General features: G+C 32.6%; 3 protein-coding genes and 1 pseudogene across 5 annotated transcripts; 1 reads left to right on the top strand and 3 right to left on the bottom strand.

The window, feature by feature from the left end:
• Positions 1-30,850: 30,850 nt before the first annotated feature.
• LOC139857615 (2-hydroxy-palmitic acid dioxygenase mpo1-like) lies at positions 30,851-107,024 on the bottom strand (annotated as a pseudogene).
• A 1,838-nt stretch (positions 107,025-108,862) lies between these two features.
• On the top strand, positions 108,863-110,521 carry LOC139857614 (chlorophyll a-b binding protein P4, chloroplastic-like). Its single transcript, XM_071846431.1, has 3 exons — positions 108,863-109,108; positions 109,193-109,608; positions 110,246-110,521. Exons 1-3 carry the CDS (start codon positions 108,906-108,908, stop codon positions 110,380-110,382), a joined length of 756 nt encoding a protein of 251 aa, XP_071702532.1. The 5' UTR covers positions 108,863-108,905; the 3' UTR covers positions 110,383-110,521.
• Positions 110,250-114,385, bottom strand: LOC139857613 (agamous-like MADS-box protein AGL65). 3 transcript variants are annotated; one of them, XM_071846428.1, is made up of 13 exons: positions 114,289-114,385; positions 114,050-114,111; positions 113,710-113,895; positions 113,448-113,507; positions 113,338-113,356; positions 113,201-113,265; positions 113,086-113,101; positions 112,929-112,990; positions 112,705-112,801; positions 112,511-112,558; positions 112,080-112,207; positions 111,400-111,787; positions 110,250-110,756 (listed from the first exon to the last, which is right to left on the bottom strand). In XM_071846428.1, exons 3-13 carry the CDS (start codon positions 113,892-113,894, stop codon positions 110,721-110,723), a joined length of 1,104 nt encoding a protein of 367 aa, XP_071702529.1. In that variant the 5' UTR covers position 113,895; positions 114,050-114,111; positions 114,289-114,385; the 3' UTR covers positions 110,250-110,720. The 3 variants fall into 3 exon arrangements, with proteins under 3 accessions (XP_071702529.1, XP_071702530.1, XP_071702531.1); XM_071846429.1 differs by lacking the exon at positions 114,050-114,111 and having other exon boundaries at positions 114,289-114,354; XM_071846430.1 differs by lacking the exon at positions 110,250-110,756 and having other exon boundaries at positions 111,236-111,787.
• A 2,616-nt stretch (positions 114,386-117,001) lies between these two features.
• Positions 117,002-120,269, bottom strand: LOC139858566 (uncharacterized). The gene is made up of 5 exons (XM_071847404.1): positions 120,078-120,269; positions 118,300-118,591; positions 117,972-118,210; positions 117,588-117,736; positions 117,002-117,408 (listed from the first exon to the last, which is right to left on the bottom strand). The coding sequence occupies exons 2-5, from the start codon at positions 118,467-118,469 to the stop codon at positions 117,193-117,195; spliced, it is 774 nt and encodes a 257-aa protein (XP_071703505.1). The 5' UTR covers positions 118,470-118,591; positions 120,078-120,269; the 3' UTR covers positions 117,002-117,192.
• Between the last annotated feature and the right edge of the window lie 23,910 nt (positions 120,270-144,179).

The following is a 144,179-nucleotide window of genomic DNA, read 5'->3' as shown; positions in this document are numbered from 1 at the left end:
TAGTACCATCAATAACAGCATCAGTACCATCAACAATCCATGCCTCAATATCACCATCTGTACTTCGAGTATGATCTTCGTTCTACGTATCGTTCTACCTCATTTATCTTCGTTCGACATGGCGAATATGTAATCTCTAAAGTTTTAGAGATTATTTATTCTAGTTCCAACCGAAAACTAAATGAGTTTAATATTATGTTAACTCATTAAATCCATGATTACATCTGAAGAAAATATATATGTATATATGTTTTCATAAAGATTGTAATTAAAAATTCTTTTGTACAAACTGTTAATGGTGAAAATATTTTAACGGGTAGGTAATACCCGAGGAATATTTAGATTTTACATTAATAAGTTACATTGTACGTTCTTCAAATCTGATTCAGCATTCATTTACTATTCTACTTACATCCACAGATATACGAATCCTTTCACCGCAGAATAACCATTTTCATTCAATTTCATATTTGGATTTTGACCTATCAGAATCCAACAAGTGGCATAATGAAGAAATAATGGACACAATAAAAATTGATTAGAAACAGACTAATTAACAATATGAAATTTTGTTAAGAAACCACGCTAACAAGATCCTAGCTAACTGTTCCTAGCTAACTGTTAATTCCGTATTACATTCTATTATATCGCAATTTATTTATAGCAATTTAAATTATCGCAATTTACATTCTCGCAATTTTATTTATCGTCATTTAATTTCTGTTATTTACTTTACGCACTTTAATTTATCGTCATTTAATTTCTATATTTATTTTACGCACTTTAAATATCGGGACACGTATACAAGGTTTTGACATATCATATCGATGCATTTATATATATTATTTGGAATAACCATAAACACTCTATATGTAGTAATGAACGAGTTCTCTATACAGGGTTGAGGTTGATTCTACAATAATATATATAATTTGAGTTGTGATCGAGTCTGAGACATGTACACGGATCACGATACGTATTAATTAATTCGAATATTATATATTAAACTATATATGAATGATTGCACTGTTAACTGTGGACTATCAATTGTGGACTGCCGACATTGGACAATTAAAATGAATTAAAATATTGATTATAACATATGAAACTAAACAATTCTTCAAGTTTGCCACTTGATTTCATCCTAAACCTCATTGTATCTTAACGATTACAATCTGCGTTCAAACCTTTCATGATTCTTGAAAACATCTCAATCGAGAGAATGAACCAACCGCACTTCATCTACAGCAGAAAAGATTGATGCATATAGTTATGCACCTGAAAAACACTCGGAACCTAAGTAAACGTTTAACACGTAGCCGTGCTAATTCCTTAGTGTTATTATTACTCAAAATAACTTAATAATTCCTTTCAAAGTTGCCAATTTTGTCACAGCTCCAGCAAGTCAATTTTGACTTTTCATTCGAAGTAGCCTTACTATAATCCTGATATATACGATTACCCTTTTGATACCGGAGAATTCTTTTATATTCCACTATATTACCAGCAGACGTACCAGCAACCTCGTTGCTCCTTGGCTCAAATCTCTACGACAAATCAATATATTTATCTATTGAAGTCTTATCATGAACTCCATATATTTATCTATTGAAGTCTTATCATGAACTCATCGGTATTTTGTAACGATAATTACCATACCAAGTACCAGAAGGCATCAATCGATAATCTCGAAATTCTCAGCGATTCTACGACAACAATTTATATATATATATATATACATATATATATATATACATATATATATATATATATACATATATATATATATACATATATATATATATATATATACATATATATATATATATATATACATATATATATATACATATATATATATATTCTATCTCCTGGATTTACGAATTCCAATTCTGAAAATCTGAAAAGCACCCAGTCTGCAAATTAATGCTCTGAATTTTGAAAATGTTGAATGAAGCAACAAAAACTGTAAACGACCTCAACAGACAAAAGTTGATGATAAAGAATTGTATGTTGGCAAAGCTCAGAAAAAGTTTGAAACTGAAAAACTGATTGAGCAAACTACGAAGGAGTCTCTGAACAAATCACAAGGACTAAACTTGTACATTAAGAATCCTGATGATTCTGTTTCTGATGAAATCTTTAGCGAATACCTTGCTTCTGACTCCAAACTGTAACACCCCGTTTTCCCCGTATATGATTTATAGGTGTATTGTGTATGTACGATAGGCGTATGAAGGGTTCGGAACATGTTCGGGTGTTGAGGTCTTGTATGCAAGAAAATGACTCAGATCACGCTGTGTGTCACGGCGCGACAAATGAGGCCGCGGCGAGGCAATTAACTGGAAATCAGATCAGAAGTCCAACAAAAAATATCCCAGGCCTAGGCAAATGTCACGGCGCGACATTTAAGGCCGCGGCGCGGCAATGTGGGCGAACTGGTTCCTGTTTTCGCAATATTTAGGTAAAGTGAGGGGCATTTTGGTCTTTTTACGTTTGAACCAGATTGAGATCTTAAATCTCATCCACTCCTTTCATTTCCTAATTTCTTTTCCCTTTTCATTTCATTTTCCTCTCAAAAACTCAAACACCCACTTGATTTCAAAGGGATTTTTGGAAAGGAAGAAGCGGGATTTGATCTTTGGCGTAGTTGACAAGTTTGTTCTCCTCGTTCTTGGCTACACGGTAATACTAGTGGTAATCTCTAACTCTGAATTTCATTTTCGTGTTCATCATTCAAATTTGGGTCTTTTGATTGTATGATTCATAGGTGAAACCCATTTAGTTGTTAATGGGAGATTAACACCAATATTCGGGTTTATTGTTGTTAAAGGCGGGTTTTGGGTTGGTTAATGATTTAACCATGTTTAAGACTTGTAAATGGTGTACAATCACTAGCATTAGTGATTATTGGTGTTTTGGAGACTTTTAGGGTTTTCGTGGTTGACTAATTTTGACTAGAGTCAAAATTAGGGTTTGTTGAGGATTATAACCCGAATGTCGATTCGTTGAGGTTTGTAAACTTAAAATGGATTAAGTTGAAGTATAAAACCGAGTTAAACATGTTTTGGAATCAAAACTTGTAAAAGGTGAGATTTTGACCTTATAGGTCAAAATTAGGGTTTATGGGCGATTTTGAGAACGATAAGTGTTTAACACTTGTGTTCGGGTTTAATTGGCATATTAGGACCATTATCACTTGTGTTAGTGATTATTGGTTAGTTTGGGCGCGATTTGTACTTGGAGGTGCATTTGGGTCGAATTTGCACTAAGTGTCAAATTGGGTTGGTTTGTAAATCCAATCTAAGTGTGTTGTTGAATTTGTGATAATGGAATAGGTACTTTCCATTGACGAGTTGCAGATTACTTAGAAGCATTCTTCAAGGCAACAAGGTGAGTGTTAATATCCTATATGCATATGTATGTGTAGGATGGGTGCGGGTCGGGTGAAGTGGTTCTCGGTCATAGAGCTCACTTCACATATAGGTGGATTGATGGACTTGTGTATAGGTCCAATTGGCATGTTTGTGCGTTTTAGTTGACCACCTTTGGCGAGGTACACGTTTTGTGTGTACGTTATCACACGTGTTTGTGATGTGGAGTATATAACCCCAATGGTGAAGGGTTGATATTGTTGTGTTGTGGATAACCCCGATGTGGTGGATTTTATAATCCCGTGACCGTGGGTTTTGAATTGTGAAAGTGGATCTCGTGTAGTTCGGATTCACGATGACGCGTGTAGTTCGGTCATCTTATCGGAAGTGAATCTCGTGTAGTTCGGATTCACGGTGACGCGTGTAGTTCGGTCATCTTATTGAGGTAGTAATCTCGTGTAGTTTCGGATTACTAAGGCTCGTGTAGTTCGGCCAACCTCGATGTTGCGAAGATAGTAATCTCGTGTGGGTTCGGATTACTAAGGCTCGTGTAGCTCGGCCAATCTTCATTGTGGCGTTTGGTATTCGATAATGGGTTAAGGGGTTAACCTTATTCGTTTTATATTGTTATATATATTAATGTAATGTTGTGTTGTAGCTAACCCTCCGGGTGTAGCTTATTGGCGTTGTTCACATCGTCGTTGGTGAACTTACACTTTGTTGATATCTTTAGCTTGTTGCTTAGAGATAGTACGGTATGCTTAGTGTAGTTGCCTTATACATGGATGCTTCGGTATGCGGTATTTGATATTTGTGTGGCGTGTTCATTTTATACATATATATGTATGTAGTATATTATCATTCACTAAGCATTAGCTTACCCTCTCGCTGTTGCTATTTTTATAGGATCGCATGCTTGGCGGCTCGGGTAAGCTTGGGGATTAGAGATCTTGGCTAGGTTGCTAAGAAGATCTTGCTTGTGTATTCGATTAGGATTTGGGTAGCGTAGTCCCAAATCACCATGCTCGGTTTTGGTTGGAAACTAAACTAGTCGGGTCGTGTATGTCCGTTTGGTAAATTAATCAATGTATTAAATGTTTTAAGGTTTATTAAACCTTCTATTGTATTAAAGATTTTTATGGAAACACAATTGAGACCTAAAGTGTTATTTAAAGCGTATTAAAAGGAAAAAAAAATTATGGGCCGGTTTTAATACGGGTTGGGTGTAGTGACCCGAACTTTTCCATGTTTATATATATTAATTGAGATTGATATTTACATGATTAAATGTTTCCAACATGTTAAGCAATCAAACTTGTTAATGTGACAACCCGGAAATTTCCAACCAAATTTAAACTTTAATCTTTATATGTTTCCGACACAATAAGCAATATTTGTTAAGTTAAATTTCAAGAATTTTAAACTATGTTCATACATTCATTCAACTTCGACCAAGTTCCAACGATTCACGAACCATTAAACGAATATGATTATATATGTATATGTGTATATATATTATAACTTGAAACGTAAACGAAATATTAGATTAAATACTTTATATGATTGTATCTGTTTCAAAATGTTTATCAATGGAATTAGAAGATAAGATCAACTGATTGAATTATCAGATATATTAAATTATGATTACAAGTCTCTGTTGAAAGGCCCACGTTGATTTGAGAAATCTTTCCATTTTAACAATATTCGGAAAATGGTAAAGTAATTTATAAATAAGAACAAATTGTCAATCATTGAGAACTAGACAAAGGATAGTGGAAGATTGAATCTCATAAAGACTCGATTGATCTATTTAGTTTCAAACGTACAAAAACGTTTTCAGTTTAAAAAGAACTTTATTATTAAAACGTATATAACTTTTATAAATATCTAGAACCACTTTTGACAACTCATTACTTAACTAGTATGATAAAGATAAAGATATTTATATTTTATTTTATTAAATATATATAACGATTTAAATTAATATTATATATATTTAAACGCGTATTATACGTACATAGTTTTATACTTTTACTATACTTAAACTTTACCTTTACTTTATTTTTACTTTACTTTAACTTTAATAATTCACTTTAATAATTCATACTTTAATAATTCACTTTAATAATTCATACTTTAATAATTCACTTTAATAATTCATACTTTAATAATTCACTTTAATAATTCATACTTTAATAATTCACTTTAATAATTCAAAAATCTATTATAAATAGAATTCAATAGGTTTCATTATTTCATAGAAACTTGAAAATATTTTTTCTCTAAACTCTCTCAATCGATTTACATATATATATTTACTCCGTATTATTTCAATATATTATTAGTATACATAAAATATTACGTCGGAGTGTTGTCCGAGTGATTTCGAAATTGTTTTTCGAGTGGGATTGGATTGAAGAAATTATGGGTTATAGCTATGGAGGTGATTGGGTATGGTTCATGGGTATGCTCGTGAGGTCAATATAGTGTTTATCATCTCCGTTGCGTCTGCGTACCTTTCCTGCAATATTGAATCTCAATATTGATACGTTCGTGAATCCGAGGCCAACCTTGCACTTGTTCAATGACGTTATATGTATTTTTACTACGAAATACAGTATGGTGAGTTTCATTTGCCTTTTTACCCTTTATATTTTTGGGACTGAGAATACATGCGCTTTTATAAATGTTTGACGAAATAGACACAAGTAATTGAAACTACATTCTATGGTTGAATTATAGAAATCGAATATGCCCCTTTTTATTAAAGTCTGGTAATCTAAGAATTAGGGAACAGATACCCTAATTGACGCGAATCCTAAAGATAGATCTATTGGGCCTAACAAACCCCATCCAAAGTACCGGATGCTTTAGTACTTCGAAATTTATATCATGTCCGAAGGAGGATCCCGGAATGATAGGGGATATTCTTATATGTATCTAGTTAATGTCGGTTACCAGGTGTTCACCATATGAATGATTATTTTTGTCTCTATGCATGGGACGTATATTTATGAGAACTGGAAATGAAATTCTTGTGGTCTATTAAAATGATGGAAATAAATGATTATGATAAACTAATGAACTCACCAACCTTTTGGTTGACACTTTAAAGCATGTTTATTCTCAGGTGTTAAAGAAATCTTCCGCTGTGCATTTGCTCATTTTAAAGATATTACTTGGAGTCTTTCATAGCATATTTCGAAGAACGTTGCATTTGAGTCATTGAGTTCATCAAAGATTATTATTAAATCAATTTATAGTTGGATAGTGGATATTATGAAACGGTATGCATGCCTGTCAATTTTCGATGTAAAGAAAGTTTGTCTTTTAAAAACGATTGCAATGTTTGTAAAATGTATCATATAGAGGTCAAATACCTCGCAATGTAATCAACTATTGTGAATCGTTTATAATGTATATGAACGGGTCCTTTCAGTTGGTATCAGAGCGGTGGTCTTAGCGAACCAGGTCTGCATTAGTGTGTCTAACTGATAAGTCGATAGGATGCATTAGTGAGTCTGGACTTCGACCGTGTCTGCATGTCAAAAGTTTTGCTTATCATTTTGTGTCGAAAATTAACTACTTATCATCCTCAGGAAATTACCTGCTTATCATTTTTAGTCTAAGACACGTCTTGCTGCATTGATTGCATGAATAGTGTATAGACAAAAATTCATATCTTAGCATATCTGCTAAATCATATCTTATCGTATCTGTTACTTTAAACTTTGCCTGACATATCCCGCAAAGTCCTCCGTAATCTACGAAATCTTTTGATCTATATATATATATATATATATATATATATATATATATATATATATATATATATATATATATATATATATATATATATATATATATATATATATATATATATATATATATATATATAAATATATTATATGTAATTAGAATACCATCCTTTAGCCAAAATCATTTCATATCGAAAAAAAAAAATCCTTTATCCAATCGTACGAAATGGAATTCGTCATCAGTTCAAGTCACTCAGATTCCGAAATGGAATCCCATTCAAGCTCCGAAAGCAGTGTGACCGGAATAGATCAACCAATCAGTCATCACCTATTCTGGATGAATTGGGGATGGGTTCGTAGCCTCCTCAATCATTGGAGACAAGAAGAAGGTGATCCCTTCCATCCACCACATTGCCCTCTTGACGAAGAACCTGAAGCACTTACCGGCGAACCTGTCCGAAACACCATTTTCTCGCTCATTTCCAGAGTATCTCGTCACGATTATATATTACATCAAATTTTAGATTTTATTTATCCGCTCGTCCGAACCGACAATCACCCTGGTGTAATAGAAGAAGTCAACGAGCTTCGCGCTCGGGTAGTGGCTTTGGAGAATATAGTGCAGAGATTACAAACACCAGCAGCAGCATCAGCAGCATAACCAGTACCACCATCATCAACGCCAACAGTACCATTACCACCTCCAACCACAACCGCGTCATAAACCTCAACTTCACAATCTGTCCCACGAGCATCAACGTCATACGCACCATAGATACCAAGGAGTACCAACAACAATAACTGACGAAGTATTAATTCATAACTTCATTGGAGAAACATTCCGCGGCGATTATGTAATCTCTAAAGTCTTAGAGATTATCTAATCTAGCCCTAACCATAAATCAGTTAAGCGAACCAAAATGATGGAAGGAAGAGTAGAAACCCTGACAAAAATGGTGTGTGATTAACAAGCTAAACTTGCTTTACCAACAACATCAATAGTACCATCAGTGTTACCAGCATCGTCAGTACAGTCAACATCCGAATCAACAACACCGATAACATTACAAACTCCGTCAGTTCAAGAATCACTGTGGACATCATTACGAATCAATAACGTTTATATTGTATCAACGAGTTATGAAGAATTAACTCATTTCCTCTGAAGAAATTATATGTATATTATATATATATATATATATATATATATATATATATATATATATATATATATATATATATATATTGAAATAAATCTTTCAGTGCTAAGCTATTGTGTGTGAATCTTAACTACTCGGTTAATTCATATTACAAATATGCAATAATGTACGTCCTTCGGCCGCAACTTAACCAGCGTTAACTACAATCTCTGTCGCAATTCAACAAATTCCAATTCATAATAAATCAAGTATATATTTGATTTTACACTTTCATCATCAATGTACCCGAAACTTTTCAGATAACATCATTCGTACTTTGCGAAATTCACAAGAATTCCATGAACCGAACACCATACATCAACAAATAACGAAGTATTGATTCATAATTTTAATGTCATTAAAGAAATACTGCGTAAAAGTTATGTACTTTTTAAAGCCTTTAGGGATTATTCAATTCTAGTTTCAACCGTAAATTAAATGAGTTTAATTTAACATTAACTCATTAAATCTATGTTACATCTGAAGAAAATATACATATATATATTTTCATAAAGACTGTAATAAAATTCTTTTGTACAAAATATTAATTGTGAAATTTTTTTTTAACGGGTAGGTAATACCCGAGAGATATATAAATTCACAATTAATATGTTACATTCTTCGAATCTGATTCAGCAAATCATCCATTATACTCCCTACTTTCACAACAATATACATTCTTTTATAGAAATCAAAACAACCATACTCATTCAAAATTTAATTACATATTCTGATTTTGAAATCTCAAAATTTAACTTGAGATATGACCAAAATCATCACTCTTAGATCCTTACATCTTTCACAAGCTATATTTTGACTTCAAAACTGTGTTAGAACATCAAATGTATGTTAACGATTACAATCTGTGTTCAAACCCTTCGAAAATTTCTGAAGACACTTCGAATGATGAGCAATCGAGATGATGATCCAACCACATGTTACCCACAGTTATGTACCCGAAAAACTCTTGAAACCAAAGTAAAAGTTTAAACAACGTATCCGCGTCAGATTCTTTGGCATTTATTAGCAAAAATAACTTTGCGACTCCTATTCAAAGTAGCCAGTTTTGTCACAGCTCCAGCAAGTCAACTTCGACTTTTCAGTCAGACTAACCTTATTATAACCTTGAGATATACACCATCGTTACCAGGGAACCTTTTACATTCCACCATATTATTAGCAGATGTACCAACAACTTCATTACCCTTTGACTTTAGCCTCTCCAAAAAGTCATCATAATTATTCATTGAAACCCCATCATTTACTCATTCGCATCTTGTAATGAGAATTGCCATACGAATCATTGGGAATTAGCAATCAGTATTTTGAAATCTTGCAGCATGTCTGCGCCAACAGTTATATGTGTATATATAACGTCTATCTTCTGGACTTAATTTGAATGTGAAGTTTCTGAAAAACACTCCGAACTACGAATTGGTTCTCCGAAAATGGAAAAAATGCTGATGAAGCAGCAAAAACTATAAACGACTTTAAATGGTAAAAGCTGGATGATAATGATGAAGTGTGCTGGCAAAGCGCAGAAAAAGAGAAGTTTTGGAGCTGGAAAACGGATTGAGCAAAGTAGGAAGGAGGCTGTGGACAAATTACAAAGACTGAACCTTGACTTTAAAGGATCCAAATGATTCAGTACCTGCTGAAGTCATTAACGAATACCTTGCTCCTGACTCTAAACCCCTGCGGACAATATTCTTCATCATCCTCTGATATTAGAAATTCTAAAATATCATCATATCTTTCATTATAAATATCCTCCATATTTCTGAAGATATTTTCTTAATTTTTCTTATTTGAAATCATTTACCTCTTCGCGCTATCTGTATTACATCATAAAAGAAACTATTTTAGTTTCTAAATTCTGAAAGATTCAAGTTTAAAATAGGAATATTTTGAAGTAGTGTTGAGAACTGAAGCATGAATTAGTATAATATAATGACACTTGATCAATGTGATTATATTACAGTGAGTCATGCTGAGTTTCTAAATGGAACGTGATGATTCACAGATCATAACATCATCATGTGCCATGTTATACAACTCTTGTATTCTATTTAACCTCTAAAATATCAAGAAAATATTTCTTGATGATTCGGCCTTTTCCAAGGTATTCTAGTAATTTGACAAGTCAAGATCGTGCCATCACAATTTCCTTCCTAGAACATTAACAATGTTCATTCCGAAATTCATATCTGTGAATTCTGGACCATTACAAGCGGTGCTTAATCGCAAGAAGAAGAAACGAAAGGACAAAACTCCGAAATAGAAATTGGGGTATAAATTGCAGCAAATAAAAGAGAGCATTAACTGTGAATGATAATGATTATAGAAGACAGAAGCAGAGACTTTGAAATATAAGGGAACATATAAAGCTCAACGACAAACCAGAAATTATAAACCATATATCGATGCATATAGCAATATAAAGACACGGGAGAACTAGAAACACTATAAACCCAAGAGTATAGTAGAAGTAAATAGATTCTTCCGGCAGTAGATGAAAAAGAAGAATGACCGATATGAAAGTTAGAAGTATATCGAGAATCAGAGCTGGATGGAGCATATTGATGAATACTTTAAAATATGAGTTGAGGGGGGAAAGAATAGAAGGTGATGAAACATGACTAGGAACTTAGAAATCAACAGATTTAACTCACACAATGGCAGAATAAGTGAATCAAACCCTCTAGTGAATAGGTTAAGTTTTTTTTGATTAATTTAGTCAAACCACAACTAAATCAAGTGTGATTAGATCAACACCTAGAGCTATTATTCACCACATGGGTGATTTGGACTGAGAGAGAATCGGAGGAGCTCACTAGATCTGAGTGTGTGTAACAAATAAGAGGCTTAACCTAAAATGAAGAACATAAGACTTTATATACCCCTGCTGTTGACTCACCCATACGATTCATTCATCACACGTACGAGTTGGCTTCATCAGCCGTACGGGTGATCACTCACTCGTGTCTTCTCATTTAGGTTGTAATTGTGACTTAGCTCAGCATCAACCGTGCGTATGAGCCTGTCAGCCATACTAGTGAGGCTTCACTCGTACGTCTGACTAAGTCTAACATAGTCAAACATCTAAATCTCGTTCCTGCAGTTCCTGTAACCACATACAAACACAGGATAATAATGAGCAATAATGGTGGCCTGTAAACTGTTGTACCTGCAATGGACGTGGGTAGATGTCTAGGGACTTGCATAAAATGAATCAACAGAAGGTGTGAGTTGTAAGGAAACGAAGGAGGTGAATTTATAAGAAAATCTCCGACAGAATAATTAAAATGGACGATCGCATTTAAAGCGGATCCTAATTTCCTTGATTACCGGAGAGTCAAATCTTATTAAGAAGATTTTCTTCAAATCCCTTGAAATCTGGGAATCAATCATATCTACGTCAAATGATAAGATGAATCTACACTTACTCATTTCACTCTTCTATGTTAGCTTCATTCGTACTCTTCATATAAATGGATTGTTTATCCAAATTATTCGCTGATGATAAAACTCCAATTTTCAGCCCGTATGTATCATGAAAACATACTTATTATCATTCACGACCTTTCCACTTAAATTTCGGGACGAAATTTCTTTAACGGGTAGGTACTGTGACAACCCGGAAATTTCCAACCAAATTTAAACTTTAATCTTTATATGTTTCCGACACAATAAGCAATATTTGTTAAGTTAAATTTCAAGAATTTTAAACTATGTTCATACATTCATTCAACTTCGACCAAGTTCCAACGATTCACGAACCATTAAACGAATATGATTATATATGTATATGTGTATATATATTATAACTTGAAACGTAAACGAAATATTAGATTAAATACTTTATATGATTGTATCTGTTTCAAAATGTTTATCAATGGAATTAGAAGATAAGATCAACTGATTAAATTATCAGATATATTAAATTATGATTACAAGTCTCTGTTGAAAGGCCCACGTTGATTTGAGAAATCTTTCCATTTTAACAATATTCGGAAAATGGTAAAGTAATTTATAAATAAGAACAAATTGTCAATCATTGAGAACTAGACAAAGGATAGTGGAAGATTGAATCTCATAAAGACTCGATTGATCTATTTAGTTTCAAACGTACAAAAACATTTTCAGTTTAAAAAGAACTTTATTATTAAAACGTATATAACTTTTATAAATATCTAGAACCACTTTTGACAACTCATTACTTAACTAGTATGATAAAGATAAAGATATTTATATTTTATTTTATTAAATATATATAACAATTTAAATTAATATTATATATATTTAAACGCGTATTATACGTACATAGTTTTATACTTTTACTATACTTAAACTTTACCTTTACTTTATTTTTACTTTACTTTAACTTTAATAATTCACTTTAATAATTCATACTTTAATAATTCACTTTAATAATTCATACTTTAATAATTCACTTTAATAATTCATACTTTAATAATTCACTTTAATAATTCATACTTTAATAATTCACTTTAATAATTCAAAAATCTATTATAAATAGAATTCAATAGGTTTCATTATTTCATAGAAACTTGAAAATATTTTTTCTCTAAACTCTCTCAATCGATTTACATATATATATTTACTCCGTATTATTTCAATATATTATTAGTATACATAAAATATTACGTCGGAGTGTTGTCCGAGTGATTTCGAAATTGTTTTTCGAGTGGGATTGGATTGAAGAAATTATGGGTTATAGCTATGGAGGTGATTGGGTATGGTTCATGGGTATGCTCGTGAGGTCAATATAGTGTTTATCATCTCCGTTGCGTCTACGTACCTTTCCTGCAATATTGAATCTCAATATTGATACGTTCGTGAATCCGAGGCCAACCTTGCACTTGTTCAATGACGTTATATATATTTTTACTACGAAATACAGTATGGTGAGTTTCATTTGCCTTTTTACCCTTTATATTTTTGGGACTGAGAATACATGCGCTTTTATAAATGTTTGACGAAATAGACACAAGTAATTGAAACTACATTCTATGGTTGAATTATCGAAATCGAATATGCCCCTTTTTATTAAAGTCTGGTAATCTAAGAATTAGGGAACAGATACCCTAATTGACGCGAATCCTAAAGATAGATCTATTGGGCCTAACAAACCCCATCCAAAGTACCGGATGCTTTAGTACTTCGAAATTTATATCATGTCCGAAGGAGGATCCCGGAATGATAGGGGATATTCTTATATGTATCTAGTTAATGTCGGTTACCAGGTGTTCACCATATGAATGATTATTTTTGTCTCTATGCATGGGACGTATATTTATGAGAACTGGAAATGAAATTCTTGTGGTCTATTAAAATGATGGAAATAAATGATTATGATAAACTAATGAACTCACCAACCTTTTGGTTGACACTTTAAAGCATGTTTATTCTCAGGTGTTAAAGAAATCTTCCGCTGTGCATTTGCTCATTTTAAAGATATTACTTGGAGTCTTTCATAGCATATTTCGAAGAACGTTGCATTTGAGTCATTGAGTTCATCAAAGATTATTATTAAATCAATTTATAGTTGGATAGTGGATATTATGAAACGGTATGCATGCCTGTCAATTTTTGATGTAAAGAAAGTTTGTCTTTTAAAAACGAATGCAATGTTTGTAAAATGTATCATATAGAGGTCAAATACCTCGCAATGTAATCAACTATTGTGAATCGTTTATAATGTATATGAACGGGTCCTTTCAGTTAAGACTTGATTGATTGAAATATGTTTCATATAGACAATTGACCACCCAAGTTGACCGGTGATTCACGAACGTTAAAACTTGTAAAAACTATATGATGACATATATATGGATATATATATATATATATATATATAGTTAACATGATACTATGATAAGTAAACATATCATTAAGTATATTAACAATGAACTACATATGTAAAAACAAGACTACTAACTTAATGATTTTTAAACGAGACATATATGTAACGATTATCGTTGTAAAGACATTTAATGTATATATATCATATTAAGAGATATTCATACATGATAATATCATGATAATATAATAATTTAAAATCTCATTTGATATTATAAACATTGGGTTAACAACATTTAACAAGATCGTTAACCTAAAGGTTTCAATACAACACTTACATGTAACGACTAACGATGACTTAACGACTCAGTTAAAATGTATATACATGTAGTGTTTTAATATGTATTTATACACTTTTGAAAGACTTCAATACACTTATCAAAATACTTCTACTTAACAAAAATGCTTACAATTACATCCTCGTTCAGTTTCATCAACAATTCTACTCGTATGCACCCGTATTCGTACTCGTACAATACATAGCTTTTAGATGTATGTACTATTGGTATATACACTCCAATGATCAGCTCTTAGCAGCCCATGTGAGTCACCTAACACATTTGGGAACCATCATTTGGCAACTAGCATGAAATATCTCATAAAATTACAAAAATATGAGTAATCATTCATGACTTATTTACATGAAAACAAAATTACATATCCTTTATATCTAATCCATACACCAAAGACCAAAAACACCTACAAACACTTTCATTCTTCAATTTTCTTTATCTAATTGATCTCTCTCAAGTTCTATCTTCAAGTTCTAAGTGTTCTTCATATATTCTACAAGTTCTAGTTACATAAAATCAAGAATACTTTCAAGTTTGCTAGCTCACTTCCAATCTTGTAAGGTGATCATCCAACCTCAAGAAATCTTTGTTTCTTACAGTAGGTTATCATTCTAATACAAGGTAATAATCATATTCAAACTTTGGTTCAATTTCTATAACTATAACAATCTTATTTCAAGTGATGATCTTACTTGAACTTGTTTTCGTGTCATGATTCTGCTTCAAGAACTTCGAGCCATCCAAGGATCCGTTGAAGCTAGATCCATTTTTTTCTTTTCCAGTAGGTTTATTCAAGGAACTTAAGGTAGTAATGATGTTCATAACATCATTCGATTCATACATATAAAGCTATCTTATTCGAAGGTTTAAACTTGTAATCACTAGAACATAGTTTAGTTAATTCTAAACTTGTTCGCAAACAAAAGTTAATCCTTCTAACTTGACTTTTAAAATCAACTAAACACATGTTCTATATCTATATGATATGCTAACTTAATGATTTAAAACCTGGAAACACGAAAAACACCGTAAAACCGGACTTACGCCGTCGTAGTAACACCGCTGGCTGTTTTGGGTTAGTTAATTAAAAACTATGATAAAATTTGATTTAAAAGTTGTTATTCTGAGAAAATGATTTTTATTATGAACATGAAACTATATCCAAAAATTATGGTTAAACTCAAAGTGGAAGTATGTTTTCTAAAATGGTCATCTAGACGTCGTTCTTTCGACTGAAATGACTACCTTTACAAAAACGACTTGTAACTTATTTTTCCGACTATAAACCTATACTTTTTCTATTTAGATTCATAAAATAGAGTTCAATATGAAACCATAGCAATTTGATTCACTCAAAACGGATTTAAAATGAAGAAGTTATGGGTAAAACAAGATTGGATAATTTTTCGCATTTTAGCTACGTGAAAATTGATAACAAATCTATTCCAACCATAACTTAATCAACTTGTATTGTATATTATGTAATCTTGAGATACCATAGACACGTATACAATGTTTCGACCTATCATGTCGACACATCTATATATATTTCAGAACAACCATAGACACTCTATATGTGAATGTTGGAGTTAGCTATACAGGGTTGAGGTTGATTCCAAAATATATATAGTTTGAGTTGTGATCAATACTGAGATACGTATACACTGGGTCGTGGATTGATTCAAGATAATATTTATCGATTTATTTCTGTACATCTAACTGTGGACAACTAGTTGTAGGTTACTAACGAGGACAGCTGACTTAATAAACTTAAAACATCAAAATATATTAAAAGTGTTGTAAATATATTTTGAACATACTTTGATATATATGTATATATTGTTATAGGTTCGTGAATCAACCAGTGGCCAAGTCTTACTTCCCGACGAAGTAAAAATCTGTGAAAGTGAGTTATAGTCCCACTTTTAAAATCTAATATTTTTGGGATGAGAATACATGCAGGTTTTATAAATGATTTACAAAATAGACACAAGTACGTGAAACTACATTCTATGGTTGGATTATTAAACCGAATATGCCCCTTTTTATTAAGTCTGGTAATCTAAGAATTAAGGAACAGTCACCCTAATTGACGCGAATCCTAAAGATAGATCTATTGGGCCTAACAAACCCCATCCAAAGTACCGGATGCTTTAGTACTTCGAAATTTATATCATATCCGAAGGGTGTCCCGGAATGATGGGGATATTCTTATATATGCATCTTGTTAATGTCGGTTACCAGGTGTTCACCATATGAATGATTTTTATCTCTATGTATGGGATGTGTATTGAAATATGAAATCTTGTGGTCTATTATTATGATTTGATATATACAGGTTAAACCTATAACTCACCAACATTTTTGTTGACGTTTTAAGCATGTTTATTCTCAGGTGATTATTAAGAGCTTCCGCTGTCGCATACTTAAATAAGGACGAGATTTGGAGTCCATGCTTGTATAATATTGTGTAAAAACTGCATTCAAGAAACTTATTTTGTTGTAACATATTTGTATTGTAAACCATTATGTAATGGTCGTGTGTAAACAGGATATTTTAGATTATCATTATTTGATAATCTACGTAAAGCTTTTTAAACCTTTATTGATGAAATAAAGGTTATGGTTTGTTTTAAAATGAATGCAGTCTTTGAAAAACGTCTCATATAGAGGTCAAAACCTCGCAACGAAATCAATTAATATGGAACGTTTTTAATCAATAAGAACGGGACATTTCATTGGGTCGTTACACAAACTCTTGAGGATAAATTTTCTTCACCATCCTCCGATATTAGAAATTCCAAGATATCATCGTATCTTTCATTATAAATATCCTCCATATTTCTGAAGATATTTTCATAACTATTCTTATCTGAAATCATTAATCTCTTTGTGCTATCAGTGTTACATTATATAGAAACTGTTAGTTTCTATATTCTGTAAACTTTCGAGCTTAAAATATGAATGTTAATGAAGTAATGTTGGGAACTGATGCATAAGTTAGTATGATATAATGACACTTGATCAACGTGATTATATTACAGTAAGTCATGCTGAGTTTCTAATGGAATGTGATGATTCACAGATCATAACGTCATCACGTGCCATGTTACATAACTCTTTCATTCTGCTTAATTTCTGAACATATCAAGAAAAATATATTCTTAATAGTTCTATTCTCAGTGATTCTGGTAATTTAAAAATCAAATCGTACTATCACGTTCCTTCCTTCTTAGAACATTAAGTTCATTCGAAACTCCATACTTACGAATTCTAGACCATTACAAGAGATGCCCAATCGCAAGAAGAAGAAACGAAGGGATAAATCTCTGAAATAGAAATTGGAGTATAAATCGCAGCAAGTAGGGGGGAAGTATTGACTGGGGATGACAATGATTATAGAAAACAGAAGCAAGGACTTCAAAGTATAAAGGAAGATATAAAGCCCGATAACAACACATAAATTACAAACCGTGCATATTAATGTTTATAGCAACATAAAGACATAGGAGGATTAAAAGCACTATAACCCCAAGGGCAAAATAGAAGTAAGCAGATTCCTCTGGTGGAAGTTGGAAAAGGAGAATGATGGTTGTGGTAGTAAGGATAAGGACAAGGATCAGAACTAGATTTAGCATTTTCATAAACTTTTGAATTTAGGAATTGGGTATAGGAATGGTAAAAGTAACGGAATGGAAGAAGTTAATTTATAGTGAAATATCTGATAGAAAAATCAAGGCAGATCTCCGCATTTAATTAAAGAATCTTAATTTCCTTATTCGCCGAAGAATCAAATCTTTTAGATTTCGAAGATTTTCTTTAAATCCCTTGAATTCCGGAAATTCAACCAAGACAACGTCAAAAGTTAAGACGCATCATATTTTCTAAAATCCACCGTGACTACGTCACCGGTTAAGACGAATTCTTATTATCTCATTTCACTCTTTTGTGATAGCTTCACTCGTACGCTTCGTGTAATCGAATTGTTTTATCCATATTTCTCAATAATGATAAAACTCTATTTATCAACTCATAATTCGTCATAAAAACATTCTTATTGTTATCCATAACGACCTCGATCAAATTTCAGGGACGAAATTTCTTTAACGGGTAGGTACTGTGACGACCCGGGAATTTCCGACCAAATTTAAACTTAATCTTTATATGCTTCTGACACGATAAGCAAAGTCTGTAATGTTGAGTCTCAAAAATTTTGAACTGTTATCATATATTAAATTACCCTGTGACTATTTTCGACGATTCACGAACCTTTAACCGCAAATAAATAAATATACATGTAAACAATTATATATTATGAATTAATTATATTAATGAACTATTATGTAATTATGACATAAAACTTAAACTTGTTATTTAAAACTATTTATTTAAATATAGAAAGTAGATTGGATATACAAAATTTATCAATGTTAACAATGTATTAATTGTTATACTCTGAGATTATTTGTTTCAATATATATAATTAATATATTTACCTACATGATAATTACATCATAATTATATATATATATATATGATTTCCATACATAATTATTGATAGTATGAAGATTGTAATATACTAAGATGTATATAAATATTAAATACTCAATATGTGTTGTCATATAAAATATATTATATAATTAGTAAATATTATATAATTAATAATATGTAAGGTTAATATATTAAATGTAATTACAAATTAAAAATATAGTTGTTATGTAAATATTATTATTACTTTCATTAATATTAGCAATATTAATATTAATATTAGCATTAATATCAGAATTATAAATGTTATTATTTTCAATATAAAATATATAGATACGAATTTTGATACATATAATTTTTATATTATTATTATTATTATTATAATTATCATTACAAATATAATTAATAATCATTATTGTTATTATTATTATACTTATCAACATTATTATAATAAAGTAATTCAATTTAATATGGTTATCATTAATAATAATATTATTATTATTATTATCATTTTTTATAATTTCTTTTAGTATCAATTTTGATCAAATTATTATTAATATTATATTTCTATTATTATTAGTAATCTTATTAAAATTATTAATGAAGTTATATTATTAATATTATAAAATTTCATAAAATAGATATGTATAAACAGATATATATATATATATATATATATATATATATATATATATATATATATATATATATATATATATATATATATATATATATATATATATATATACAATTATATAAATAGATAGATATATATAAATATTTATAAAATCAAATTATAATTATATACAGATTTATATGTACGAAGGTAACCCAGATAATTTTGTCTACTTACCAATTCAGTTCCAAGTCATTATCTACCTTTTTAAAACTGTCTGCTGGATCAAAATCATCTACATTAAAATGGTACAAATCAGTTTGGAGTCTTTATCACTTTTATTTTTTTTATTTAATTACCTGTACGAGTAAATTGGCTATCGAATCTTTTCATGTTATAAAATAATTAGTTAATCTGTATTATTAGTGAAAGAATCATTTAGTTTTCTCATCAACATTATTACTTACCAATTTAAATAGCAATCACAGGAAGAATTAAACAGAAAACAATGGAGGAACCAGGTCGTCCCCTGTATTTGAGTCATTCATTGAAAACCTTGAATTTAATTTCAATTTCCAAATCCTTAAGTGCAGATAAGTTAGTATTCAACTAGTAAATCTTTCTGTAAAATCTCACCTCTCAATTCCTTCTATCGATCATGAATTTCTGAGTCAAAATGTTTGAATCAAAAAGTCAACTTATTTGTTCATCCAAAAATTTGAGGTCATATCGATGTTATTGGTTAAATTGGTAATTGATAAAGTTTCAGTAAACAATTTACAACCTTTTTCATGTTGCAACTATGATCTAATACGTACTCAAATACAAAAACTAAAATATATTTTTTTTTATAAACTCGCGACAGTAGCAACATCTGATGCTTTCTGTTTATTTATTTATTTTTTTTAATCCAGTTATTCATAAATAATTGTTTACGTGTTGATTATTGAGTCCAAAGATCAAATTGTAATTACTTTTAAGATTAAGAGGATGTTAGAATCGATTGCTGAATCTGTGGAAGAAGAAGGAAAGAATTAAACAGAAAATAAAAACGGTTTAAATGTAAATGAGTTGTGTGGATTATAAGATAAAATAGAATGGATTAGTGGTTAGGTGCTTGTGGTGTAATCTGGTGGTCCTGGGTTCGAATCTGACTAGGGCAATCCTTTTTAAATCTCATTATTTAAGGTAGTAATTCTAATTTTATTATTATTATTATTATTATTATTATTATTATTATTATTATTATTATTATTATTATTATTATTATTATTATTAATATATGTAATATTATTATTATTATTATTATTATTACTATTATTATTATTATTATTATGAGTAGGATTATTATTATTATTTTTAGTATTATCATTATGATTATTGTTATTATTAGTATTATAGTAATTATTATTAATAATATCATAGTTACAAGTATTATGAGTATTACTAATGTTATCATTATTATCATTATTGGAGATATTATTAATATTAATATTAGTATTACTATTATTACCATTACTACTAAAAGTAACAATATTTGTTTTTAAACTCGGTCATTTCTGTTAAGAATCAGTTTTATCATTGGAAGTAATGTTTTTACTATCGTTAATATTGTTATTAGTATTATCAATATCATTATCACTAAAATTATTACAAATATAAATATTAATATATAAATTATAAATAAGAATAAAACTAAATATCATGATTATTATTATTATTAACACTGTTATTATAATTGTTATTATTACAAACAAAAACTTTATATATAAACATATTACAATTACCCTAATATTACTTATTACAATATTTTATCAATAAAATGTTATTAATTAAACAATATTAATATTTATTATAATAAGTATAAACTATATAAAATATATGAACTAAATATATTAAATTTAACTATATAACATATAATATAAACAAGTATATTATTAACAATAATATCATATAAAATATTCGACTACGATTACATGTTTTAATATATACAATTGATATAGGTTCGTGAATCCGAGGCCAACCCTACATTTATTCAATGTCGTCGTATGTATTTTTACTACAAAATACAGTACGGTGAGTTTCATTTTCCTTTTTACCCTTTATATTTTTGGGCTGAGAATACATGCGCAATTTTTATAAATGTTTTACGAAATAGACACAAGTAATTGAAACTACATTATATGGTTGAATGATCGAAGCCGAATATGCCCCTTTTTGCTTGGTAACCTAAGAATTAGTAAACCGATCTACTAATTGACGTGAATCCTAAAGATAGATCTATTGGGCATAACGAACCCCATCCAAAGTACCGGATGCTTTAGTACTTCGATGTTGTTTTATATCATGTCCGAAGGATTTCCCGGAATGATAAGGGATATTCTTATATGCATCTTGTTAATGTCGGTTACCAGGTGTTCAATCCATATGAATGATTATTTTGTCTCTATGCATGGGACGTATATTTATGAGAAATGAAAATCTTGTGGTCTATTAAAATGATGGAAATGTTTATTTATGTTAAACTAATGAACTCACCAACCTTTTGGTTGACACTTTAAAGCATGTTTATTCTTAGGATTGAAAGAAATCTTCCGCTGTGCATTTGCTCATTTTAAAGATATTACTTGGAGTCATTCATGACATATTTCAAAAGACGTTGCATTCGAGTCGTTGAGTTCATCAAGAATATTATTAAGTCGCTTATAGTTTGGATATATTATGAGATAGCATGCATGCCTGTCAACTTTCAATGTAAAGGAATTTTGTCTTTTAAAAACGAATGCAATATTAGTAAAGTGTATCATATAGAGGTCAAATACCTCACGATGTAATCAACTGTTGTGAATCGTTTATAATCGGTATGGACTTCATCCAGATGGATTAGGACGGGTCCTTTCAATATTCATGTTAGCAAGAAACGAAATCAATATGTTGATCTCTTAGGACAAGAGACTTAATTAATAGCATAATACCTATTCTTACTTTTATACGCCAAGTACCTTACAAGGTAAATAGCTCACTTTTGAGCCCACGAATCTCTTGAAACTTTGATACTCTCCTTCTTCTTCAAATTCAGTACCGTTGTAGGTCACTCCTCAAAATTTCGGGACGAAATTTTCTTTAACAGGTGGGTAATGTAACGATCCGACTTTTTAGACTTATATTTGTGCTTGTTAATTTCACGAAACTGCGTATTTGTGCGTACTGTGTTGGTTTATATTCTGGGATCATTACTCATATTGATTACTTTCGTTTATATTTTTCCAAAACGTGTTATTAAGTACTTTGTTACTTAACTTGATCCTCGAATGCTTTTATGACCGTTAGTGTCACTTGACGTTTGAAACGAGCTACGTACTTGGTACACGATTAACTTTTGTCATAATTGGAATATTATGACTACGTAATACTAATTGTTATTTCCTAATAACAATTACTTGGGTTTTTAGTTGCTTAATTACGCTTAGTAATTTACTTATGCTCACTAGTTAGTCTTGTTGGACTTTCTACCTTATTGGACTTTAGCCCAACCTACTCTAGCTAATGGATTATTTAATTAGCCCAATTTTAATAAGTTTATGACCCATATAAATGTAAGACAAAAACCCATTTATAAGAGCCAACATACTAGCATTTTTGTTCACCATTACCATACATGTTGCATGAGATCCTAACATAAGCACCACCTTTATACCACCACTAACCAAAAAGTAAAAAGGTGTCCCCCTTGTCCCCCATACAACCTACGGCCACCACCACCCCATTCCACTATAAATACCAAGCTAATCCTACCCATTTTACACTTGATCTCATTCTCATTTTACACACACTTACTCTCTAATTTTCTCTCTAGTCTTTCTCACTCTAAAAAGTGTAAGTTTTAAATTTTGTTCTTCTTCTTCTTCTCTTCTTCATGTACACGACATCATCATCATCATAAGATCAAGCTTTTTAGCTTCTTGATCTTGTTATATCTTGTAGATTCAAACTTTGATTTGAATCCTTCAAGAACATGAAAGATTCAAGCTTTCTAGCTTTAAATCTTCATTACTTTTGTTGGATCTAAGTTTTCTAACTTATGATCTCTTTTATTTTGTTAAAAGATCAAAACTTGTGTTTATGATCTTCATGAAACTTGAAGATCTAGCATTTTGCTTTAAGGATCTTCAAGAACATTAAAGATCCAAGCTTTCTAGCTTAGGGTTTCATTATTTTGTTAAAGATCTTAGCTTTTTAGCTTATGGTATCATTACTTTTACTAGATCTTAGCTTTCTAGCTTATGGTCTCATTAATCTTGTAAAGATCCAAGCTTTCTAGCTTAGGGTTTCTTAATACTTGAGATCTAAGTTATTATTGTAGGTCTCACTTACTTGGAACCTTTTTATAATTTTTATGGTTATAAAAATCAAGTCTTCATCATCTCATATGATGAAGATGCATAAACTTGTGTCAAAAGGACAAAGGTTAAAGCTTTATTGTGTTTATGCAATAAAGAGGCAACCTTGATGTTCAAAACTTGTAGAATGTTAGCTTTTACTCTTAGTTGTGTGTTGATGGTTGAAACTTGGTCAAAGTGATGCTAAAACATCAAAGAGTTGTACACTTGAAGCTTACACGAATCAAGGATGAGAACCGTGATGAGCATCAAGCACCAAGAAACCCACCGGAGCACTTGTTTACTGTTTTGGGTCCGATCAGACTCCTAGGACTTCTGGAAAATTGATTTTCAGATAGTTCGTTTCGAGTAGATGACTTTTCATTTAGGACTCGCCTAAATCCGATATACGGTTTAGGATTTATAGCCTTCCGAAAGTCACTATGCCTTTGTAACGACGAGCTGAAAATTCTGACCTACTCGCGCTTGAACCGTCGTCACGGTCAAAGGACATCGAGTTATGATCTGAAAATTGGACAGAGATTAGAGGACTCACATACGAAGCCTTGGCCACTGACCACCCGTCTTTTTTATTTGTATAGAGGTCGTAACAGCTGTCCGAAATCAGCCTATTGTTTCGATCTCTATTCTTGTTGAAAACTTACTTTAGCTTTTACGAATGATGATGATGATGATGATACTTAAGACTTAATTTATTCACTTTTAAACTTTTGGGGACAATTTACTGACCTAGTAACCTTTGACTTAGGTTGAGGACCTTTTGGATCGACCAACTTACTTGTTTGGACCAACTTACTACTTGCTTACATTTTCGTATCGATTTTACCGCACATTCACTGTGAGTTATAGCTACCCTTTTTACTTTACAATTTTTGGGACTGAGAATACATGTGTTTTTTATATTTTAGATACTAGACACGAGTACTTGAACTTTATATATGTGTGGGTGATATAACGGCACAAAGATTCCTCTTAGCACGGTAACGTTTAATCATTGGTTTTTGAACTAGTGAACGCGAATATTAGATATGGATCCATAGGGTTTGACATCCCCACTCGAGTTAGTCGCGCTAGCATTTAACGGGTGTTTAATACTTCGAGAACATACGCACTCGCCAAGTGTACTTTTAGGGGGTGATATTTATTTTACGTTAAGTTAGTTACCGGGTGCCCACGGATAAGCATATACTTTATCATACTGATTTGAAATACTGACTTAACTTGATGGTTGAAGCACTGAAATCTCGTGGTCTACATTACATTACTGATTACAAACAAACTATAGCTCACCAACATTCGTGTTGACTTTTTAAGCGTGTATTTTTCAGGTGCTTAGACGTTGTTGCTTCCGCTGTTAGACTTGCTATTATAGTCTTGGTGTTATAGACTTGCTGTTACAGACTCGCTGTGTTAGACTTCCGCTGCATTACTTAGAGCTGTCTCAATCATGGAACTTTTATTTTGCATTCGCAACTTATGTTATTTTGAATAATGGCTTTGTAACGACCTTTGTGTCACGTTATCTTTTGTAAAACGTTATCTTTTCATGAATGCAAAACTTGTTTTAAAACAGCATGTAGTATTATACCGTGTAATGGACCTGTTGTTGACGATTCGTACATGATGATTTTGTACGGGGCGTCACATCACAAAAAACTGGAATGGGAATAGTACCAAGCTGCGGATATTTGGTCATCCATGATGTTGGCCATGTCCAACTGCTACCAACGACTATATATATATATATATATATATATATATATATATATATATATATATATATATATATATATATATATATATATATATATATATATATATATATATATATATATATATATATATAATAACAATAAAACGATTATTAAAAAATAAGTTACGTGGTTAATTTGTAATAAGGAAAATAGTTAAACAATAATAAAGTGAAAAATTATATGATTGATTTAATAATAGTAGTAGTAGTAGTAGTAGTAGTAGTAGTAGTAGTAGTAGTAGTAAAAATAATAATAGTAATGATGATGAATAGTTATTAGATAGTAAGAATTATGTGGTTGATTTATGAAGAATGAGGAGTTTTATAGTTAAATTATTAGATGTGAAAAGTTTGTGGTAAGTTTATGAAAGGTAGAAAAGTTTAGTGTTGAATTATAAAAAATAAAAAGTTGTGAGTTTGTAAAGTTGATGAAGTTTACTATTCATTTAGGCTTTGTCTTTAGATATATATGTGGTTGATTTATGAAGAATGAGAGGTTTTGTGGTTAAATTATTAAATCTGAAAAGTTTGTGGTAAGTTTATGAAAGATAGGAAAGTTTGTGGTTGAATTATAAAAAATGAAAAGTTTATTGTGAGTTTGTGAAGTTGATGAGGTTCACTATTCATTTAGGCTTTGTCTTTTAGATATATAGGTAAATAAATATATTACTGGGAGTTTATGATTACAAAAATTTTAGAACGTTGAGAAATGAGATGTGACTTCATTTATAACTCTCGATGTTTTGGTCCTATACTTAACTTGAGTATATGTCAGCTACTACCATTTTTTTTTCTTTTTGTCTTTTAGCAACTTTGGAGAAACAATATTATGATTTGAAAGTTACTCACATATCACTACCAAAATTTCTATGGTTTGGTGAAGTGTTTTTGATATATTTTCAATGTGATTAGTGTCATTTAGACGAAATCTTAGTTCATGGTGGTCCAAGAATTTTACTTACACTACAATTACAAATACAAAAATTAAATTTAAAAAATCTTCTAAATCTTCTCTCTCATTTCGAAAACCAAAAAACCATTTCAACCACCACCTATTCCGTTCATACTCCCATTCCTCCGGCCAGTCCTCTGGTCGAAGACGATGTAATCCCAATGTCGAAGCCAAATGGTTCTTCGTTTACAAAGTCGAGTGAGAGTCGTGTTACCTCGTTTTTGATATTCAACTTTCCGGATTCTTGGTCTCGAGATGATTGTCGGAGAATATACGAGAACTATGGGGATCTCAATGACGTGTACTTTGCTCGGAAAAGATTGTCGAGTGGTCAACGCTTCGGGTACGTCAGATTTGGTGGCATTTCTGACATCGATTCATTCACAAAAGATCTAAACAACATTCAAGTCAACGGGAGGTGGATTCGTGCCTACAAGGCCATAGAGAGAAATGTTTCCAAAAGTGCTCGGGTTAATGGTCGAGTTTCTAACCTGACTGCAGAAGATTATGGTCGTGATTCCAAGCTGAAGATCGATGACTTTGATGATTTTCCTCATGCTCCTTGGAGTCGTGTTTCGTCAAACCCATCAATCCCGTCAAATCCAAATATTTGGGAAGGTAAATCCTTCGCAGATTCTCTTGCTGGATCTAACAAACAAACCAATTTATATCAGCACAGTAATACATACCGTATCGAGATTAAAGTCGGGGGTAAATGGATTGATTTTGACCTCCCGGAATCTGTGAACAATCATAAGCTGGTTTTCAGTTTTAACAAGGACCGATTTTCGTGGTCTCTGGTCGAAATAAATAAGTCCCGGTTCGATGATGGTGGCTCTGAGATTCAATCAGAACCAGTCAAGGGTTCTAATGTGGGTGCAAATTGTAGGTCCAATTTCAGAATGGGTCCAATTTCAGAACCAGACAATGAAGCGGGTGACAATGAAGCGTCTGGAATGGGTCCAATTTCAGAATCGTCTGATGTCCAGCCTAATAAGGGTGCAAATTGTGTTGAAGATGTGAAAGTTTATCAGAACGTTAAACCTACCACATATGTCGATGATGATGATGACGTTGAAGAAGGGGAGTTCACGCCGGTGGACTGTCATGATGATGATGACGTTGATGATGATGACGTTGATTCTGGTACTCAGTCACCGGCCGTCGGCGATGAAGAAGGGAAGACAGAGACTTCACCTGATTGTCATGACCGAGACGTGGTTGAAGGTAAAGGCTTCGAGGATAGAGAAAGTTTGCCGGTTGATTCCGGTACTCAGTCGCCGGCCGTGGACTATCCTGCCTCGATTCCTCCACCTGAATTCAAATTAAAGGGTGACCCAACCGATGTTTCCCAATCATCGAGACCTCCTTTTGCGAACATCGAGGTTACAGGTAGAGAGTTCGAGGATAGAGAAAGCACGAGTGAAAGGTTCGATGTTGAAGGTACTGTTTTTGAGGATAGGGAAAGCACGCGTGACCCTGTTTCAGTTCCCCATCCGATTTCTTTTCAACAACAAACTGGGCCAGATTCTCATAATGGGCCAGATTCTTCAAGTGGATATAATCAGGCCACTAATGGAATGGACCTGGGCTCAGACGACCGCCACCTGAGTGACCCTAGCCCAATAGAAAAAGATTGTGATGATTTACATACCTCGGTAGCTCGCTTTCGTGTTAAAAGGAAAAAAACTCTTCCTTTGATCAAAAGTCACTTTATTAAACATGTGTGGGGTCGATGTAATATGAAGCGCAACCAACGTCGAGATAAATTCCGATGGCAAGACAGATACTTTATCGATAATGTGATGAATAACGCGGAGATGGTTTGTGGTTGTTGCTCGTGTTGCTCTTCTTGTGCGTCATCGGACTCAGAAACTTAGTTTTATTAGGTTTCGTTTCGTGTGTCTTTATTACTTCGTGATTGTGTGCCCCATATAGTCGTGTTTGTGTGTGCGTTCTAATTTTGTGGTTGTATGTAGGTTCGTGTTTTTCTAGCTCCTTGCTAGGTTTGCTCGTGTACTGTTCTTTGTATAATAATAAAAATTGCTTGCCTTTCAAAAAAAAAAAAGAATTTTACTTACACTAATTCATCGTATTTCATTAATGAAAGACAACGAAAAATAAGAATGTGTGAATGTATGATTATCTTCTGTTGTTGATTTGTAGATTATTATTATTATTATTATTCCATTAACCTTTTTTATCTTGTGAAAAAGAAAGAGTGTGTGTTGTATTGTAATATACAATATTCAAAAAATGGGTCTCGTGTTATAGCAAGATTTATTTAATAAATAATGTTATATGATGTGGTTTACTAAACTTTATTGAAGAAATAGGAATACATATTTATTAAGTTAAAAACTATACATAGGCATAAATAAAAATTCAAATTCAAATCTATCAAGTAGTTTTTTTTATGTAATTTTGTTCGTCTACAAATTATTATCTTCTAATATAAATTACTAATATGTGTTCATATGTGGCACACATAAGTTTAATGTGTGTTAAAGGAGTACACATTTAACAAACTACTTTTTAAACTAAAATAAAATAACACTTATTATAACGGATAATTTTTAATATTTTTTTGTTTATTTAGAGCTAAGAGGATTTCACATAATTCATTTATTAACAATAAAACAAATATATGATATGATTATATGATATATTGCAAATGTATTATTAGGAGGAATTTTATGATATGACATATTGTCCATTTGCACATGTGTGGGGAAATGAATGAATAAAAGAAGGAAAGTAACTCTTAACCAATCAAACAAATTTGATGTCATTACACTGAGAAATTCACACACTTTTATAATCACATCATATTCTCTATTTCCATAAGCAAAACAATGAGCCCACAATATCAATTGATTAGTTTCCTTGTATATTATACACATTCAATAATATCTTAATTTTCTAATAATATAACATTATTTAAATAAATGTGAGACTATAGGCACAATTGAAAATTTTTGTTAGTTTGAAGGTTCCATACAAATTCAGATTAGCGAAATGTGTGTGAACATAGGTGACGATGGCCTAATTCAAGTTCTTGCACCACATAACGAAAATATCCCCAATGGAATTGGTTGTCAAGAACAAAATTTGTACTTGTTTTGGACAATTTACATGTTAACTTTTGTAATCGTGGAAAGTATAAAGCAATTTCTTACGTTCCTAATGAATTATTGCCTCAAATGCGTGTTTGGAATAATACTCTGTATTATTTTAGGGTTTATAGTAATATGAATGAAGTAGATAAAGTTTTTTTGTTGCTATAACATGATGTTTGACAATGGAGTGAAACTACACAATTTGACTACTTATTTTTTTAGTAAGCTAGTGGGCAATCTGAATCAGTTTTATTGGGGACACAAGATCACTATAGTGTGGTGAAACATTGGATTGAGTGTCACATTTTTGTAACGAATACATTGATTCAAATGTATAAAATATAAAAAGATGTTCTAGTTGCACGTCAGTTGTTTGATGAAATACATGCATTTAGCTTGATGGGTTTGAACACCGTAATAGATTATAGATTGTCATGTTTGTTGCGAGGAACCTAGGGAAGGGGTGGAGCTGTTTACACGTAAGCAGGATGCCAATGTAAAACTTGATAATGCCACACTGGCGATGGTCTTGTCGGCTTGTGCAGTGTTAGAAGACTTAGCGCTCGGGATCGAGGTAGGTTCAGTCTATTTTTTTTAATCATCATTATTATTATTATTATTATTATTATTATTATTATTATTATTATTATTATTATTATTATTATTATTATTATTATTATTATTATTATTATTATCAAAGTTCATGTGTAAAAGAGGTATGATTAGCGAATTCACTTAATCATATGTACACGAGATGTGGAGTACCATGAGAATTGTAACGCCCCAAAGAAACTTGAAACCATCATGAAAGTTTAATATCTTTTGGATTGTATTAGAAACGATGTTGGCGGGAACCACATAATGTAGATATAGATAATAATTACAGTAATACAATGTACTTTAACATCCAGCACGATAAATAGAATAGATTTATTTTGTTATCAACAGTAAACACATCACAAAGTTGCAATCTGGATTGTAAGTAACATGGATTTTTCATTAATTGACACAAAACTTACGAGCTTTTCTTTTGCTTGCTTTCCTTCCACTCTCTAATGTTAGCATCTACTTTAGCTTTAACACGAGCATGAAAACCTGGGTATGGTTCATAATTGACCGCAAATTGAAGTGCCTGTAAGTATCAACCACAAACATTACACTTTAATAGAGTAGTTTTTACACATAAAAATACATACATATACATTACATATACATATGAAGACACACATAATCGATGTCGAAGGGCCGGTCAAAAATAGCCTAATTACTCTACTTTGAATAGGGTAAGCATGATTCGTTTCACGGAAAATAGTGGTTAATAGCAAGCAATTTCAGGGTTGGTTTGTTTGTTTAACTAAAAACTATTCAAATTAATCAACTAGAATAAAGCTTAAAACTTAAACTAAAGTGCAATTGAAAATGTTGAAATGTAAACAATGAGATTAAAAGCCTTTATCATTTCACAATCCCAATCTAGCATGCATTCATTCAGACAAGTATTATGTTTACCAAGTATTGATCAAATCTCATAGACAAGACTTCTTAAGTTCTTCAATTCTACTGTCTTGGGATTGAACTATGCAACCTAGACAATATGTCTTTATCCTTAATCTAATTAACACTAAGTTTGATCAAGAACACAATGTTAAATCACAATAATTCAACTTGCAATAACAAAAGCATAGAACTTGCATTGATCAATAGTTGATCGGTTCATAAATGTCAACGAAACGCGAAAACGAGGATTAAAACGAGAAAAAGGCGCGAAAAAAGTACCCAGCCGCAAATTGCGGCTGGTGAGCATAAATTGCGGCTGGCCTGAAATAAAAAGTTTGTTCAGGTCAGAAACGGGCATAAGGAGGCGCTTGGGTTTTTGCGGCTGGGCATAAATTGCGGCTGGACGTATTTTTGGATAGAATTTAGAGCCGGATCTGAGGGATTTCATGCATGGGGAATACCCTAGGCTACTTCATTCTTATATTAGGCCTTCCCGATCACCATCAATGAGAAAATTAAATGAGCAGGTATCTAGTGATAACAAAATGGAGAATTGTGTTGGGAATGTGTCTGTTGATACACTTGAAAAGTCTGAAGAATTCGATGAAAAAGTAGTCAAAGTAATGGGAAAAACCGTAGAAAAACTCGTTGAGCGGTTTGGAGGTCACAAGATCAAAGTGAATAAGAATGAAAAGGTGAATTCTCGAGTTGATTATGAGGTGATTTCCAATTTAGAGGATCTTGAAGGGCCTAAGTGTGGGGGAGATAGTGAAAACCAGCCACATAGTTCTTTGAGCTACCTCTTTCTCACCAACCTTGTTGTCATACTTCTTTCCACTACGCAAGGTGCCTACCATGTTTACACTATGTCCTTTGCCCGAGTCCTTATGATTTGGATTTAACACTGTATAACTCGGAATGGTACCGGGCTCCCGATTTCCCTTACTCTCTGCTACATTACCAATCTCCTTAGCCAATGCACCAATTGACTTGTTTTGCACTTCCACTATTTTATGCATTTCGGAGATAAACGCATCCATCTTGGCATCCGAGCTAGATGGTTGATTGGGTGGGGCATTGTTTTGATTTTGATTTTGGCCTTGATTTTGTTAATTGTTTTGGTTTTGGTTTCGGTTGTTGGGATAAGGATTTTGATAGTTTCTTTGATAGTTGCCTTGATTCTGAAAATTTCCTTGGTTTTGAAATTTATTTTGAGGTCTTTGTTGGGTCCCTTGGGTAGCATTTAGAGCATTGTTGTTGCTCCAACTAAAATTTGGATGGTTTCTCCAACCCGGATTATACGTGTTAGAGTATGGATCAAATCTCCGTCCCTGAATCTCATTAACTTGTTCTTCCATTATTTGTTGATTCACCGGTGGAATCTCATTCCTACACCCGTGTGCGAAATGAGAAGGATCCCCGCATATCTCACAAACTTCCTGAACCTGCGAAATATTACAAGCAAGACCCTGGTTTAGGTTGTTAAATATAGGCATTTTCAAATCATCTAGTTCTTGCTCAAGGTTCCTTGATGAACCACTCGAGTCAGAAACATGATTCACTCGGGAAGTACTAGGTTGTTTCCGATTGACTGAAGCTTGGATTTTTGAACCCTTGCTTAATTGCTCAAAGAAGGTCCACTCGTCATCACTAGATCGAGTTAAAAATGCCCCACCACTAGCCGCCAAAAGGAATTGCCTATTTTGGGAATCCAAACTATCATAGAAAACTTTAACCAATTCCCACTTTGGTATCTCATGGTGTGGGCATGCCCTAAGTAATTCCTTCAGACGTTCGTACGCTTCATGAAAAAGTTCACCAGGCAATTGCCTAAAAGATTTTATTTGCGTACGCATGTCCGATGTCTTACTTATCGGGTAGAACTCCTCTAAAAACTTTTTTTTTCATTTCCGCCCAAGTATTAATACTCCGGGCGGGTAAAGAAAGAAACCATCGCTTTGCCTTATCTTTTAATGAATAAGGAAATAAGCGAAGGCGTACCTCATCATCAGTGAAACCGTTTACCTGATTAGTAGCACATATTTCATTAAACTCGGTGATGTGTTCATATGGTTCCTCATTAGCCATACCTCGGTAGGTTGGCAAAATGGAGATAATTTGAGGTCGGACCTCAAATCTCCGATTGTTTCCCCCTTCTTGGGCGGGGAAAACGATGGGTGAATGATCCGCATAGTCACCCAGTTGGTAGTAGGTATCTACTCCTCTTGCACGTTCTGCCATTTCGGTTTGATGAACGAAAACTTCCTCCTCGACGTCGGAGTCTGATTTAGGCGAGTTTGGTGGAACAATAGGATGTGACTCTGGTGGTGGTTGTGTGGATGTTGAAGCCATTGTCGAGTTCTTTAAAATTCTTGTAGCTTTTTGATTAGCTTTTGCAGATTTCTCGATTTCCTGGTCTAAAGGCTTAAGATTTTGATCTCCCAACTTCCGAGTTTGCATACACTAACCTGCACTCCAACAAAAACAATAACACCGAGCGTAAAACTGACAAAAAACAAAATAAACAAAAACACTATTTTTGGTTTTTTATTGGTTTTATAATTTTTATGGTTTTTTCTAATTTAACACGAAAGCAATAAAATAAGAGCTTACAATCAAGCGCACACCTCCCCGGCAGCGGCGCCAAAATTTGATCGGTGTCGAAGGGCCTGAAAGGACCCGTTCATATACATTATAAACGATTCACAATAGTTGATTACATCGCGAGGTATTTGACCTCTATATGATACATTTTACAAACATTGCATTCGTTTTTAAAAGATAAACTTTCTTTACAACGAAAGTTGACGGCATGCACACCATTTCATAATACATCCAACTATAATTGGCTTAATAATAATCTTGATGAACTCAATGACTCGAATGCAACGTCTTTCAAAATATGCCATGAATGACTCCAAGTAATATCCTTAAAATGAGCTAATGCACAGCGGAAGATTTCTTTAATACCTGAGAATAAACATGCTTTAAAGTGTCAACCAAAAGGTTGGTGAGTTCATAGGTTTATCATAACAATCATTTCAATATATTAATAGACCACAAGATTTCTGTTTATAAATATATGTACACTCGCAAGTGTATAAAAGTATTCTATAAGTTGTAGGCACCCGGTAACAAGCCTTAACGTTCATGTTTTACCCTCTGAAGTACACCAGATCAGGTGTGTTTAAAATAACCTCGAAGTACTAAAGTATCACACAGTCAGGATGGGGTTTGTCAGGCCCAATAGATCTATCTTTAGGATTCGCGTCTACCGTACATAGACAAGTAGTTTAATGTTACCAAGCTAAGGGTATATTTCTGATTTAAACCCACATAGAATTAGTTTTAGTACTTGTGCCTACTTCGTAAAATATTTATAAAACAGCTCATGTATTCTCAGCCCAAAAATATATATTGCAAAAGCAATTAAAAAGGGAGCAAATGAAACTCACAATACTGTATTTCGTAGTAAAAATACATATAACGTCATTTAACAAGTGCAAAGTTGGCCTCGGATTCACGAACGTATCAATATTTAGATTCAATATTGCAGGAAAGTACGTAGACGCAACGGAGATGATAAACACTAGATTGACCTCACGAGCATACCCATGAACCATACTCATCACCTCCATAGCTATAACCCATAATTTCCTTAGCTTCGACTCATTCAAAAAAACTATTTTGAAATCACTCGGACACCACTCCGTCGTAATATTTTATGTATACTAATAATATCTTGAAGTAATACAGAGCATATATATATATATATATATATATATATATATATATAAATCGATTGAGAGAGTTTAGAGAAATATATTTTCAAGTTTCTATGAAATAATGAAACCTATTGAATTCTATTTAAAATAGATTTTTGAATTATTAAAGTGAATTATTAAAGTATGAATTATTAAAGTGAATTATTAAAGTATGAATTATTAAAGTGAATTATTAAAGTGAATTATTAAAGTATGAATTATTAAAGTGAATTATTAAAGTTAAAGTAAAGTAAAAGTAAAGTAAAGATAAAGTTAAAGTATAGTAAAAGTATAAAAACTATGTATCTATAATACGCGTATAAATATATATAATATTAATTTAAATCGTTATATATATTTAATGAAATAAAATATAAATATCGTTATATTTATTATACTGGTTAAGTAATGAGTTGTCAAAAGTGATTCTAGATATTTATAAAAGTTATATACGTTTTAATAATAAAGTTCTTTTTAAACTGAAAACGTCTTTGTACGCTTGAAAATAGATTAATAGAATATTATGGAAAACAATTCTCCACTAACTTTTGTCTAACTTTCATAAATGACACTTTTTGTTTTTATTTATAAATAGCTTTACAAATTATTCTGAATATCGTTAAGAGGAATAGATTTTCTCAAATCATAGTGGACCTCTCAACAGAGACTTGTAATCATAATTCAATGTTTCTGATAATTCAATCATTTAATATATATTTTTTTAATTTCGCCGAAAATCATATTGAAACAAATACGTTCGTATAAAGTATTATACGTTTAATACTTTATTAATATTCTCAAGTTATAATATATATATACATATACATATCTATTTATATATAACGGTTCGTGAATCGTCGGAATTTGGTCGAGGTTATAATGGATGTATGAACACAGTTTAAAATTCTTGAGATTTAACTTAACAAACTTTGCTTATCGTGTCGGAATAATATAAAGATTAAAGTTTAAATTTGGTCGGAAATTTCCGGGTCGTCACAGTACCTACCCGTTAAAGAAATTTCGTCCCCGAAATTTGATAGAGGTCGTCATGACTAACAATGAGAATGTTATTATAATGATTATAGAGTTTTATCATGTTCAAGAAGAATGGATAAAATAATTCGATTACTCGAAGCGTGTGAGTGAAGTTATCGTAAATGAATGAAATAAGATCATAGTGATTCGTCGTATCTTTTGACGTCATCACGATTGATCTCCGAAAAGAAAATCTTTGTAATCTATATTAGATTTGATTATTCGGCAATTAAGGAAATTATGATCCTCTTCAAATTAATGCGATAATCCATTTTGATTTCTCTGTCGGATATTTCACTATAAATCCACCTCATTTGTTTTCTTACAACTCACACCTTCTCAACTCATATTTTAAAGTATTTGTCAATATGCTTCATCCAGTGCTGATTCTTGATATACTCCTCACTTTCATATCTGTCGCTCTTCTTTTTCATCTGCCTCCGGAAGAATCTATTTACTTCTACTATACTCTTGGTTTTATAGTGTTTTTAGTTCTCCCGTATCTTTATATTGCTATATGCATTGATATATACGGTTTGTGATTTCTGGGTTGTTGTTGGGTTTTATATCTTCCCTTATATTTCAAAGTCCTTGCTTCTTCTATAATCATTGTCATCCACAGTTAATGCTCTCTTCTATTTGCTATGATTTATACTCCCATTTCTAGTTCGGAGCTTTGTCCTTTCGTTTCTTCTTCTTGCGATTAAGCACCGCTTGTAATGGTCCAGAATTCGCAGATATAAATTTCGGAATGAACATTGTTAATGTTCTAGGAAGGAAATTGTAATGACACGATCTTGACTTGTCAAATTACCAGAATACCTCGAAAAAGGCCGAATCATCAAGAAATATTTTCTTGATATTTAGAGATCAAAGAGAATACAAGAGTCTTGTAACATAGCACATGATGACGTTATGATCTGTGAATCATCATGTTCCATTTAGAAACTCAGCATGAATTACTGTAATATAATCACGTTGATCAAGTGTCATTATATTATACTAACTCATGCTTCAGCTCCCAACACTTCTTCAAGAATATTCTTATTTTAAACTCGAATGTTTCAGACTTTAGAAACTAAAATAGTTTCTTTTATGATATAATACAGATAGCGCGAAGAGGTAAATGATTTCAGATAAGAATAATTATAAAAATATCTTCAGAAGTATGGATGATATTTATAATGAAAGATACGATGATATCTTAGAATGTCTAATATCAGAGGATGATGAAGGATATTGTCCGCAGGGGTTTAGAGTCAGGAGCAAGGTATTCGTTAATGACTTCAGCAAGTACTGAATCATTTGGATTCTTTGAAGGCAGGTTCAGCCTTTGTGATTTGTCCACAGCCTCCTTCATACTTTGCTCAATCCGTTTTCCAGTTCCAAATCTTCTCTTTTTCTGAGCTTTGCCAATATACTATCCTTTATCATCCAACTTTTTACTGTTAAGGTCGTTTACAGTTTTTGCTGCTTCATCAGCATTTTTCAAAATTTCGAAAACTGATTTACAGTTTAGGGTGTTTTTCAGAAATTTCTCATTCAAAGAATGTAAGTCTTGGAGGTAGACGTTGTGTGTATATGTAATTGTTGATGTAGACATGCTGCAGGTTTCAAAATACTGATTGCTGATTCTCAATAATTGGTATGGCAATTCTTGTTATAAGGTACGAATGAGTATATGATAGGGTTTCGATAATTATAATGATTTTTTTTTTGGGAAAGTCAAAGATCAGTGAAGTTGTTGGTAAGTTTATTGCTAATGTGGTGAATGTAAACGATTCCCCGGTAACGTTGGCGAAAGGGCAACGTATCTATCGAGGTTATAATAAGACTTTTTTTGATTGAGAAGTCGAAGTTGACTTGTTGGAGCTGTGACAAAACTGTCTATTTTTAAATGGAATTGAAAAGTTATGTTAGCTAGTAAATGCTAAAGGGTCTAACACGGATACGTGTCGGACTATGACTTGGGTTTTGAGAGTTTTTCAGGTGTATAACTGTGGGTAACATGTGGTTGGATCATCATCTCGATTGTTCCTTAGTTGAAGTGTCTTCAGGAATTTCGAAGGGTTTGAGCACATATTGTAATCGTTAATACATATGATGTTCTAACACAGTTTTGAAGTCAAAGTATAGCTTTGAAAGATATAGGAATCTAAGAGTGATGATACTGGTTATATTTCGAATTGAATTATGCGATTTCAAAATCAGAATATGTAATTGAATTTGAATGAGTATGATTGTTTTGATTTATATGAAAGAATGGATATTGTTGTGAAAGTAGGGAGTATAGTTGATGATTGCTGAATCAGTTTCGAAAAATATAATATATTAATTGTGAATTTATATATCTCTCGGGTATTACCTACCCGTTAAAAAAAATTTCACAATTAATATTTTGTACAACAGAATTTTATTACAGTCTTTATGAAAATATATATGTGCATATTTTCTTCAGATGTAACATAGATTTAATGAGTTAATATTAAATTAAACTCATTTGATTTACGGTTGAAACTAGAACTGAATAATCCCTAAAGACTTTAGAAATTACATAACTTTTACGGAGTATTTATTCAATAAAATTGAAATTATGAATTAATACTTCGTTATTTGTTGGTGTTTGTAACCCTTGCACCATATTCTCTAAAGCCACTACTCGAGCGCGAAGCGCGTTGACTTCTTCTATTACACCGGGGTGATTGTCGGTTCGGACGAGCGGATAAATAAAATCTAGAATTTGATGTAGTATATAATCATGACGAGAAACTCTGGAAATGAGAGAGAAAATGGTGTTTCGGACCGGTTCGCCGGTAAGTGCTTCAGGTTCATCGCCAAGAGGGCAATGTGGTGGATGGAAGGGATCACCTTCTTCTTGTCTCCAATTATTGAGGAGGCTACGAACCTATCCCCAATTCATCCAGAATAGATGATGGCTAATTGGTTTATCCATTCCGGTCACACTGCTTTCGGAGCTTGAGTGGGATTCCATATCGGAATTCGAGGGACTTGAACTAATGACGAATTCCATTTCGTTCGATTGAATAAAGAATTTTTCGATATGAAATGATTTTTCAGCTATCGGGAGGTATTCTTATTACATAGAATATCTATATATATAGCGCAAAAGATTTCGTAGATTACGGAGGAATTTACGGGATATGTCAGGCAAAGTTTACAGTAACAGATACGCTAAGATATGGATTAGCAGATACGCTAAGATATGAATTTTGTCTATACACTATTCATGCAATCAATGCAGTAAGACATGTCTAGACTAAGAATGATAAGCAGGCAATTTTCGACAAAAATGATAAGCAAAACTTTTGACATGCAGACACGGTCGAAGTCCAGGCTCACTAATGCATCCTAACGACTATCAGTTAGACACACTAATGCAAACCTGGTTCGCTAAGACCACCGCTCTGATACCAACTGAAAGGACCCGTTCATATACATTATAAACGATTCACAATAGTTGATTACATCGCGAGGTATTTGACCTCTATATGATACATTTTACAAACATTGCATTCGTTTTTAAAAGATAAACTTTCTTTACAACGAAAGTTGACGGCATGCACACCATTTCATAATACATCCAACTATAATTGGCTTAATAATAATCTTGATGAACTCAATGACTCGAATGCAACGTCTTTCAAAATATGCCATGAATGACTCCAAGTAATATCCTTAAAATGAGCTAATGCACAGCGGAAGATTTCTTTAATACCTGAGAATAAACATGCTTTAAAGTGTCAACCAAAAGGTTGGTGAATTCATAGGTTTATCATAACAATCATTTCAATATATTAATAGACCACAAGATTTCTGTTTATAAATATATGTACACTCGCAAGTGTATAAAAGTATTCTATAAGTTGTAGGCACCCGGTAACAAGCCTTAACGTTCATGTTTTACCCTCTGAAGTACACCAGATCAGGTGTGTTTAAAATAACCTCGAAGTACTAAAGCATCACATAGTCAGGATGGGGTTTGTCAGGCCCAATAGATCTATCTTTAGGATTCGCGTCTACCGTACATAGACAAGTAGTTTAATGTTACCAAGCTAAGGGTATATTTCTGGTTTAAACCCACATAGAATTAGTTTTAGTACTTGTGCCTACTTCGTAAAACATTTATAAAACAGCGCATGTATTCTCAGCCCAAAAATATATATTGCAAAAGCAATTAAAAAGGGAGCAAATGAAACTCACAATACTGTATTTCGTAGTAAAAATACATATAACGTCATTTAACAAGTGCAAGGTTGGCCTCGGATTCACGAACGTATCAATATTTAGATTCAATATTGCAGAAAAGTACGTAGACGCAACGGAGATGATAAACACTAGATTGACCTCACGAGCATACCCATGAACCATACTCATCACCTCCATAGCTATAACCCATAATTTCCTTAGCTTCGACTCATTCAAAAAAACTATTTTGAAATCACTCGGACACCACTCCGTCGTAATATTTTATGTATACTAATAATATCTTGAAGTAATACAGAGCAAATATATATATATATATATATATATATATATATATATATATATATATATATATATATATATATATATATATATAAATCGATTGAGAGAGTTTAGAGAAATATATTTTCAAGTTTCTATGAAATAATGAAACCTATTGAATTCTATTTATAATAGATTTTTAAATTATTAAAGTGAATTATTAAAGTATGAATTATTAAAGTGAATTATTAAAGTATGAATTATTAAAGTGAATTATTAAAGTGAATTATTAAAGTATGATTTATTAAAGTGAATTATTAAAGTTAAGGTAAAGTAAAAGTAAAGTAAAGGTAAAGTTAAAGTATAGTAAAAGTATAAAAACTATGTATGTATAATACGCGTATAAATATATATAATATTAATTTAAATCGTTATATATATTTAATGAAATAAAATATAAATATCGTTATATTTATTATACTGGTTAAGTAATGAGTTGTCAAAAGTGATTCTAGATATTTATAAAAGTTATATACGTTTTAATAATAAAGTTCTTTTTAAATTGAAAACGTCTTTGTACGCTTGAAAATAGATTAATAGAATATTATGGAAACCAATTATCCACTAACTTTTGTCTAACTTTCGTAAATGACACTTTTTGTTTTTATTTATAAATAGCTTTACAAATTATTCTGAATATCGTTAAGAGGAATAGATTTTCTCAAATCATAGTGGACCTCTCAACAGAGACTTGTAATCATAATTCAATGTTTCTGATAATTCAATCATTTAATATATATTTTTTTAATTTCGCCGAAAATCATATTGAAACAAATACGTTCGTATAAAGTATTATACGTTTAATACTTTATTAATATTCTCAAGTTATAATATATATATATACATATACATATCTATTTATATATAACGGTTCGTGAATCGTCGGAATTTGGTCGAGGTTATAATGGATGTATGAACACAGTTTAAAATTCTTGAGATTTAACTTAACAAACTTTGCTTATCGTGTCGGAATAATATAAAGATTAAAGTTTAAATTTGGTCGGAAATTTCCGGGTCGTCACAGGGCCGGTCAAAAATAGCCTAATTACTCTACTTTAGATAGGGTAAGTGAGACGACCCGTCCTAATCCATAAGGACGAATACAATAACATATGGTTACATTGCGAGGTATTTGACCTCTATATGATACATTTTACAAACACAGTATTCGTTTTTAAAAGACAACCTTTCATTACATTGAAAGTTGACAAGTATGCATACCCTTTCATAATATATCCAAACTATAGATGACTTAATATGTCATTTACTTAATAATGATCTTTATTGAACTCAACGACTTGAATGCAACGTCCTTTGAAATATGTCATGTACGACTCCAAGTATTATCTTTAAAATAAGCAAATGCACAGCGGAAGATTTCTTTCAAACCTGAGAATAAACATGCTTTCAAGTATAAACCAAAAGGTTGGTGAGTTCATTGGTTTATGATAATGCTAAAAACGAACATATATTTCATAGCATTATCCCTCAAGAAAGACAAGCTTTTAGTTGCAATTGTTCTATTTACAAGTGATATTCGTTTAAATAATAAAAGGTGAAGACAAAAGACAGATTCGACGAATTGAAGATGCAAACGACCAAAAAGCTAAAAAGTACAAAGTACAATCAAAGTGGTTCAAATTATTGATGAGAAAAGTCTAAAAGTTACAAGAGTACGAGCCGCGAAACGCAAAGTACAAGATATTAAATAGTACGAAAGGACGTTCGAAAATTCAGAACCGGGACCAGAGTCAACTCTTAACGCGCGACGCAACGGACTAAAAATTACAAGTCAACTATGCACATAAATATAATATAATATATAAATAATTCTTAAAATTATATATATATTATATTTATTTATTAAAACCGTCGGCAAATAAAAAACAAAAGTATGTGAGCTGTAAAAGAAGGCCATGCAATCGCATGGCCAGGAAGACTAAAAACCATGAGATCGCACGGTGCACTGTATCAGTTCAGGTCCTATAAATTTCGCGTGTTTCGACCGAAAATAACACATCTTTTTCTATCCTCTCTATCTCTCATGATATATATATATATATATATATATATATATATATATATATATATATATATATATATATATATATATATAATTTATAATTTTAATTTTAATTTAAGATTAATAATAGTAAGGGTATGTTAGCGAATGTTGTAAGTGTGTAAGTTGAAATTCTGTCCGTGTAACGCTACGCTATTATTAATCATTGTAAGTTATGTTCAATCTTTTTAAATTAATGTCTCGTAGCTAAGTTATTATTATGCTTATTTAAATCGAAGTAATCGTGATGTTGGGCTAAAATATTAAAGACGAGGTAATTGGGCTTTGTACCATAATTGGGGTTTGGACAAAAGAACGACACTTGTGGAAATTAGACTATGGGCTATTAATGGGCTTTATATTTGTTTAATTGAATTATAGTTCGTTAATTTAATATAAAGATTTACAATTGGACGTAATTATAAATAACTATATACACTCGATCGGACACGATGGGCGGGATATTTATAAGTACTAATAATCGTTCATTTAACCGGACACGAGAATGGATTAATAGTCAATAGACTCATTAAAACAGGGGTGAATTATGTACAAGGACACTTGGCGTAATTGTTAACAAAGTATTAAAACCTTGTTATAGTTTAAGTCCCCAATTAGTTGGAATATTTGACTTCGGATATAAGGATAATTTGACGAGGACACTCGCACTTTATATTTATGACTGATGGATTGTTATGGACAAAAACCAGATGGACATATTGAATAATCCAGGACAAAGGACAATTAACCCATGGTAATAAACTAAAATCAACACGTCAAACATCATGATTACGGAAGTTTAAATAAGCATAATTCTTTTATTTCATATTTCATCGCAATTTTATTTACTATCATTTTATTTATCGCACTTTTAATTATCGTACTTTTTATTTATTTTACACTTTTATTTATCGTCATTTTATTTATCGCACTTTAATTATCGTTATTTACTTTACGCTTTAAATTAAGTATATTTATTTTTAATATTTTACATTAGGTTTTAACTGCGACTTAAGACATAAAATCGACAAACCGGTATTTAAACGGTAAAAACCCCCTTTTATAATAATAATACTACTTATAAATATATATATATATTTATATACAAATTTAGTTTTAAAAATATAGCGTTAAACTTGGCTAATTCCCTGTGGACGAACCGGACTTACTAAAAACTACACTACTGTACAATTAGGTACACTGCCTATAAGTGTTGTAGCAAGGTTTAGGTATATCCACTCTATAAATAAATAAATAACTTGTGTAAAATTGTATCGTATTTAATAGTTTTTCCCAATAAAAATATAACTATTTTGTATACACCTCTGCAAACATCAAGTATTTTTGGCGCCGCTGCCGGGGAACTCTTAAACACCGGAAGCGAAACGCTATAAAAAAAAGATTTTTATTAAGCTTTAATTCATTTTTATAAAAATACATTTTATATAATACAATCAAAAATATAAAAAGAAAAACAATATATATATATATATATATATATATATATATATATATATATTTTAAGAATTTGTTTAAAATATATAAATTTATAAAATATTTCTATTTCTATTTTAGTTTGTAAAAATATAAGTTTTCATTTAATTTATATAAATATTTTATATAAATATAAAAACAGAAAAAAATATAATTAAAATTGTATTCGGGCTACACTGTAGCAGCCCAATTTGTGACCTGAATATCTGGGCCATGCAACCGCATGGACTCGTAGGCTAAAACTCATGCGACCGCATGAGATAACCTGACACGCCATATCTGAACCTGGTACTTAATGTGTGATATCGTGTATATTATTTATCAATGGAAAATACCGGTTATTAAAAGATTACACACTAACGGGCAGTGTACCCGATCGTGTAGCAGTATAGATATTGGTAAAATCCAAGATCGTTCCAAGGATAGTATTAAGTGAGAATTAAGTTTGCAACTAATAAAAGTAAACTAAGTTAAACTATAAAAAATCGAAAGTACGAGAATATTTGTTTTGTGGCTATTTAACGATTAGCCAAATCAAAGATAGATCAAAAGTAAAAGACAATATTTTTGGGTTTTTAGGTTTAAGTAAATCAAATAGCAGACTCAATGGAAAATAAAGATATTTGAATTCAATAGATAAAAGAATGTTCGCCTAGATCTCCTATTCGCAGTGTTGGATGAATTATTATTAAGCACTAGTTCTATTTATCAATGCACGCAACTACATAGTCGGTTTACTCAGAGTTCTCTTTTAGCAAACACGTCAAACTAGGATTTATTGGCTTAGGGTTCCCTTTCACCAAAGACCTCTTTCGTTTGTGACTTAGTAATTGGCTAATTATAAGATTAAGATTCAATTGGTTACGCGTTCACTCCACACAATTCACCCCTATTTTTTTTAATCAATGTTATCCGGTTTACCCCCTTGGTCCAGTAAGCACCCAATCGGTTAAGACAAATCAATTAAAAATTAGATCACTAAATTGAAACAGGGTTCCCTTTGTTCAAACAAGATTCACTAATCAACCTAGTAACAATAATCAGCACCCACAAGAATGGTTCTTAATCAAAACTCATAATTATCATGCATTAATCAATAAAACATTAAAGTATCATCCAAACACTTGCAAATATTCAATCTAGACAAACATTAAAACTTAGCCAACAATCATGGCTAAAACCAAAATCACAAATAAATAAAGGAAAGAATTCATTGTTTATGACAAAGAAATCAACCTAATTAAATAAGCAATCGCGGATGATGAACGAATTGAAGGTTGAATCTGGAATGATTGAAGTGATTGAATGACCTTGGAGTTCTCCAAAGATCACCAAAAATCGCCCAAAAACTGCTACAATTCGTCTGGATGGAAGAATGAATAAATTAGGGTATTTTCGGGCCTTAAATACTTGCCATAATAATCTGGACCGACAGACGGTCGCGCCGCGGCCCATATTGTCGCGCCGCGACACAACACGCGAACTGGAACCCCTTTTTAACCAACTTCTGATCTGGAAAATAGCCAAACGTCGCGCCGCAGCTTCGATTGTCGCACCGCGACAAACAACTGAAATTAATTCTCACGTTTCTTTTTCTCTTTTTCCTTGCTTTAACTAACTCAACACCTCATTAACCAATAAGTACTTAACGTTTTAATCCTCAAAAGCTTCAAAAACCGCATCTCTTCTACAAATAGCTCTTCAAACTCGAACATTCTCAATATTATCAAAATAAACACCAAATCGTATCCGAACGGACTAAATTATGATCGATATCGCTAAGGAAAACGTGTATAAAATATGCGATATCAAACCACCCCACACTAGAGTTTTGCTTGTCCTCAAGCAATAGAACTCGATAATAATCTTCTACCATATAATAACTCTTCAAACATGTATGTAGAACCAAACGAACACGATACCACACAAACAACTAGCATGAGCACGATTTGGAGTAAATAACAACCATGGTTCCCACTTGCATTCCCCCGAAGTAACTTCCCGAACCGCAAACAATATGAAATGAATATAGTAACCAAAGATAATCTCGAGTAACGTACCATAATGATGAAGTAGAGAATCTCGAGTCACAAAATAAATCTTCAAAGGAAACGGGAATCAAGTGGAAACCGAGCACCAAATATATATAGCAATCGAACATGTGTGCCAAAAGAACGCACGGGCTACCCCGCAATTGGTCAAGCCAAGCCTCCCACAGTACCTAACATCGCAAGATGTCGGTAAGAAAATAATGTGCTTAGGAGGATACACATTACGTCCAGATATCATCGATAATCATGAGGTGATCATCTAATCCGTTAAGTCAACCATAAAGATTGAGGTTCATCAGGCTTAAAAGCTGATATCTTACCTTTCCGGAGGTTATCCACAGGGAATCTGATCAGTCACTGATATTTTGTGTATCATGGTGCGCTTCCCATTTGGCTAGCAAATCTCCCTCATTGAGATAAGCTTTGACTACCAGTTTCCCTGTTTGACGTTGAGGCCTGGTATATTTCCAGTCGATTTTAGCAATGACTTTTCAAGATTTTTCGTCAACCTACAACTGGTCTGGACTACATCTTCTGAAACAAATCAGCAAGTGTGTCGTTCAGGAGATTTGACTCCCTTAAGGATGGAAAAGATACATCCTGTATGGTTATATTAGGTGGTCGGGTGCAACATTGTCCTTGTTAGGAGAAACAATGAGGATCGCCCTGTTTAAGTTTTCGATCTAGCGAATGGTCCGGTTTCGACCACACGCCACTATCACCATTCATACAGTTGACACCCGCCTTGGTGCAGATGACCTACGTATGAATTTTAATGTTCATATAGGATTTCACATTCAAAATAATGAACATGTTTTGAAAGTTCAAGACTCTCTCCTCTAACAGTACCTCATCGTGATATGATGGGTAATGAAATGGAACGCTTAAGAGGTATACGTACCAAATGGAACGGTCAGAAGACTTTACTTAATGAGTGGATCTGAGTCACTCGGAAGTGCCAATATGTTTCAATTGACACCGGTTTGCCTACTTCCCACATGACAAGCTTTTCTGCTTGTTTTAAGAAAGGTAAGAAGTAGATACTACCCTTCCAATAAATCCTAAAAACCTTTGGGTACCATAGCTTTTGGCTATGGGTTGTGTTGTCTAAGCAAACACAAGCACGTAGCTATTGCTCCTAAAAAGGACAGCACCGGTGAAACTCGAGGCTCCTCTTCCCACAGTATCACACCATTAGATGATGTAATAATAAAATGATATAGTTTCGGAAATATGCTATACCAAGTAACCAAAAGTTTGTGATCAGGCACGTGATTCAGTCACAATCAAGCTATGCAATCACCGCTCTCTCACGGTTTACACCCGTTTTGGTACAGGTGACCTACTATTGAGTTCCCCGAACTCGTAGGATTTCATGTCCAATGGTAATGAACATGTGGAACACTTTTGGCTTCTTTGAAATCATGAAATATAATATAAAATACCAAGCCATATCAAAAACAAGGGTTTTGGTCGAATTTTTAATTATTTTTCTATATTTTTCCCCTAATTTTTCAATTTTTTTTTTTTTACGACCAAAACCCCGTGAAACGTCAAGTCTTTTAATATCAAAACTAGTATGATGATGATTTCATTAACAACCAACCCGAGAGATTTTATATCCCCACCCCACACTTGAGATCAAGCAATGTCCCCATTACTTGAGATCAAAAATAGATGAAAATCGAAAGGATAAGAAAAATAAAAACTTATCGAGTTAACCACTAATCGTGGAATGACAGTGACAGATGGCGCTGAACTGACTGCCAGCATAAGAACATCGTCCATTCCCGATCCTCACACCAATATCATCACTCAAGTAGTTTTGCTGAACTTAATGCCAGACTTGAAAAAAAATGTTTCACCAACATACCTAAGAAAAGAAAAACACAAGAAAACTACATAAATGGGACAAGGTGGCACCACCCTGTACCGAAACGCCTTGTCCCCGAATAAATCCACAGTACATCAGCAAAATATAAAATTATCCAAGTACAAACCAATGAAACAGAAATAGTTTAAAACAAATTACAACATAATCACGGGCTCGCAGGCCCTCATCATTGAAAACCATCATACGGCCAATTGCCGTGCGGATACTGCTGCTGAAACCTTTGATGCGCATCCTCCAACCTTTCCTGCTCACTGTAAATTGGGGCCTGCACTCGTGGCCAAACTGGACTGCGATAATAAACGGGTGGCTGAGTAGTAGTACCATAATAATGATCCGGGTTGTAGTAGAAAAGACGAGCATTGTGCCTTTGCCAATCGCCCCCATATGCCATCCATTGCTGGTCATGCAAAGACTCAGCCGACCTCTCATCAACCCTCTGCTGACTTTCCCACATACGGTCATTATGCGACCGTTGTTCTCCCCGAAACTCATCAAAGCTGTCTGACACACCGATTTGCATGTTATCAACCCGCGAAACCAAGTTATCCCAAATTTCTTGAGAAATACCCCAAGGCTGACCCCCCGCTGGCACATTCGGAGCAACCGGCTCCGCCTCATCACCTCCTTGAACATTACCACCGGGCTCGGGCTCTTGTGGCTTAACATATGCGACCAAGCTAACTCGATTCGCATCCCACATCACAAAACGCACATTAAGATAAAACCTTAAATTAAAAGGTTTCATTACCTGCAATGGGTCGGTCAATCTTGTACACCTGCTAAAATTAATGTTGAAAAATCGTGCAATTTTTGTAACAAAATGACCACCCAGCAGTGGCCTCGTAGAGCGTGTCTCCCTTGACTGATTAGATAAATACGTAGCAATTAACATACATAAATCAACATGCGCATTAGCCTGAAATCGATGCATTATCCACAACTCGGTAGAATTAACTTTATCATTCCCATTTCTTCATCCATAAAAAGTACACGACAACAGTTTATGGAGTAACCGTAGATCTCTGCTTCGAATATCGGACCCTTTCGACTCATTAGACACAAATGGAGTCAAACCCGAAATTTCATACCAAAAGTCTCGCTCGTTATAATTGTCCTGATTCCCGATGAACTCAGTTTCTTTTTTCAAATAGCGTATTAAAGAATTCTCATCCAATTCTTCATACAAATTTAGTGCTCGAGCCAAATCAATTCGAATCATGGCTCGACTTTCTCCTCCTAAATGAAATGTCAAAAAGGCTTGATCCGTCCCATCCCTTCGAGAAAGGAAACTTAAAGAGGAGAAAAACTCAACAATTAACTCACGGTAAAGATCGTCTCTCAAAGAAAAAGCACGTTCCCAAGTGCCAAGATCAACCCCCTGTCTCGACATCACCAACATATAAGCAATATCCTCCCTTACCTCACTAGATGCACTATTCAACTCATCCCAACTAAAATACCAAGTCGCTTGAATATTTCGAGCTGAAATGTATCCAAAATATTCCGAGAATTGCTCCCCAACGTTTTGTAACCAAATCTCCGGATTAGTTCTTCGCTCTTCATCCCTTCGGGATTGAGCCGTGGAGGATGATGGAGCATCAAGTCTGCTTCTCTACACACATTAAACAAAAACCAAACCAAACCAAACATAAAACATTGAAAAGTTAGCGTTAGGAAAATCAACATGTTCCACATACTTGCACCAAGTACCATTAATACTCGTCTCAACTTCAATTAGGCATTTAGACAAAAGCAAGTATTCACAACATATGTTTGTGTTCCATGGTATCAAATTCAAACCAATTCTCATAACACTATATCATATAAGTGCCTCATTAAACAACTCCCATTTAACTCAATTTCACAAACTCATCAAGTTAATTAACCAATTCCAAGAAGATTAAACTATTCCAACAACCAAGTAAACATCTCATAAATCACAAAAATCATCATGCTTTACCAATTTCCAAAATCACATGTAACCCGCCCAAATCACCCCACACTATCTTAAAACGTGTATCTATTAGCAAACATCTCCCTCACAAACAAAATCACCAAACATTCAACATCAAATTCAGATTTAACACTACCCTAATCTCAAGAATCAATATTATGCATAATCTACACAAGAATTCATGAAGAAAACACAATTATATCATATTCATCAACAATTCATCACATATTAAGGCATAAAAGTTTCAATCAAACAAAACCCTTAAAATTTTAAACATGAACCCTAGAATTAATACAATTAATCAAGAAACATGAGAGAAAAAAGCAAGAGATTAGTCAAAATCGGACCTTAACCGGCATGATTGAACAATGAATTGAAGAAATTAGGTAGCAATTAGTGTTAATTGAAACTAGGGTTTGAGAGCTCTAACTTTGTCTAAGAGGAAAGTGTGAACAAAAGTGGGTGAAAACAGATCCAAAAACCCCTAAATAGAATGAAATTCCCGTCGGGTTATGTAGTGGTCGGGTTGACCCATGTGAGTTAAAACAATGACCGTCGGGTAGGAATCTACGCAGCAGAAACGTCGCGCCGCGACATTAGTGGCCGCGCCCCGGCGTTACACCATACCTGATTCTAATTCTTTAAAAATTCGTGAACCTCAAAACCTTTGAAACTTCGCGCCGCGACCGCATTCCTCGCGACGCGGAAATTAACGTGTTTAAAAACCATTTTAAAATGACTTTCTGTTCCGCAAACCCTTCAAATATCGCGTCGCAACCCCAAATGTCGCGCCGCGGCAATGTACTTATCCTGATACCTCGACTTTTTAAGCTATGCAGCAAACTCAAATACCTTTAAACACCAAAACAACCAACAAAATAACAAGCAATCTATCATAATTAACCATTTAGCATTTAAGACTCAGCAAACCCGTGATCAAACCTATTAATACAAACTATACAACAATGTGAACCATGTTTAACGAGTCGTTCACAAAACTCGTTTCCAACTTCAAGTAACCTTAGGATCGGGTTCAACGTGAACCCCGTCATCAATCTCCAACGGACCATCAAAATATTTCTTTACACGATGTCCATTAACCTTAAAAGTAGTACCGCTTGCATTTTTCAACTCAGTCGTACTGTATGGGTACACCTTAATAACCTCAAATGGTCCCGTCCACCGGGACTTAAGTTTTCCCGGTAAAAGCTTTAATCTAGAGTTAAACAAAAGCACTCGATCGCCTTCATTAAACTCTTTTGGACCCTTTAACTTCCTATCATGCCATTGCTTGATTTTCTCCTTATAAATCAGCGAATTTTCATACGCATCAAGGCGTAATTCACCAAGCTCATTCAATTACCCTGCCCTTAGACATCCGGCTTCCTTCAAATCTAAATTGCACTTTTTAAGTGCCCACATCGCCTTATGCTCAATTTCCAACGGAAGATGGCACGCTTTCCCATAAACCAACCGATAAGGAGTGGTTCCAATTGGCGTTTTGAAGGCGGTTCTAAACGCCCACAAAGCTTCATCGAGCTTATTCGCCCACTCCTTCGGATTCGACCCCACAGTTTTCTCAAGAATACTTTTAAGAGCTCGATTGGTGTTCTCAACTTGTCCGCTCATTTGGGGATGGTATGAAGTAGAAACTTTATGGAGAACTCCATAACGCTTCAATACCTTCTCCATTTGGGTGTTACAAAAATGAGTACCCCTATCGCTAATCAAAGCTTTAGGAGTTCCAAATCGAGAGAATAAACGTTGAATGAAGGAAATCACAACTCGTGCATCATTTGTGGGTAAAGCTTGCGCTTCAGCCCATTTAGACACGTAGTCAATGGCAACGAGTATGTAACTATAATTCTGAGATTGCGGAAATGGCCCCATAAAGTCAATCCCCTAAACATCAAATACTTCACAAACTTGGATGCTTTGTTGAGGCATCTTATCACATTTGGTGACTTTACTGGCCCTTTGACAAGAATCGCACGATTTGCAAATCCGGTGAGCATCCTTGAAAATTGTCGGCCAAAAGAAGCCGGCATCATAGACTTTACGCCCCGTGATTTGGGGTCCAAAATGCCCACCGGTACGCCCACTATGGCACTCAGTCAAAATACGCATACACTCCTTACCGGAAACGCACCGGCGGATAACCCCATTGGGACAACAACGAAAAAGATAGGGAGCCTCCCAGAAATAGTACTTAAGGTCACTAAAGAATTTCTTACTCTTTTGATGCGACCACCCTTTTTCCAAGAATCCCCCAACGAGATAATTAGCAATGTCCACGTACCACGGCTTGTCCACCTTGTCCATCGCCATGAGATATTCATCGGGAAAATCATCATAGATACTCGATTCGTGAAGGATTTCGAGATTTGGATTCTCGAGTCTAGAAAAGTGGTCAGTCGCTAGATTTTCAGCACCCTTCTTATCCCGGATCTCGATGTCGAATTCTTGCAAAAGCAAGATCCATCTAAGCAGTCGAGGTTTCGCATCTGGTTTCAAAAATAGGTACTTAAGAGTAGAATGGTCCGTAAAAACAATAGTCTTAGACAAGACTAAGTAGGACCGAAACTTATCAAATGAAAAGACCACCGCAAGGAGCTCCTTTTCAGTGGTAGTATAATTCAGTTGTGCTCCCTGCAAGGTCTTGCTTGCATAGTAGATGGGTCAGAAATGTTTCTCGACCCTTTGACCCAAAACAGAGCCAACAGCAAAATCAGAAGCATCGCACATAAGCTCGAATGGAAGGGACCAATTCGGAGCAATTATGATTGGTGCATTGATGAGTTTCTCCTTCAAAAGCTCGAATGCCTTTTGGCACTCTTCGGAGAAGTTCCATGGGGTGTCTTTTTCGAGGAGTTTGTTCATCGGGTTAGCAATTTTAGAAAAATCTTTAATAAACCGCCGGTAAAAACCGGCGTGCCCGAGAAAACTCCGGACACCCTTAACATCGGTGGGAGGTGGAAGGTTCTTAATAGCCGTTACCTTCGCGGGATCCACCTCGATACCGTCCCTAGAAATCTTGTGCCCGAGAACTATGCCCCCTTGAACCATGAAATGGCACTTCTCCCAATTGAGCACAAGATTAGACTTCTCGCACCGTTCCAACATCCGTTCTAAATTAAGAAGGCATGAATCAAAAGTGTCACCGAAGACCGAAAAGTCATCCATGAACACTCCATGCAATCCTCTATCATATCGTGGAATATGGCCATCATGCACCTTTGAAAAGTGGCCGGAGCATTGCAAAGGCCAAAGGGCATGCGTCGGTATGAAAATGTGCCATACGGGCACGTGAAAGTAGTTTTCTCCTGGTCCTCGGGCGAGATAGGAATCTGGAAATAGCCCGAAAAACCATCAAGAAAATAGTAAAAGCTGTTCCCTGCTAACCTTTCTAGCATTTGATCCATGAAAGGTAACGGGAAGTGGTCTTTACGTGTGGCGTCGTTCAATTTTCGATAGTCAATACAAACACGCCACCCCGTGACAGTCCTAGTAGAAATTAACTCATTTTTATCGTTGGTGGTAACAGTCATACCACCTTTCTTAGGTACACAGTGTACCGGGCTAATCCAAGGACTGTCAGAGATCGGGTAAATCAGACCTGCATCGAGGAGCTTAATGATCTCTTTCTTCACGACTTCTTGCATGTGCGGGTTCAACCTACTTTGTCGTTGCACCACAGGTTTGGAGTTATCCTCCAATAGGATTTTGTAGGTGCAATAGGAGGGACTAATACCCTTAATGTCGTGAATTTTCTACGCAATGGCCGGTTTATGGGCCTGCAACATGGTTACAAGCTCAGTTTTCTGACCTGTACTAAGAGAAGAAGAAATAATTACCGGGAGCTTAGATTCCTCCTGCAAATAAGCGTATTCCAAATGATCAGGAAGTGGCTTCAATTCTAACTCGGGAGGTTCTTCAATTGAAGACTTGCTCCGGTAATCCGCATCACGCTCGAGTTCCTTGAACTCCTCCTCAGTCGGCTCATAGCCGTTTTCCATCAAGGTGGTCAAAATATCCACCTCCTCAACCTGCAACTCTTCATCAATTTCAACCAATGAACATTCTCCTGAACCCTGTAACTCTGAGAATTCTTGCAACAACTCAGACTGGACATTCACAGTGTTAAGAAAATAACATGTATCATCAGTGTAGGCAGGGTATTTTAAAGCATGGTCAATTGAGAAAGTTGCATGCAAATCATCTATCCTAAGGGTCAACTGTTGGCCATAGACATCAATGATACACCTAGCAGTATTTAAAAATGGCCGACCCAAAATAAGTGGAATCCTCTCATCCACTTCCATATCCAACACCACGAAATCGGTCGGGAAAACTAACGACCCGGTCTTAACTAGCATATTCTCGATAATTCCACGAGGGAATTTAATGGAGCGGTCAGCTAGCTGAATAGCCATACGCGTGGGTTTCAACTCCCCGGGGTCTAGCTTTAAATAAATAGAATATGGAATTAAATTTATGCTAGCCCCCAAATCTGCCAACGCCCTCATACAATCCAAATAACCCAGTAAACAAGGAATGGTAAAACTCCCAGGATCCTCAAGCTTCTCGGGAAGCTTGTTTGCAACTACCGCTGAGCATGCGGCATTCAACCTGACTGAAGACACGTTCTCCAGCTTCTTCCTGTTAGTTAGCAAGTCCTTAAGAAACCTTTCATACTTGGGCATACCTGCAATCACATCAATAAAAGGCAAATTAATGTTAACTTTTTTAATCAAATCCATGAACTTGGACTTTTCTGCCTCCAGCTTCTCCAGTCTTTGCTTCCTCGGGAATGGAAGCGGTGGTTGATACTCTTTAACTACCGGTTTAGCAACAACAGTTTTCGGTACCCTCACAACCTTCTCAATCACCTGTTCCGGCTTCTTATCCCCCTCCGGCTCACTAACAACTACCGGCTCACTATCCTTAACCAACGGCACTCGCAAATCATACTCATCGGGCGCTCTCGGTAAATCATATGCTAAACCACTGTGTGTAGTGATAGCATTAACGTGCCCATTCTTCAGGTTAGTATCTGTCTTACTCGGTAATTCCCCCGGTTTCCTCACATTATTCTGACTAGCAAGTTGACCAATTTGTTTCTCAAGATTTTGAATAGCTGCTTGTTGATTTCGAAACATTTGATCATTCTTCTCATTGTTCTGAGTAACAGTAGTAACAAGCTGAGTTTGAGAAATCACAAGCTTCTCGATCATAACTTCAAGATTGGACTTTTTCTCTTAGGATTGGGGTTTCTGTAAATACCCGGGAGCTTGCTGTTGATATCCTCCACAAGAACCTGGCTGGAATCTCGAACCTTGATTACCTTGAGGATTATAGGGATTGTTGAAATTCCTATTAAACTGCGCACGTCCCTGAAACTGATTGTTGTTCTGTTGACTAATATAAGCGATCTCTTCCTTCTGATTCATAGTCAATCCTGCATCACAATCTTTTGCTAGATGTAATCCCCCACGATACTCACAACCAACCTTCATACCATGAATATCCTTATTTATCTTCTCCAAATTCCTACCAAAGGAATCCAACTTAGCACTTATAGACCCAAAATCGTCATATGCACCATGGATTTCAGTTCTCTTAACTGAACCTGAATGGAATGACTCCTGATCTTGATGCCATTCGTGAGAATAAGCAGCTTGCTTTTCAATTATCTCTAGCGCCTCTTCTTCGGTCTTATCCATTAACGTACCACCTGCTGCTTGATCAATAGTCTGACGAGTTGGGATATCACAACCCTTGTAGAAAATCTGGACCTTCTGTAAATCATTCAACCCGTGTTGTGGACACAATCGTAGCATATTAGAATAACGGTCTCAAGCATCAAATAGTGTCTCGCTGCTCTTTTGTCTGAATTGAGAAATTTCTGCTTGAAGTCTAGCAGCTCGAGACGCAGGGAAAAACTTCGATAAAAACTTATCCATCAAAATCTCCCAAGAGGTAATCGTACCCTCTGGTTGCTTATCTAACCATCTCGTTGCTTCTCCCTTAAGAGTCCAAGGAAAAAGCCTTGTCTTGATCGACGTATCGGCAACCTCATGCAACTTAAACAAATTGCAAACATCATTGAAAACACGAAGATGCTCGTTAGCATCCTCACTATCCTTGCCATGAAATTGGCAGTCAGAAGAAATCAAACTCGGGATCGGCCCAGTAATTTGAAAAGGCTGAGTGATGTTCGGTTGAGTAATCGAATTGCCTTGGCCCCCTCATGTGGCCTTCAACTTTTTTGCCATAGTCTGAGGACGAGGTGGTTGTTCTTGGTCAGTCATATCTTCAGTCTCGAAAAGATCTAATGAAATGTAAGATTCTTCTTCTTTTCTGATTTCAGGTGGTGTATCGGGCACCACAGTCTCATAACTACTTCCCAAATTAATTATATTAGCACTTGAAGAAAAAGATGAATCCACTGTAGACTGTTGCTCTTGACTTAAAGCTCTGAATAACTCTCTTTCGGGTTCTGCAAATGGTTGAAGAATTGGAGAATTAGAAGAACGCGTATGTGGCATGCACTACCTGTTATCTGCGAAATCACAACTAACAACTGATTAAACGCATCGATTCAACTGAGAATAACGAAAAGAAATAATAAACTATAACTAAACTAAACTAAGAACAATTAGATAACAATCTTAATTTTTGACACAACTGTCCCCGGTAGCGGCGCCAAAAACTTGATGTGTGATATCGTGTATATTATTTATCAATGGAATATACCGGTTATTAAAAGATTACACACTAACGGGTAGTGTACCCGATCGTGTAGCAGTATAGATATTGGTAAAATCCAAGATCGTTCCAAGGACAGTATTAAGTGAGAATTAAGTTTGCAACTAATAAAAGTAAACTAAGTTAAACTATAAAAAATCAAAAGTACGAGAATATTTGTTTTGTGGCTATTTAACGATTAGCCAAATCAAAGATAGATCAAAAGTAAAAGACAATATTTTTGGGTTTTTAAGTTTAAGTAAATCAAATAGCAGACTCAACGGAAAATAAAGATATTTGAATTCAATAGATAAAAGAATGTTCGCCTAGATCTCCTATTCGTAGTGTTGGATGAATTGTTATTAAGCACTAGTTCTATTTATCAATGCACGCAACTACAGAGTCGGTTTACTCAGAGTTCTCTTTTAGCAAACACGTCAAACTAGGATTTATTGGCTTAGGGTTCCCTTTCACCAAAGACCTCTTTCGTTTGTGACTTAGTAATTGGCTAATTATAAGATTAAGATTCAATTGGTTACGCGTTCGCTCCACACAATTCACCCCTATTTTGTTTAATCAATGTTACCCGGTTTACCCCCTTGGTCCAATAAGCACCCAATCGGTTAAGACAAATCAATTGGAAATTAGATCACTAAATTGAAACAGGGTTCCCTTTGTTCAAACAAGATTCACTAATCAACTTAGTAACAATAATCAACACCCACAAGAATGGTTCTTAATCAAAACTCATAATTATCATGCATTAATCAATAAAACATTAAAGTATCATCCAAACACTTGCAAATATTCAATCTAGACAAACATTAAAAACTTAGCCAACAATCATGGCTAAAACCAAAATCACAAATAAATAAAGGAAAGAATTCATTGTTTATGACAAAGAAATCAACCTAATTAAATAAGCAATCGCGGATGATGAACGGATTGAAGGTTGAATCTGGAATGATTGAAGTGATTGAATGACCTTGGAGTTCTCCAAAGATCACCAAAAATCGCCCAAAAACTGCTACAATTCATCTGGATGGAAGAATGAATAAATTAGGGTATTTTCGGGCCTTAAATACTTACCATAATAATCTGGACTGACAGACGGTCGCGCCGCGGCCCATATTGTCGCGTCGCGACACAACACGCGAACTGGAACCCCTTTTTAACCAACTTCTGATCTGGAAAATAGCCAAACGTCGCGCCGCGGCTTCGATTGTCACGCCGCGACAAACAACTGAAATTAATTCTCACGTTTCTTTTTCTCTTTTTCCTTGCTTTAACTAACTCAACACCCCATTAACCAATAAGTACTTAACGTTTTAATCCTCGGTGCACTAACAATAACATCCGATCAACAAAATGCCTCAAAAGCTTCAAAAACCGCATCTCTTCTACAAATAGCTCTTTAAACTCGAACATTCTCAATATTATCAAAATAAACACCAAATCGTATCCGAACGGACTAAATTATGATCGATATCGCTAAGGAAAACGTGTATAAAATATGCGATATCAGTGATGCATTAATTACGGGTATTATTAATTATTATTATTGTTAAACCCTAATTAGGGTTTATATTTTATATTAATTAATTTAGTTTTTAGTTTTAATTTGTAATTTATGTTATAATTAGTTTTATTAAATATATAAATTAATACTTTTATAAAATAAATAATATAAAATAATATTTTTATAAAAAAAATTGTATTTTTATAACATTAAGCCTATTTTATATTTTGTATATTTTTAATCGTTAAAGCTTAATTTTTCGTTCGTAATTAGTTCGTAACTTAGTATTTTGCAGTAGTTATTTTTATTTCTAGATTTTTAGGCTTTTCCGTAAAATTCCTTAAGTGCTTTTTCTTTATACTAAGATTTAGGTGCTTTAGAATTTTGCGACGCCGTTTCAATATTTTAGTACTTTTTAAGTTATTGCCGTTTTGGATTTAGAATTCCTTTAAGCTTTAATACCTTTAGACGTAAGTTTTAAATTTTAGTTTTTAGACTTTTAAGTTTCGACGCAGCATTTTATTGTTTTTCGACCCTTATTTTTTGACCTTTTATTTTTCGACGTTTTTCGACGCACTCTTTTTCTTTCTTATTTCTCGACGCTCTAGTTTTTAGGACATAGAATTTTCTATTTCTTCTCTAAAATTTCTTTAAACTTCGACGAAAAATTATTTTAAGCGGTTAAATTGATAGACATCCAAAATTTTCTGGTTCGTAGTAATAGTTGGTTTTGTTAGTGGCGAGTTGTGGGCTTCCGATTTAAAGGGTCCTGGCTACCTGCTGCATCTATTGGCTATTCGAAACGTGGGCAAAATCAGAAAAGTCTATTAATTTGATAGCTTATATAATTTTTATCTTTTATAACTAAGAGGATATTCAGTGAATGCACCGAGCAAAACGTTCACCACCTTTTATACGTTCATCACCTGTAACTCGATCAAGACATCTAGCCAATATTGTCACCGTTGATTTTTCTTTAGAATCGTCACCTAGTCGACCAAGTACTCCAACTCAAATTTCCGATAATCCATTTTTTGAACCCGACTTCACATTTGAGAACCCGGAGGATATTCAGGGACAATTCAGAGATCCTGAACCATTAATCATTCCTCCTGAACCACAAATCACTCATCCAGAGATTGTCGAGGAAGAAACCATTAAGTCAGAATCCTCTAGCGATTCAGAATCAACAAATTCAATCATGGAGAATCTAAAACCTCTAAGTATGGAAGACCGAATGAGAGCTAAACGCACTGGCCAAGGTCACGCAATTACTCAACCAGACATTAATGCGTCAGATTATGAAATCAAAGGACAAATCCTACACATGGTAACTAATCAATGCCAATTTAGTGGTGCGCCGAAGGAAGATCCAAACGAACATCTTCGTACCTTTAATAGGATCTGTACTCTATTCAAAATAAGAGAAGTGGAGGATGAACAGATTTATCTCATGTTATTTCCCTGGACTTTAAAGGGAGAAGCCAAAGATTGGTTAGAATCGTTACCTGAATGGGCGATTGATACATGGGATGTCTTAGTTGAAAATTTTCTTAAACAATTCTTTCCGGCATCTAAAGCCGTGAGACTTCAAGGAGAAATTGTTATGTTCACGCAAAAGCCAAATGAAACTCTATATGAGGCATGGACAAGATTTGGAAAGTTATTGAGAGGATGTCCGCAACATGGTTTAGACACTTATCAAATAGTACAAATATTCTACCAAGGATGCGACATCACTACAAGAAAAGACATCGATATAGCAGCTGGTGGTTCCATTATGAAGAAAACCGCAACTGAAGCTTACAAAATTATTGATAACACTGCTTCCCACTCACATGAGTGGCATCAAGAAAAGATATCGTTAGATCATCTAAAGCGGCTAGAGCCGATTCTAGCCATGACTTTGATTCCATTTCTGCAAAGATAGATGCTGTCGAGAGACGAATGGAAAAAATGACTAAAGATATTCACTCAATACGAATTAGTTGTGAGCAGTGTGGAGGACCACATTTGACAAAATATTGTCTCAGTATTGAACAAACAATGGAACAGAGAGAGAATGTTTCATACATGAACCAAAGGCCTGGAAATAATTATCAGAATAATTATCAACCGCCAAGACCAATCTACAATCAAAATCAGAATTATAGCCTAAATGTTCCATACAACAACCAACAAGGTCCTAGCAATCAGCAAGTATCTAACAATACTTACAATCAGCAAAGACCTATTTTTCAAAACAAACCACCACAAACCGATGATAAAAAACCAAATTTTAAAGATATGATGTCGAAGCTAGTTGAATCTCAAACTCAATTTTTCATATCTCAGAAACAAACCAATGAACAAAATGCTCAAGCATTTAGAAATCAACAAGCTTCAATCCAAAATTTGGAACAAGAAATAAGCAACCTAGCAAGGTTGATAGGTGAAAGAAAACCGGGGAGTCTACCTAGTGATACAAATACTAATCCTCGGAATGAAATAGCTAAAGCCATTACCACAAGAAGTGGTATTACACTTAAACCACCTGAAATACCTGTAATTTCTGATGACTCTATTCCTACTCCACAAGAACCACAACCTGAGCACGATAAGGAAACAGAACCGGTAGTTGAAAAGGTTAATAAAGATAACACAGTTAAGGCTAAACCTTATGTTAAACCATATCAACCACCACTTCCTTACCCAAGTAAAATGAGAAAAGAAAGACTTGAAGCCGAGCAATCTAAATTCTTGGATATGTTTAAACAAATAAATGTAAATCTTCCTTTCATTGATGTGATATCAGGAATGCCTAGATATGCCAAATTCTTGAAAGATCTAATCACAAATAGAAAGAAAATGGAAGAACTCTCGGCTGTTACTATGAATGCTAATTGTTCTGCAGTGCTGTTGAATAAGATACCAGAAAAATTATCAGATCCAGGAAGTTTCACAATTCCATGTTTTCTGGGTAGTCTTAGTTCAATAGAAGCATTGGCAGACTTAGGTGCTAGTATAAATTTAATGTCGTATTCATTATACACTAAACTAGACCTCGGAGAATTGAAACCAACACGAATAAACATACAACTAGCCGATCGATCAGTAAAATATCCTAGAGGGATAATGGAGAACATGCTAGTTAAAGTTGGTACTTTAGTATTTCCAGTAGATTTTGTTATTCTAGACATGGAAGAAGATTCTCGAGTTTCTCTCATATTAGGAAGACCATTCTTAAACATGGCTAAAGCAATAATAGAAGTGTTCGGTAAGAAACTGACCCTAAGTATAGAGGACGAGAGTGTTACCTTTTCTGTTGATAGAGCCATGCAACAATCACAATCTGCAGATGATACATGTTATTATATTCAAACTATAGATTCACATGCAGAATTGTTAGAAGAATTTTCAGAATTACAAGGAACAGGAGAATGTTCTTTAGGAAAATGAACTGAACCAATTGATGAAGCTGAAATGTTAGCTACACTTATGGCTAATGAATATGAACCAACAACAGAAGAAATTCAAATGCTAAAAAAAGAAGACAGATATCGATATAAATCATCGATAGAAGAACCACCGACATTAGAGTTAAAACCACTTCCAAACCATTTGGAATACGCTTATTTACATGGTGAATCTGAATTACCTGTAATAATATCATCTTCTCTTACTGAAAATGAAAAATCTCAACTCATTTCTGTGCTAAAAGCTCATAAACCAACTATTGCATGGAAGATTCATGATATTAAAGGAATAAGTCCTTCGTATTGCACACATAAAATCCTTATGGAAGAAGGTCATAAAACGTATGTGCAACGCCAACGAAGACTAAATCCTAATATGCAAGATGTTGTTAAGAAAGAAATTATTAAACTGCTTGATGCAGGTTTAATTTATCCAATCTCTGATAGTCCATGGGTAAGCTCAGTTCAATGTGTACCTAAGAAGGGTGGCATGACTATCATCACAAATGAGAAAAATGAGCTTATTCCTACTAGGACTATAACAGGATGGCGTGTTTGTATTGATTATAGAAAATTAAATGACGCCACCAGAAAAGATCACTTTCCCTTACCTTTCATTGATCAAATGTTGGAAAGATTAGCCGGAAATAGTTACTATTGTTTTCTTGACGGTTTTTCCGGATACTTTCAAATTCTAATAGCACCCGAGGACCAAGAGAAAACCACATTCACGTGCCCTTATGGTACTTTTTCTTACAAACGCATGCCATTTGGACTTTGCAACGCCCCTGCAACCTTTCAAAGGTGCATGATGGCGATTTTTCATGACATGATAGAAGAATGTATGGAAGTTTTCATGGATGACTTTTCAGTCTTCGGTGATACTTTTGAAACATGTCTAGTTAATCTTGAACGAATGCTTATTAGATGCGAACAATCAAATCTAGTACTTAATTAGGAGAAATGCCACTTCATGGTTAGAGAAGGCATCGTTCTTGGTCATAAAATTTTAAAGGAAGGAATTGAAGTGAATAGAGCTAAAGTAGATGTAATTGCTAAACTTCCACATCCCACCAATGTTAGAGGAGTTAGGAGTTTTCTAGGGCATGCCGGTTTTTACCGACGTTTCATAAAAAGTTTATCTAAAATTGCCACTCCTATGAATAAACTCCTTGAAAAAGATGCTCCATTCATCTTTTTAGATGAATGCATCAAATCTTTTAATATTCTTAAAGAAAAACTCACTAATGCGCCGATCATGATAACTCCAAATTGGAATCTACCGTTTGAACTTATGTGCGATGCAAGTGATTTTGCAATGGGAGCCGTTTTAGGACAAAGGATTGAAAAATGATTTCAACCTATTTATTACGCAAGTAAGACGTTACAAGGAGCACAAACAAATTACACAACTACTAAAAAAGAACTCCTTGCTATTGTCTTTGCTTTTGACAAATTTCGTTCATATCTCGTTCTAGCTAAAACGGTGGTCTACACCGACCATTCTGCTCTTAGATACCTATTTTCAAAACAAGATGCCAACCCACGATTAATCCGTTAGATCTTACTCCTACAAGAGTTCGATATTGAAAATCTCACCGCTGATCATCTTTCTCGTCTTGAAAATCCCGAATTAGAAGTTCTAAATGAATCGGCCATACAAGATAACTTTCCTGATGAATATCTATTGAGAATCAATTATAATGAAATTCCATGGTTTGCAGACTATGCAAACTACTTAGTATGTGGATTCCTTGAAAAAGGGTTGTCGTACCAAAAACGAAAGAAATTTTTTAGTGATATAAAACACTATTTCTGGGAAGATCCACATTTGTTTAAAAGTTGTCCCGATGGAATAATACGCCGATGTGTATTCGGAGATGAAGCTAGTCAAATCTTAAACCATTGTCACATAGGACCAACAGGAGGGCATTATGGGCCTCAACTCACAGCAAGAAAAGTTTACGATGCTGAATTCTATTGGCCTACAATTTTCAAAGACGCACACCTTCTTTGTAAATCCTGTGATGCATGTCAAAGGGCAAGAAAAATAAGTCAACGTGATGAAATGCCACAAAATGTGTGACGATCGCTCCAAATCCATATGGACGAACACGTCATTCATTGATTTCATTGCGAGGTATTTGACCTCTATATGATACGTTTTGTAAACATTGCGTTCTTTTGAAAAGGCACACCATAAATGAATATTTAAATCAAAGGTTTTCGACATCTGATGATTTCTACATAAAGACAGTCACCGTATATAATAGTTTACAAAAGTACTTCCGTTGACAATGCAGTCAAAATAAGGTACATGATGATGAATTGGTGAATGCAACGTTTTCTTGAAAAATATGCCATATAAGACTCCATGCACATAGCTTGTCTATCATATAAGCAAACAGCGGAAGACTTCTAGGGAACCTGAGAATAAACATGCTAACAAGTGTCAACACAAAGGTTGGTGAGTTCATAGTTTGTATGTTTCGCATAATCTGTATATAAAGATGGATCACAAGATTTCAGTTGTTTCATCCAGAAACGTTTATCAAAATATTCTACGAAATTGAGCACCCTGGTAACTAAACTTAACGTATATATAATTTATACCCTTTGAATAATCATCTTAATAATACACGCAAACCAACGTGTACGCTTCTCAAATAGCATACGTCCGTTAAAAGGCTAGTGCTCTAGCTCGGACGGGGAGATCAAGCCCTATGGATCCATATACCTCTATTCGCGCCCATCGGTTCTTATAACCGACAGTTACTAGTTACCAAAGCTAAGGGATTTTCGGTTCAAACTCAGTGTAGAATTTAGTATGTACTTGTGTCCATTGCGTTTAAAATAAAGTGCATGTATTCTCAGCCCAAAAATATAGATTGCAAAAGCAATTAAAAAGGGAGCATATGAAACTCACCTTAGTAGCACATACAGTTGTTCATCGTAATGTGACCGAAACTCGGTATATCAAAGAATCGTAGATCTCAACCTAGAGAACATATGTTGGTCAATAAATGTCTATCAAGCTAGGTCAGGTCATAGTGTATCACAATCCTAATGCTCAAGATCGACATACAAAAGTTATCCAAAGTCGTTTCAAAAAGTCAATTTTGACAATAGTTTAACAAAATGAGACGTGCCTTATATAAAGATTCATTTACTCGGTTGGCAATATTTAAAAATTCACTTTATCAATCTCGTAAACAAGTTGTTTAAATCTTAATTGTAGATTCAAAAGCAATTTCAATTAACGTCAATCATAATTCAGTTGATCATATCTTTTAATCCGTTCATCGAAACTATTCGGTGTCTAAATGAAAAGTTATCGATTTTTCGCCAGCTTTCCAAAAACATGTATATCATATACCTTTTACCAGTAATATATGGATTTAATTCGTGATTCATTATAAACTGTTTAACGACGAAATTTAGCATACAAGCATTTATAAATATATATACTCGAGTACTAGACATGGATACACTATTAATATATAATAGATAAAATATAAGTACTTACGTATTAATATTGAGATTCAATATTGTAGGAAAGTACGTAGACGTAACGATATGATAAACACTAGGTTTGATTCATAAATATATCCCCGAACATTACCCATAACCTCCTTGGCAATAACCCATAATTTCCTTAGCTCTATCCCGCTCGTAAAACTCATTTTTAAAAGTGACATGCTCATAACCTCGTCGTAATATTTTATGTATAATATTACTAAAAATATTAAGATTAATAATAATTTAATAATATAATTATAATAAAAATAATAATAATAATAATAATAATAATAATAATAATAATAATTTAAATAAAATAAATACGGAGTAATAACTGTGTGTAAACTGAGCAAAAACGAATTCAATTTATAGACCTTTCCTGAAATCTGACCCCATGCGATCGCATGGGTTTTATGCCCATTTTCCATGCGATCGCAAGGCCCCAAAATCCAGCTCACATTTTTTTGTATTTTTGTTTGTCGACATAATAATTAATAATATATATAATATATTTAATTTATATAATTAATTATATATTATATTAAATTCACATGCATAGTTAACTTGTAATTTTTGTTCCGATAAGTCGTACGTTGTTACGCGACTTATGTCCCGGTTCCGGTTTTTCGAGTGTCCCTTCGTACGCTGAGAAAAATTGTAATTTTCATTCTGGGACACGTACCTTTGTCAAAATATAGCCTTAAATTATCCCTAAATTATCCACCCAAAGTATATCTTAAAATTTCGAGTATTTTGGTCATTTACTTCTATAAATTATTGTCTCGTTATTTATTAATATAATAGTATTTATCAAACGTTTCATAACCAAGTTAATATCTATTCTCAATATTTATAAACACGTTTTAAAATATGTATCGCAAGTTATTCATAAAATAAATTCTTAACAGTTAATATTCCTTATTATTGTATATGTCCAAATTACGTTATTTAAACAAATAATTCACCATTTATTCCGAATACCGTTAAAAATGAATGATTTCTCAAATCAACGTGGACCTCTCAACAGAGACACGTAATAATATCATAATTCTTAAGAGACTCAGTAAATATCTTTTACTTGAATTGTTTGGCATAATCTTTTAACTCTGTAGTTAAATATATCAATCAGATAATCAAACCAATAAGTTTAATGCACAGTATCATATCCTCAACACTTTGTTACTTTTTCAAGTTATAGTATATGTATCTATATATAATTGTTCGCGTTTCGTTGAGAACAATCGAAGGTTAATTGAACAGTTCAAAATTTTGAGATTTAACTTCATAGACTTTGTTTATCGTGTCGGAAACGTTAATCATACAAGATTAAGTTTAAATTTGGTCAGAATTTTTCGGGTCATCACAGTACCTACCCGTTAAAGAAATTTCGTCCCGAAATTTGAGTGAGGTTGTCATGGCTAACAATAAAATGTTTTTATGACGAATATGAGTCGATAAATAGAGTTTTATCACCGTTGAATAATATGGATAAAACAATCCAATTACTTGAAGCGTATGAGAGAAGTTATCGTAAAAGAGTGAAATGAAGAATATAGATTCGTCTTAACTCTTGACATATTAACGATTGATTTTCGTAATTTAAGGAATAGAAAATCTTCATTATCTAAATAAGATTTGATTCTTTGGAATTTAAGGAAATTAAGATTTCCTTTGATTAAATGCGTAATCTGCCTCGATTGCTATGTCTGATATTTTGCTATAAATTAACCTCTTCCGTTTCATTTATTTTCACCACTCCTATAATCTTCTTTATTATTTCATACTTACAAAAGATTTGTGAAAATGCTTCATCCAGTTCTGATTCTTGATATTTTCTTGGCTATCATATCATTCATTCTTCTTTTTCATCTGCCACCAGAGTAGGTTATTTTCTTCTACTATTACCTTGGGGTTATATTGTTTTTCATTCTCCCGTGTCTTTATATTGCTATACGCATTGATATACACGGTTTTTAATTTCGGGGTTGTTTTCGGGCTTTATATTTTCCATTATATTTCGGAGCTTCATGCTTTCGTTTTCTCTTCCCGACTTTAAGTCAAGCGAATAATGGTTCAAAATTCGTAGGTATGGATTTTGAAATGAACATAATTAATGTTCTAAGAAAGAAATGGTAATGGCACAATCTAACTTGTCAAATTACCAGAATACCTCGAAAAAGACCGAATCATCAAGAAAAATATTTTCTTAATTTGTTTAGAGGTTAAATAGAATGAAAGAGTTATGTAACATGGTTCATGATGAGGGTATGATCTGTGAACCTTTATCACGTTCCATTAGAAACTCAGCATGACTTACTGTAATATAATCACGTTGATCAAGTGTCATTATATTATACTAACTCATGCTTCAGTTCCCAACATTACTTCAAAACATCCATTTTTTTCGAATTTTTCAGATTTTAGAAACTAAAATAGTTTCTTTTTTGATGTAACACAGATAGCGCGAAGAGGTAATGATTTCAGATAAGAATGGTTTCGAAAAATATCTTCAGAAATATGGAGGATATTTATAATGGGAGATACGATGATATCTTAGAATATTTAAGATAAGATGATGATGAAGAATATTGTCCGCAAAGATTTTAGAGTAAGGAGCAAGGTATTCGCTAATGATTTCATCTGACTCTGAATCATTTGGATTCTTTGAAGGTAGATTTAGTCTTTGTGATTTGTCCACAGCCTCCTTCATGATCTGCTCAATCCGTTTTTCAATTCCAAACCTTCTCTTTTTCTCTGCTTTACCACCATACTATTCTTTATCATCAAGCTTTTGACTGTTAAGGTTGTTTACAGTTTTTGCTGCTTCATCAACATTTTTCCAAAATTCGGAGAACTAGTTTCGTAGTTTGGGGTGTTTTTCGGAAACTTCACATTCGAAGTATGTAAGTCCAGGAGGTAGACGTTATATGTACACATATAACTGTTGGCGTAGACGTGCTACAAGATTTCAAGATACTGATTGCTAATTCCCGATAGTTGGTATGGCAATTGCCGTTACAAGATGTGGATGAGTACATGATACAGTTTCAATGAGTATAAGGATTTTTCGGAAGGTCAAAGATCAATGAAGTTGTTGGTAAATTTACTGCTAATGTGGTGGAACATGAAAGGTTCCCCAGTAACGAAAACGTATATGCCAAAATTACAAGTCTGAAAGGAATTGCAAGGTTATTTTTGGTAAAAACAATACCAAAGGATCTTTCACAGTTTTGAAGTCAAAGTATAGCTTTGAAAGATGTAGAGATCTAAGAATGATTTCACCGGTTCAGAGTTATGACTTGGATTCTGATCCGTTAATATCAGAATATGTAATTGAATTTGTATGAAAATGATTGTATATCGCTATGAGCATAGTTAATAATTTTTGAATCAAAGTTGAAGAATGTACAATATAACATATTAATTGTGAACTTATATATTTCCCGAGTATTACCTACCCGTTAAAGATTTCACAATTAATACTTTGTACAAAAGAATTTTTATTACCGTTTTTATGAAAATATATGTATGTATATTTTCTTCAGATGTAATACAGATTTAATGAGTTAATATCATATTTTCGGCTTGAATTAGAAATGAATAATCTCTAAAATATTAAAGATTACATAATCTTTGCGGAGTATTTCGCTAATGAAATCAATACTTCATTATTTATTCTTATTGATATTCCTTGGTGAAGGGTGTTGATATTCGTGAAATTCTTGCAAACTTCGCAAGGTGCAAATGATGTTTTCTAGAAAGTTTCGAGTGCATCGAAGATGAAAGTGTAAAATCAACCATATTATTGAATAATACACTTGGTTTATTATGAAACGGAATTCTTTGGATTGAAACAGAGATTGTAGTTAACGAAGGTTAAGTTGTTAACAAAGGATGTACATCATAGCATATTAGTAATATGAATTTAACCGAGTAGTATTTACCCTTTTTCAATTCATACTTAATAGCTTAGTACGAAAAGATTTATGATGGTTTTAAAATATATATAAGATATACATATAAATTCTTCAGAGGGAATGAGTTAATATTTCATAACTCGTTGATACAAATATAAACGTTGTTGATTTGTAATAATATCCACGGTGCTTTCTTGAACTGGCGGAGCTTGTGATGTTAGAGGTGCTGATGATTCTAATGATGTTGACAGCACTAACTGTGCTGGTGAGGCTAAGGGTACTATTGATGCTGTTGGTAAAACAAGTCTAGCTTGTACCTTACGCATCATTCTTGTCAGGGTTTCTATTCTTCCTTCTATTTATCTGATTTACGGTTAGAACTGGGATAAATAATCTCTAAGATTTTAGAGATTACATAATCACCGTAGAATATTTCTTCGATGAAGTTATGAATCAGTACTTCATCATTTATTGTTGTTGGCACTCCTTGGTATCTACGGTGCGAATGATGTTGATATCTGAAGTACAGTTTTTAGATGTGATATTGAGGTGTGGGATTCGGATGTGGTTGTTGGTGGTGGTAATGGTACTGTTGTTGTTGATGATGGTGGTACTGGTTATGCTGCTGGTGCTGCTGCTGGTGTTTGTAACCTTCGCACCATATTCTCCAAAGCCACTACCCGAGCGCGAAGCTCGTTGACTTCTTCTATTATACCGGGATGATCGGTGGTTCGGACGAGCGGACGAATAAGATTTAGAATGTGAGATAGTATATAATCATGACTAGATACTCTGGAAATGAAAGAGAAAATGGTATTACGAACAGGTTCGCCGGTAAGTGCTTCAGGTTCTTCGCCAAGAGGGCAATGTGGTGGATGGAAGGGATCGCCTTCTTCTTGTCTCCAATGACTAAGTAAGCTACGAACCCATCCCCAATTCATCCATAATAGATGATGGCTAATTGGTTGATCCATTCCGGTTACACTGTCTTCGGAGTTCAGGTGAATATCCATATCCGAATAGCTGTCGGAATTTAAGGAATTTGAACTAGATACGTGATCCATCTTGTATAATCAGGGAATTGATTTTTGATATAAGATAGATTATAGAATTTAGATTGGTACTCCTAAATACATAATATACATATGTATATATAATACCAAAATCCCGTAAATTACGGAGAAATTTTCGGAACATGTCAGGAAAAGTTTACAGTAACAGATATGCTAAGATATGAATTTTGTCGGCACACTATCTATGCAGTAAATGCAGTAAGACGTGTCTAGACTTAGGAATGATAGGCAAGTAATTTTCGACGATAAATGGTAAGCAAAACTTGGTAAAAACATATACGGTCATAGTTCAGACTCACTAATGCATCCTAACAATAATCAGTTAGACACACTCATGCAAGACCTGGTTCACTAGGACCAACGCTCTGATACCAACTGTGACGATCGCTCCAAATCCATATGGACGAACACGTCATTCATTGATTTCATTGCAAGGTATTTAACCTCTATATGATACGTTTTGTAAACATTGCATTCTTTTGAAAAGGCACACCATAAATGAATATTTAAACAAAGGTTTTCGACATCTGATTATTTCTACATATAGACAATCACCGTATATAATAGTTTACAATAGTACTTCCGTTGACAATGCAGTCAAAATAAGGTACATGATGATGAATTGGTGAATGCAACGTTTTCTTGAAAAATATGCCATATAAGACTCCATGCACATAGCTTGTCTATCATATAAACAAACAGCGGAAGACTTCTAGGGAACCTGAGAATAAACATGCTAACAAGTGTCAACACAAAGGTTGGTGAGTTCATAGTTTGTATGTTTCGCATAATCTGTATATAAAGATGGATCACAAGATTTCAGTTGTTTCATCCAGAAACGTTTATCAAAATATTCTACGAAATTGAGCACCCTGGTAACTAAACTTAACGTATATATAATTTATACCCTTTGTATAATCATCTTAATAATACACGCAAACCAACGTGTACGCTTCTCAAATAGCATACGTCCGTTAAAAGGCTAGTGCTCTAGCTCGGACGGGGATATCAAGCCCTATGGATCCATATACCTCTATTCGCGCCCATCGGTTCTTATAACTGACAGTTACTAGTTACCAAAGCTAAGGGATTTTCGGTTCAAACTCAGTGTAGAATTTAGTATGTACTTGTGTCCATTGCGTTTAAAATAAAGTGCATGTATTCTCAGCCTAAAAATATAGATTGCAAAAGCAATTAAAAAGGGAGCATATGAAACTCACCTTAGTAGCACATATAGTTGTTCATCGTAATGTGACTGAAACTCGGTATATCAAAGAATCGTAGATCTCAACCTAGAGAACATATGTTGGTCAATAAATGTCTATCAAGCTAGGTCAGGTCATAGTGTATCACAATCCTAATGCTCGAGATCGACATACAAAAGTTATCCAAAGTCGTTTCAAAAAGTCAATTTTGACAATAGTTTAACAAAATGAGACGTGCCTTATATAAAGATTCATTTACTCGGTTGGCAATATTTAAAAATTCACTTTATCAATCTCGTAAAAAAGTTGTTTAAATCTTAATTGTAGATTCAAAAGCAATTTCAATTAACGTCAATCATAATTCAGTTGATCATATCTTTTAATCCGTTCATCGAAACTATTCGGTGTCTAAATGAAAAGTTATCGATTTTTCGCCAGCTTTCCAAAAACATGTATATCATATACCTTTTACCAGTAATATATGGATTTAATTCGTGATTCATTATAAACTGTTTAACGACGAAATTTAGCATACAAGCATTTATAAATATATATACTCGAGTACTAGACATGGATACACTATTAATATATAATAGATAAAATATAAGTACTTACGTATTAATATTGAGATTCAATATTGTAGGAAAGTACGTAGACGTAACGATATGATAAACACTAGGTTTGATTCATAAATATATCCCCGAACATTACCCATAACCTCCTTGGCAATAACCCATAATTTCCTTAGCTCTATCCCGCTCGTAAAACTCATTTTTAAATGTGACATGCTCATAACCTCGTCGTAATATTTTATGTATAATATTACTAAAAATATTAAGATTAATAATAATTTAATAATATAATTATAATAATAATAATAATAATAATAATAATAATAATAATAATAATAATAATAATAATTTAAATAAAATAAATACGGAGTAATAACTGTGTGTAAACTGAGCAAAAACGAATTCAATTTATAGACCTTTCCTGAAATCTGACCCCATGCGATCGCATGGGTTTTATGCCTATTTTCCATGCGATCGCATGGCCCCAAAATCCAGCTCACATTTTTTTGTATTTTTGTTTGTCGACATAATAATTAATAATATATATAATATATTTAATTTATATAATTAATTATATATTATATTAAATTCACATGCATAGTTAACTTGTAATTTTTGTTCCGATAAGTCGTACGTTGTTACGCGACTTATGTCCCGGTTCCGGTTTTTCGAGTGTCCCTTCGTACGCTGAGAAAAATTGTAATTTTCATTCTGGGACACGTACATTTGTCAAAATATATCCTTAAATTATCCCTAAATTATACCACCCAAAGTATATCTTAAAATTTCGAGTATTTTGGTCATTTACTTCTATAAATCATTGTCTCGTTATTTATTAATATAATAGTATTTATCAAACGTTTCATAACAAAGTTAATATCTATTCTCAATATTTATAAACACGTTTTAAAATACGTATCGCAAGTTATTCATAAAATAAATTCTTAACAGTTAATATTCCTTATTATTGTATATGTCCAAATTACGTTATTTAAACAAATAATTCACCATTTATTCCGAATACCGTTAAAAATGAATGATTTCTCAAATCAACGTGGACCTCTCAACAGAGACACGTAATAATATCATAATTCTTAAGAGACTCAGTAAATATCTTTTACTTGAATCGTTTGGCATAATCTTTTAACTCTGTAGTTAAATATATCAATCAGATAATCAAACCAATAAGTTTAATGCACAGTATCATATCCTCAACACTTTGTTACTTTTTCAAGTTATAGTATATGTATCTATATATAATTGTTCGCGTTTCGTTGAGAACAATCGAAGGTTAATTGAACAGTTCAAAATTTTGAGATTTAACTTCATAGACTTTGTTTATCGTGTCGGAAACGTTAATCATACAAGATTAAGTTTAAATTTGGTCAGAATTTTCCGGGTCATCACAGTACCTACCCGTTAAAGAAATTTTGTCCCGAAATTTGAGTGAGGTTGTCATGGCTAACAATAAAATGTTTTTATGATGAATATGAGTCGATAAATAGAGTTTTATCACCGTTGAATAATATGGATAAAACAATCCAATTACTTGAAGCGTATGAGAGAAGTTATCGTAAAAGAGTGAAATGAAGAATATAGATTCGTCTTAACTCTTGACATATTAACGATTGATTTTCGTAATTTAAGGAATAGAAAATCTTCATTATCTAAATAAGATTTGATTCTTTGGAATTTAAGGAAATTAGGATTTTCTTTGATTAAATGCGTAATCTGCCTCGATTGCTATGTCTGATATTTTGCTATAAATTAACCTCTTCCGTTTCATTTATTTTCACCACTCCTATAATCTTCTTTATTATTTCATACTTACAAAAGATTTGTGAAAATGCTTCATCCAGTTCTGATTCTTGATATTTTCTTGGCTATCATACCATTCATTCTTCTTTTTCATCTGCCACCAGAGGAGGTTATTTTCTTCTACTATTACCTTGGGGTTATATTGTTTTTCATTCTCCCGTGTCTTTATATTGCTATACGCATTGATATACACGGTTTGTAATTTCGGGGTTGTTTTCGGGCTTTATATTTTCCATTATATTTCGGAGCTTCATGCTTTCGTTTTCTCTTCCCGACTTTAAGTCAAGCGAATAATGGTTCAAAATTCGTAGGTATGGATTTTGAAATGAACATAATTAATGTTCTAAGAAAGAAATGGTAATGGCACAATCTGACTTGTCAAATTACCAGAATACCTCGAAAAAGACCGAATCATCAAGAAAAATATTTTCTTAATATTTTTAAAGGTTAAATAGAATGAAAGAGTTATGTAACATGGTTCATGATGAGGGTATGATCTGTGAACCTTTATCACGTTCCATTAGAAACTCAGCATGACTTACTGTAATATAATCACGTTGATCAAGTGTCATTATATTATACTAACTCATGCTTCAGTAGAATTAATAAATTCAAATGGGATTGAATTTAAAGTTAATGATCACAGAGTTAAACATTACATAGATAGTCCAATGGAAGTTGAAGATGAAGTTAATCACAATTTCTACACCACAGCTAACTAAGTGTGGGAAAATTCGAATCTTTTTAGTGTAATATGTATTTCTGTTAGAGTTAGATATTCTGTTTTCGTGTAGTTTCCGAGAATGGAATCCGAATGGTCTTTCCCTAGCAGACCCTAAAGAACTAGTCTTCTCCCTTCATTTTGATTTTTTTTTTTTTGGTTTTACGAGATGAAGAATTCCTTTGATTTGAACCATGGTCTAATGCTACACGCTTTGATTACTAAACGTAATAATGACACACTCCCGAGTGACCTGGTGTCAGTAATAAGAGGCAGATGTGACGAAGTAAGGAAAGAACTCAGGAAAGATCATCAAAAGACACATTTTGGTAAAGGAAAATCAAAATCTGCAACAAAGAGAAGAGCACGACACCTTGAAAGATGTTATAAATGCAGAAAATGGTCACACGAAGGTAAATGTTCAAATAATCAAACATATTCAAATACCGAATTTGTTACTCTATGCAGAAAAGGACCGTTTATATGTTTAGAAAAAAAGATATTGAAGAATTGAGGTTACGCTTATGTAGCTATGGAGAACCAAATCACACGACTCTCCTATGAGTCAGCTAAAGCAGGTCGCTGAGAATTCTATCTCACAGGTAAGTATGTACAGTTTTTATTTTTTTATTTATTGCTTTTAAACTTTTGATAATAAATGCTGAATCATTCGCTATAAAGTATTAAGTTGGTATTCAATAAAATTAGGTATGCGTAACCGAAATTATTGATATCATACAAAAATTTATTACATCACTGCGAAATTTACCGTTTATTCTTAAGGTATAAATATCTTTAATCAATCAACCCAAAATATTTCAAAAATTCATCAGGAGTAAAACTAGGTTATGGAAATGAAATTACTTTACCGAAAAGAGGGACGTATATTTTTGATAATATTTGATTGATTAAAATGGGATAAAAGATCAAAAAGATTTTTAATTTTAATTTTTACCTTGTTTTTAATATATAAATATTAAATTAATATTGTAAACTTTTTAAAATCAATATATTTAAGTTTATAAATCTTTGAAAAGTTAATATTTTTAATATAAGTTTGTATGTATAAAAACAAAAATATAATATAAATTTGGTGTGAATTTTTAATTTTAATAATATGAATTTTTAATTTTATGCATTTTAAATATAAGTTTGGTGTGAATTTAAAAACAAAAATTTACTTTATTTCATTAAGTTAAAAATTTTATATTTAAAATTCGTCGTGAGTTGAAGACTAGGTCGTTGAACCAAAATTGCTTTACCCAAGGGAGGGACGAGAAATTTTATTATCATTATTTTTAATCTTATTGATCTAAAGTATGTCAAAAACATTAAAAAAATTCAAAAATCTTTGCTTTTAAAACAACGCTTAAAAAGTAACAAATTTTAAAACTTTGTTGAGAGACGGACTAGGACAACAATCCGAAACGCCCTCATTCTTAAAAAGAAACAAATTTCTAAAATTTACTAATTTATGTTTTATTAGTTAAAGGTTTTTATAAAAAAAAAATCAGACCCCATGCGATCGCATGGGGTTTCCTCTTCAAATCTATGCGGTCACATGGAGGCCAAAATTTGGTCAGGAACAAAAGAACAGCTCGCTGTTCTGTCTCAACACAAAAACACACACATACATACTGTAACGACCCGGATTTTTCCGATCGTTTTACACTTATAAGATTAATATTTACATAAATTAAACCTTACCAACATGATAAGCAATCCAAACTGTTGAGACTTATGTTTTTGAAAAGAGTTTCACACAACGTTTGACCGTCCAATTTGACCGATGATATCACGAACTATATAACACACGATAATTATACGATTATGTATATGTACATATCTATACATATTTAACATGATTTAAGGATGGTTTAACATTTCATTGTGAACTAACAACAATGAGTTATAAGTATACTTTGAGACCACTAACTTAAGTTTTCAAAACGATAACTATATGTAACGTTCTTTGACATATATACTTACAATCTATAATGTGTTGGTGATCTATGTCACCAATATGATTTAAGTGTAATGGGATTAATTTGTAACCAAAATAATCTTGATAAATATCGAACAAGTTTGGGGAAGTGTGGAGTGCACACTTGTTTGAACTTATCTTGATTATGACGGGGGTTCGGCGGCAGTGCCCCCGATAAGCGGGGTCCAAGGGGTGGCAACCCCTGGTGGGGTCCAAGGGGCAGAGCCCCTGGCTGGGGTCGAGCTGACCTGGTTGGACCCAAAATAAAAGCCCGATTTTGAGCTTCTTTTACCGTATCATACCCATCATCTATACGTATTTACTATTGGTAAATACACATCAAATCAATATCCTTATCAGCCTTAGATCTGCCCTAGATAAGAGGGAATCTTATTTGTAAGCTAGCATACATTATTACTCAAAAATTCAACACAATAATTTGTCCTTGTTCCCTCAACAACCAGACTGTCCTATAAGTATCACCATCACCTTGGTTTTTCATTTCATTCTTACAACCATATTTCTCTAACCAAAAATACACTCTTAGGAACTCTAAGTGTTCTTTACAATCTCAGCAAATACTCATGAAGAACTAGCTTCATGAACAACCTATAATCATCATAAGAAAGTTTGATCAAGATTATTTTCTATCTTTTCCAGTAGCTTTATCCAAGTAATTTGAGGTAGTAACCTTATTCATAATCTTATTCGATTCATATTTATATAGCTATCTTATTTTGTGTTATAAAATTTTTAACAACAAGAACATAGTTTGAATGATTTCAAACCTGTTCGCAAACTAAATAGATCCTTCTAATTTGATTTTTAAAACACTTCAAAACCTGTAATATATCATATTATGACAAAATCGGATTAATCATATCTTGGCTAATTAACATAATATTTAATATATATTTACTTATGATTTGATTTTATATATTTCAGGACCACCCGTAAACAACACATGAAGATTAATCATAAGACCTCATGATTGTACGCAACACGTCATCTGACAACACGGTACTTTATGTACGCAACACGTCATTTGACAACAAGATACCATGGGTCGAGATTAATTCTGATCAATACGAATACGATGGGGTCTTTATTTATTTTATTGAGCAACTAATTGTGGACCATTAACAACAGACTGCTAACTACGGACTAAGAAAATATTAAAAGTATTATAAGTATATATATATGTAACGATTACTTGAAAAGAAAATATGATGATATATTATATATATGGTTAGGTTCGTAATATCTATCAGAGACCAAGTCGAGTTAAATACCTTCAAGGAAAAGGTGAGTATATAGTCCCACTTTTAAACTCTAAATATTTCGGGATGAGAATACATGCATTTTATGATTTACGTTATGGACACAAGTGATTAAAAATATATATTCTACGTTGAGTTGTACCACTGGCATACTTCCCTGTAACTTGGTAACTATTATTTACATGAGGTATTGTAAACGCGAATCCTGTTGATAGATCTATCGGGCCTGACAACCCCAACCGGACTGGACGACCAGTATTCAACGGTTGCACAGTACTTCGTTTCGGTAACTACACTTGGTACGGTGTAGTAAGATTTCATAATAAAGGGAATATGCGACGTTGATTAAATGTTAAGTATGGTTATCAAGTGCTCAACAACTTAGAATTTTTTTATTAAAACGTTTATATATGAAATCTTGTGGTCTATATTCATAACGCTGCCGGCATTAAACCTATATCTCACCAACTTTATGTTGACGTTTTAAGCATGTTTATTCTCAGGTGATAACTAAAAGTTTCCTCTGTAACATGTTGAATTTAAGCAAGATCTTGAGTATGCATATTTGTGTCAAAAATAAAACTGCATATCGGAGGATTTGTAATGTAAAATATGTTGGAAGTCGTATTGCTATTATCACATGTAAAGTTTGTAAGTCTAAGATTATCGCTAAACGATAATCATTATTATCTTGTTTAAACCTTGTATTCGTAATAAAAGTTATGGTTTGTATTGTAAAAACGAATGCAGTTTTTGAAAAACGTCGCATATAGAGGTCAATACCTCGCGATGAAATCATATGTTATTGTATTCGTCCTTATGGTTAAGGTCGGGTTATGACACATACGAACAACCATCAAAACCCTCTCAAAAATTCACCATTTTTCACCAAAATTCATCAAATTTCTTGCTCTAATCATGAAATTGTTCAGAAGTTTTTCAAAGAAGATAAAAATTTCACCCCTAAACTCTTTAAATTTTCAGTTTTAGTGTTCTTGAGCTAAATTTTACCTAATTTAATTTTGTTAATTTCTAGTGTAATTAGAGTAAAATTGTTAGTATATTATGCATGTATAACCTAGATTGATGCTATTTAACATGATTTGAAGCCAAAAACTTTAAAAATTTTAGAAATCTAGGGTTTGTGTTCTTGAGAAATTTGGGGCTTTTTGATATAAACAGGTTATGGCCAATTTTTGTCATGAATTATTGCTAAATTAAGTAGTGTAACATGTTTAGGTAGCTAAATGATCCAAACTTTGATCCTAAACATGATTTTTGAGAATTAAAGTGGACTTTTTGGGTCTAAAATTCATGAACTTGATTAAATTGATGTAAATGCCATTTGAAACTTGTTTAATTGCTAGTAATGGTTATTTTAACATGTTATTTGAGTTGAATGCTTATGAACTTTGTAAACATTTTCATATATGCTTATTTGAAAAAGTGTAGAATTGTTAAAATTGTGAAAATGTGTACAAGTTTAATTTTGATTGAACATGTTATTTTAGTTATTTTAATTTGTTATTTTTCTAACACTAATGCATATTTGGATAATGTGTTTTGCAGAGATATACCGATACTGATGGTGCATCATCATCATCTTGGCAACCTGCTCCGGAACCACAGCCAGAGATGCAATATAACGAACCAGAGCAACAACAAGAACAACAACAACAACAACAACCTGATCAACACGTACCATATTATGATCCGCAACAAGAATATGTTAATGCCTACGTACAATTTCTGATTCATCTAATAATAGAACATGCAACGATTCATGAAGAACAGTTGCATCCTAATTTGAGATTTGATCGAAGCTGGAGAGATTACCCGACGTACCAAAGTAACAAATTTAAACTGGTAACGAAAAATGTAGAAGTACCGAGGGTAATCGATTGGGAGCCTTTGGAAAGGGTCCAACTAGTTAACTCAGTTAGGCAGCATCTGATCCAAAGGTATGGGAACTCTTCTTTTCCCGATTGGGAACGTTTATTCACCATTTGTAGGCCTGTATATAAAGAGTGGTGCGTTGAGCTTATGAGTACTATTTCACTTAATGCGGATGTAGTTAGGTTAGACGATAGGAATTTTCTTAGATTTTTACTTGGCTGTAGGATGTATAGGATGTCCATGCTGGACATGGCCAGGGCTTTACAGATTTACACTCCTGGTGAATTACTACTACCTGATTGTACAAATTTGATTTATCATGGTGAAAGGGTAGATATGAATTTTGACGCGGACACTGTCTGGAGGCGTATGTCAAATTATAATGTTTTTTTGCTGGGAGGAAGACACTCCTATTTAGATATTAACAAAGCAGAGCTTCATGTTATACATAGATTTTTAGCTAATTCGATTACACAAAGAGGTAAAAACAAGGAGAAGATGACCTTACATGATTTATTTTACCTTAAGTGTATTCGAAACACTAGAAGCATTGTTAATATCCCCTACTGTGTTGGTTTTTATCTGTCCAAAATGGTAGCAGGAATACAGGACGGGGGAATAATAGGAGGAGATATTTTTGTTACTCTCATTGGAGAGTATTTGGGTGTAGATAGGGATCAAGGGGGTCCAATGATGGTGTGTAGGGAACAGGTTGATACTTTAGTATTGAAGGTCTATCAGGGTGCAAAGGTATTAAAGAGCAGACGCAATCAGGCAGTACCATATGATGGTCATCATCCACAGGTAGAGAGAGAGGTTCAGATGAGGAAATGGAGGAATCGGATGACATTAGGGATGTCATTAAGGAGGCTGTTACTGACGTTTATCAGCGTATAGATGAGGTAGAAATGACAAATGAGGCTAGATTTAGTCAGTTCGAGTAGTGGCACACTGAGAATGTGTACGAGCATTCCAGGCAATGACAGCATGATAGATGGCACTATCATCAGCATCAGATCATGAGCCAGCTATCACCTCAGGTACCAAATAACTACGTACCGACCCGACCTGCTTACTATCCTCCACACCAGCCCGATATGCGACCACCATTTACTCTCTACTACCCCAACCAGGCCTATCAGTACACCTATAACCAACCGTGGAACCCGCCCGATGACATGAACTGGAATCCCTATCCAGATTGATATAGTTCCGTTGGTGATCTTTATGATTTTTATCTTTTTATTATTTTTTAAACATATATTATTGTGATACTTTTATGTAAGTTTTAACATTTTTATTATGTTGTACTTATATTTCATATTTGATTTGAAAGTGGGATGTTAAGTCCCATTTTAAATTACCATGCATGTTATTATTTGTATGTATGTATATTGTCAATTGTACACAACAGGATAAAACAGCGAACTTTCAAAGACTGGCATTAAGTTCAGCAAAAGCTACTAATTTTGACGACAAAACAAAAAACAAATGTGATGTAACAACAAGACGGAATGAACAAATGATGTGCACCATTTATCATTCAACAAACAAATGCCAATATGTTTGGAAACTTTGGTAAAATTTAATCATTTTTCTATGCTAATCACCCTCAATAATTTAAATTGTACTGATTTCTTGCAAATGAGGGCATTGCAAGATCTTAATTGTGGGAAGGGGTTAAATTCTTTCGGATTTTTAAAATTTTAAATTAAAACACTTGGTTACCATTAAAAATACTAGTAACGCAGTAGTTGTATTAGAATCTAGTGCTCTCCGATAATAAAGAACAGCCCTAGTCTTATATACTGACTACCCAATTCTAGTATAATTTTTCAAAATTTTCAACTAAATGAACTCAAAATCATGTTTATACATATTTATGAACGATAAAACTAGGTGTTAACACTGAAATTATTGTTACCTCGGAAAGGACATAAATTGAGAAACAACCTAAAATGTTAGAATTCATTTAAAATGGAATAGAGGAAAATAAAAAGGCAAAGAAAGGAAAATAAAAGCCAAGTGTGGGAAAAATTTACCAAGTTATTTAGAACATATGTCACATATTTTTGTACAAATAATTGAAGATACTTTTGTTTTGGACAAAATTAACCGTTTTACCAGGTAAATTGTAATATATTTGAAAGAAAGATGGATCTACACGATGAATCAATTCCATCATAAAAAGGAAGTAAAGTCTTCCGAAAAAGACACGTGCTTCTTGATTTAGGTCAGGAAGTTGTCGTCCAGACCAGTTGTAGAGTCTACGAAAAACCTTGAAAAGTTTTCTCGAAAATCAGCTGGAAATCCACGGACCTCAGCATCAAACAGGGTCACCAAGTGGTCAGACTTATCCTAACCATGAGAGGATCTGTCTCGTACAATGGGGGGCACCATGAAAATTAGCTTATAAGACTAATGAATCAGATCCACAGAAAGGATAATCTCCTTAAAGATCAAAAATCAGCTTTTAAGCCTGATATTACTCAATCCTTGAGATTGACTTTAAAGATTGAGAATTTAAACTCATGGAATTCGATGATATCTAAACTCGAACTTGAACGAGAAAATATTTTGATCAAATTAAAACCGATTTGTTTTCTGAAAACCCTATTTTCAATGCATTCATTACCATTGAACATAAAATCCTAGGAATTCAACCGGAATTCATTAGGTCACCTGAACCAAATCGGGTGTCAACCGTAAGAATGGTGGTTGCATAGCATGGTCGAAGACAGGACCTTATGCCAGACCGAAAAATTATAGGGTGATCTTTACTATTGCTCCTACAAAGGATAATAATTGCATCCGACACGTTATAGACCATAATCAAAAGCATGTCACGGGACATTGCCTTAACAGTTGCTTGTTCAACGCTTTCCTTTACAACCGGACGGTAGTTTACCGAAAGGTAATATACGGAGCAAGTATACTGGACGTGTTGCTTTCCCAATACAAGGTTAGCAAGTGGGTGACACAAAACCGCAAGTTTTGAGCTAAAATTTTCAAATCTGAAACCCACCAAACCCACAAAAATATTTTGCAAACACCGGTGAAGGGTTATTCCGGAAAACTTATCTAGGGTAAAAGCTAGATTGAATTTTCAAAAGATCAAATGTTTTCATAAAAATCCAATTTCCTAAAGGATCTAAATTTTTATAGTCATGTGGGACTGTAAACCACAACGTTACTATCATTGTTCATGCCGCCAAATCGAAATCACTGATGTACAAAGTGTGAAGAATAAAGAAGTGATTCTAGTATTTTTATTTCAAGACTATATTGCTTGAGGACAAGCAACGCTCAAGTGTGGGAATATTTGATAATGCTAAAAACGAACATATATTTCATAGCATTATCCCTCAAGAAAGACAAGCTTTTAGTTGCAATTGTTCTATTTACAAGTGATATTCGTTTAAATAATAAAAGGTGAAGACAAAAGATAGATTCGACGAATTGAAGACGCAAACGACCAAGAAGCTAAAAAGTACAAAGTACAATCAAAGTGGTTCAAATTATTGATGAGAAACGTCTAAAAGTTACAAGAGTACGAGCCGCGAAACGCAAAGTACAAGATATTAAATAGTACGAAAGGACGTTCGAAAATCCGGAATCGGGACCAGAGTCAACTCTTAACGCGCGACGCAACGGACTAAAAATTACAAGTCAACTATGCACATAAATATAATATAATATATAAATAATTCTTAAAATTATATATATATTATTTATTTATTAAAACCGTCGGGAAATAAAAAACAAAGGTATGTGAGCTGTAAAAGAAGGTCATGCGATCTCATGGCCAGGAAGACCAAAAACCATGCGATCGCATGGTGCACTGTATCAGTTCAGGTCCTATAAATTTCGCATGTTTTGGCCAAAAATTACACATCTTTTTCTATCCTCTCTATCTCTCATGATATATATATATATATATATATATATATATATATATATATATATATATATATATATATATATATATATATATATATATATATAATTTATAATTTTAATTTTAATTTAAGATTAATAATAATAAGGGTATGTTAGCGAATGTTGTAAGTGTGTAAGTCGAAATTCTGTCCGTGTAACGCTACGCTATTATTAATCATTGTAAGTTATGTTCAATCTTTTTAAATTAATGTCTCGTAGCTAAGTTATTATTATGCTTATTTAAATCGAAGTAATCGTGATGTTGGGCTAAAATATTAAAGATGGGGTAATTGGGCTTTGTACCATAATTGGGGTTTGGACAAAAGAACGACACTTGTGGAAATTAGACTATGGACTATTAATGGGCTTTATATTTGTTTAATTGAATGATAGTTTGTTAATTTAATATAAAGATTTACAATTGGACGTAATTATAAATAACTATATACACTCGATCGGACACGATCGGACACGATCGGACACGATGGGCGGGATATTTATAAGTACTAATAATCGTTCATTTAACCGGACACAGGAATGGATTAATAGTCAATAGACTCATTAAAACAGGGGTGAATTATGTACAAGGACACTTGGCGTAATTGTTAACAAAGTATTAAAACCTTGTTATAGTTTAAGTCCCCAATTAGTTGGAATATTTGACTTCGGATATAAGGATAATTTGACGAGGACACTCGCACTTTGTGACGATCGCTCCAAATCCATATGGACGAACACGTCATTCATTGATTTCATTGCGAGGTATTTGACCTCTATATGATACATTTTGTAAACATTGCATTCTTTTGAAAAGGCACACCATAAATGAATATTTAAATCAAAGGTTTTCGACATCTGATGATTTCTACATATAGACAATCACCATAAATAATAGTTTACAACAGTATTTCTGTTGGCAATGCAGTCAAAATAAGATACATGGTGATGATTTGGTAAATGCAACGTCTCCTTGAAAAATATGTCATGTAAGACTCCATGCACATAGCTTGTTTAACATCTAAGCAAACAGCGGAAGACTTCTAGGAAACCTGAGAATAAACATGCTAACAAGTGTCAACACAAAGGTTGGTGAGTTCATAGTTTTAATGTTGCGCATAATCTGTATATAAAGGTGGATCACAAGATTTCAGTTGTTCAATCTAGAAATGTTTATCAAAATATTCTACGAAATTGAGCACCCTGGTAACTAAACTTAACGTATATATAATTTGTACCCTTTGTATAATCATCTTAATAATATACGCAAACCAACGTGTACGCTTCTCAAATAGCATACGTCCGTTAAAAGGCTAGTGCTCTAGCTCGGACGGGGATATCAAGCCCTATGGATCCATATACTACTACTCGCGCCCACCAGTTCTTATAACCGGCAGTTACTAGTTACCAAAGCTAAGGGATTTTCGGTTCAAACTCGGTGTAGAATTTAGTATGTACTTGTATCCATTGCGTTTAAAATAAAGTGCATGTATTCTCAGCCCAAAAATATAGATTGCAAAAGCAATTAAAAAGGGAGCAAATGAAACTCACGCATATAAATCTAGTATTTTCAGTATGTATAAACAGTCGCATGTATTCTCAGCCCAAAAATATATTGAGTAAAAGGGATCATATGAAACTCACCTTAGCAGCATATAAAGTCGTTCACCAAAATGTGATCGAAACACGAATTACCAAATAACCGTAGATCTCAACCTAGAGAACATATGTTGGTCAATAATTATCTATCAAGCTAGGTCAGGTCATAGTGTATCACAATCCTAATGCTCGATATTGACATACAAAAGTTATCCAATGTTGTTTCAAAAAGTCAATTTTGACAATAGTTTAACAAAACGAGACGTACCTTATATAAGGATTCATTTACTCGGTTGGTAATATTCAAAAATATAATTTATCAATCTCGTAAACAAGTTGTTTAAATCTTAATTGTAGATTCAAAAGCAATTTCAATTAACTTCAATCATAATTCAGTTGCTCATATCTTTTAATCCGTTCATCGAAATTATTCGATATCTAAATGAAAAGTTATTGATTTTTCGCTAGGTTTCCAAAAACATGTATATCATATACCTTTTACCAGTAATATATGTATTTAATTCGTGGTACATCATAAACTGTTTAACAAGGAAATTTAGCATACAAGCATGTATACATATATATACTCGAGCACTAGACATGGATACACAATTATTATATAAAAGATAAAATATAAGTACTTACATATCAATATTGAGATTCAATATTGTAGAAAAGTACGTAGACGTAACGGAGATGATAACACTAGGTTTGACTTGCAAATAATACCCATGAATATTACCCATAACCTCCTTGGCAATAACCCACAATTTCCTTAGCTTTATCCCGCTCATAAAACTATTTTGAAAGTGACACGCTCATGACCTCGTCGTAGTATTTTATGTATAATACTAATAATAATACAAATACTACTAATAATAATAAGATTAATAATAATATTAATCTTAATAATAATAATAATAATAATAATAATAATAATAATAATAATAATAATAATAATAATAATATAATTAATAAATATAATACGGAGTAATTTTTAAATTAAAACAGAGGCAGATATCTCGAGCTTTATAGGTGTGGCCTGTTCAGGACTGCCATGCGATCGCATGGCCTCCAAGACCAATTCCCATGCGATCGCATGGGATAGATTTCCAGCTCATGATCTTTTAACTTCTAGTTTGTCGACATATTTTTTAATTATTAATATAATATATTTAATTTATATAATTAATTATATATTATATTAAATTCACATGCATAGTTGACTTGTAATTTTCATTCCGATAAGTCGTACGTCGTCACTCGACTTATGTCCCGGTTCCGGTTTTTCGAACGTCCTATCGTATACTGAGAAAACTTGTACTTTACGTTTCGTGAATCGTATCTTTGTCAAAATATAGTCTTAAATCATCCATAAACTATACCACTGTAGCAAAGTACTGTAGCAATTCACTGTAGCAAAGTCAATTTCACTGTAACAAATAGTGATTTTCAAAAACACTGTAGCATTTTGGGTACTGTAGCAATTTGAAAATGTTACTATCGTTTACTAAATAACTTAAAATTATATGTATGTATATATCTTTTTAATATATATAAATCAGTTTTTAAATACACATTAGAAGTTATTTATAAATAAATTTTAATAATAAATATTTCAACTTATCATATATATTCAAATAGATATTTAAACCAATAAGTTTAATGTACGGTATCAAATAATTAATACATTGTTACCTTTTCAAGTTATAGTATATATGTATCTATTTACATATAATTGTTCGCGAATCGTCGAAAACAACCGAAGGGTATTTAAATATATAAAAGTAGTTCAAAAATTTTGAGATTCAGTTTTACAGACTTTGCTTATCGTGTCAGAAATGTTAATCATACAAAGATTAAGTTTAAATTTGGTCAGAAATTTCCGGGTCATCACACACTTTATATTTATGACTGATGGACTGTTATGGACAAAAACCAGATGGACATATTGAATAATCCAGGACAAAGGGCAATTAACCCATGGTAATAAACTAAAATCAACACGTCAAACATCATGATTACGGAAGTTTAAATACGCATAATTCGTTTATTTCATATTTCATCGCAATTTTATTTACTATCATTTTATTTATCGCACTTTTAATTATCGTACTTTTTATTTATCGCACTTTTATTTATCGTCATTTTATTTATCGCACTTTAAATTATCGCATTTTAATTATCATTATTTACTTTACGCTTTAAATTAAGTATATTTATTTTTAATATTTTACATTAGGTTTTAACTGCGACTTAAGACATAAAATCGACAAACCGGTCATTAAACGGTAAAAACCCCCTTTTATAATAATAATACTACTTAAAAATAAATAAATATATATATATATATATATATATATATATATATATATATATATATATATATATATATATATATATATTTATATACAAATTTAGTTTTAAAAATATAGCGTTAAACTTGGCTAATTCCCTGTGGACGAACCGGACTTACTAAAAACTACCCTACTGTACGATTAGGTACACTGCCTATAAGTATTGTAGCAAGGTTTAGGTATATCCACTCTATAAATAAATAAATAACTTGTGTAAAATTGTATCGTATTTAATAGTTTTTTCCAATAAAAATATAACTATTTTGTATACACCTCTGCAAACATCAGTTTATCATAATCGATTATTTTCATAATTTTAATAGACCACAAGATTTCATATATTTAAATGTACACGTAACCCGAGTACAAAATAATACGCGTAGCCCGTGAATTAAAAATCATTCATATGGTGAACACATGTAATCGACATTAACAAAACGCGTCTAGAATATCCCCATCATTCTGGGACTCTCATCAGACATGATAAAATCGAAGTACTAAAGCATCCGTAACCCGGATGGGGTTTGTTAGGCCCAATAGATCTATCTTTAGGATTCACGCCAATTAGGGTTTCTGTTCCCTAATTTTTAGATTACCAGACTAAAAAGGGTGATATTCGATTCGATAATCCAACCATAGAATGTAGTTTCAATTACTTGTTTCTATTTCGTAAAACATTTATAAAAACAGCGCATGTATTCTCAGTCCCAAAAATATATATTGCAAAAGCATTTAAAAAGGGAGCAAATGAAACTCACAATACGATATTTTGTAGTAAAAATATGCATACGACGGAACTGAACAATGCAGGGTTGTCTTGGATTCACGAACCTATATTCAATTATGTATATTAACACATGTAATGATAATTGAACAAATATATATATTATTAGTGATTTTAATTGTTATTTTAACTCATGTGTTTCATTAGTAACTTAATTAATTATATTTACTTATATACCTTAAATAGATAATTAATATTTATTACAAAAATATTAATATAGTTATGTTTTATGTCATAAATATATTTTCATATAGAAAATCTTTATTTGATATATTAATAATACTAATAATAATAATGGTAAAAATAATAATATTAGTATTAGAAATAATATTAAAAATGATAACAACAATAATAATGATAAAAATAATGATAATTCTAATAATAATAATAATAATAATAATAATAATAATAATAATAATAATAATAATAATAATAATAATAATAATAATAATAATAATAATAATGATAGTTTTAATAATAAAAATGATAATTTTGATAAAAAAAATTAGTTTCAATAATACTACTACTTACATTAAAAATGATAATAATAATAATAATAATAATAATAATAATAATAATAATAATAATAATAATAATAATAATAATAATAATAATAATAATAATAATGATGATGATGATAAAATTAATAATAATAATAATAATAGTAATAATAATAATAATAATAATAATGATAATAATAATAATAATAATAATAATAACAATAATAATAATAATAATAATAATAATAATAATAATAATAATAATAATAATAATAATAATAATAATAATAATAATAATAATAATAATAATAATAATAATAATAATAATAATAAAAGAAGACTACCTTAAAAGATTTTCAAAAAAAATATGCCCCGGACAGGGCTCGAACCCGCGACCTCTTGCTTAACAAACACTCATTTAAACCATTCATATGCTTCTTAATTACTTGATTTAATTCGCGTTTATAAATATATATAACATATATAAACTGTTTTTCTCATCTTATTCATTATCATTACCACAATCATCATATCCTCAATATTGTACATGTATAACACGATCATCCTCAACTTCACCATTATAAATGTAATCATCATCATCTAATAATCATGATCATAATAACCATCATTATAATCCTAGTATCATATCATTATTCTCCTTATTTCCAATGGAAGTCGATAGTTATAAATATTGGTGTTGGGTTTGGGGTTTACGAATGAAGTAGAAACAGAATAGCTAGCAACACAATTCGACTTTGTAACCAGCAGGAGCAAGACAACGCCATATGTCTAGGTTTATCTCGGCCCAATGACACCAAACTCACGGCCCAACTAGAAAGAAAACAATTACAGGGTCACGGCCCAACTGGATTTGAATTCACGGCCCAACTAGAATAAGAACTATGTTGAGCTATAGCTGATTAATGGCTGAAAGAAAAAGAAAAAAAATAATACAATGGAAGTCAGCAGCCTTTTTCTGTTTCTCTTTTCTTTTCTTTATAAACAAGTGGGGTTATTCCTTTTCCAATTTTCGGCCACAACCAAAAGAATTTATATGATGTGGCTTGGATTTAATCGATCAATTACAGGAAATTGCAGCAGTAGCAAAGACAACAACAAATAAGACAGTTATGGGTTTTGCTGTTTGTATTCGAGTAAGAAGCAAGAAAATAAAAGGGTTTTTGATTTGGTGATTGAAGGGTAACAGTTAGAACCGTAGAACATTGTTCAAGATGGTGGTCTTGTGTGTTTAAATGAGAAACAGAAGAAAAAGAAAATAAGTTGTAGCAGTTCATGGTTCAACGCAAAACAAAAAGTGAGAGAAAAGAGAGAGAGAGAGAGAGAGAGAGAGAGAGAGGAGAGAAAGAAGGGAGGTGGTATTTAGTGGTGGTGTGTGGCTATTTTGGGTGGTTGTTCCCGGTGGTTTAAACAGAAAAAATAGCTGCAGCAGGAGCAGTTCGAAAGGAATGAAGAAGAGAAAGAAAAAAATATAAGTTATGCAGTAGCAGTGATGTAACTTGAACTGAACATAAACTGAATATTAGGTGATGGTTTATAGGGTCTGATCGAATGAAACATAAGAATCAAATAGCAGTAGTAGCAAACTCTCCACAGAAACCGAAAGTAGAATAGTAGTAGTGATTAATATCGAATGATGTTGATTTATGTGAGTTGATCAACATGAGATAATAGCAGAACATAGAAATCGAAGAGATTACCGTGATGGTGTTAAGGTGGTAAATGATGGTGGTCTCATTGGTTTGAAGAATACAAGATGGTGGTAGTTGCCGTTGATCGTGAAGGCGGTTCTTGATGGTTGAATAAAACAATAGTAGTTAACACAAAAGTGATTTGGTTTATAGGTTGATCAAACGAGTAACGTTTTAGTTGATAATTGATGATGGTAGTGAACATGGTGGTGTTCGAATAAGGTGGCAGTGGGTGGTAACCGTGGTGGTGGTGATGATTTGATCATAGTGGTGTTGGTTTAGTCATCGAAATCGAAACAGATAAATGGTGTTGGTTATTCCGGTTGAAATCAGAAAAAAGAAAAAGAAAAAAAAAGATGGTGTGATGTTTGAGTTTGTGAAATTGAGTACAACTTTGTAGTAGCAATAATTGTGAATTCCAGTATAAGTCACGAGAGTAGTAACCAAATAAAAAGTAAGTTGATAAAGGGAATTAAAAAGCAATTACAACACTCAATCATGGTTCACGAATGTTTGTTCATTAGAGAATAGTTTGGTGATGATTAAAATACATATATGTATTATATAATATGAATTTAAAGGACACTAGTAAGGTGATTAATAAAGAAAGAAAACAGAAAGTTATATAAGTATGTGGGTGTGTGTGTTATATATGCATATAAATATGTATATCTATATGATTAGGTGTAATTTGTGTATATAGAAACAGATGAATCGTTTTCTAAACATGTGAAAAGGAAAAGTTGTGTTTTTGTGGGTCTATCAACATTTGTATATATATAATATTTCAATGTATGTAATTGTCATCTGTAATACATAATTAACTATTAGTCAATCAATCACCAATATAAAATCAGTAATCTTCAATCAATAATTAGGTACAGTTTATATATATATATATATATATATATATATATATATATATATATATATATATATATATATATATATATATATATATATATATATATATATATATATATATATATTTATATATATCTAAACACATAAATGTTCGTGAATCGTCTAGCACGGTCAAAGGGTAATTCATTACATGAATGTAGTTCCAAAATTTTGAGATTCAACATTACAAACTTTGCTTATCGTATCGGAAACATATAAAGATTAAGTTTAAATTTGATCGGAAATTTCTGGATTTTCACAGTACCTACCCGTTAAAGAAATTTCGTCCCGAAATTTGATTCGGATGGTCATGGCTGACAATAAGTATGTTTTCATGACTCATACGAGTTGGAGATTAGAATTTTATCATCAGTGAGTAATATGGATAAAACAATTTGATTTTTGTGAAGAGTACGAGTGAAGCTATCGCAAAAGAATGAAATGAGAATAGTAAAGTTTCGTCATATCTTTTGACGTAGATAGGGTTGATTTTCAGAGTTCATGGGATTTGGAGAAAATCTTTTTGATAAAATTTGATTCTTCGGTAATTAAGGAAATTAGGATCTTCTTTGATTAAATGCAATGATCTATTTCGATTGCTCTGTCGGATGTTTCACTATAAATCCACTCCCTTCGTTTCCTTATTTTTCACAGCTCGCATCCTCTATTCTTTCTCCTCAATTCATACTTTAAAGTACTCATCAATATGCTCTATCTAGTTATGATTCTTGATATACTCCTTACTTTCATATCTGTCATTCTTCTCTTCCATCTACCGCCGGAAGAATCTATTCACTTCTACTATACTCTTGGTTTTATAGTGTTTTTAGTTCTCCCGTGTCTTTATATTGCTATATGCATCGATATATATGGTTTGTAATTTCTGGATTGTTGTTGGGCTTTATATATTCCCTTTTATTTCAAAGTCCCTGCTTCTGTCTTCTATAATCATTGTCATCCACAGTTAATACTCTCTCCTATTTGCTGCGATTTATACTCCAATTTCTATTTCGGAGCTTCATTCTTTTATTTCCTCTTCTTGCCATTAAGCACCGTATGTATTGGTCCAGAATTCGTAGATATGAATTTTGGAATGAACTTAGTTAATGTTCTAAGAAAGAAATTGTAATGGCACGATCTTGATTTGTCAAATTACCAGAATACCTCGGAAAAGGCCGAATCATCAAGAAAAATATTTTCTTGATATGTTTAGAGTTTAAGTAGAATTCAAGAGTCGTGTAACATGGCACATGATGACGTTATGATCCGTGAATCATCACGTTCCATTTAGAAAATCAGCATGACTTACTGTAATATAATCACGTTGATCAAGTGTCATTATATTATACTAATTCATGCTTCAGTTCCTAACACTACTTCAAAAACATCTAAATTTTAAATTCGAATTTTTTCTTCTTCAAAATTTAGAAACTAAAATCATTTCCTTTCTGATGTAACACTGATATCATGAAGAGATAAGTGATTTCAGATAAGAATAATTATGAAAATATCTTCAGAAATATCGAGGATATTTATAATAAAAGATACGATGATATCTTAGAATTTTTAATATCGATGGATGATGAAGAAGATTTATCCATAAAGTTTTAGAGTCAGGATCAAGGTGTTGGTTAATGACTTCAACAGATACTGAATCATTTGGATTCTTTGAAGGCAAGTTTAGTCTTTGTGATTTATCCACAGCCTCCTTCATAGTTTGCTCAATCCGTTTTTCAGTTCCAAACCTTCTCTTTTTCTGAGCTTTGCCAACACACTATTCTTTATCATCAAACTTTTGACTGTTACGGTTGTCTACAATTTCTACTGCTTTATTCAGCTTTTTCAAATATTCAGAGAACTAAATCATAAATTGGGGTATTTTTCAGAAACTTCACATTCGAAGTATGCAAGTCTAGAAGATAGACGTTATATGTACACCTATAACTGTTAGCGTAGACATGCTGCGAGATTTCAAAATACTGATTTCTGATTCCCAGTAATTGGTATGACAATTCTTGTTACAAGATGCGGATGAGTAAATGATGGGGTTTCGATAAATATAATGATTTTTTGGAAAGTCAAAGATTAGTGAAGCTGTTGGTAAGTTTATTGCTAATGTGGTGGAACATAAACGGTTCTCCGGTAACGTTGGCGAAAGGGCAACGTATATATCGAGGTTATAATAAGACTGTTTCGACTGAGAAGTCGAAGTTGACTTGCTGGAGCTGTGACAAAACTGTCTATTTTGAAAAGGGACTGAAAAGTTATTTTAGATAATAAATGCCAAAGGGTCTGACACGGATACGTGTTAAACTATGAATTTGATTTCGAGAATTTTTCAGGTGGATGAATGTGGGTAATATGTGATTGGATCATCATCTCGATTGTTCCTTAATTGAGGGGTTTTAAGAATCATGAAAAATTTGATCACAGATTGTCATCGTCAACATACATATGATGTTCTAAAATTTTGAATGATACGAATATTTTTCTGGGTTTTATGAATGGAAGTGATGTTTTAGCACAGTTTTGAAGTCAAAGTATAGCTTTGAAAGCTGTAAGGATCTAAGAGTGATGATATTGGTTATATCTTGACTTGGATTATGATATTTTACAATCAGAATATGTAATTGAATTTGTTATAAAAATGGTTGTCCCGATTTTATAAACGAATGTATATTGTTGTGAGAGTAGTGAGTATAGTTAATGATTCGGAATTTAAGATTGTACAGTGTAATATATTATTGTGAAATTTAAATATCTCTTGGGTACTACCTACCCGTTAAAAAAAAATTCACAAATAATATTTTGTAAAAATGAATTTTATTACAGTCTTTATGAAAACATATGTATATTTTCTTCAGATGTAATACAGATTTAATGAGTTAATATTAAATTAAACTCATTTGATTTTTGGCTGGAATTAGAAATGAATAATCTCTAAAACTTTAGAAATTACGTAATTTTCGTGAATTATTTCTTCAACGTACATGAAATTATGAATCAATACTTCATTATTCATTTTTATTGATATTTACTCGGTGAATGATGTTGGTGCTCGTGGAATTCTTGTGAACTTTGCAAGATATGAATGATGTTTTCTAGAAAGTTTCGAGTACGGTGAAAATGAAAGTGTAATATCAAACATGTATTTGAATAGTACACTTGGTTTATTATGACCTGGAATTTATTGAATTGAAATAGAGATTGTAGTTAATGATGGTTAAATCGTTAAGGAAGGATGTACATCTTAGCATATTAGTAATATGAATTTAATCGAGTAGTATCTACCCTTATTTAATTCATACATAATAGCTTAGTACGAAAGATTTATTTTGATCTCAAAATTTATATATATATAAAATATACATATAATTTCTTCAGAGGGAATGAGTTAATACTTCATAACTCGTTGATACAATATACGCGTTATTGATTCGTAATGATGTCCACGGTGATTCTTGAACTGGCGTAGATTGCGATGTTATAAGTGCTGCTGATTCTGACGATGCTGACGGCACTGACTGTGCTGGTGATGCTAATAGTACTGTTGATGCTGCTGGTAAAACAAGTCTAGCTTGTAAATCACGCACCATTCTTGTCATGGTTTCTACTCTTCCTTCTATCATTTTGGTTCACTCATCTGATTTATAATTAGGGCTAGAATAGATAATCTCTAAGACTATGGAGATTACATAATCGCCGTAGAATGTTTCTCCAATGAAGTTATGAATCAATACTTCATCGGTTATTGTTGTTGGTATTCATTGGTACTTACAGTGCGTATGATGTTGATGCTCATGGTACAAATTGTGATGTTGTGGTGTGGGATGCGGACGTTGTTGGTGGTGGTGGTAATGGTACCGTTGGTGTTGATGATGGTGGTGCTGTTGATGCCGGTGTTGCTGCTGGTGCTTGTAACCTTTGTACCATATTCTCCAAAGCCACTACCTGAGCGCGAAGCTCGTTGCCTTCTTCTATTACACCGGGATGGTTGTTGGTTCGGATGATCGGGTGAATAAGATCTAGGATTTGGGATAATATATAATCGTGACGAGATACTCTGGAGATGAGAGAGAAAATGGTGTCTCGAACAGGTTCGCCGGTAAGTGCTTCAGGTTCTTCGCCAAGAGGGAAATGTGGTGGATGGAAGGGATCGCCTTCTTCTTATCTCCAATGATTAAGTAGACTACGAACTCATCCCCAATTCATCTGGAATAGATGATGGCTAATTGGTTGATCCATTCCGGTCACACTACTTTTAGAGCTCGAGTGAAACTCCATATCGGAATTTGAGGGACTTGAACTAGTGGCGAGTTCCATTTCGTACTATAGAATAAAGGATTTTTCGATATGAAATGATTTTCGGTTATCGGATGGTATTCTAATTACATAGAATATCTATATATATAGAACAAAAGATTTCGTAGATTACGGAGGAATTTACGGAATATGTCAGGCAAAGTTTATAGTAACAGATACGCTAAGATATGAATTAGCAGATACGCTAAGATACGAATTTTGTCTATACACTATTCATGCAATCAATGCAGTAAGATGTGTCTAGACTAAGGATAATAAGCATGTAATTTCTGACAAGAAATGATAAGCAAAACTTTTTGATATGCAGACACGGTCGAAGTACAGACTCATTAATGCATCTTAATATCTATCAGTTAGACACACTAATGCAAGACCTGGTTCGCTAAGACCACCGCTCTGATACCACATGAGACGACACGTCCTAATCAATAAGGATGAATACAATAACATATGGTTATATTTCAAGGTATTTGACCTCTATATGATACATTTTACAAATATTGCATTCGTTTTTAAAAGACAACCTTTCATTACATCGAAAGTTGACAAGTATGCATACCCTTTCATAATATATATAAACTATAGATGACTTAATATGTCATTTACTTAATAATGATCTTTATTGAACTCAACGACTTGAATGCAACGTCCTTGGAAATATGTCATGTATGACTCCAAGTATTATCTTTAAAATAAGCAAATGCACAACGGAAGATTTCTTTCAAACCTGAGAATAAACATGCTTTCAAGTGTCAACAAAAAAGGTTGGTGAGTTCATTGGTTTATCATAATCGATTATTTCCATAATTTTAATAGACCACAAAATTTCATAAATTTAATTGTACACGTAACCCGAGTACAAAATAATACGTGTAACCCGCGAATTAAAAATCATTCATATGGTGAAGACCTGGTAATCGACATTAACAAAACTCGTATAGAATATCCCCATCATTCCGGGACTCTCATCGGACATGATAAAATTGAAGTACTAAAGCATCCGTAACCCGGATGGGGTTTGTTAGGCCCAATAGATCTATCTTTAGGATTCGCGTTAATTAGGGTTTTTGTTCCCTAATTCTTAGATTACCAGACTAAAAAGGGTGATATTCGATTCGATAATCCAACCATAGAATGTAGTTTCGATTACTTATGTCTATTTCGTAAAACATTTATAAAAACAGCGCATGTATTCTCAGTCCCCAAAAATATATATTACAAAAGCATTTAAAAAGGGAGCAAATGAAACTCACAATACGATATTTTGTAGTAAGAATATGCATACGATGGAACTAAACAATGCAGGGTTGGCCTTGGATTCACGAACCTATATTCAATTATGTATATTAACACATGTAATGGTAATTGAAAAAATATATATATTATTAGTGATTTTAATTGTTATTTTAACTCATGTGTTTCATTAATAACTTAATTAATTATATTTACTTATATACCTTAAATAGATAATTAATATTTATTACAAAAAATATTAATATAGTTATGTTTTATGTCATAAATATATTTTCATATAGAAAATCTTTATTTGATATATTAATAATACTAATAATATTAATGGTAAAAATAATAATATTAGTATTAGAAATAATATTAAAAATGATAATAACAATAATAATGATAATTCTAATAATAATAATAATAATAATAATGATAGTTTTAATAATAAAAATGATAATTTTGATATAAAAAAAATTAGTTTCAATAATAATACTACTTACATTAAAAATGATGATAATAATAATAATAATAATAATAATAATAATAATAATAATAATAATAATAATAATAATAATAATAATAATAATAATAATAATAATAATAATGATAAAATTAATAATAATAATAATAATGATAAAATTAATAATAATAATAATAATAATAATTGAAAAATATATATATTATTAGTGATTTTAATTGTTATTTTAACTCATGTGTTTTATTAATAACTTAATTAATTATATTTACTTATATACCTTAAATAGATAATTAATATTTATTACAAAAAATATTAATATAGTTATGTTTTATGTCATAAATATATTTTCATATAGAAAATCTTTATTTGATATATTAATATTACTAATAATAATAATGGTAAAAATAATAATATTAGTATTAGAAATAATATTAAAAATGATAATAACAATAATAATGATAAAAATAATGATAATTCTAATAATAATAATAATAATAATAATAATAATAATAATAATAATAATGATAGTTTTAATAATAAAAATGATAATTTTGATAAAAAAAAATTAGTTTCAATAATAATACTACTTACATTAAAAATGATAATAATAATAATAATAATAATAATAATAATAATAATAATAATAATAATGATAAAATTAATAATAATAATAATAATAATAATAATAATAATAATAATAATAATAATAATAATAATAATAATAATAATAATAATAATAATAATAATAAAAGAAGACTACCTTAAAAGCTTTTCAAAAAAAAATATGCCCCAAACAGGGCTCGAACCCGTGACCTCTTGCTTAACAAACACTCATTTAAACCATTCATCTGCTTCTTAATTTCTTGATTTAATTCGCGTTTATAAATATATATAACATATATAATCTGTTTTTCTCATCTTCTTCATTATCATTACCACAATCATCATCTCCTCAATATTGTACATGTATTACACGATCATCCTCAACTTCACCATTATAAATGTAATCATCATCATCTAATAATCATGATCAGAATAACCATCATTATAATCCTAGTATCATATCATTATTCTCCTTGTTCCCAATGGAAGTCGATAGTTATAAATATTGGTGTTGGGTTTGGGGTTTACGAATGAAGTAGAAACAGAATAGCTAGCAACACAATTCGACTTCGTAACCAGCAGGAGCAAGACAACGCCATATGTCCAGGTTTATCTCGGCCCAATGACACCAAACTCACGGCCCAACTAGAAAGAAAACAATTACAGGGTCACGGCCTAACTAGAATAAGAACTATGTTGAGCTATAGCTGATTAACGGCTGAAAGAAAACGAAAAAAAATAATACGATGGAAGTCAGCAGCCTTTTTCTGTTTCTCTTTTCTTTTCTTTATAAACAAGTGGGGTTATTCCTTTTGCAATTTTCGGCCACAACCAAAAGAATTTATATGATGTGGCTTGGATTTAATCGATCAATTACAGGAAATTGCAGCAGTAGCAAAGACAACAACAAATAAGACAGTTATGGGTTTTGCTGTTTGTATTCGAGTAAGAAGCAAGAAAATAAAAGGGTTTTTGATTTGGTGATTGAAGGGTAACAGTTAGAACCGTAGAACATTGTTCAAGATGGTGGTCTTGTGTGTTTAAATGAGAAACAGAAGAAAAAGAAAATAAGCTGTAGCAGTTCATGGTTCAACACAAAACGAAAAGTGAGAGAAAAGAGAGAGAGAAGAGAGAAAGAAGGGAGGTGGTGTTTAGTGGTGGTGTGTGGTTGTTTTGGGTGGTTGTTCCCGGCGATTTAAACAGAAAAAATAGCTGCAGCAGGAGCAGTTCGAAAGGAATGAAGAAGAGAAAGAAAAAAATATAAGTTATGCAGTAGCAGTGATGTAACTCGAACTGAACATAAACTGAATATTAGGTGATGGTTTACAGTAGTAGCAAACTCTCCACAGAAACCGAAAGTAGAATAGTAGTAGTGATTAATATCGAATGATGTTGATTTATGTGAGTTGATCAACATGAGATAATAGCAGTACATAGAAATCGAAGAGATTACCGTGATGGTGTTAAGGTGGTAAATGATGGTGGTCTCGTTGGTTTGAAGAAGACAAGATGGTGATAGTTGCCGTTGATCGTGAAGGCGGTTCTTGATGGTTGAATAAAACAATAGTAGTTAACACAAAAGTGATTTTGTTTATATGTTGATCAAACGAGTAACGTTTTAGTTGATAATTGATGATGGTAGTGAACATGGTGGTGTTCGAATAAGGTGGTGGTTTGTGGTAACCGTGGTGGTGATGATTTGATCATAGTGGTGTTGGTTTAGTCATCAAAACCGAAACAGATAAATGGTGTTGGTTGTTCCGGTTGAAATCAGAAAGAAAAAAAGAGAGAGAGATGGTGTGATGTTTGAGTTTGTGCAATTGAGTACAACTTTGTAGTAGCAATAATTGTGAATTCCAGTATAAGTCACGAGAGTAGTAACCAAATAAAAAGTAAGTTGATAAAGGGAATTAAAAAGCAATTACAACACTCAATCATGGTTCACGAATGTTTGTTCAATAGAGAATAGTTTGGTGATGGTTAAAATACATATATGTATTATATAATATGAATTTAAAGGACACTAGTGAGGTGATTGATAAAGAAAGAAAACAGAAAGTTATATAAGTATGTGGGTGTGTGTGTTATATATGCATATAAATATGTATATCTATATGATTAGGTGTAGTATGTGTATATAGAAACAGATGAATCGTTTTCTAAACATGTGAAAAGGAAAAGTTGTATTTTTGTGGGTCTATCAACATTTGTATATATATAATATTTCAATGTATGTAATTGTCATCTGTAATACATAATTAACTATTAGTCAATCAATCACCAATTTAAATCAGTAATCTTCAATCAATAATTAGGTACAGTTTATATATATCTAAACACATAAATGTTCGTGAATCATCGAGCACGGTCAAAGGGTAATTGATTACATGAATGTAGTTCCAAAATTTTGAGATTCAACATTACAAACTTTGCTTATCGTATCGGAAACATATAAAGATTAAGTTTAAATTTGATCGGAAATTTCCGGGTTGTCACAGTAAGCAGGATTCGTTCAACGGGAAATAGTGGTTAATAGCAAGCAATTTCAGGGTTGGTTTGTTTGTTTAACTAAAAACTATTCAAATTAATCAACTAGAATAAAGCTTAAAACTTAAACTAAAGTGCAATTGAGAATGTTGAAATGTAAACAATGAGATTAAAAGCCTTTTTCATTTCACAATCCCAATCTAGCATGCATTCATTCAAACAAGTATTATGTTTACTGTGACGACCCGAAAATTTCTGACCAAATTTAAACTTTATCTTTAAATGATTTAATGTTTTCGACACGATAAGCAAAGTCTGTAATGTTGAGTCTCAAGTTTTGGAACTATATTCATGTAATCAATTATTCTTTGACTGTTTTCGACGATTCACGAACAATATATATATATATATATATATATATATATATATATATATATATATATATATATATAACTTAATGTGCACATATATATATATATATATATATATATATATATATATATATATATATATATATATATATATATATATATATATATATATATATATATATATAACTTAATGTGCACATATATATATATATATATGATTTCAAGTTATTTAGTAAACGATATTAACATTCGATTAATATTTAGATAAGTTAACTAAAACGTTTAAGATAAACCAGTAAAACACTAATTTGCTACATTATTTTCGAATTGCTACAGTACCCGAAAAGCTACAGTGTTTTCGAAAATCACTATTTGCTACAGTAAAACACTATTTCAAAATGAAAATGTATATATTATATATATATTAACAAATAGCGAGACGATGATTTATAGAAGTAAATGACCAAAACACTCAAATGTATAAGTTATATCTCTAGTGGTATAGTTTATGGATAATTTAAGACTATATTTTGGCAAATGTACGATTCACGAAACGTAAAGTACAAGTTTTCTCAGTATACGAAAGGATGTTCGAAAAACCGGAACGGGACATAAGTCGAGTGATGACGTACGACTTATCGGAACGAAAATTACAAGTCAACTATGCACGTGAATTTAATATAATATATAATTAATTATAAAAATTATATATATGATATATTTATATAAAATTTATGTCGACAAACAAAAAGTTAAACGATTGTGAGCTGTCATAGGCACCCATGCGATCGCATGGGATTTACCCCTTCAAGCCATGCAATCGCATGGCAGGGGATTTCAGGATTCATCTATAAAACTCGACATTCTGTTCGACACAAGCATACACACAAATATTCATTTACTCCCTCTGTATAATTATTATTATTATTTATATTATTAAGATTAATATTATTATTAATCTTATTATTATTTGTAGTATTAGTATTATTATTGTTATTTCATAAAATATTACGACGAGGTTATGAGCGGGTTATTTTCAAAAATGGGTTTTCGAGCGGGATAGAGGTAAGGAAACTATGGGTTATAGCCATGGAGGTTATGGGTAATGTTCATGGGTATTGTTTGCAAATCAAACCTAGTGTTTATCATCTCTGTTACGTCTACGTACTTTCCTGCAATATTGAATCACAATATTGATACGTGAGCATTCATATCTTATCTTTTATATATTAATTGTGTATCCATGTCTAGTGCTCGAGTATATATATTTATGCATGCTTGTATGCTAAATTTTCTCGTTAAACAATTTATGATGAATCACGAATTAAATACATATATTACTGATAAAAGGTATATGATATGCATATTTTTGGAAAGCTGGCGAAAAATCAATAACTTTTCATTTAGAAATCGCGTAATTTCGATGAACGAATTAAAAGATATGGTCAACTGAATTATGATTAACGTTAATTGGAATTGCTTTTGAATCTGCAATTAATATCTAAACAACTTGTTTGTAAGATTGATAAATTAGATTTTTGAATATTATCAACCGAGTAAATGAATCCTTATATAAGGCACGTCTCGTTTTGTTGAACTATAGTCAAAATTGACTTTTTGAAACGACTTTTGATAACTTTTGTATGTCGATCTCGAGCATTAGGATTGTGATACACTATGACCTGACCTAGCTTAATAGACATTTATTGACCAACATATGTTCTCTAGGTTGAGATCTACGGTTATTTGGTAATCCGAGTTTCGGTCACATTTTGGTGAACGACTTTATATGCTGCTAAGGTGAGTTTCATTTGCTCCCTTTTTAATTGCTTTTGCAATCTATATTTTTGGGCTGAGAATACATGCAATTTATTTTAAACGCAATGGATACAAGTACATACTAAATTCTACACCGAGTTTGAACCGAAAATCCCTTAGCTTTGGTAACTAGTAACTGCTAGTTATAAGAACTGGTGGGCACGAGTAGTTATATATGGATCCATAGGGCTTGACATCCCCGTCTGTTCCAGGTATAGAAACCCTAGCCTGAACTATAAAACAGACGTATGCTATTTGAGTTTAGTACACGTTGGTTTGCGTGTATTGTACATGTTGGTTGCATGTGTGTTAAAACAGGGGTACTTCTTATAATGTTAAAGCTTAGTTACCAGGGTGCTCAATATTGTAGAATATTTTGATAAACGTTTCTGGATGAAACAACTGAAATCTTGTGATCCACCTTTATATACAGATTATATTAAACATTAAAACTATGAACTCACCAACCTTTGTGTTGACACTTGTTAGCATGTTTATTCTCAGGTTCCCTAGAAGTCTTCCGCTGTTTACTTATATGTTATACAAGATATGTGCATGGAGTCATACATGCTTTATTCGAGAAAACGTTGCATTCACAAATCATCACCATCTATCTTATTTTGACTGCATTGTCAACAGAAGTATTATTGTAAACTATTATATTACGGTGATTGTCTATATGTAGAAATTATCAGATGTCGAAAACCTTTGATTTAAATATTCATTTATGGTGTGCCTTTTCAAAAGAATGCAATGTTTACAAAACGTATCATATAGAGGTCAAATACCTCGCAATGAAATCGATGAATGACGTGTTCGTCCAAGTGGAATTGGAGCGATCGTCACAGTTACCAAGTATTGATCAAATCTCATAGACAAGACTTCTTAAGTTCTTCAATTCTATTATCTTGGGATTGAACTATGCAACCTAGACAATATGTTTTTATCCTTAATCTAAGTAACACTAAGTTGGATCAAGAACACAATGTTAAATCACAATAATTCAACTTGCAATAACAAAAGCATAGAACTTGCATTGATCAATAGTTGATTGGTTTACAATATCATAATCCAAAAGACATAAGTATTAAAACTCATAAATCACATAAACTTGAATGAAATAATACATGTTTAACTGTTCATGGAAAGGATAAAGATAAGAAAACTAGCTAAGCATGTTGGTGATGAGGATCATGGTTGTTTCTTGAAGTTGCATGATGAACACCACTTGAATCCTTGATTGATGATGATTGATGGTGTAATTTTGTGTGTTTTTGGCTCTAAAAACTGATGGAAAAGGTGTTTGATTCGTAGCCTAGGGTTTACCTTATATAGGAATGAAGTAGGGTATTCACCAAGCATGAAATCCCTCAAATCCGGCTCTAAATTCTATCCAAAAATACGTCCAACCGCAATTTATGCTCACCAGCTGCAATTTACGCCCAGACGCAAAAACCCAAGCGCCTCCTTATGCCCGTTTCTGACCTGAACAAACTTTTTATTTCAGGCCAGCCGCAATTTGCGGCTGGGTACTTTTTTCGCGCCTTTTAATCGTTTTAATCCTCGTTTTCGCGTTTCGTCTTGACTCGTTACCCATTATGAAAACCTTATAAAATAGCCTTTTTTAAACCTCAAATGCACACATAAAATTCATCTTTTAATATCAAACACAATCGGCATTTATGAACCGATCAACACACAAATTACCTCTAGCAACACGAAGAAAGGCGCCATCAAAGCTGCTTGTGCTATGTTGTCTAAGAAAGCAGGTGCACGTTTCTAAACATAAAGAAACCAAAGCATTGATTACTAAAACGTGAAAGAAAATATGAAATAAACTTTACAAAAGCTACATATACACAGTAATATTTACCTCGAAAACGCCATGACCTATTATCTGTCCAGTCCAGCAGAATAACTGTGCAGTCAGGACAACCTGATAATATAATACATGATGAGGTTATAATATAATATTGATTCAACGGTTTATACGGGTAAAACAAGAAAAATAATTAGAAGAAAATTAGTCAAACAGCTCAAAGGTTGCCAAAAGTGAATTTCAAATGCATAAAACATTCTAACTCCTGAATCATAATTTAGAAAAAAATACATAAATATATGAATTAATACAAATTTCACACGATAATCCATAAAAAGATAGTAACTGATTCGTACAACATCAAATTTTATTAGTACACTTATAATGTGCTACTAGACAACACTTTAAAACATTTATGGTCGTGAACCGATAATAATTAACGGTGTACATATTAAAACTTATCATGGACGGATATCATGTCATATATCATATATCATATCACACATATATCATAGATATGAAACTAAAAAACAATAACAACAAAACAATAAATAAACACTGTGGTTGACCCAAGATAAAAGCTTAAAACCAGGTACGTTAGGTCCAATTCTATATCTCAAAAACAAAATTGAACCAAGACCAATCTGCTACTTGAATTGAATTAGCTTACATCCTAATAATTAAGAAACCATAATTTCAAGACAAAATTTCATTACTCATCTATGAACTTTACATCAAATTTGACTTCATGTCCTTTTTCTTTTTTTTATGCATTCCTCGTCCCTAATGTATCAAAAATCTACATCCCTCATCCTCCCGTCTACTTTCTGTCAAAACCAGCCGTTATCTCTTATCACGTGCATATCATATGAGGATATTTTTGTTATTATTTTGTCTTCTTCTATAATATAAACCCACAATTCTTCAATTGAACCCAAATCAATTTAGGGTTTGTTTTCTACCCCCCTTAAATCGAGCAATACACACAACGTAACCTAAGAAGCCCTCATTGCTGACTAATCTTGTACTCATTAATTGCTCAAGAATCACACAAAATATGTCTAATTTTGTTCTATAATCATAGGGTATACTTCTCATTTGATCAAGAATTGTTCTCCATTAAAGGATTTCTCCTCATTGGTAACCTTTCTTTTACTCCGTTCTTTGTTTGTTGTTTTGGTAGTAATTAAATTGGTTATTCTGATTCTTTTTAGATCAAAAATTAGTTCATCAATTTATATATTTTGGGCATTACTTCAGGATTAACTTTTGGGTATATTTGGTGAAACATTGTATGTATTTGGATTAGAAAGCATTGTTTTTACTGTATATGTCTGTTTCTATGTGAAGTTTAACAATTTCTTTTGTAAAAAATCTAATGCAAAACTGAAAGTTTCCCTTTTTTATAACTATTTAACGAAGATTAGTTTACTGTGAATGCGCAGATGTGATGGATCAAGATAATCCAATTACTGAATCAACATTTAGTAAACAACGTCTTCTGAAAGATCAAGTTCGTTTGGTAAAAAGAAAAGATAATGCTCGATATGAAATTGTTCCGATCAAAGATAATGACATAGTTGAAAAAACGTGCTCGATTTAAGGGGGTAGAAAACCCTAAATTGATTTGGGTTCAATTGAAGAATTGGGGGTTTATGTTGTAGAACAAGACAAAATAATGACAAAAATACCCCCACGTGATATGCATGTGATAAGAGGTAACGGTTGATTTTGACAGAAAGTAGACGGGAGGACGAGGGAGGTAGATTTTTGATACATTAGGGACGAGGAATGCATAAAAAAAAGGACATGGAGTCAAATTTGATGTAAAGTTCAGAAACGAGGAATAAAATTTTGTCTAATTTCAACAAAACTACAGATTTTAACACATGCAACAGTAACATAATACTAAAAAATTTATACCTTCCAAGCAACAGAGAATCCAAAATGATGAGCAAGAAAACTTCCAAAAACCCAACAAAGAAAGAACAATAAACCAGCAAAGGAACCGGCTTTAACATCCAATCCAAACAAACATAAAAGCCAGCATATATTAAAGTAAATAAAAACCCATAATTCAAAACCAGACTATTTGGTAAAGAAAAATTAACCAAAGGGGGCGTAAAATACAAAATCATGAGAGCTGTAAAAAAGATAGGCCAAACAAACAACATGTGGATAAATATATTCACTGGGTTGCTATGATAAGCTCCATAAAAAGCAAAGTGCTTTTCAACATCAAATAACTGTAATTTACCCATTAGGAGTTCTTACTCAATTTATGTTCTTGAAATTTGAAGAGATTTCAGAAGGGGTTCTAGATTTTGGTCTAAAGATACATGCTTTGAATACCAAAATGGGTATATAGAGCACCCAGTTTGAGCAGTCCACTAAATTTGATCACGTCTTGTTGAAAACGACGTTGTCAATGTGTGTGAGCGTGCTGTTGCCAAAAAGGGCACTTTTAACTACTAGTATTGTCAATGATTTGAACGTATAGTATTGAAGATGCAAGTAAAAGTCAAATGGTTTGTGCAATGGGTTTATATAATCAAATGACAACTACTAGTATTTTATTTAGATTTGTTCTACCTTTTATTTTAAGGAGGTAAGTGTAACATTATGATAAATACCAGTAATGTTTAGTTATGATAAGTTATAGTGTGCAGTGTTGAAGTGACGCTAATACCGAATTAAAAAGGTCAGCTAGCTTAGTTTACTTTTGACTTTTGGTTTGCGGAATTGCCATATAATTTTTAGTTGAAGATTGAATATTTAAAAAAATGTCAAATTATCTTGTGCCATAAATTAAATAAATAAATATATAATGTCCATTTACTGAGTCGTAGTGTAATAATTAATAGATAAATAAATTAGAAGATTAAAAAAAGTTCATTGATTTGCATAATTAGTTTAATTAATCAAATCAAATAAATAAATATAAATATAAATATATAATGTCAATATCACTCTGTCATAACTTAATGACTTGTATTTTAATGTGTTGAGTTTGTAAGAGTTATGGTTAATGAGTTGAATCTGGATTTGTATGCTTGCAGATCAAGAAATTCAAAGATGCATTATCTAAGTATAAGACAGATGGGTGTAATCTTGGCCCAGCCAAAGGATTAGAGGAATCTGAGCTGTTGAGTTTAGCTTCAATTGGTCAAAATTCATATAATTTGCCATTAAAGTCAGCTGAGGATGATTTTCTTCTTAAGGAGATCAATCCATCTAACAGGGAATTGCTTCTTGCATAGTATTTAGATAGACGTTTGATAGGACTCGAGTTATATAAACAGTTTCTTTGCGAAATGCAACAAAGTGTTTTCTAGTGAGACCTTGTACTCGAACCAGTGTAAAACTGAGAAATCTTGGTGTATCGGTTTGGGTTAGGGGACTTGTAAGTTGTACATAGCTTTTTTATACCTAAAAGAGGGCTTTGTTGATTTTTTGCTGCTGGATACGCCCAACTAGTTTGATAGTTGTTCAGTTTGTCATTAAAGATTATATCTTGTGATATGTGGTTATGATTAACTAATCATCCAAGTTGGTCATCAAATTTCAACAAGAATGGTTAATTTATGCCAACTTATCAAGACATTCAAGTTTGTCAAGGCAAGATGACAGTTTTGTTAAAAACCAATATTGTAATTTATGCCTTTATGGGTCACATTTGATTAGTTTTTAAAAAATTCGAGCCAAGTCAAAAACACCTATGAGATTATTTTCAAGTGTTGAGTGAAAGATTTACATATGGATGTAACACTATATTTATAAAAAAAATTAAAAAAGCATAAAAAACTTATGCAACAAACAACCAAACACATGTCATCCAATGACTGGCTAATTAATACAGATACCAGATGACAAGATCAAGAAAAAATCTTCCAATGTGGCATTAAGTGGGATCCCCAAAACACTTGTGAGCAACAAGAAGAAGGTAATAGATTTTCTGGATATGACACGTCAGATAAGGATAACAACCTATTGCTTCTCATTGGCCAATTCCCTCAACATCTATTGAATAATCAAACCTTGAACTACAGCCACATGATTACCACTGCAACCAATATTACAAAAGGATCCACACACAATACACAATTTCACAACTCACATTTCAAAAGTTTCACCCGGAAAATATGGTTGCCGTCACACAAACTCCGGTCGCACTATTCAGGCCGTGTGCATCACGCACCAGATTCCTAACAGGATCATTAGGGAAGTTAAACAGAGAACTATCGGTCAAACCGGCTAATACTTACTCATCTGGTTCTTTCAAGATTGAAGCAAAAAAGGGTGAATGGCTACCTGGGCTAGCCTCACCCGGTTACCTCAACGGAAGGTAGATACGGATTAATACTTAAAACTATAAAAACTGCAAACACTCTAATATATGTGAATTAACTGTGATGTGTTCACTTTTCAGTCTTCCAGGTGACAATGGGTTTGACCCATTGGGGCTAGCCGAAGACCCTGAAAACTTAAAGTGGTTCGTGCAAGCGGAGCTTGTGAACGGGCGATGGGCCATGTTGGGTGTCGCCGGAATGTTACTACCGGAAGTTTTCACAAGCATAGGGATTCTTAATGTTCCTAAGTGGTACGATGCAGGAAAGTCGGAATATTTCGCATCATCATCGACACTCTTCGTGATCGAGTTCATTTTGTTTCATTATGTTGAGATCAGAAGATGGCAAGATATCAAGAACCCGGGAAGTGTTAACCAAGATCCGATTTTTAAAAGCTATAGCTTGCCTCCTAATGAAGTTGGGTACCCAGGTGGCATATTCAATCCACTTAACTTTGCACCAACTGCTGAGGCCAAGGAGAAGGAGCTTGCCAATGGTAATATAAGAAATTACCATCTTACCCTTCACATGTATAGTTGTTAATTACTTTAGATAACATGTTAAAAAGGGCTATTTGGTTTGGGCTATACCTGAATTACTACTTTTCATAAAAATTAAGTTTCTATAGATGATTCATGGGTTAAATAACATCACTGGCGGAAGCGTAATTTTTTTCACCGGGGACGGAAATTTTTTATGAACGTAGCAACTTTTTAAGGGTAAAATATGGAGGTTTTGGGCAAAATTTGGAGGTTTTGGGGTAAAATATGGTGGTTTTGGAGCAAATTATGGAGGCTTTTGGGCAAAATATGGAGGTTTGGGGGCAAAAGATGGAAACTTTGGGCAAGAAAAAAAAAAATTCCACCGGCGGTGTAATCGAAAAATCCAAAATTTTTGTACTAAAAATTACAAATCGGCCCTGAATAAGATTACATATTTTACACTAATATAGCTTTTGTCAGATATAAAACTACTTTATAAGGTTCAATGCTTTGAAAATACATGTTTGTACCGCTTGACCCAATTTACCCGTTTTGACTTGTACAAAGATTGGCTTATCTTACCTGTATGACCCATTAGAGATAGAATAACATAATCCACCCATTAGTAATAAGTTTTCATTCTGATCACAGGGAGGTTGGCTATGTTGGCATTCTTGGGATTCGTGGTTCAGCACAACGTGACCGGGAAAGGCCCATTCGACAACCTATTACAGCACCTCTCAGACCCATGGCACAACACCATTGTCCAAACATTGTCAGGAAACTAAATATATTATTTATAGCTAAAGTAAAGAGAAAGAACGTATGTTGTTTTGCACTGTTTCGTGTATGGGTTGTGACCCAAGATCTAAGTTGTGTTTGATATGTACAGGGGAATATGAAATGGTAATTTCTGATTTATCTGAACTTATTATGATCATCATAAAGTATAAATCTTGAACTTGACAAGAGTAAAGATCAAATACTATATGAGTAATTCTTACTATACAGATATAAAAGGACGTTGCTTACCTATATCTTGATTCTTAAAACAAATTAACTTGGGAAAACCATGTGAACTTTTCCAAACAAAAGTTGTACATATGTGTGATGATCGCACGATCCTTCAGCACTGGTTATTTGTCATTAGATGATCCGGTTGCTGCAAGAAACCATATAACCTCACACTATTAACTTTTGTTACTCCATAACAAATTAAAATAAACCAGATGAATTTTATTACAAATGTTAAAATGGCCGGGTTAATAACGAGTCAAAACAGGTACTTTTGTATAGGCCATCACTTCTTCAGTGGCGATTCCAGGATCAAAACTCGATGGTGTCATGATTTTTTTTTTCCAATACTAAATTTTTTTCCCAGTACTAGTTATATTTAAATGTTATTTTAGTGGTTGTTTACCTAAAAACCCACAAATTCAAAAAATATATGGGGTCTTGTAGTTAAATTTTTATTTTAGTGTTGTTTACATAAGAAAAATCGTAAATTTAAAAAATATATGGGGTCTTGTAATTAAATTTAAGGTGTCTTATACAATTTGAAGAGTACTATGTAATAAAAAATTTCAAACTAGTGGTATCTTTTTAACAATAAGTGTCATGTATGAGTACAAAGATTATTCATAAAATGATATAATATCTTGTATGAAACGATTCAGGACATATAAAGCTAAAATAATACACTTGCTGGTTTACCCATTTCACCTTATTATAAAGATAAAACACACCAATCGAACCATTCATAAGTATATGCATAAATAATGTTGCACCTATTTATAAAGCCTAACCTGAGGTTGAGAATACGGGTTTGCATCAATGATAGAAAGAGGACAAGGTCCGGGTTCAGGATTCCATGCATGACACATATTATCGTTGGAGACAGGTCTAGGCATCTCAAAGTTGCAATTTGTTGCATAATCAAGGAATCCTCGCATAGTCGTTGATGTGTCAGTCCTCATTTCTTGTTTTGGTTGTGCATAATTGATATTACTGTATGGATTGAACGGAAATTGTTCACTAAAATCTGGTCTCAAATTCGATGTAGTACACAGTTCGGCCAAACCATTATCTTGCCTTGCGCGTTCGACTTTTACAGAGCCATCCATCTCTAGATGTTTGATAGAACCAAACAAACCAGAAAAGTTTGGATAGGAAATCCCAGAATAATCTCCATCTCTGTAATATAAATCAGAAATTTATTATATTCCCAGAACATATCAAATGAATCAATTAGGTTGTTGTTATATCTAAAATTGTCAAAATATCAAAATGTAAAAAAAAAATTATAGATAAAAAAGAAACCATTCAAAAGTCACTTTAATTGCTACTAAAATTTTAACAGTGATTAAAATAACACAACTTTCATTACATATTTGACATAGTAATTGTTTACTAAAACTTTATTACTATATAATTTTGGGACAAAGGAAGCATAAACTATAGAAGTTCAAGGTAGGAGTACACTGACCTTTGAGGTATGTAATTTTGTTTCTCTGGTAAGACAAAATTTCGATTTTCATTATTTGGAAGCCATGATAAGTTCTGATCATCTTGAGTATTAGCCATTATTAGAGGCAGTTGTAACCCATTTTGGAACTGTAATGAAACATTGCGTAAATCAAATATTATCAAGATATAAACAATTGGGTCAAACATGTTGAACATCAACCAAACAGTCGTTTGTTACATAAAATTTGAAATATCATAAAAAGTTAAATCATTACTTCAAAATTATTAGATTATTTTTTAGATAATACAATTTTTATAATTATATGACAAGCTAATTATTTATCATCACTTGAGAGATTTTTGGGCAGAAATTTTTCGAACCCCAACCGAATTAACCACCTTTATCAATACGAGGATAACCGAAAATAGATAATCATAGAGTTAAAATACCTGGGTCGTGCAATCGAGTGAAATAAGCTTCTGTTGTCCAAAATTATCCTGTCAGTAGCCATAAATTATATCAAAAACCAATTATACAACATGTAGTTGGGCACTTCATATACATAAGAGTCTTATTAGATGAGATGAAATAAAATGCGTAACAACAATCTTTCCCAATGACATCATCTTTGGTCATATGATACCTTGTGTATACGAATCCGATCAAGTGATTCGCTTAAGTAATCCTCCATCTGCTTGAGATGTTCAATATTCTCAATCTTGTCTGGATTACTCCAAAAGCTAAAATACAATGAATTACATCTGATTAAGTATTGAAATTAAACAAGAACACACGAGAAGTAGAGAGAAAACAACAACTGAAAAAAGATTACGCAACACATTAGATAACTGATGGATTCAAAGGTACCTTAGTCGCCTATGTAAGTCAGCAAGTTGAGATTGTAACATCATTGAATGGTTACCCAAATCCTGAAAATATTATCAACTATTAAGTTTATTCTCAACAGAATTTCAGAATGTAATTTTCTAAAATAGAAACTAATTGACTGTGAGTATCTTCTGACCTCGGCCGATTGACTGCTGCAAAGACAACCAAAAGAAAAGAAACCAAGATCAGTTACGTAACAACATAAAGATAGGCAGATAACATATAATAAATTGACATGAATCTACAACAACCTTGCACCAGACATGTCTTGTATATTTACATCATGGTCCAACTTCTTGAAAGTTTTCTTCAAAGCCTGTATGTTCAAATGATCAACAAATAACATGATAAAGAGAAAAATATAGTTTTCTGTGGATGGACGTCTTACTTCAAGGCTCTCCAATTTCCTATAGAAAGACGAATGATAAAAATATGATCAGTAATTTGTTTAGAATTCAAATTCTACCAAGTATTGTCATAAATAAATAGATATCACACCTTTTTGCTCTTTCTTGTGGTGTTAGTCGAGCAAACTTTGCAATAACCTCATCAATGTTACTGCAGATTCAAGAGAGATAGATTAAAATGCTTTTTATTAGTTATGTACTCCTACGATATAAGATTCACAGTTACACATAAACAACTAGTCGCTTGTACATACAACCTATAAACTTTCACATAAAAAACCTTTTAAAATTATAATAAAAATATACAGTAGTATGTTAAATCTTGATATATGAAATGAAAAGGAGATAATAACCTGCGTTGTCCGGTGAACAATGTAGGCTTTCCGGTTGGAGAAAACATAAGAAGTATAATATCAATATCACATAACACCGATAATTCTTTCGCTTTCTTTAAGATTCCATTTCTTCGTTTTGAAAACGTCACTTGTCGATTGCTAATATTCTCTAATTTCTTAATTTTCAGCTTCACCCTCCCCATACTGCAACCAAACCAAAATTATTACATCACCTAAACCTAAATTAGAAAAAGAGTATTGATTATTGATTATATATATCATATCATATATCATGATAAAATACATATAAAAAAATCAATTAATGTAACAGCTGTGATAATTAAATAGCTGAAAATACCTATTAAAAAGTTATGACGGTCACGAAATGATTCCGGGAATTATAAAGCAATTTACGAGGCCCTAGAAATGAACAGAAACCTTGATCACTAAAATTGGCATGAAATTGAGATATTTGAAAGCAAATATGTTGAATCTGATGTAAATAGAACTAAAAAATTCATCAAAAATGACATTAATTAATTAAACATAATTACATAAACATGAAAGAGAGAAATAAAAGAGGGGAAAAGGGCGTACACTTCTGCTGCGATTACGGAGGTTGCGATCGTCACCACGGAGCGGTATAAACGGATACGTGTCACAATTTTTTTATGTAATAAAATCATTATATGTACTGATGATTTGCACAAAGTAAAATAAATAAATTAATTAAAATTATAAATATTGACGCGTAAATGAGAGGAATCGGTGTTGGTGTTTTGCGCGGGTAACATGACGTTCGAATTAGGCGGTGAAGAAACTGATGACAGAGTGACAGTTCATGTTTATTACGAATTGGGATAGAGATGTAAAAAGGGGAAACCAAAACCCAATATTTTTGTCCGGTTCGGGTCAAATAAATGGTTTTAGGGTCGAGGATGAGGATGGTTTTACACACAAACTCGATTACTCGACTCGTATACCCGAAAAAATCTGAGTCCATAAACCTACCTCGTAAACTCGATAACTAGGCCTATAATTCTATAAACCCAATTAATCTGAACGTATACTTGATTACCTAGCCTGTATACTCAAAAAAAGACTAATACTCGTGGAAAAACCCGTTTACCTAATATTTCGTAAGTAAATGGGTACGCAAATACTCGTGGGGAAAACCGTTTACCCGTTAGTTAGTAACTAGATGGGGACCCGGCGGGTCCAAGTCCAAGTTTGAGGCGATTTTTTTTAATTAGGTTCAGGTCAGAAATTACCTAAACCTGGCTCAAACCCAACCCGATATCATCCCTAATTACGAATACAACGAATTCGTTGGTTTCATAAATACTTCCTTGAATAATAGAAAGTTATATTTCCAAAGTCCTTATTAGGTTAGATATTCGGTTTCATAAACGGTATGATCCGAAAAGTTAACTAAATGAAAATCGAAAAAAAAAATAAAAAACAAATCAAATCAAATTTGATTTTAATTTTGGTTTCGTTTACAAATTTGAATTTGAGGAATTTGAATTTTTATTTGATTAATCCGAAAATTGAATTAAAATAATAATATATTAAATTATTTAATTGTATGTATATGCACACCATAAAATGATTTAAAAAATAAAATTCGAATCTAAAATAGATTTTCATATTATTATAGTTAAATTATGATATTTGATAGTTGGATTCAAATTTAATTTTCGATTTGAAATCTTTAATTTTCAATTTTGCTTTAAAAACTTCATCACTAAATAATTCAAAACTTAAAACCAACAAATCTTAAGGACCCGTTTGGCTCACATATTTCAATGGGTTTCTGGAGGAATTGGAATTGAATTTAGACACGCATTGAGTCTATATTCAATTCCAATTTCGCCGGAATTTCATTAGATTCCGTGAGCTAAACGGAGCTTAAGAAATGTTAATGTAGGAATATTTATACTTTAGAATTTAAGTTTCCCAGTCACATACACTGATATAATTTTTCTAAAAATAGAAAAATTGAATGATAGTTTGAAAATTTGAAACACAGAAAAATCAACAATGCAACGTCAACATACTTTTAAGATATCGTCACGTACAGAAAAGTGACCAAATATTTGTTAGAGAAGGTAGAAATGATCATTACACATTTACTTCAATTCGTAGTCTACATTTTCTTCGAAGTAGTAATATACGTCTTATTTTGACTTAGTTGTTTAAAAATGCATCAAAAGATGGATCGTATTTTTAAAAAACAAACACCACGGGGTAACAAGACCCTTAGCATAGCTTTTCTTCCAAATTCGAAAAGAAAAAGTAGATAGTTACCTATACCAACAAATTACTAAAGTCTCAAATGATCTAGTAAATTGATTGTGTATTATCACGGGTTATAGTCTTCTATATATTTCGATCTCATGAATCGTATGACAGTCAAGAAAATACAACTTATTTTATAGTGTCAGACCCAACCATTTGGATGCAAAATCAATTAATACAATCCTTCGATCTCTGACTAATTACCGGCGATCCGAAACAATCCCGTTTGGTTGTTTTTTTCCGTTTGTCAAGAATAAGTACTTTAACCCATTAGTTTTTTTTTCCTACCAACCCATAAAATCAATCAAAAAATCGTCACAAAAACATGTCATACAAACATTCTACACAAAACTGTCGCTAAAACAGAGAATTCTTATCCATTTTTTCATTCAAAACCATTGCTAAACATTCCATAGCCGTCGGAATAACGTGAAAAGAAAAAACATCACAAAAAAGGAGGAAGTGTCATGCAATATGTAACTATATTTCATGACTTCGTTTGAAGAATTTTGAGGTAGTTTGACCGTTTGATCATCTTCCGTTGGGATGTTAGTAGTTATTGTAGTAGCAGTTATTATAGTTGTATGTTCCAATGTCATGTAATCATCGGAAAAATACAACTCCTTTAGTGAAGTCGGCCGCTATTTTGTCTTTCTTCCTATTTTTTTCCAAGAACAAAATATTACCCTCTGCCGCAACGCACGGACTTCTTATTTTTAATAACCTGGGTATCTAACTTTTTTTTTTTTAAACTGACTAATTCCATGGTGACTACCCGCTTTGCGAGCAGCTCGGAGTTATTGCAGGTGAACCTTTGTGGCCATTAGGGAGAATAACTTTGTAGTTGCATGGAATCGAACCCTTGACCTCCATATTAGAAGGTTAGAATCTTACCATGTCACCACCACCCTCATGGTTACGCACGGGCTTCCTTGTTTAACCCAAACATGATAAATTTAATGACAAACAAACATAAATAAAAGTACATAAATAAATAGCAAAACTGGTAACTGAGAAGTTTGCGGCACATCCCAGCAAACACCTCCCAAATTGCTTTTACTCTAGGTATAATCCATTTATAAGAACTTAAAGAATAGTATTACTTCCATAATGAATAACAAATGAATCGTTCACAAAAACAATTATATGGCGCTCCAATTCCTGTGCTCCAATGTTAATGTTTAGAAAAGGTAGACGCTGTTATTGGTCGAATTTAATGGCTGCAGCCTCTAATTCCTCTTCAGTTACTAACCTGGATGTGGGAGTAAATTTCGAGTCTGATATAAGTTTGACCTCATCAAAGTCGGTTGACTTAACTGAAAAGTGGCTTGCTGCTGCATCAATGGTTTTGTTGATGAAATCTAACCGTGAAACATAATCCTTCATGGGGCAGATGAAATCCAGATGATCCCTTGCCTGAAATAGATTCACTAAAATGAGGCTTAACATACTATAACTGTATAACATAACAAGAAGATTATATATGTTTGATCAAACAATGATACATAGCCAATATCTTGTAATTCATGAGTTGGCTACTTGGGCTGACCCGATTCAGATAAAATAGAGTTTTACGAAAAGGATAACTATCATACCATTCGATATTCAGGAGCCCGTTTAGGAAGCTTGAGATAAGACATGTTACGAGTCTCGTAGTCCCACAAAAAGGATGTATGATGGATCCACCGATTTTTAGTGATTGATTGTGCATTTCCACCAAACTTGCGATGGCCAAATACATAATCTACAATAGATAAACAAAATTCATGCTATCAGACTTGTAGCATACCAATTAATATTCCTATGATACTAGTATTAACTTATTCATGTTCTTAAAACTTGCATATATTGAACTAGCCATGAATATACGCAACAAAAACAAAATAAAAAAATGCATATTAAATTGAGATTTACAAAACAACATTAACAAACAGAAAAAATCAAATTCCACCAACGGAATTGGGATTTAATCAACGTACCATTCTCACGAAGCCTGAAATCATCTGTTTCTTGAAACACTTTACTGTACAATAAACTGCTCCAAGACATAATAGGCCGAGGATACGGCTGTACATCAGGAACGGCATCCTTATTACATATAAACGAAACAAATATCGACCCATGATCAACTATTACAGTCCCCCCACCAGTAAACCTTCGTATGACAGGGATTTTATCTTCAAGGACATGGTTAATTTCAACAAGTTCAGCTGGCTTCCTAATCAAAGATTCATGTAAAATAATAGTCTCGAAGTAACATATCAAAACAAGACCTAAATTGTACTCACGATTTATGAAGAAGCTTACCCAGAAATACCCATGACTATAGTGGGCTTATTTGTGCCATCATTGATGATGCACCAATTGTCCGATGATGTTCGAAGAAGACACTCTTCTAATTTCAACTGCTCCAATATCGGCATTCCTTTTGTTCTAACGATATTCATCAACGGAAGTCCAGCTTTTCGAGTAGCCATTACAGAACGTTTGCGTCAACCAATTTTGCGATCTTATTAATGTGACATTGTAACGCTAATTTTCAGGTTACAATGGTCCACGTCAAGGGCATAAGTGAACTTAGCAGCAGAGGAGTTGTGTTCTATATATCAAGATCAATAAGAATAGGTAAGTCACACTACACGGGTATCAACACATTTATCGAACCTTATGGGAAACGATAGTGATAGTGTGCATAACACGATATTGCTTATGATTGCATACTTATAAGTTCGCCATCATATATTTTCAATATATAATACCGAACTTGGGGGACTTGATAGTGCACATAGCACTACATTGCGCATAGCGCAATATTGTGCAATGTTTCAGCACATTGCGCACACAAAGAATCAGCACTAGATTGTGCAATGTTTTAGCACAGCGCAATACTGTGCAATGTTTCAGCACATCGCAATACTGTGCAATGTTTCAGCACATTGCGCGTGCAATGTTTCAGCACATTGCGCAAAAAGAGTACAATATTAAAGGTGGACTCCTAAAGGCATAATCATCTCCTATAAATAGAGGGTCTAACCTCTCATTTGGAGGTGGCAATAACGTATTACGTTACTTATCCGTTATGAGATCATGATCAACAACACGAATATCTCGTAAGGATGTACAATTGTTTGAAGAATGAGAAACACCAAAAATATAATCGACAGATAATAATATAGGGAACTTTTGAGTTTTGTTATTAACTCTCTCTAAATTTACATTTACAATTGTATAGTAAATGCCTAGAGGCTAATTCCCTAAACTCTTCCACTAACAACTATATATGATAGAAAATAGTTAGTGGAGCATATTCTCTCTCAAATTACATGTAAGGTTGAATGAAATATTGAGGCCTGTTCAATTCTCTCATCTACTAGTAGTATTTATTTGAAACTAGTAAACAAGGCACTTTCTCCATTAACTCCACGTGTGCCATCTTGTGGAGGTCATGGGCAGTCAAAACATGGGGTCATGTGAACCAAGTCTCCACCAAACTCGTTCAATCTTAATGACCTGAAATGTTTCATTCAACCGGGACATGGTGAGATGGTTGTTGAGATCCACCGGATTAGTTACTCTACCCAAATAACACCAAGACCGGGACATGGTGATTGACCATTCGAAATGAATGGATAAGGTCCCTTAAACTTCGAAAAAGCTTCAATCTCCAATCTCATTGCACTCGGACTAAATTCGATTAGCATAGTCGAATTTAGGCTTTAGGCTCGATCAGATAGCATACGCGCGTACATTGTGTCGCGATTCTAACTTAATACAGTAATATAATTTGCAGTGGCCAATACAATTATCACCCTTTAATTAAATTCACAAAATCTGAAAGATTAATGATCGAATATTCAGAGAGTGCCCTGAAACAAGAAGATCCATTGGTGCCTAAACGGGGCAAAAATAGGTTGGCTGGGTAACGGGGGGTCAAAATGGGCTACGCTAAAATTAATTACACGACCAAACTTTGAGTAAACGATAATTACGTTTGACACGAAACTCGTTGTGCATCAGACATACAACATAAGTTAATTTTTAACATTGATTTTGCAGACCCTAAATTAATAAAGTGAAATAATTACCTGATTTAATCTATAGAAAATTGTTGAGACTGAAAACTTTAGGTTGAAGATGAAGAACAAGTATTGAGTACCTACTTCAATCGCTCGCTTCTATTTTACTCCATAATTTGATATTGACTCAATATGAAGAATGAGGGCAGGCGCCAGTTGCTAGTTGGGAAGACGAAACGATGGTAATCAGATGAGGAAGAAATGTTTTTTAGGCCCAAAAGTCTAATAGGGCCAATTAATTTACTCTTTTATTGAGTAGTGGGCGTTTGGGCTTTTGGCAAATCAAAATTTAACATTATATGTTAGTGGGCCACTGGGACAGGTGACCCCCAGCCCCTTATTGGGTCCGCCCTGCATATAAGTATCCTCCTCAAGATTCAATCTATAAACAAATTAAGTAGAAACTACTCCCATACCTATGCTTAGAATCGCATTTCTTTCCAAAAGTCTTGAACACTTTAGTTGCTTGACTTGGATTGTTTACACCTTCGGACCCATTTGGCCATTAGCTTTAAGACTTTGATTTTAATCATGCCGACAATTAAAATTCATATTCTTAAGTGTGGTTGAATGGGGTCAAGCTTTCGAATCAATTGAAAATTAGACCTGATAATGTTAACCAAAACTTAAAAAATGGGTTAATGGATTTTTCAACTTAATGATTCCTATAAAAAAAAATATAAAGGAACGAGTTCAACAGTTATCATCGCCTAAACTCAGTGGGCGGATTTGAGGGCGTGCAACACGTGCATTCACACAAGGCCCATAATTCAAAGAAGCTTATAATCTAACAATACGTAGTACTTGTGGAAAAAAAATTGTTATGACTGATGCTGATACTTAACCAAAATTTTTAGTTCTCACTGAAATTATTCTTACGTATATTTAAAACTTTTGTATATACAAAAGGCCAATTTTTATTATTTAAACAGGATCTATATGAAAAATTGGAATCGACGGGACGACCCTGCCTAAACTCAATAAATAGAGAATGGTCTAATGGATCTTGTGAATGAGTCAAATGAGTCGAACATAACAAATTTCATCCGTCAAACATTTATAAGAACTTTAATGGTTATATCAATTATTATGTATATTAATATTTTTTATATATATAATAAAATAAGTGATTAAAAAATAAATAGTAATAATAATAACTAAAATGATATAATAAATGTAAAAGTATATGAGTCGTTGGGACCATCTGTAATAACCCGACTTTTTCTGTTAAATACTTAACAACCATTTATTAAATTCAATAATTTTTCAACGCCATTTTTTTATATATATTTAAGAACATACTAATTTTGATATAAGTTAATTTATCACTAGAAAATTTTGAAAATTAGTAGTAATAAAGTTAATAATTTTAACTGATAACTTCTGAAATATATAAAAATACTTTATTTAAAAATAAAATGATAAATAAAAATATACAATAAATGATTAAATTGAATTTCAACATCACTATATTCGTATATATTTCTAATCATTATTTAGATTCAAGTTGTAAGAAATTTTTATACTACTTTTTAATATTTATTTTTTATTAAAACACTACGGTTAGTGAAACCAGGAAAAATATCTTTTCAGACAATGAAACGTATGAATTCTTATTTTAAATATTATTTTATATAATAATTAAGTTTTAAAAATCATTTTAATTAATTAGGATATTCTTAAATTAAACTTGAGAAAAATTAGTTTAAACATTCATGTTTCAATAAAGGACAAATATTTATTTAATGTAAAATACAAATATAAATATAAATAAGTATTATATGAAACACATAAACCAGGTATGACGTCGAGAGTTTAAAATGTTTCAATCAATATAGATATATATATATAATTTTTTTTATAAATATAAAATTAACCAGTCATGGAATCATATTAAGATAAAATACATTGGATCTTAGCTAAAGGATAAAAATTTAATTATAACATGTGACTATACAGTAATACCCATGTTTACCTAATTATTATACCCGTGATATATCTATTTACCCGGGACTACACATTAATACCCGTGTATATTAATTATTACATCCGTGATATCTATTATTGAGATAGAAATATACTCGTGACATATCTATCTATTTATAACCCTAATTCATTTCATCAAACACACACATACCTACATATTCTTCCCCTCCTCAAGAACACCACTACTATTCATCATCATCATCAATCTTTCTCACTCAAGAACACCCTAAAAACTTGATGGATCATAAAATTGTTTACATATTCGGATTCATCTCGAAGAGCTCTACACATCCATACCAACAATTTCTTGATTAGAGTAAGATTTAAAAACTCCAATTTTCTAGTTTTCATGTTTTTGTTACATATTAGGGAAGATATAGTGTCTAGTGCTCAAGTCCTTGTATGTATGCATGATATTATTCGTTAACTTGATCGTTTGATGACTTTTTGATGAATCACGAATTTGTTTTGTGTGAGGTCAGAAACTTGAACTTACTGAATGTATAATATTATGAGATAATCAGAATCCTCTTGAAAAACTAATAAGTTTGGGCTTTGGAATTTCGAATTTTCGTTACCGTATGCTCATGTTATGTTTAATTGAAGTTTTAACTCGTTTTTATGAATGATCACGAATTTGAATGGTATGCTACTGATATGAATATGATATTTTTAGTTTATGATATGTGTATAAATGTATTCCTCTTGAAAAATTAATAACTTTTGGTTTAAGAATCGTTTGATTTCGATTAACAGATCAAAAACTACGCGTAAATAGATTTTGATATAAAAATTCGTAACTGCTTATCTGATTCTGAGCAGGTAAATCTTAGTAACTGATTATAATAAGTTGTTAGATGAATTACTCTCGAAAAGTAGTTAAATTTTCATATAGATATTGCGTAAATTGGGCGAACAGGTCAAAAGTTAGGATTAAAATAAGGTACATTTCGGGATAGGCTGAAAAAGTACATTTTTGACATGGTTAACGAGGTGTAATTAAAAACCTGGGTTGATAGAATTGTAGAAGTCGAAAGTCTATTGAATTTAGACTCAAGAATCGGGTCATTTCGATTTTTCTTGAACCCTATACACTCGTTCAAAGTTTTGTACATTTTATTAAAAGTGCTGTTAAAAACTGATTCGACCAGCGGGTACGTTTGCTGTTTCTGGAGCTGTTCTGGGTCGAATGAGACTTTACGAAAAATTAAGTAGATTCTCCACTTAAAAACACCGCATCTCCAATTGGCTGTGACTGATTTGGAGTTACGATGATTTTTCTAAAAATCACAGAAGTTGTTGCTGTAAATACGATTTTAAGCGTGTGTTTTTGCAAATGTTTCGGTTATAAAAATAATGACCAATGCTAGAGACTTGAGACTTTTTGTACGAACTTAATACACTTATATTAACTATTTCATATAGTGTGGGGTGTTCTAAAGTGATAATTTTGTATAAGTATAAACCATGTAATTTAAACCGTCCGTTTGGACACTTGACCCATTTAAGCCAAAAAGTATCGAAATGAGTAACGGGCAACTTGGACACGTCCGATATATCAATTTAAGTAAGTTTGAAGATGGTAATGTTTTAAAAATGAGTTTTGACATGTTTTGGTCAAAATGGGTATTTATGACCCATTTGGGTCATACGCGCTTACTTTGACCAATATGTGAAATTTTGAGGATCAAAGTTATGTAACACGTCTAAAATATCATTTATAAACTTGTGACATGATTTTTACATGCTCAAGTATTATGGTTTGAAATTTGAGTTATCAATGGAAAATTTTATTATTTTAGTGAAAGTGTCAAAATGACTCTCAGGCTTACTTTGTGGGCTCGTAATTTGTAAATGATTAAGTTATGGGAAAAACTATTAATTGGGCCAGAAAGTAGATATGAGAAGCTTCAAAATGATATAAGATATGTATGATTTTGTCTAGTCTAAACTGGTTTAAAACGAACATGAAAACAGGATATTGTGGCTGACTTTTAGTCTTGGTTATGTAACATCCCGCCTTTTTCCGTTAAATTTATTTTTAACACCGTCTTTTTTTTTTTAATAATACCTTTCGTTATTTAAATTCGTAGTTTCCGTTGACTAACGTTCATAATAATTCCGTCATTTAATTATAACATCTCTCGTTAACTTGCGTTTTAAAAAAATATTCGATCGGTTAAATCCCGCACCCGCTTTGAAACTCGAGGGACCGGAGTTGCCAAATGGGCAAACTAGTTGACTAGGTCAACTAGTCAACCCATTTTTCCACCATTCATTCATTCCATCATCTCCCTCATCTCTTTTCTCTCCATCTCAAGAACACACACATAAACCCATTCCATTCATTCATCATCTAAATTCAATCTTGGAAGCTCACAACAAATCCGACTACATATTCTTGATCCTCTCATCATTCTCTACGATTTGATACTAACTACACCGAGTTTGGGTAACTTTCTAAAAACTCTAGATTTCTATAAATTCGTGTTTTTGACTTGAAATTGTGTTAGTTAGTGTCTATGGCTCGTGTCTAGCATGAATATATGTTTTGTTTGCTCGATTGTTGATTTGAGTAACTAGTTTGAACTTTTGAAGTGGGTTAGCTTAATCTTTGATTTTGGATGATTAAAAGTTGTTTAATTGTTAAAGTTCATGTTTTAATTGTGTTACTAGTATCATTAGCTACATTTTGATGTGTAGGTTGATTAAGAAAACTTCAAAAACCCGATTTAGGATTTTGTGATGTTGACTAGGGTTTGATAGACTTTGAAATGAACTTTTGATGCATTGAATGCTTGTTAATGTTGTTAGTAAGTGTTTAGATGCAATGTATGCTTAATTACCTTCGAAACGGCATATCGTATGTGTAAATTGGATTCCCGAATCATAAAATACGTTTTACGAACTTGAAACTTTGAAAATAAACCTTTCTTGATCAATTGACGAGTTTTCGGTTATTGTAAATGATGTTTTTGCTTGATGAAAAGTGGTTAGTTGTATTCCTTGTCAAAATACCTTTCCAACGATATAAGATACTTGTTTTGGATGTTTACGGTTTAGGATTTATGGGTATTTGAAGTTGGATTCGTGCATAAGTTGAAAACTGCAGAAAATAGCTGAACAGCATGGTGCGCGGCGCGCACCTCACCCCGCGCGGCGCGCAAATGGGTCTGGCCAGATTCTGCTCATTTTGTCACTTTTCACGCGAAATGTTTGACTAGCTATCGACCTCCGATTCACATGAAACTTGTTCTAATATGCTTATATATGAATAACTAGCATAGAAAAATAGTTCGGGACCCGACCCGAATGCGTTGACTTTTTCGTTGACTTTGACCAAGTTTGACTTTTAGTCAAACTTAACCAAACTTTTATACAATCATTCTAACATGCTTTTATACTTGTTTCTTGTATGAAACTTGACAACGTGATTCACATGCTATACTTAATCGAGTCGTAACGAGCCATAGGACTAATTGAACACATTTCACCCGACCTTGTGTCGTAACCGGTTAATTGATATAACTTACTTGTTTAGGTCAAGACTAAGCAACTTTCATGCACACGTTACTTGTTGAAGTACCTTTATACTCGTGCACTCGAGGTGAGATCATAGTCCCACTTTTACTCTTTTTGAACTTACTTTTGGGATGAGAAAACATAAACGTTCTTTTAAACTACGTGAACACAAGTACAGGGAAAACAAACATTCTACATACGAGTTTGAACACAAATCCTCAATTCGATTATCATTAGTTACATCAGATGGTGTAAGCGAGAACTTATGTTATATGGCCATATGGGTTTGACAAACCCTCACTTCGGACGGTTCGCTACCGTCTACGGGTGAAATATATTTTCGGTAAACAGTGTATGTTCTAACACTATTATTACGGGGTTCAACGGTGTAATGACCCGGAAATTTCCGACCAAATTTAAACCTTAACCTTTATATGTTTCCGACACGATAAGTAAAATCTGTAATGTTGAGTCTAGAAAGTTTGAAATCTATATTCGGAAAATCAGTTACCCTTTGACCAAGCCTGACGATTCACGAACAAATGTTGTAAATATATATATACATATATGTTATTATTTTACTTCTATTATTATTATTATTATTAATATTATATTATTATTATTATTATTATTATTATCATCATCATTATTACTATCTTATGATTATAAATTTTATTATTGTTATTTATAATGTTAAGAATATTATCAATAGTGTTATAAGATTTATTATAAAATAAATACAAATATGTGTAGATATTAATAATACAGATATAATTACACCAAATCAGATATATCCTTTTACGCGTTTGGATTTGTTATCTATCCTAATCAGTAACTTTATTTTTTCTTCTGTCTCTCTGTTTACTTGTGATTATATGTCTACCTAATCTTGATACAAAACAAAAATTTCTCAATCAAGTCTTATCACTGGATTAATCGTTCATTTTCACATATCAAATTACAATTTATGATTCTTTACTCTTTATCTATATAATATGGCTTATATGCGTATATAGATATACTTCACCACCTTCCTAACTATTTTTTTTTTCTTTTCTTTCCTTTCTCATAATCTTAAACACCAACCCAAACGGTTTTGTTGTGGCTACACTACTACCCGTCTTCTCTTTATAGTTTTGTCCAAACAACCAAACCGTCACCAACACTTTCAAACACCACTACACCACCATCAACTTAATACATATATGTATGTATATTCTTTTTCGTTTCCTATTAGAATCACCAAAACCGTCATCTCTCAACTTCACTTCACCACCCTCACTATTTTCGGCCACAACCACCTTCATCATTCAAACACCACCAAAAGAAGCCATCCACCTATCTTCACTTTCTTCTTCGAGAACCCACTTCACCATGACCTCCATAGATAACCTTTACGACTCTCTCTCTCTCTCTCTCTCTCTTATCTCTCTCCTATTTTCTGTTTCTAAACGAACACTCAAACCACCATATACTGACATCAATGATCTCAGTCTGATGCTTCTTTTCGTTGTTTCCTGTATTTGTCTGGAAAACACCACCGTAAGCCACCCAAACTGCCACCATCACAATGAAAGACTGTTACTCGCTATTTCTTTTCTTTCTTTTCTATTCCCTTTCGAAATCATAGTAAACTGTTGCACCTGCAATCGCTAGTCCATGCTCATGCTGCTGTTGAAACGTATGATGATGATGGATAATGTAAATGATGTTGACGAGAGACATATTGATGATCGAAGAAGCATGAATACTATTATATTTATGGCTGGCAATTATTTAGTAGGAGATACCCTACTTACTACTTTATTCGCTAGTGGAGTAGATTAGTGATACAATAATGAATTGATGGGGCATCGAAATACTTTAGTGTTAGACAAAGACGTTTTTTTTTGGAAGTTGATTACATCAGATTTCATAAACGGATTTATTAATAATATCATGTTACCACTTGCCTTTCTTTTGGCCAACCATTAATAAACTATCTTGATTGTGGGATATGTTGTTTAAACGAATCTTAGATGAACTAGGTTGTGGTATAAACTAATTGGTACCTTTGTTGTAGTGGTAGGGTAAAGTACATAAGGAAGAGGGATTATTTAAGTAGGCAAGACAGTGTTATAAAATGGGAATGGTAGAATGATTCTGCAACTAGTCTGATATATTTTTTTTTTAAAAGGAAACGAACCCTATAAATGTCTAGTCGCATTCGGGCCTAACAACAAGCTACTGGATTGAACTGTTTGGGCCGTAAACTTGCTATCACAAATTTGGGCCGAAGATTGGTGTTGAATTACCAAGTTTCAATTCTTATTTGGACTCGTGATTTTGTTTATACACTAATACAAAATTTGATGGTTTGATAACTAGAATATGATGATGAGTTTGGTAGAGATTAATGGAGATATAGTTGGTTATGATAATACATAAGTAAAGAGAATGATAGATACTGTGTTGATGTATCACGATGAATGAGATGATGATTATAATTAGGAATATGATGATAATGATGATGATGTTGATAGAATGATGATAGTGAATGATGAGATTGATTAGATTAGATGATATACGTTATAAAGAATAGTAAATGATAATGTTAAGCGAGTGATCATGATGATAGAAAAAGGATAACGATTGAGAAGTAAGGATGATAATGATGGTAATTAATGACGAGTAATTAAGAAAGTTATCGGGCTAGCGGGACGTCGTGGGTTCAAACCCGGACTTGGGCATATTTTAGGATTTCTTCCTTGAGGTAGTTTACTGATTTCTTATTTCTATTATTATTATTATAATTATTATTATTTTAATGTAGTAGTATTTTTTTATCATAAATATTACTAAAAGTATCATTATTTTTAAATTTATCATTTTTGTTAAAATTAATATTTTTATTGAAATTTATAATTATCATTTTTTTTTTAAAAAATTTATCATTATTAGAAGTATCAGGATTTTTATCATAACTAGTATTATTTTTATTATTATTAGTGTTATTAATACACCTAATAAAGATTTTCTATATAAAATATATTTATGACATAAACTTTATATCACTAGTAATAATATATATATATTTGATCAATTACGATTACATATATTAATAAATATACAAATGATATAGGTTCGTGAATCCAAGGTCAACCTTATACGTGTTCAATGATGTTATATGTATTTTTACTACAAAATACATTAGGTGAGTATATAGTCCCACTTTTAAACTCTAAGTATTTCGGGCTGAGAATACATGTATTTTATGTTTTACGTTATGGACACAAGTAACTGAAAAATATATTCTACGTTGAGTTGTACCACTGGCATACTTCCCTGTAGCTTGGTAACTGTTATTTACAGCGGTATTGTAAACGCGAATCCTGTTGATAGATCTATCGGGCCTGACAACCCCAACCGGACTGGACGACCAGTATTCAACGGTTGCACAGTACTTCGTTTCGTGACTACACTTGGTACAGTGTAGTAAGATTTCATAATAAAGGGAATATGCGACGTGATTAATTGTTAAGTATGGTTACCAAGTGCTCAACCACTTAGAATATTTTTATTAAATGTTTATATATTAAATCTTGTGGTCCATTGTTATTACGCTGCTAGCATTAAACCTATATATCTCACCAACTTTATGTTGACGTTTTAAAGTATGTTATTCTCAGGTACGAATTAAGTCTTCCGCTGTGCATAAGCTCATGTTAAGGACATTATTAGGATTCGATCAACGCAATGGGACCAACTGTTGAAGATATCGTCCGGATGGATAAGGACGGGTCGTCACAGGTGGTATCAGAGCGGTGGTCTTAGTGAACCAGGTCTTGCCTTAGTGTGTCTGACTAGTAGTTGTTAGGATACATTAATGAGTCTGGACTTCGACCATGTTTACATATCAAAAGTTTTGCTTATCATATCTAGTCGGAAATCGTCTGCTTATCATCCTTAGGGAATTTCCTGCTTATCATCCTTAAGTCTAGACACGTCTTACTGCATTTAGTGCATCGATAGTGTATAGACAAAATTCATATTTTAGCATATCTGTTACTTTGGACTTTAGTTGACATCTTTTCAAAGATTCTCCGTAATTTACGGGATTTTGGTATTATATATACATATGTAAAGTATGTATAGAAGAGTACCAAATCTAACTTCTATAATCTATTTCATACCAAAAATTCATTTTTCCGATTATACAAGATGGATTCCGCATCTAGTTCAAATTCCTCAGATTATGACAGCTATGCCGATATGGATTTTCATTCAAGCTCCGAAGGCAGCATCACCGGAATGGATCAACCAATCTCCCATCATCTATTCTGGATGAATTGGGGGTGGGTTCGTAATATACTAAGTCACTGGAGACATGAAGAGGGTGATCCCTTCCATCCACCAAATTGCCCTCTTGGCGATGAACCTGAAGCACTTACCGGTGAACCTGTTCGAGAAACCATTTTCACTCTCATTTCTAGAGTATCTCGTCATGATTATATACTATCTCATATTTCAGATCTTGTTCATTCGCTCACTCCAACCACCAATCATCCCGGTGTACTAGCAGAAGTTAACGAACTTCGCGCTCGCGTGACGGCTTTGGAGAATACGGTGCGAAGGTTACAAACACCAGCAGCAGCACCAGCAGCATAATTCGTACCACCATCATCAACACCGACAGTACCCATATCACCCTCAACCACAACCGCGTCGTAAACCTCAACATCACAATTTGTACCTCGGATATCAACATCACTCACCTCAATATCACTATCTGTACTTCGAGTATGATCTTCGTTTTACATATCATTCTATATCGATTATCTTCGCTTTACTTATCGTTCTATCTCATTTATAACTTCGTTCGACATGGTAATTATGTAATCTTTAATGTTTTAGAGATCATGTAATCAAGTGCTAACAGTAAATCAAATGAGTATAAAATCTTATTGACTCATTAAATCCATAATTACATCTGAAGAAAATATATATGCAAGTATATTTTCATAAAGATCGTAATTAAAAATTCTTTCGTACAAACTGTTAATGATGAAAATATTTTAACGGGTGGGTAGTACCCGAGGAATATTTAGATTTCACATTAACAAGTTACATTGTACATTCTTCGAATCTTATTCAACGGTCATCTATTATCCTATTTACAATCACCGATATACGTATCTGTTCACAACAGAATAACCAATTCTGTTCAAATTTCATATTTGGATTTTGACCTATCATAATCCAACAAGTGGCATAATGAAGAAAACATTGGATAAATAAAATTTGTTAGAAACAAACAAACTAATTAATTGAAATATTGTTAAGAATCCACGCTAACTGTTCCAGCTAACTGATCCTAGCTAACTGATTAACATTTAATTTATCGCAATTTAATTATCGCAATTTACATTGTCGCAATTTTATTTATCGTCATTTAATTTCTGTTATTTACATTTACGCACTTTAAATAACGGGACACGTATGCAAGGTTTCGACTTATCATATCGACCCATCTATATATATATTTCGGAACAACCATAGACACTCTATATGTGAAGGTGGGAGTTGGCTATACAGGGTCGGAGTTGATTTCAAAATATATATATACTTTGAGTTGTGATCGACACCGAGACCGGTACACGGGTCACGATACGTATTATTTAATTCGAATATTATATATTAAATTATATATATGAATCATTGAACCATCGGACTATTGGACTGCTAACTTTGGACAATTAAAATGAATTAAATTAAAATATTGATTATAACATATGAAACTAAATAATTCTTCAAGCTTGCCACTTGATTTCATCTTAAACCTCATTTATACCTCGACAGTTACAATTTGCGTTTAAATCTTTCATGATTTTTGAAAATCCCTCAATCGAGAAATTGAACTAATCGCACTTCATCTACGGAAGAAAAGATTTTTGCATATAGTTATGCAACTAAAAACTCTCGGAAACTGAGTCAACGTAGCAGTGTTAATTCCTTTAGTGTTATTATTACCCAAAATAACTTTACAATCCCTTTCCAAATTAGCCAATTTTGTCACAGCTCCAGCAAATTAACTTCGACTTCTCAGTAAGACCAGTCTTATTATAACCTCGATATATACACCTTGTCCTTGCGTCATCGTTATCGGAAAACCTTTTATATTCCACCATACTATCATAAGCGTTTAATCATCTAAAAACACAATTCGCCCAAAAACACCTCGGATTGATAATCGACGATTCAGATATGACTGCATTAAATGCAGAGGAAACAGTAAAATTTTAGATGACCTAAATGGCCAAAAGTTTGATGATAAAGAAGGAAATGTTAGGAACGCTCGATAGAAAATTTAGTGTTAAAAAATGGATTGAGCTAACCGTGAAGGAAACAAAGAACAAATACAAGGAATGAACCTGCCTTCAAATAATGCAAATGATTCAGTGTCTGTTGAAACCGTCAGTATGAACCCTACTCCTTATTCTAAACTTTTTCAGATGATATTATTCATCATCATCTTATCTTAGATATTATAAGATATCTTCATATTTTCCGCTATACATATTCTCCATATTTCTAAAGATATTTTCACAACTATTCCTATCTGCAATCATCTATCTCCCCGTAATATCTGCGTTACAACATAAAAGAAACTGTGTTAGTTCTAAATTCTGATATCTTCAAGTTTAAAATATGAATGTTTTGAAGCAGTGTTGGGAACTGATGCGTGAATTAGTATAATATAATGAAACTTGATCAACTTCATTATATTACAGTAAGTCATGCTGCGTTTCTAATGGAATGTGATGATTCACAGTACCATCATCATGTGCCATGTTACACGGCTCTTACAATCTATCCAATCTCTAAACATATCAAGAGAATATTCTCTTGATGATTCGGTCTTTTCCAGGATATTCTGGTAATTTGACAAATCAAAAATCGTGCCATTACCAATTCTCTCTTAGGACATTAACTATATTCATTTCGAATTTCACACCTACGAATTCCGGACCATTACAAAAGATGCTTAGTTGAAAAGGAGGAAAAGAAAAAGAATGAAGCTCCGAAATAGAAATTGGAGTATAAATCGCAGTAAATGGAAGAGAGTATTAACTGTGGATGATAATGATTATAGAAAACAAAAGCAAGGACATCGAAGTATAAGGGAAGATATAAAACCCAGCAATCACTCAGAAACTACAAACCGTGTATATCAATACGTATTGCAACGTAAAGACATGGAAGAATTAGAAACATTATAATTCCAAGGAAATCATAATAGTGAATAGATTCTTCTGGCGGCAGATGAAAGAGAAGAATGAAAGATATGAAAGTTAGAAGTATAACAAGAATCAGAACGGGATGGAGCATTTTAGAGAATACTTTGAGGTATGAATAGAAGGAGAAAGGATAGGAGATGTGAGGTATGGAAGTAAGGAAGGGAAGGAGATGGATTTATAGTGAAATATTCGACAGAGAAATAGAAACAGATTGCTGCAGTAAATCAAAGAAGATCCTGATTTCCCTAATCACAAAAGAACCAAATCTTATTACGTAAGATCTTCTTTAAATCTCTTAAATTACGGAAAATCAATTCTAACCACGACATCGTTTAAAATGATTCCATATTTACTCATTTCACTCTTTTGTGATAGCTTCACTCGTGCGCTTCACAGGATCGAATTGTTTTATCTATATCTTTCAATAATGATAAAACTCCATTATCACCTCATTTTCGTCATGAAAACATCCTTATTATTATCCATAACGACCTCTATCAAATTTCGAGGACGAAATTTATTTAACGGGTAGGTACTGTAATGACCCGGAAATTTCCGACCAAATTTAAACCTTAACCTTTATATGTTTCCGACACGATAAGTAAAATCTGTAATGTTGAGTCTAGAAAGTTTGAAATCTATATTCGGAAAATCAGTTACCCTTTGACCAAGCCTGACGATTCACGAACAAATGTTGTAAATATATATATACATATATGTTATTATTTTACTTCTATTATTATTATTAATATTATATTATTATTATTATTATTATTATTATTATTATCATCATTATTACTATCTTATGATTATAAATTTTATTATTGTTATTTATAATGTTAAGAATATTATCAATAGTGTTATAAGATTTATTATAAAATAAATACAAATATGTGTAGATATTAATAATACAGATATAATTACACCAAATCAGATATATCCTTTTACGCGTTTGGATTTGTTATCTATCCTAATCAGTAACTTTATTTTTTCTTCTGTCTCTCTGTTTACTTGTGATTATATGTCTACCTAATCTTGATACAAAACAAAAATTTCTCAATCAAGTCTTATCACTGGATTAATCGTTCATTTTCACATATCAAATTACAATTTATGATTCTTTACTCTTTATCTATATAATATGGCTTATATGCGTATATAGATATACTTCACCACCTTCCTAACTATTTTTTTTTTCTTTTCTTTCCTTTCTCATAATCTTAAACACCAACCCAAACGGTTTTGTTGTGGCTACACTACTACCCGTCTTCTCTTTATAGTTTTGTCCAAACAACCAAACCGTCACCAACACTTTCAAACACCACTACACCACCATCAACTTAATACATATATGTATGTATATTCTTTTTCGTTTCCTATTAGAATCACCAAAACCGTCATCTCTCAACTTCACTTCACCACCCTCACTATTTTCGGCCACAACCACCTTCATCATTCAAACACCACCAAAAGAAGCCATCCACCTATCTTCACTTTCTTCTTCGAGAACCCACTTCACCATGACCTCCATAGATAACCTTTACGACTCTCTCTCTCTCTCTCTCTTATCTCTCTCCTATTTTCTATTTCTAAACGAACACTCAAACCACCATATACTGACATCAATGATCTCAGTCTGATGCTTCTTTTCGTTGTTTCCTGTATTTGTCTGGAAAACACCACCGTAAGCCACCCAAACTGCCACCATCACAATGAAAGACTGTTACTCGCTATTTCTTTTCTTTCTTTTCTATTCCCTTTCGAAATCATAGTAAACTGTTGAACCTGCAATCGCTAGTCCATGCTCATGCTGCTGTTGAAACGTATGATGATGATGGATAATGTAAATGATGTTGACGAGAGACATATTGATGATCGAAGAAGCATGAATACTATTATATTTATGGCTGGCAATTATTTAGTAGGAGATACCCTACTTACTACTTTATTCGCTAGTGGAGTAGATTAGTGATACAATAATGAATTGATGGGGCATCGAAATACTTTAGTGTTAGACAAAGACGTTTTTTTTTTGGAAGTTGATTACATCAGATTTCATAAACGGATTTATTAATAATATCATGTTACCACTTGCCTTTCTTTTGGCCAACCATTAATAAACTATCTTGATTGTGGGATATGTTGTTTAAACGAATCTTAGATGAACTAGGTTGTGGTATAAACTAATTGGTACCTTTGTTGTAGTGGTAGGGTAAAGTACATAAGGAAGAGGGATTATTTAAGTAGGCAAGACAGTGTTATAAAATGGGAATGGTAGAATGATTCTGCAACTAGTCTGATATATTTTTTTTTTAAAAGGAAACGAACCCTATAAATGTCTAGTCGCATTCGGGCCTAACAACAAGCTGCTGGATTGAACTGTTTGGGCCGTAAACTTGCTATCACAAATTTGGGCCGAAGATTGGTGTTGAATTACCAAGTTTCAATTCTTATTTGGACTCGTGATTTTGTTTATACACTAATACAAAATTTGATGGTTTGATAACTAGAATATGATGATGAGTTTGGTAGAGATTAATGGAGATATAGTTGGTTATGATAATACATAAGTAAAGAGAATGATAGATACTGTGTTGATGTATCACGATGAATGAGATGATGATTATAATTAGGAATATGATGATAATGATGATGATGTTGATAGAATGATGATAGTGAATGATGAGATTGATTAGATTAGATGATATACGTTATAAAGAATAGTAAATGATAATGTTAAGCGAGTGATCATGATGATAGAAAAAGGATAACGATTGAGAAGTAAGGATGATAATGATGGTAATTAATAGAAAAACAGAATCGGACGAGTAATTAAGAAAGTTATCAGGCTAGCGGGACGTCGTGGGTTCAAACCCGGACTTGGGCATATTTTAGGATTTCTTCCTTGAGGTAGTTTACTGATTTCTTATTTCTATTATTATTATTATAATTATTATTATTTTAATGTAGTAGTATTTTTTTTATCATAAATATTACTAAAAGTATCATTATTTTTAAATTTATCATTTTTGTTAAAATTAATATTTTTATTGAAATTTATAATTATCATTTTTTTTTAAAAAAATTTATCATTATTAGAAGTATCAGGATTTTTATCATAACTAGTATTATTTTTATTATTATTAGTGTTATTAATACACCTAATAAAGATTTTCTATATAAAATATATTTATGACATAAACTTTATATCACTAGTAATAATATATATATATTTGATCAATTACGATTACATATATTAATAAATATACAAATGATATAGGTTCGTGAATCCAAGGCCAACCTTATACGTGTTCAATGATGTTATATGTATTTTTACTACAAAATACATTAGGTGAGTATATAGTCCCACTTTTAAACTCTAAGTATTTCGGGCTGAGAATACATGTATTTTATGTTTTACGTTATGGACACAAGTAACTGAAAAATATATTCTACGTTGAGTTGTACCACTGGCATACTTCCCTGTAGCTTGGTAACTGTTATTTACAGCGGTATTGTAAACGCGAATCCTGTTGATAGATCTATCGGGCCTGACAACCCCAACCGGACTGGACGACCAGTATTCAACGGTTGCACAGTACTTCGTTTCGTGACTACACTTGGTACAGTGTAGTAAGATTTCATAATAAAGGGAATATGCGACGTGATTAATTGTTAAGTATGGTTACCAAGTGCTCAACCACTTAGAATATTTTTATTAAATGTTTATATATTAAATCTTGTGGTCCATTGTTATTACGCTGCTAGCATTAAACCTATATATCTCACCAACTTTATGTTGACGTTTTAAAGTATGTTATTCTCAGGTACGAATTAAGTCTTCCGCTGTGCATAAGCTCATGTTAAGGACATTATTAGGATTCGATCAACGCAATGGGACCAACTGTTGAAGATATCGTCCGGATGGATAAGGACGGGTCGTCACAAACGGACGGAATGTTAAGCTTTGATAATTGAGTGCTCGTGAATATTAACTTTTAGAATGTACTACTATTATTTCAACTTTGCAAATCTTGTGGTTCGACTTACTTTACTTTTACTCACTTACTTAAACCTATGATTTCACCAACGTTTTTGCGTTGACAGATTCTTCTATGTTTTCTCAGGTTTTCACATGGCTATTTGTTACACGCTTCCGCACTCTTTGATTACTTGATTGGAGTCTACCATGCATGCATACGCTAGGGATAGCATTTTTGGATTCAAAATTTTGTCTACTTACTTACGCTATTTATAGCAACTGTGGTTTCAAACTAATTATGTCGCAAGTTATTTCATTCATACTTTATAACTTTGTAAACTTAAACTTATTGTCGATCCGTTTGTTAAACTAAACTTTGTACCTTTCAAATGAACGCGACATAATTTTGGTCAAACGAGTCTCATATAGGGACTACGACCACGCAACGGGACCTAAGTTAACGACGCCGTCAATAACGGTTTTGGTCGGGTCGTTACAGGTTAAGTGTCAAAAATGACTCTTGAGCCTACTTTGTGGACTTGTAATTTGAAATCAGTTAAGTTTGGATTAAAACTATTATTTGTTATTGAAAGTATTTACGACAAGCTTTAAAACGATATATTATATGTATGATTTTGTTGAGGCTAAACAGGTTTAAAACAAGCGTGAAAATGGGTAATCGTTGCTGATTTTGAACAGTTTACATTTTATCAACAGTTTACATTTTATCAGCAGTTTATGTTTCGGGAGGCTGTTTTCGCGAGGCCATAACTTTCAAACCGTAACTCCGTTTTCGTAAAATAAACTGTCTATAGAAAAGTGGGATGATATACTTTCCAATGGTTATGACCGAAGGTATTATATCAAAGTTGGTGGGACCCGGAATCAAATGCAAAATACCTAAAAAAAATACATATATGTAAATATTTTTTTCTAAGTAAAAATAGATAACGTAAGTTTGACTTATGTTTGACTATTTGACCAACTTAGGTAATATTATGAGATTATTTATTTGTGTTGACCATATTGACTGTGTTTGACTTGCGTTTGACTTACATTTGACTTACTTTAACTTCTGTTGACTTCTGTTGACTTTTGCTAAATTTATTAGTCGGACTTGAGCAATAGGACTATACTTACCCTATGGATCGACCTAGCTTATTAGACACTTATTGACCAACATATATTCTCTAGGTTGAGGTCTACGGTTACTTGCATTCCGATATTCGGTCACATCTCTGTGATTTATTTCTGAAGTTCTCAGGTGAGTTTATAGATCCCTTTTTAATTGCTTTTGCAATCTATATTTTTGGGCTAAGAATACATGCACTTTATTTTAAATGCAATGGACACAAGTACATACTAAATTCTACACCGAGTTTGAACCGAAAATCCCTTAGCTTTGGTAACTAGTAACTGTCGGTTATAAGAACTGGTGGGCGCGAGTAGTTATTTATGGATCCTTAGGGCTTGCCATCCCCGTCTGTTCTAGGTATAGAAACCCTAGCCTGAACTATAAAACAGACGTATGCTATTTGAGTTTAGTACACGTTGGACTGCGTGTATTGTACATGTTGTTTGCATGTATGTTAAAACAGGGGTACTTATTATAACGTTAAAGTTTAGTTACCAGGGTGCTCAATTTCGTAGAATATTTTGATAAACGTTTCTGGATTATACAACTGAAATCTTGTGATCCACCTTTATATACAGAGTATGCGCAATATTAAAACTATGAACTCACCAACCTTTGTGTTGACACTTTTAGCATGTTTATTCTCAGGTCCCTAGAAGTCTTCCGCTGTTTGCTTATACGTTATACAAGTTATGTGCGAGGAGTCATACATGTTTTATTCGAGAAAACTTTGCATTCACAAAATCATCACCATGTATCTTATTTTGACTGCATTGTCAACGGATGTATTATTGTAAACTATTATTTACGGTGATTGTCTATATGTAGAAATCATCAGATGTCGAAAACCTTGGATTTAGATATTCATTTATGGTGTGTCTTTTCAAAAGAATGCAATGTTTACAAAACGTATCATATAGAAGTCAATACCTCGCAATGAAACCGGTGAATAACGTACTACGTCAATAGCGATTTTGGCGGGTCGTTACACCATTTGACCCATGACCCGCTTCGACCTGTTACTTAAACTGATCCTATTTAGATTCATCTAAAAATATGACCCGTTTGCCTTGACCCATTTTATGACCCATTTTAGCCTAAAATTATATTGACCCGTTACTTAAATCAGTCCCACGTGACCCGTTTGATAGGTATAATTTTTATTTTTGACAAATATAAAACTTCTCAGTCTTTTATATAGTCAATTCATCTCAGTACAATTGTTCGCATTACTAATTTGCATTGCGATCAAAAGAAACTTTAGTAGGTGGATTTTTGTTTTGATTGATGAAAATTTTACTCTTAGAAGTCATAAAACTGTAATTTCAAAAGTTGACGTTTTACCCGACACAGCGAGAGAATGGTTCAACATTTTCATTACTTTTGGGGAGGTGATCCTATTCTCAAAATTAGTTTGTTAGAATTACCTCTCATATTTTGAGGCTTTTTATTATAAAAGTATTTATATTTATATTCTTCACTTAAATTTGTTTAATAAATTCATCACCATTATTATGTGCATGTATATTTTTAATATATTACATTGGGAGATAATTCTAACACATCATTTTTATTTTATCCATACACATTTTTGTATCATAAACTCGCACTTATACTCCTTAGATAATTCTTAGTATAAGTAAGGGTATAATAGTATGTTAGGTGTGTATGGATCAAGAAAATGATGTTCGAAGATCACCTCCCTATTAAAATAATAGATTTATCGACCACCGAAGCTTGGCTTGAGTGGTATGGGGGTAGGATCCAACTAGGGTTACTGTCAACCAATGTTCGATTCTCACTCCAAACAACAGGGAGTTTTTAACATTTGATGGTACTGTTAACATCAATGCAATTTGAGAAGATCTGTGGGTGGTTTTCCCAACCTTCGATGGTACTGCAAATATCGTCGCGAATTGGGTTTCCTCCTAACACGTGTGTGGGTGACAAATGAAAGGTGAAAAATGAAAGCACGTTCAAAAAATACATCACTTGGTGGTAGGATGGGGGTTGGCTTGGTGGTAGGATGCTTGGAAAGTTCCAAAGGGACCCAAGTTCAATCCTCACTTGCTACACTTTGGGGGGCTTGCCTTTCAAAAAAAAAAAAAAAAAAAAAAAACGTTCAAAAAATACATAATAGATTTATAAAAAATATGATTCGAAATGTCATTAGCCAAGAGTACCACCATAGTTAACCAACTTGTTCTAAAGCATGATTTGACAACATGTTCAAATGGTAATCCAACACATCACAACTATTTGATTAAACTTTATGTGTTTTAAATAAAGATGATAGAATTGACTTTTAGCTGGTGGTAACTTTTTGACTTTTACTTCTTTTTTATATCTATACTGAAAGTATTTGCTATTTTGGAGTTCCATTTTTTTTTTTTAAAAGCAAGAAAGACTTATATTAAACAAACATGAATAGTACATGGTTGACTGGTCAACCTTAACAGCACGATACATTACGAAAGAAATAAGGAAAACAAATTACATCGCCTTAAGCTAATTGCAAAGATTGCAACTAACAAAAGGGGTTAAAACTAAGGGTGTGAGTTCCATTTGTTTATTGAATAAAAAGAGTATGTTAGATGGATGTCCAATTAGATCTTTAAGTTAAGTGTAGCTGAACAAGTGATAGCTTCACAAGTATAGCCACACTTTCATCTTTTTCGACTCTCTTTTTAGCCACTTTATTTATTATATTGCTTATTGCTTATATCATATCAATATCAAACAATATGAAAATTAACATTAATATCCGATGTAACTTGTTTATTAACAGTGAAGGCGACTTCCGCTAAAATAGGTGCAATTATATTGGTCTCAAAAAACAGTGGCGGAAGCAGGATTTTTTTTTCACCGGGGGCGAAATTTTTTTTTAAAACCGTAGCAATTTTTTTTGGCAAAATACGGAGTTTTTGGAACAAAAATTGGAGGTTTTTAGGCAAAATATTGAGGTTTTTGGATAAAATTTGAAGGTTTGTGGACAAAATTTGAAGATTTTGGGGCAAAATTTAGATAATTGTGGACAAAATTTGAAGATTTTGAGGCAAAATATGCAGGTTTTGGGGCAAATGACTTTTGGGTTTGGGGCAAATGACTTTTGGATTGGGGGCAAAATAAAAAAAAATCCAATTTTTTACATTAAAATTTCGAAATCGACTGGGGGCGCCCCCCCCCCCCCCCCCCAAAAAAAAAAAATTCGCCCCTGTCAAAAAATATAAATTGTCTATACTTTTTGTTTTAGACTTGTCGACACGATTTGTGTGTTGCATTCCCCATCTATAAAACTTAAATTAAGTTCTAACAACTCGTACCTAAATTAAGTTCAAACAACTCGTACATAAGTAATAACATAAGAAATTTGAGTTTCTTATAACTCAAAAGTTATAGTTAACCAATATTTTTTTTATAAGCGAGGAAACTCTCCTATTCTCCTATGAACGAGCATATTGGCTCCTTCATAGAAGGTGAAACCTCGGATACTCAAGCTCCTCCGAGCGCGAAGTTAACCAATACTTTATGCCATGATATTTAGTTAAAATCAAAAAGTTTTCTAGCAAATGACAATTGATCGAAGAACCTCTCAATTAAATCAATATATATCAGTTAAAAAATCCTGTAAGGTGTATGAATTTAGCTTTAAAAAAATTGTTTGTGAATTACTTTAACTTTCATAGTGTTATTGATTGATTCTGTTGTAAGTACACAATTGTAACTAAAAAATATATTTATGATCATTCATATCAATTAGTACTTCGTAATCTTTGTTTGCGTTATGGTTTCCTTATCATCTCCATTTCATTAAAATACCTAAGAAGTAGCACTAACCATAAGATATTTCTAGAAGTGGAAGGTTGACTTTCTAAATTCAAATTTTTAATGATGCAATTGTCTATTTTACCTATTTCCACGGTTGACTTTCCATTTAAGTGACAAGACAGGTAAGTCAATAAGTATATAAATACCGGTAACTAACTAGTTAAAAGAGTTAAAAGACTCTTTTTAATGGTAATGGGGTGATGGAGTTTTTGTGGGGTATAGTGCTGATGTGTCAAAGGTGATGGAGGTGATGGGGTGATGAAGTTTGTAATAGTATGCGTGAAGGGGTGTGATGGGGTTTGTTGGTCCCACATTTTTAATTTATTTTTCATTTTTATTTGTGTTTTTATAATAATAATAATTATTATTAGTATTATTATTAATATTAATAATATTTATTATTATTAATTCGTATTATTAATTATAATAATTATTATCACAGAGAACATTCATTTTTTTAACAGAACTTTTATTAAACACAAACAAACACGGTTACAAGTTTTTAAAAACTAAACATCCAACACAATTACAATGATAATTAAGTTAAACATATAGAAATCGTCTGAATCACCAGACGAGTAGAACTTGCCATCCGTGTCGTAGTGTGGCCCGCTTGGTATAGATATACATTCGGACATTTGCAGGTATTCGTCAAACATGTCCGCTGCTGTACCGTACGCCAGTTGACGCAACGCAGATGTACACTTTTGTATCGTTGAAAAACTTTGTCGACCAAGAGCATCAATTTTTGGTTTAAAAAATGCAAAATGTCTTGGTAAAGGTTGAACATCGTAAGCAAGTATATCATTTATGATGCGTAAGAATAAATCTTTACTCATTCTAAAACGTCTTTTAAAGTGACGATCATGATATTTTGGAGATTCATGAAAATAGTGTTTGTGTAACATTTTACCTGCTTGTTCACGATCTCTATGAATGTATGTTCGAGACCGTGGAACTCGTTCGTTGTTAACAGGTTCTTCAGCCTCTTCAACATCAATTTCTTCGGTCATTGCTCGTAAAAATTCCAAATCTTCAAGAACATATGAATCCCACATATCAAAAGCATTAAACAAACTTTGTGACATTTTTTTTAGAGAAGTTTAGAATATTTTAGATATTTTAGAAGTATTGAAAGAAAGAAGTGTGTGTAAAAATTGTATAGAAATGTGATATTTATAAAAGAAAAAAAAATTCATTTCAACGGATATATATCCGTTGCCTCCCACACGTGGCCTGCTCCGATTCGTCAAACACCCATCACCCTGCAAACTCGTCCGGTGATCCAACCATCGCGCCACACCATTTTTTACCCCATCACGCCGGGTTAGGGGCGCGATGGGCGTCATCAACTCGAAAAAACTCCCATAGCGCTGCGTTAAAAAGAGTCTAACGTGAAAAACCTACACAAAATGGTCAATATTTTTTCATATGAATTGTTAGGTTTGTCTAACTTTGTTAAGATTCTATTTAGATAAGTTCATAAAAGATGTGACATTTTGTTGTCTTGTTTTCATTTATGTTAATTGTTTGAACCCTTAAAAACAACCATGGGCTTACTTTTCAATTTAAGCATTTCCACATGATACTAACACCATTTTAGGTATTTTTTTTCCTTTAAAAAAAGGTTCAATAGATATTTTTATTAATGAGTGGCTTGAACTAGCCCGATGAGAACAATGTGAGGTGAACTTTACTTGCCCAAACATTAATAATAAGGAACATAAAGGAAAATGAGATATAAGGAAATTAAGAAAGCAAAAGGCAAAAGATAGAGACTTGACATTTTAGGTCCACATAACAACTCACATATCGTATATAAATTGTGGCTTGAATTTGCTTGTTCCTCATAATATCTTCTTGTAGGGTCAATTCATTCAATATTCCAAATATAATTAAATGTAAGTCTTTTTAACATTAATAGTATATATTTTGTGGTAAGTGTAATTCATGTTAGATTAGTTACATATCATTTTTGGTATCAGAATGCAAAAAAAATCAAAAAAAAAAAACAAAAACAAAAACAAAAATCTATCTTGATGACAAAAATATGAAGAAGAGTCAATTTTTTCCTTGTACAAAGAGTTTTATTTAGTTGTATACATGATTCATAATTTTACACAACTTTTTTAGCCCTCGAGCCTAAGTAAAGTGACGAAATTAAAGGCGTACAACATGATCCTTATATTTCCCAACACTTACTCATGACTTAATTGGGTTAAGTTGTAGTACAACGAGTCGTGTCATGTAAGCACAAGTTTACTTTCGAGTTAAACATCATTGTGGCGCGATACACATAACATTTGCCAAGATTTGATTTAACACATACCAATGAGCCTAGAGTTACACCTTGTATGTTGATGATGATTAGACTAAACAAG

The sequence above is a fragment of the Rutidosis leptorrhynchoides genome, chromosome 7 (genome assembly GCF_046630445.1).
Source record: "Rutidosis leptorrhynchoides isolate AG116_Rl617_1_P2 chromosome 7, CSIRO_AGI_Rlap_v1, whole genome shotgun sequence".
NCBI classification, from domain to species: domain Eukaryota; kingdom Viridiplantae; phylum Streptophyta; class Magnoliopsida; order Asterales; family Asteraceae; genus Rutidosis; species Rutidosis leptorrhynchoides.
This window is presented reverse-complemented; position numbering and strand designations above follow the sequence as displayed.

What these genes read in the sequence shown, in the direction of transcription:
- LOC139858566 (XM_071847404.1), bottom strand. Translation starts at nt 118,469, where the DNA reads ATGGCTACTCGAAAAGCTGGACTTCCGTTGATGAATATCGTTAGAACA. An exon ending in ATAGTCATGGGTATTTCTGG is followed by an intron (nt 118,211 to 118,299) that starts GTAAGCTTCTTC and finishes ATCTTTGATTAG; the next exon opens with GAAGCCAGCTGAACTTGTTG. An exon ending in GGGCTCCTGAATATCGAATG is followed by an intron (nt 117,409 to 117,587) that starts GTATGATAGTTA and finishes AATCTATTTCAG; the next exon opens with GCAAGGGATCATCTGGATTT.
- LOC139857613 (XM_071846428.1), bottom strand. Translation starts at nt 113,894, where the DNA reads ATGGGGAGGGTGAAGCTGAAAATTAAGAAATTAGAGAATATTAGCAAT. An exon ending in TTGTTCACCGGACAACGCAG is followed by an intron (nt 113,508 to 113,709) that starts GTTATTATCTCC and finishes TTGAATCTGCAG; the next exon opens with TAACATTGATGAGGTTATTG. An exon ending in GACTTACATAGGCGACTAAG is followed by an intron (nt 112,802 to 112,928) that starts GTACCTTTGAAT and finishes ATTGTATTTTAG; the next exon opens with CTTTTGGAGTAATCCAGACA.
- LOC139857614 (XM_071846431.1), top strand. Translation starts at nt 108,906, where the DNA reads ATGGTTGCCGTCACACAAACTCCGGTCGCACTATTCAGGCCGTGTGCA. An exon ending in CCCGGTTACCTCAACGGAAG is followed by an intron (nt 109,109 to 109,192) that starts GTAGATACGGAT and finishes TTCACTTTTCAG; the next exon opens with TCTTCCAGGTGACAATGGGT. An exon ending in GGAGAAGGAGCTTGCCAATG is followed by an intron (nt 109,609 to 110,245) that starts GTAATATAAGAA and finishes TTCTGATCACAG; the next exon opens with GGAGGTTGGCTATGTTGGCA.